Genomic DNA, 144,179 nt, shown 5'->3' on the forward strand with positions numbered 1-144,179 from the left:
CCACCTTCTTTATCATCTCAAAGACGAGCATCCCACTCTCTTGCTACCCGCTTCTGTTTTCCAGCTCATGTCTTCAGGTTTCCAGCTCCAACAATACTTGAGTCCACTGATATCTACAATCCAATGATTCCCATCTCCTCTCCTCTGTCCTTCACTGCCATTATGTTCTCGCTTCTTTTTGCCAAGCTGAATATTCATGGAGAATCATTATCACCACTTAGTTGATACATCCTTAATTCCTATATTGTTTTTTCACCTCTTAAAAAAAATCACAACACTGGTTGTGGTAGATTTCAAAAACAACCATAATTCTTCTCTTCCTTATATCTATGCCCCTTGCAATATGACTCTGCAGACCATCTCAGTAGGGGTCACATAAGTGTTATTTTCCAACAATTCATTAAACTGCAAGTTTAAGTTTTATGCACTTTTCTGTATGTTTGCTATACATCACAGTTTTGAAAGTTTAACTAAATAAGGCATTTATTTCACATGGAGTGTTGTGTGTATTAAAATACATAACACAGGGCATTCCCTGGTAGTCCAGTGGTTAGGGCTTCCACTGCAGTGGGCATGGGTTTGATCCCGCAAGCAATGCGCATGGCTAAAAGAAAAAAAAGAGAAAGCAGGGGAGACTACCGCATATCAGACAAAATAAACTAAGGACCCAACCCAAACTAACTCAAGAGGCAAAATACATTAAAAAAAAAAAAAAAAAACCTAATACAAAGCCTGGAACCATAAAAATTCCTCACCAACATTTGTTTTTAGGAGTCTGTGTGTCCATCCCAAACTCTTTATGAGTCCTCCTATATCTAATAACTGGATTCCAGCCTGTTTAGACTCATTTTTCCAGATTGGTCAAGAGGCATTAGAAGCAGAACAAGATTGTCCCTATGGGAGTGTTCTTTTGTCTTTGATCTTGGGAATAAACAATAATGGTAGCCAACAAGTTAAATACCTCTGTCTAACAAATCCTTGGATGCCATGCTCATAACTGTTGGAAGATATTGAAGGTGTCCAGAAGATGTGATACTCTACTCCTGGATCAAAAAACCATCTCCTCCAGTTTTCATTCTCCAATGTACATTCTCTTGTAAGACATGTCAGTGTCCAGCTTTGTGTAACTGCTGTAAGAGCATGAGTTGATCTGGCAGGGTCAGAACAAATGAAGGAATCTGGTCATAGGCAGGATTTGCATCAAGATCTATGACCAAGTGAAGGTGATTCTCCATCTTCTTTGAAAGAAAGAAGCACAGGCTTTCTCCAGTGCCAGCACAGTCCCTGGAATATAGGAAGTAGTCAAAAAATGTTTGTTTAACGAGTAAGGGAATGTATAAATAAATACAATAATCAGGAAAGAAGTTAAGGGGTAATTACAGTTTAAATCAGAGGAGAGGAGACCATTACTTACAGAAAGATCATATTGAAATAGCACTGTGAACCTACTACAAGGATCAAATTACAAATCTGAATGAGGTAAGAGGTGAGAAGAAAAGCGTTGTTATTTCATAATTCTAAAGCTTGGATTTAAATAATCACAAGAAGATAAATAATATTATTAACTATCTTTTATTGAGGGCTTACTTTGTGTCAAAAATTTTATAAGCATTTTACATCTATTATCTCATTTAATCTTCACAATGATCCATGTGGTGTAGATACTGTAATTATCCTCATTTTTACAGATGAGGAACTGGGCATCACAAGATTAAACAAAGAAAACCTCAAACTTGCTCATAGTCACGTAGATAGTAAGTAGCCATAAAAACGACAAAAGCCTTGTGACCTAGCAGTCTATTCCATCCATAGCAGAGAAATGAATGGATGATGATGTTAAGAGCCAGTTTTTCTCCCAAAAGGAGAGAAGAGTTCAGCAAGCAGGTGGAAGAAGAGAAGCAGAGGGGCCTTGGTGAGATCAGAGACCCCCGTCCCGTGGGTGGTTGAAATGAGCCTAATCTTTGCGCCTCCCCTTGTGGCTGAGCACTCACGAGGGAGAGGATGATGGGGGCACCCCAGTGCAGTGAGTGTTCCTTGATTCCCAGGTTGTAACCAGAGAAGACCTCACCTAGAAAGTCACAGCAGGGAGGAGCCGTTGCAGATAAAACAGGGCAGCAGCTCAGATTCTCTTGTATCCTGGAGAAGAGTAGGAACTTTCCTTTGTCCCTGAATAGAGCTCTGAGGTAAGACTGCGGAGAGCTACAGATGAGAAGAGGCCTTGGGATGGGACAAGGGGACTTAGACCTCTCCAGTCTGACTCTTATACAAGGAAAGAATCTTAAGACAAGTTTTCAATATGGCTTTTTATGCCTACTGGTGGTCCCCATGGCAATTTGAATACTGTATATGAAGTTTTGCTATCTATGAAACTTTGACCATAATGCAATAAAAAAGTATTTTAAAAAATACTTTAAAATTTTTCCTCAAATTTAATTTTGCCCCTTATATATCTGATTACTTGCAGAAATAAAGCAACTGGATAAGCAAAGAAGAACCAGCATATTTCATTACCGAGAGGTAAGCTCATTAACTATATGGATTTGCCTGAGACCTCCCCAGTTTTAACACAGATAGTATTTTGTGCCAGGAGATCCTCAGTCCTTGGTAAACCAGGACCGTTGGTCAGCAGCAGCTGCATACAAACCACATCTCCCTAACATTAAAGGAATTCAGATGAGTCAGTCCCAGTATGACTGGTTGTAGCTCTGCACAATATTCCTTCGTAAGCTCTAAGTAGACTTTCCTCATTCGGACTCATTGAGGATTTCTTGAGTCGTCAGCAGCTCTCTGAATTGTGGATTTAAAATTTTTAAAAATATTTTCTAGGAAGATGTGAGATACCTAACTCTATGAAACACCAAGGACTAGGCTAGAAGAAGCATCTGTGATAGCTTTGCTGACCAGGCAGGTGTAATGTGGGAGCAGGTGCTTTTGACTTCTGTGTCACTGGAAGATAGGAGTCAGGACAGGATAAGAAATTCTCTGACAGTCTTCTTTGCCCTAGCAACAGCCAGGAGCCAGGATTCTGGACTTTGTTGTCAGCTCTTTTATTAATTCCCTCAGCAGTCCTTGGCATGTTGTCAGCTCTTTTATTAATTCCCTCAGCAGTCCTTGGCATCATAGCCAAACATCATTTTAAGCTCTCAGTCCGTCAACTCTGGATAATTCTGAGCTATCTCACAGTGTTGTTGTGGGAACTGATTAATATTTATGAACACATTTAAATGGAAAAGTGCAGTAGAAATATTATTGAATGAATTGAAAAATTGTTTCCTATATAATATTATGCACAGAGGAAAATAAGCCATGGACTGTAGTGTCTTCTTGGAACAGTTTTAAAATAATGATCAGTTATCTGCCACTTCCCCTTTCATCTTTAATAAGCTTAGTGTTTTTTTGTTTGTTTGTTTGTTTTTTAGTGTTTTGTTATTTAATGTTCTTAACAGTGTTTCTGCTAAATTTATTTTTATTATTATTGTATTGATACATTTTGTTTCCTGTTAAATTCAGTACATGTCTTTATTTCCAGTTAAGATTTTCTAAATCACTGACTATGATTTTCCTCCACTGAAATTTGTCCAGTATACAAAGGACATTTGTCATTACTTAAGAATAACTATTGAAACCCACTGCTTAAAAGAATAGATATTTCTCTAGCCAAGATCATTGCATCACATTTCTGTTACATGAATTCTTGCCCCATCCTTACATTCTTCTGAATAAAATTAAAAGTATATTTAACTGGAAGAAAATGGGATTTTCAGCATAAGAAAATTATACTTAAGGATTTGGTTAAGCTCATGAATTATGTAAAATAGAGAAATAATACCTTTCTCATAAAACACGTATTAGTAACAATTCTCAAAATATTTGTTTTGATAGTATTTTACAAATGGTAAAAAATAAATACATTAACTGTGAAAAGATAGTCCAGTTCAGAAAGATTATTTTAAAAAATTCTGCCTCATGTGTTGTGACAGCAGGGAAGTAGCAGTCATTTTAACAATTTAGCATTTAACAATTTAACTTCTGTATCGTGTTTAAGACCAAAGTTATTATTGTAAATGTTTCTCTCATTTCTCATAATTTCAACCTACGTAACTCTTTCCAGCCACAGCTGCTATTTAGTTAAGACACTGACAATGTTGTCTCCAATCACCAAATGTTGGAAATTGTTACCAAGCAGATGAGAACTTCACTCTAATATGTCTTAGAATGGGAGCCTTTCTCATTCTTACCAAAATTCTATAATTATAACCGGTAACTAAAAGCAGAGTACATACAGTAGAGACATATTGAAATGTTCTTTTTGTCTACTCTTTTCTTTCAATATTTCTTATTGGTAACATACACAGAAAATCCTTCATAATTACATAACGAATTTCCTCATGACAAACATATTACGTTTACTAGGATCTATTTCAAAGGGATACTTCCTTTTTCAGGGAGTACCCTAAGCCTTTTGCTGAGGTTTGAGAATCGCCCTAATCTTATCAGCAGTTTATTTAATATACTTCTAGATGTCTTCCCACTGCCCAACCCCCAATCCCTGGTACACTTTCTGCAGAAGTCTAACTTTTATCAGTCAGTTAGCGTTAGGTTAAGCTCTATGAGACACAATACTTAAAAACTCTAAAGCCTAAAACAACCAAGGTTATTTCTTCGTGAGTTTATATGTACCTGGCTGGTAGTGAGGCTCTGTGCCATGTTTTGCTCAGCCAGGGATGCAGGCTAATAGATCACCTTTCATCTGGAACATTGTTGTCATGGTAGGGAAAGGAAATGTAGTTAATTGCACACTTCCTCTTAAGTGTGCAATTAACCACATTCTTCCTACTTGGAAGTGATACATACTAGTTCTAATAACCGTTTTGTTGGTCAAAGCAAGTCATATGGTCATGCTTACCTTCAAGAGGTTAGGAAAGTACAATTTTACCATGTGCTTGGCGGAGGAGGACTAGAAATGTCCTTGAACAGTGATAATAAATACCACATCTAGTTATTTTGATTAATATTTCCATTTTTAAGGAGTGCTGTTTTCTGACCTGGTTCTCAAATTAAGGGCTCAGTCACTCAACAAATACTTAAGTGTCAACTTTTTCAGTTTACTTTGCCAAGCTCTGTGGAAGATACAAAGATGAAACAAGTATAGATCTAAAGACTGGTATATAATAGAGTACAACAGTCTTCTTAATAGCACTTGGTACTTCTGCTTCATAGTCCTTAGCAAGTGGTGATTAATTATTTCTATAACTATTTGTGTAATGCTGTCTCATCCACTAGATTATAAATTCTATATAGGATATGGGCTGTATCTCTTTTCCTGTCTATATTCTCAAGAGCAAGCACCACCATGCCTGATACCCAGTAGGTGATGTTTCAATGATTATGTACTGAATATATTATAAAAGAGGAAAATTCTTGTGGAAGTCAAAGAGGGAGACATTACTTCCTAACAAACTTATTCCTTGTTTAGATCTTTATCTCCCTTTGTACTGGCAGTATTGATCTGGTCACATTTTTGATTTGCAATAATGTCCTTACACAGGACAGACTATGCTTTTTTTTTAACTTAATGTTATAACCCCAAGCACTAGCCCAGTGCCTGACACATGATGGGAGCTCAGTAAATATTTGTTTACTCAGTGAAGCAAAGGAGATAAGCCCTGAGGATGACTGAAATAAATAATTGCCAATAGGCAAGCCACAGTTTTATAGCAGTCACTACTAGAGTATACTTCCTTCAACCAGTCCATTAGTAACATATGGTTTAATCTTCTAATGTGTGAGTGTTACACACAATTGCTTCTGATAATTTAGCAGATGAGTGTTTTTGTAATTGAACAAAATTCTGATTGCATCGAACACTAACTGGGCAATGGAGCTTTAGCAGATGACCTCCAGTGGCTGGAGACAGACCCTCTGCTGGAGGCCAGAGTGAAGGCTGATAAGAGGGAGGTTTGTCACATTCTATACATTTGGGGCTAGGTTTGTAACATGGATTTGTAACTCAATTCATATGTACTCTTTTAAGTTTTGATATTCTGTAATTTCTCTTAACTGAGGAGATGTAAAAATGTGTACAGTCAACCATACTGTAATGAATACTCCTTTCTGAAGATGAGCATAGCACACAGATTATAGGCTTTTCATGCTAACATGAAACAAATGCATATATCACTCTGTACATGGGGCTCAAGATGTTACTTATGGTTTAAATTCAATTGAGGAAATGCAAACTACCTTCTAATAGGCTTTTATAATATGTTGAACATATTTACCTTGATGATTCTCCAAGGAACATTAATCCTCTAAGACCTGGTTACATTTCCAAGATGATCAACCATTTTTCAAGGTCCAGGACAGCAATTACACAAAGTACAAGTCTGTAAATTGTTGTGCCATAAAAACCTCTACATATTACCTGGTTTAACAAGAGATTTTCAATATAAATTGCTAAATCATCATTATTATGAGCTTAGTTACTAAAATTCCAAGAGCTGAAAAAAATCGAACCATCTAAAGTCTTTTATTATTTTTGAAAATTTATTAGAGGTATTTATCTGAAGTCAACCAAAATATTTTTTTAACCTTGACTTTAAATAGTAGGAATTTATGAAGATAATAGGATTGATTTTTCTTTTAAATCAAGGAACAAACGAAAAGAAATGCTTAAAAACATGAGACAATTAGACAATAACCATTTATATGAGCAGTGGAAACCTGAATGTGGTTACTTAGGAATAGTTCAATATCAAAATAAAGAACACCAAATATACTACTTATTTATTGAGACACAAAAAAAGGCCTAGCTGAACAGGAAATTCTTGAAGCTCTGCCCAATTGCTTGGCATGGACATTGGAAAATTCTAAATCTGGGAAGTTTTGTATAATAATTTTTTAATATAAATAATAATTTGTTTTTATATAAAATAATTTGTTTTTATATAAAATCATGTATATATAAGTAAGAACCAGTACATTTGTTATTGTTGCTAATGACTAACAGAAATAAATCTATTACAATCTCTTTCAATTGGAGAATGCCTATTAGACGTATGGCAATATTCTTTTCACCCCTTGGGTTAGGATTTTGAAAATACTCTTGGAATCTTGCAAATACTAAAAAATACTAAGAATGCTAAAAAATGCTACTGGGATTTATTGTATCATAAATGCAGCATTATAAGAAAGGGAAGCCTGGGTTCAGGCTACATGATTCATGGACATCATAATTAGAAGGATACAAAATAAGCTGTCCAGACTGAAAATCAGGAGATTGGAGTCCTACCCCAAAGCTCACATAATCCTCTTCTGGGATCCTGGATAGGGTCGTATCAAAATGATCCTTGGTCCTTTCATCTTCTACTCCTTAAGTCCTTTTTCCCCCAACTATGACAACCACAGATTGTATGGAATCATCTTTTGACTGGACTTCTTGAAGGGGACTGCCGTGTGGTGGAGAGGAAGGATCCTCCCGGGCAGGAGTGCTGGGTATTCCTTTATCATCAATATAGTAGCTCAGTGACCTGAAGCAAGTCACTTCCTCATTTCTGAGCTATTTCCTTCATTCTAAAATGAGGTAATTGGACTAAATGGTCTTTAAAATCTCTTTCAGGATAGAAAGAGACTAGACAATAGCATTACTTTCAAAGGTAAATGATTGTCAGCTGAGCATTTGCTGATGTCCCACTCAGAGAAGCAAGCTGTCACTAAATTCTGCTACACAAACTGTGGTCTAGAAATCAGGAGCATGGGCATCCTCTGGGACTTCGCTGGAAATGCAGACTCCCAGGCCTCACCCCAGATCTACGGAATCAGAATTTATGTTTTTGCGTGATCCTCAGATGGTTCACAAGCACATTCAAGTTTGAGGAGCAGCTCGATCAGGTTTGTGAATGTTGATGCCTGCTCAGCTCTGCTTTGTGTCAAAGGTGAGAGAGAGAGAAGGTAGCCCAAAGCCCCAGCCAGTTTCCCTTAACCATCTGCAGGTCTCCCAGCCTGAATCCTTGCTTGTTTGATGTGACAAGCAGAGTTGAGTCTGCTCTGTACCTGGATAAGACCTTCTGGAAATGTCAGGTGAGGGTGGCCTTTAGTTCTCAAAAGACACCAGCTCTTGTCTTTCCTCTGGATCTTTACACTTGCTTTCCCTCTACCTGGGGCACTTTCGTTCACTCCCCTTTTCACTTGAGTAGCTCATATTGTTTCTTCAAGTCTCAGTTTAGATGTCATTTCTTATTTCTAACTGCCCTCTTTTCCCACATGCCCATCTGGGATAGATTTCTCTTCTGTATGTTCCAACCTATCTCATTAACAGAGAAATTGGGGTGCGTGCATGCATGTGTGCACACACACACACACACACACAATCTATTTACTAATGACGCTGTTAACTTACATGGCTCATACAGACCTACTCTCAGACTTTTCAGAGGTCCTTCCATGCTGAAAGCAAGAGCAAGAAAGAGACTCCTCCACCCCATCCATGGGGCTAGGACATAATAGATGGAACCAAAGCATCCTAGTGTTCTATAACATTATTTTATCATTTAAAATTTTATAATAAATGTTGGTATTTTGGAATCTTTTAATGGCAAATCTTAACATAAAATATAAGAGTGAAACATACTTTAGTTGATCTACTGGGGGTGATGCAGGTGTAATTTTATTTTATTTTATTTCACTTATTACTATTATTATTTTTGGCTGTGTTGGGTCTTCACTGCTGCACGTGGGCTTTCTCTAGTTGTGGTCAGCAGGGGCCACTCTTCATTGCAGTGCGCAGGCCTCTCGTTGCAGTGGCTTCTCTTGTTGCAGAGCACAGGCTCTAGGCGTGCAGGCTTCAGTAGTTGCAGCACGCGGGCTCAGTAGTTGTGCCACGTGGGCCCTAGAGTGTGCAGGCTTCAGTAGTTGTGGTGTGTGGGCTCAGCTGTTTTGGCTCGCGGGCTCTAGAACTCAGGTTCAGTAGTTGCGGTGAACGGGCTTAGCTGCTCCGTGGCCTGTGGGATCTTCCCAGACCAGGGATCAAACCCATGTCCCCTGCATTGGCAGGTGGATTCTCAACCACTGTGCCACCAGGGGAGTCCTGTAATTTTAATTTTAGCTCATACAAACTTATAAGTTGATATTTTCCTGAAAGAAATATGCGAATGAACGGATGATGAGAGATGGGGAGAGGGATACAGCTGCGGAGGGTGAGAACTAAGAAATGATGGGTGGGATAGCAGTCATGTGGAGAGAATTTCTGTGGAAAACCAGAGATTTTAAAAGAGGTTTTAAAAGGATGTTTTCCCATGCAGTGTAACTGTCTCCTTCACATCCTCACAGATCCATAGTTTTAGCTATGTATGTAGCAGTGCTTTTGGAATTGGATATGTTGCCTGCATTTTGCTTTTGTTTGAAGTGGGAGTGAGCTGGGAATGTGATAATTTCCTACAGCTGTTTTTAGTAGTACAAGGAGAGGGCACAGGTACCCCAGGGGTGGCCCAGTTACATATTTTCATAATAATGGCTAATATTTATTGGGCAGCTACCACGTCCTGGACCGTGGGCTAAATATTTTAACGCATTTTCTCATTTAATTCTTATAACTCTACGAGGTAAATGTTAGTGTCTAGGAATTGTCAGCATTTTACAGATGAAGAAACTGAGGCTAGGCGGTCAATAATTTATCCAAGACCACAGAGCCAAAGAGTGCCAAGGGAACAGGAATTCTCACCCCAAGCCATGCTGCCTCCTTGAGATAGTGCCCCAGAGACCTCCACTCAAATGGCATCGATTAAACAAGCTATGCTATTTGGGTTCATTTCTTCAGCCAGTTGTGATTCTATCTAACTTTCCTGTTATCTCATGTGCATTAGAAAAGTCTTTTCCATAGCAATATTGAGTAAGGGTTAACCTTTTGAGAGGAGTTAAACCCCAGCAGAGTCATGGCTCTACTAATCTTATTTTGCACATGGAGTTTGGAATTAGCCAAGAAACTTAAAAGATTAACCCTAGGAATCATACTTTAACACTATATATGCTCATGCTCTGTCTACCCAGCCACAAATTTTCTATCGCAGGTTTGTCAAAATATGAGAAGGGCTTAAGGAAAACAAACAAACAAACAAACAGACTTCTAGGTGTTTCCGTTTTCTATCATTTGGGGAAATTGTGATGGTCTTTAACAGACTAGAGAGAGTCCTCAAGATTACTAAAATAATTTTGCGGCTAGATAGATGAGAACCTTGATTAATGAAGTATTTGTTTAACAGGCAAGGACAAACCACCTGGGTGAAACATGTTTACTTATTTCCATTTTAGAAAAGGCTTATCAGCTGCTTCTAGGAGATTGTATACATGAGAATATTCAGTCCTTTTTGAAAGCAAGTGGGACTTCCCTGGTGGTCCAGTGGTTAAGACTGCGCTTCCACTGCAGTGGGCACAGGTTTGATCCCTGGTCGGGGAACTAAGACTCTGCATGACGTGCGGTGTGGCCCAAAATAAAAAATAAAAAATAATAAAAAGACAGCAAGTTCTTTATCCCTTTACAGATATCTCTAGAATATTTTTCTCAGTATCATGCTGAAATCTAGACATACTATGCCTATTTCATGTCTTTGATAGTGCCAAAGAAAGAAGCAAAGAGCTTTAACCATTTTTGAATTAAAATTTTTTTAAATTTTTTCTTCCAAGCTGAACTGATTTACTTGCAAGCAAGAGAACTCATATCAGTAAAGAAATTCACTGCATAGTTCACTGAGGGGAAATGTCATGGTTTCTGAAGTGTTAGAAATGGAGTTTCCTGGTTATACTCTTTAAGTATTGAAAACATACCCTTTGGATAGGACAGAATGAGTCCCGTGTTGGCTGATATTTAAAGTAGTCCATTGTCATTGGTCGGGAGAAATACTTCAGTTACGAACAGTAAGGATCTAATGTGCAACGGCTCCTCAAAGTTCATATTCTTCAACAGTTTTAGCTTGTTTCAACTAATGCATTTGGCTTTGATATTCCCTAAGTGCTGCTGTAAGTGAAAATTTTCCCCTTTATAATAGCAATTCCTATGACAAAAGAAAATTGAGGTTAATTTGGCATCTTTTTTTCTTTCTTCAGTTTTGAGTCCATGTTGGCTTCTAATAATTAAGATGTCTGCTGGATGTCCAGCCATCTCAACTGAGTTTCAGGCAAGAGGAAAAAGAAGAGGGAAGGGAAAGAGAGTAGATCCTCCAGCTGAGTCTCCCTTTTTTAAGGGACTTTCCTGAAACCCCACCCAATGACTTCTGCTTACTTTCTTCTTGGCCACTTCTGGTTGTAAGAAGTCTGCAGCCTTTCACTTCTATAAAAGTAGGGTTCTGTTAGTAGGAAGAACAAACTGGACATTGGATAGGCAAGTAGATGTTTTTGTCTCAGGGAGAAAGAAAGTGCAAGGATTTGCAGATATGGATATATTTTTTGATGTAAGAAAAGGACATTGAATCGGTTAATATTGAACAGATTTGGAATTTCTGTGACAAGTTCATCATTAGAGAAATAGGATATCTGCAGAGTCTAGGAAGAATGGTGGACGATTTGGAAGAGTGCTACTAGAAAATGAGGAGAACCGCATCTAAGTGGGCCGGCATGTAAAAGAACGTTGAGCAGAGCTAAGGGCTTAGCAGGAGTTGGAGATCATTAATTTGTCCTGGTATAAAACTGAGTAGCTGTGGGATTTTTTCTGTTGCAGTGCTCAGCAAATCAGTTACAGAAGCATGGCTAAATTCATTTAACGCTGTGTGTATGTTGGATGTGGGGTTGCAGGAGCTAGTAAAACTCAAGGAAAAGAAAAATTATTTTGGCAGAAATGGACAAGGAGGTTCTGAAGGAGGTATGGGATTTTTATTCAGGCCTCAAAATGCAGGCAGAAGTCTGTTGGGAGGAGAAGGAATACCAATAAAAAGCATGGCAAAGGAGACGGGATCAGAGGTGGGAATGAACAAGACCTATTGGAGACACAGTAAACCTGTTTGGCTGAGTGGGAGGGTTAACATAAGGCAGTAATGGAAGGAGGATGTTGAAAGGGTACATCTGATAAAGATCGGATAAAGTGCAAATTTTTCGTCTTGAATTCCAAGCTGTATCTTCCAGGCAATGAGGATCTGTTGAAGGTTATTGTGCAGGAGAGTGATTTAAGATTAATGTGGTGCCAGTGTGAGGTAAGGATGGGAAGGAGAGTGGCTGTAGGCAGGAAAACCGGTTTAGGAGGCTGGCAAAGGAATCTAACATTTGGGAAACAATGCGTGGAAAAAAGGGGACTAAGAGACAACAGACAGAAGGTCACTATCCTTTGTGGTCCCAGCTCTTTTCACGCTCTTTGCTCTCATTCGTGAACACTTGTACACGTGTTTATCTTACCCCAGTGGCTCCTTCCCTTCCCTTCCCTTCCTTCCCCTTCCTTCCTTCTTTCCTTCCTTCCTTCCATCCTTCCCTCCTTCAACAAATACTCATTGAGTATTTACTGCTTACATACTGGACACTGTACAAGGCACTGAAGATTCCAAGAAGGAAATTTTATTCTCCTGGGGAAAACAAACAAGTAAGGGTATCAAGTGGAATTTAATAGGAGACCAAGTAGAAGTGTGTGTGCCAGGTTTTAGGGGCACACAGAGTAGAGGCCCCTAATCTATTATGGCAGAGAAGGTGCTATTTGAACCTGCCTGTAAAAATCACAAGGAAGTCACCAGGGGAGCAGGTAGAGAAAGGAACAAAGGTGCAACAGGAAAGAGGACCTTGGGCTTCAGGGGCGGCTGGTGGCTTGGTGAGCCTGCATCACAGTGTGTATATGTAGGAGTAAAGGGCCGAGAGGTTCGAGAAGTTACCAGAGCCTTGTGTGTCCTGATAAAGACAGCAGGTTCTATTCCAAACATGTTGGAGATCCCTGAAGGATTTTACACAGAAGAATATTAGCCTTTTTTTAGAGTCATTGAAACACAGGAGTTAAAACCTCAGACTCTGAAGTCAGATTGAGACCAGGGTGTTACTCATGGTTCAGCCACATGGGGGCTGTGTGACCTTGGGCAAGTTACTTAACCCCTCTGCTTCAGTTTCTTCTTCACTGAAATTAAAAAAAATACTACCTGCCTCACAGGTATTGTTGTTTTTTATTTTCTGAGAGTTAAATGATGTATCATTTGTAACATTCTTAGCACAGTGCCTGGCACATAGAAAGCCCTCAAAACTGATAGCTACTTTTACTAGTACTCATATCACCTCTGGCATTGTTACTATTATAAAAACTGCTCTGGGAGTGGTGTGCAAGATGAGTCAGAAATACGAGATAAACTGGAGGAAAGGGGATTAGTTACGAGCCCTCTGGAATAATCTAGGGAAGAATATTTGTTTTGTTCAACACCCAGCTGTCATTCAGAAGGAATAAAAAAAAAATGTAGAATAAATGGAAAGACAGACAAGTGGAATTTAGTGATTGATTAGCTCAAAGAAACCGGGGAAAGAGTAAAAGATGACTGCAAGGCTTCAAGCTTGGGTGACTGTAGAATTCTGGTGCTATCGACACAAGGAAACCCTTTCTCTCCCCACCCCTTGCCTCAGGTTTCTCAGGCCATTGCTTACCTGATGTCTTTGGATGGCTGGTTTCTTTTTTCAATTTCATTCACTAGCTCAGTGACCGTGCTGTACAGGTCTGCCACTCTGTCTTGTTCTGGAATGCCTTGTCATAACAATAATGGAGGCATATTTGAATTTAGAAACTTCAAATTTCTTAAGTCTTAAACTCCACTTACAAATTGGTTTTGAATACATCTCTCTAGTTGCTTCCAAATCTTATTTCATATTCTAGATCATGTAGATATCTCTGGAAGGACTTTAGCACCTATGCCTCTGTTTAGGGGCATTAATAGGATCCTACACTTTTTACAATTAATATTGTGTTTGGAACAAAATATTCTTATGGCTTCTCAATATTATATAATCATTATTTTCTCTTCTGTTTTATATTGGAATTATATTTTCGGTCCCATATCACAAACAAACCTGGCTTGGCTTTTGGCTTTTCTCTTCCTGCCAAATTAGTACTTTCTACTCTGACTCTGAAGACAGTTGGAGAAACCTAGAACATGAGATCTTGTTTTAACCAAATGATCTGTCTGCCATGAATGCCTGATTTTAGTACAAGGAAATAGCAGGAGAGGCTAAGGCCATGGTCCTCTGGTTGTCTTTCTTTTCTTCTTTTTTTCTTTTTCTTGAGTTCAGTTATTCTGATTACAAAAAATGCCTTGCTATTTGACAAAGAACAGGAATTTTGAGTTTGTACTGGGGTTAGGTTAGCCAGGTCCAAGGCTCCAGCAACATTTAGAGAAACTGTTTTTAAGAGAACAACTTGGTAATAAAGGCCTTATACAAAAAGAAGTGACACATCATAAACAAGTCTGCAGTGTTCTCTGCTAGTGAAAATGGCCTTGTGTTGACCCATCTAAACTTACTGCCTAGGTGTTCTTTGGGATCCAGGGCACCCATTTGTGAGACAGCTGCCCTGAACTAGGGAAAGTAGAGCAAAACTCACTGCCTATCGTGATGGCTGCGCTGATGTCAGCTTCATTAGTTCCTGAGCTCCTGCCAGCGAAGTTAGCAAGACCTAGTGCAGCCCTGGAGTCAAAGTTGAATAGAAGGAGCTTCCACAGCAGCTCACATGCAGCCCTCCTACTCTTTCTCTCCACTGGTCACCTAGTCTGCGCGTGTGTGCGTGCGTGTGTGTGTGTGTGTGTGTGTGTTTCTGAAAAAGTACATGAAGGATGGGAAATTACATGTCTTTGTGGGAAAATGCAGTGTTTTGGTTTCTCACCGTTTTAGTCAGCTGCTCTTGTATTTTTCCAGACTGTAAATGTATTTTGAGGCTATTAAAATCTATTCACAGTGATTTTAAAAAAAGGTAGGAACTCAATGGCTCTTTCCCAATTGCCCTTTTGTCCAGTAACAAATACCCAAACACTTTAATTTTCCATTTTATTCCCCTTAGTGGTGGCAAAACTATCCTACTTGTCCTTATGGAAGAAAAATATCTCTGCCTTTAATTTCTGTGCTGGTAGCATAGCAGGACAAAATGGTCCCTGTGCTGGCCTATTTGTCCAGCAGCATGATTTTTTTTTTTTTTTTTTTTTTTTTTTTTTTGCAATACGCAGGCCTCTCACTGTTGTGGCCTCTCCCGTTGTGGAGCATAGGCTCCGGGCGCGCAGGCCCAGCGGCCATGGCTCACGGGCCCAGCCGCTCCGCGGCATGCGGCATCTCCCCGGACCGGGGCACGAACCCGCATCCCCTGCATCGGCAGGCGGACTCTCAACCACTGCGCCACCAGGGAAACTCGGGAGCATAGAATTTGACAGCTGCTTTTAAGAGTTTGGCTCCCTGGTGAGGGCGCTAGTCTCTCGGGTGTGGGAGAAGGGAGAGGCAGAGAGGACGGGAATCCCATTTAGATCACAGACACAAAAGAACCAGGAAGTAAGAAGAAATTATTACAGTCTGTTCCTAGCTCAGGATGTTAAAGGCAGAAGGCTGGGCCGGTTGGTTATTCATTGGCAAAAAAGAAAGAGCAGTGGGGGTCAGGACTGGTCAAACCACAGACAGACCTGACGCGGGAGAGAGCTGCTGGCAAAGGTGAGACGTGGAGATCTTACCTGGAGTTCACCTCTTTCGCTTGGTAACTTTTTCTTGGGACAAGAGGCAAGAGGACTCTTTTCTGTTCTCAGACGTTTGTCTAAATAAAGCCCTCTCAAATTTATTTTTGTGGTGGGATTCCTAAGCAGACAAGAAGAAAAGTCACTCTCCCACCGAGCAGCTGCCCAGCTCCCACCAGGTTTTGCTCTGGGGCAGCAGCTACGGGCACAGAAAGCAAGCCGGTGAGTCTCTCCAAGGAGGTCCGCCGGACTGCTGGGAACCAGGGCTTGGGTACACGCTCCCCAAACCTGGAGGACTGGTGCTGATTTCAAAGTTTCCAGGTGGAGGAAGAGAAAGTGGATCTGCAGAGAGTAAGGGGAGAGGGAGAAGCCCCTCTCCCCCACTGCCATGGGTAACATCTGCCTGAGGCTCCGGACGTACCTGGAGCCCTGTCTCCCCTGCTTGTCTCAGGAGGCAGACAAGTCGGTGGTGATTCAGAACCCGTGGACTGTCTGCCCCCCCGATCCTCCCCGGCCGCCGCCTCCGGAGCCCGAGAGAAGCCAGGGCCAGTACTTTGTGGCTCTGTTTGATTACCAGGCTCGGACCGCAGAGGACCTGAGCTTCCGCGCGGGCGACAAGCTCCAAGTCTTGGACACATCCCACGAGGGTTGGTGGCTCGCCAGGCACTTGGAGAAAAGGGCAGACGGCTCCGACCAGCAGCTGCAGGGCTATATTCCTTCTAACTATGTGGCTGAGGACAGGAGCCTCCAGGCAGAGCCGTGAGTAGTACACACATTATTTCTCAGCTCTCTGAGGGCGGGTAATGAGGTTTCCTTCTTACCTATCTGCAAACCCACTAATTTTCAAAGAGCTGCCTGGAAAGTATAAGGAAGTACTGGCAAGAATCTTCTAATTGAAACACACCTCCCCTGCTAGGTGAGAGTGAAACTGGAAGGTAACTGTTGAAATGACTTCTATTAACAGTTTGTATACCCACAAGCCCTGGGTGCATTTTCATCAACATAAACGAATGGTGCATTTAATGATCTATCTTTTCTTTGGCTGTAAAATAAGTCATGCCTCACTTTAACATAGAACTGCATCTCATTTGCAGGTATATCATAGATCTTCCTTAAACTACACTTGCAAATCTAAAGTCCAGCTCTCTCTGTTTTTAAACTTTTGGAAGCATCAACTCCAGTTCTGATAGGCACAAACACGGGTAACTAATGTAGAAGGTCACATTTAGAAGATGCTACATTTTCCCAGTGAAATCATGACTGGATATTTTTCTTTGAGTCCCAGATATGGAGTTATGCTACCCAAATTATGATATCTTTTGGGTTTCATTATGATTAGAAACTAGCCAGCTACAGATGTTTTGGAAGTTTTAACAAGAAAAATAATGACATTATTTCTCCAGAGAAGGAGGTTAAGACTTTACCCTGATATTTGAATAAATCCTATGAGTTATAGTGGAACCAAGGAAGAAAACTTTATGTACTTATGCACGTATCCATCTGTCCATCCATCCATCCATGCAAGTGTCAGGTGGAGTAGTGGCATGGGGGGAGAAGTGGCAAGGTTATGCTAGTGGTAGTTGAATATAAAGTAGATAAAGCAAGGTCTTGACACCATTGTCATACTTGGGGTCTGGTGTGTTGAGAAGCAGGCTGACTGCTACTTACCCTAAACTTCTTGCTGCCTGGTTGCAGTGAAACCTAAGACTGGGAATGTCTCTCAGGACTCATTTTATAGAGTGGGTCCTTAGTAGAGGAACCTCTGGGGATTCACTCATTTTCTCATGTGTTTTTTCTTTTGATGTGAGCTGCAGCATCCCTTACTGGCCCAGGTAATAAAATTGTAGGAAGAGCCATGGTGCGTTGTTGCTGATTTCCAAACTCAAATTCAAATACAAAAGGGGGTTGGGGGGCTTTTGAGATTCTTTCCAACGCCAAGGGCCTGTAAATGTTAGGAAGTGTCTTATTTTACACCTAGATAGAAATGTCTTCCATTTCTATACACTAACAATGAAAAATCTGAAAGAGAAATTAAGGAAACACTCCCATTTACCATTGCAACAAAAAGAATAAAATACCTAGGAATAAACCTACCCAAGGAGACAAAAGACCTGTATGCAGAAAACTGTAAGACACTGATGAAAGAAATTAAAGATGATACCAACAGATGGAGAGATATACCATGTTCTTGGATTGGAAGAATCAATATTGTGAAAATGACTATACTACCCAAAGCAATCTACAGATTCAATGCAATCCCTATCAAACTACCAATGACATTTTTCACAGAACTAGAACAAAATATTTCACAATTTGTATGGAAACACAAAAGACCCCGAATAGCCAAAGCAATCTTGAGAAAGAAAAATGGAGCTGGAGGAATCAGGCTCCCTGACTTCAGACTATACTATAAAGCTACAGTAATCAAGACAGTATGGTACTGGCACAAAAACAGAAATATAGATTAATGGAACAGGATAGACAGCCCAGAGATAAACCCACGCACATATGGTCATCTTATCTTTGATAAAGGAGGCAAGGATATACAATGGAGAAAAGACAGACCTTCAATAAGTGGTGCTGGGAAAACTGGACAGCTACATGTAAAAGAATGAAATTAGAACACTCCCTACACCATACACAGAAATAAACTCAAAATAGATTAAAGACCTGAATGTAAGGCAAGACACTATAAAACTATTAGAGGAAAACATAGGCAGAAAACTCTATGACATAAATCACAGGAAGATCCTTTTTGACCCACCTCCTAGAGAAATGGAAATAAACACAAAATAAACAAATGGGACCTAATGAAACTTAAAAGCTTTTGCACAGCAAAGGAAAACATAAAGAAGACGAAAAGAGAACCCTCAGAATGGGAGAAAATATTTGCAAATGAAGCAACTGACAAAGGATTAACCTCCAAAATTTACAAGCAGCTCATGCAACTCAATATCAAAATAACAAACAACCCAATCCAAAAATGGGCAGAAGACCTAAATAGACATTTCTCCAAAGAAGATATACAGATTTCCAACAAACACATGAAAGGATGCTCAGCATCACTAATCATTAGAGAAATGCAAATGAAAACTACAGTGAGGTATCACCTCACACCGGTCAGAATGGGCATCATCAAAAAATCTACAAACAATAAATGCTCGAGAGAGTGTGGAGAAAAGGGAACCCTCTTGCACTGTTGGTGGGAATGTAAATTGATACAGCCACTATGGAGAACAGTATGGAGTTTCCTTAAGAAACTAAAAATAGAACTAGCATAGTACCCAGCAATCCCACTACTGGGCATATACCCTGAGAAAACCATAATTCAAAAAGAGTCATGTACCACAATGTTCATTGCAGCTCTATTTACAATAGCCAGGACATGGAAGCAACCTATGTGTCCATAGACAGATGAATGGATAAAGAAGGTGTGGCACATATATGCAATGGAATATTACTCAGCCAATAAATGAAACAAAATTGAGTTATTTGTAGTGAGGTGGATGGACCTAGAGTCTGTCATACAGAGTGAAATAAGTCAGAAAGAGTAAAACAAATAACATATTCTAACACATATATATGGAATCTAAAAAAAAAAAAAAAAGGTTCTGAAGAACCTAGGGGCAGGACAGGAATAAAGAGGCAGATGTAGAGAGTAGACTTGAGGACACGGGGAGAGGTAAGGGTAAGGTGGGACGAAGTGAGAGAGTGGCATGGACATATATACACTACCAACTGTAAAATAGATAGCTAGTGGGAAGCTGCCACATGGCACAGGGAGATCAGCTCTGTGCTTTGTGACCACCTAGAGGGGTGGGATGGGGAGGGAGACGCAAGAGGGAGGGGATATGGGGATACATGTATACATATAGCTGATTCACTTTGTTATGCAGCAGAAACTAACATAACATTGTAAAGCAATTATACTCCAGTAAAGATGTTAAAAAAAAAAAAAAAGAGAATCCGATCTTGTTTTTGTCCTGATCCGTCGTGGTCACAGAGTGGCCTTTTCTGATGTTGGTATTCTGTGACGTTGTTTGTGTTCAAGAGGAGAACACCCAGGCCTAGTCGTAAGTGCCAGGCAAACTCCTGGACTCTAGGGTCTGCTTTTCTCTTTTTCAGCCAGCATAATACAGATGCTGCTAAATGCTGTAGAGTCACACAACTGACTGTGATGTAGCATGCACTTAAAAATAATATCTTGGGCTTCCCTGGTGGCGCCGTGGTTGAGAGTCCGCCTGCCGATGCAGGGGACACGGGTTCGTGCCCCGGTCCGGGAGGATCCCACATGCTGTGGAGCGGCTGGGCCCATGAGCCATGGCCGCTGAGCCTGCGCGTCCTGAGCCTGTGCTTCGCAACGGGAGAGGCCACAACAGTGAGAGGCCCGTGTACAGCAAAAAAAAAAAAAAAAAAAAAAATCTTAATAGATGAATGAGGAAACAAATACGTGGCTGAATGTATGCAGACGTAGAAGAGACAGGTCCTGCTTTGGGGAGAATCACACCTTTCTTTCTTTCAGGGTTCAGCTCTCATGACCCCCTTCCAGCCTGCCTCTGGAGCTTGTACTTTTATCGTATAATGGCTAGTTGTACAACTTCTCTCTTTCATATAAGACTGTGAAGTCTTTGAGGGCAGGATACTTGTGTTTCCTGTATCATGCCTGGAAATCTATTTAAGGCAGTGCTTGTGCTCCAGCGAATTTATAATCTCAGGAGGTGAGACTCTCTATTTCCTCTTGAAGTTGTAGATTCTGTGTAGTAGAAGCACTGTCCCATTCAGTTTTACTCAATGCTTATTGACGGGACAATTCAGTACAAATTGTTGAACATGGCAGAAGGGAAGTAAAAGTATATTCAGGGAATGGGAAGTTGTACAGTTTAGTTGAAGCATTTACGGAGAGAGCAATGAGAAATCTGGAAAAAGAGGTTGGGACTAGGTTTTGGAAAAGACCATGTGTGCCACGTTAAAGAGTTTGGGTTTTGTCTGATAGGAAATAGGTGGAAATAAGAACTTTGAAAAGGCAGTGATGATGTGAGAATGGAATGGAGAAGAGAGAGGCTAGGCAGGAGTAGGGAAGTTGTACCAAATGTCTCCAGCATGAGGTTGTCAGGGTTTAATTTCTAATTGTGGTACTGTTAAAAAAAAAGAAGAGTAGGAATATGAATAATCTCATGAATGAAAAATCGAGAGGACTTAGGGGAAGGGAAATAATTAGCACTTTTAAGTACCTTTGATGTGCTGAGCACACAAAACCATATATATGAGCTAATTTAATCTTTATAATAGCCCTGCAAGGCAGGTTTTCTTATCACTGTTTTTAGGATGAGAAAATTGAAACTCAAATTTAAATAAATCCAAGAGCATTCTTATGTGGTAAATAGTTGAGGCAAAACTACAAATTAGATGTAGAAGAGAAAGAGAGAGAATTAAAAATGTTATTTGGGACCACGTGAAATAGTAAGAGAAATATACATTTCATAAAGTACTTCTTATTAGGGGGTGTGGTTGAAACAGAAAAGCTGACAACACATTCGCTTTTAGGCATGTTGAATGTGAAGTACTAATAAGTCATCTCAATGACAATGTCCAGGAGAAATGTAGAAATACAAAAGTGTGGGCAAAAAGAAAAGTCTATTCTGTGAAGATAGATTTTTGAAGGCATTCACACCGAGGTGTTATAGATATTACAGGAATATAAGAACTACAGGGCATTGTAGGCTTTGCAAGGATTATGAGAACCATAGTGTGAGACTTTAAGAAACAGAAGGGGCCAAAGATTAACTCTTTAGAAATTCCCGTCATTTATGTGAGTAGATGCGGTGAGTAGATTGTAGTAACGGCCCGGTTTTTTATACCTCCTTACTACACACCCTCGGGTAGTCTCCCCCCACACAAAATCTTCGTTGACCACGGAACTTGCTTTGGCCAATGGGACGATAGTAAACGTGACAAAAATAGAGATTGAAAAGGGCTTGCATGTTGGGGCTTGCTTTCTTATTGCTCTTGGAGTTCTGTAACTACTATGAAAAAACTCAAGCAAACCTCCTGGAGGAGGGAAAACCATGTGAAGAGAAGCCCTATTTTGTCCCAGCTGACTTACCAGCTGAGTGGAGACTCATGAGCCCAGCTAAGGTCAGTGAAGCCCATCCCAAATTGCACACCTTTAGATTCCTGAGTTAACCAAACACAGTTAGTTCTTCATATCTATAGGTTTTGTATCTGTGTATTCAGCTAAATGTGATAAAAACTAGTTGGAAAAAAAAATCCAAAAAGTTCCAAAAAGTGAAACTTGAATTCACCACATGTTGGCAACGGTTTACATAGCATTTATGTTGTATTAGGTATTGTAAGTAATCCAGAGATGATTTAAAGTATCTTTAAGGGATGTGCATAGGTTATATGCAAATAGTACACCATTTTATATAGGGGCCTTGAGCCTCCACAGATATCGGTATCCTGGAACCAATCCCCCTCAGATAAGGAGGGAAGAAGACTGTAGTTGATATGAAGCAAAACCTAACTCATACAGGGAAGAAGAGCCCCTGAAGGAAACAATGAGCATCTTACTCAAAATAAGAAGATAAAATGTCAAGAAGGATGTTTAAGTCAAATGCTAAACAAAGGTCAGAGTAATGAGGAAGAGGTAAAGACCATTAGATTTGCTGGAAGATTACTGGTGACACTAAAAAGCCGTTTTATAATGTAAATACAGATGATGTCATTCAGTAAAGAGAGTGAGCGAGTTATAACAAGGAACTTCATGCTGTGTCTGGGACTCTGAACTGGGAGGTTTAGGCTAGGTTGAGTCATAGAAAAAGTATTGTATGATAGGGCTCTACACGTGGGACTTGGGTCCATCCTGAGAACCTGAGCTGAGGAAAAGCAAAATTAAAAGAGGCAGTGGAACTTAGCTGCCTCCGTCTCTGAGCAGAGTATGCAGGGTCCTAAGGACTATGTCTGTTTGGTTGGGATTTACCAAAAATTTCACCTTCTCTAGGGCATCAAAGTTGGTAGCTTTTAAACATCCTCTGATAAGTTTAGATATTTAGATTTAGAAGTTGGGGCAGAGTGAGGATAAGTCAAGGGTTTATCTTTAGTGAAGTTGGGGCTTCCCAAAATTGTTGGCAAAATTAAAGAATTTTTCTCTTGAGTGCTATCCTCCCCAGTTTTGGGGTCATGTGGAAAGACTGAGCTTAGTTCAAGGTCTTAAAGTACAGGCAGCAAATATATGTAACTTTTAAAGAAGATTGTCTGTGAAGGTAAGCCCTGTTGTCTTCTATGATATACTATAGTTATAAGATATTCCTCGCTTTAACTTCAGGCTATTATCATGCAGAGAATACAATGATGTTTCAGATAAAAACAATAGAAAAGTGACTCAGTATCTTGTATCTGTGTTAGGCAGTAGTTTATAGGAATCAGGCACATATTGGTGTTGATGCTGAATCACTCTGAACTCTGTACTACCTCTTATTAAAAGCCTCACTTTAAAAAGCAGTAGTTTAGGAAAATGGAAAGTCATGCTATTGATTTAGCAGGTCCTGGTAAAATGGTAGAAAACAAAATAGTTACGTGATAATTAATGGAGATCAAAGGATCCCAACAGACGATTTTTCTCTTATGATAATTTTGGTGCTTACTGAAACCCCTGATATCTTTTAAGGCATAATTGTCCATTTTCTGAAAATTTTAATGTTAGAAAAGATTCTCGTTTACCGATGGTTTTTTAAAAACAACAACTTTATTTTTTAAAAAAACACGTTTGATAAATACAAAACAATATGTGCAACTTTAAGGTAAGATTTAAAGCATGATGATTAATGAACATCCATTTAACCAGCTAGCCTATGACCTAGACTATAACTAACAATGAGCCTATGAGTTCTTGCCCTCCCCCATCTCTACAGTAAAACCTTTTCCTAGGCAATGTTGATAGCAATTCAATTTCTAATAGCGAAAGGCTGGAATCAACCCAAATGTCCATTAATAGGAGAGGGATAAATTGTGGTTTATTTATTCAATGAAATATTATACAATAGTGAAAACGATGAAGTGAGTGGCATGCAACAGCATGGGTATGTTTTTGAAATATGTTGAGTGGAAAGTAAATTTCAAGAGATGGCATATAATATGATTCTAGTTTATGAAGTCTGCAAATAAAACCAATTAATATATTGTTTAGGCATGTATATTAGTAAACTATAAAATAAAGTAGGGGAATGATAAACAGCTATTTGATTTATTTATCTGAGTATTGTAGATTCTATGCTTCTGTTGAACATTTAAAGAAATGATTAAAAGAATGATTTTCATGATTCAATCATGAAAAGTAAAGGTAACAAATATTCTGGCCAAAAGTTCAAATGTAGATATTGTGATTGATCAGATATTGTTTATGACTCTGCCCTCCTCACAATACTATTTTCACTGAATTATCCTTTAATATTATCCTCCTAATATAAGAAAGACATAAAAAATTATAGCTTTGGGGACTTCCCTGGTGGCACAGTGGTTAAGAATCTACCCGCCAATGCAGGAGACATGGGTTCGAGCCCTGGTCCGGGAAGATCCCACATGCCGCGGAGCAACTAAGCCCGTGAGCAACTACTGAGCCTGCGCTCTAGAGCCCGTGCTTTGCAACAAGGGAAGCCACTGCAATGAGAAGCCCGCACACCTCAAAGAAGAGCAGCCCCCGCTCGCAACAACTAGAAAAAGCCCGTGCACAGCAACGAAGACCCAACGCAGCCAAAAATAAATAAATAAATTTATTTAAAAAAAAAACAAAAACATAGCTTTTGCAATTACTGTTGTCATTATCCACTCTGACTTTTAAGATACTCCTTCCCCAAATTCCAGTGACAAGAATTCTTAACCTTAGACCATGGACTCCTAAAGGTTACAGAGAGGGGCTTGAGACAGTCTATGAACCCTCTGAAATTGCATATAAAATTTGTGTGATGTATATTTGTGCATTTTTTAGGATAAGGGGTTATAGGTTTTATGATATTCTAAAAGGAATGGAGTTTAAAAAGTGTAAGAACCTGTTGTAAAATTAGCACAGGCAAAGTTTGTTTGTTTCTCTTGAAAAATTGATTTACTTCCTTATAGCAGATAATAAATCCTTAATTTATTATACATCACATTTTTATTCTTAGCTATGAGGAAGCTCAGAGTCCAGTTAAATGCTTGTTCACAATAACTGTATTTGACCTTAATTCTGGTTTATTTTCTTCCTTTTCTCTCTCTTTATTTTTTTGAATTCTTTTTTATTTCTATTTTCTAGAACATAATATTGAGTTTTGTAGGGGTCTGTTGTTATAACCTACTTTAATACGTAAATACTGATGATTAGGCTAGACATGTTTTATGTTTTAGGATCTTAAATTATAAATAAAAATAATTTTATATCTTTATATACTAATTAAAGCGTACTTAAAAAAATTGTCTTTCTGAGCTTTGTTGAGCGACTAGTTCTAAGCCAAAGTGACAGGTTGTTTGATTGAATACAATTAAAGACTGTTGGCCAAAAACCTACCTCGCTACTCCCTTACTTCGCTCCCACTTTGCTTTTCTGGCTCTAACACTGGTTGGTGCTGTTTCCCCTGCCTCTTACTTGTTTGTTTCATTTCTTTTCAGTTTCAACCAAGGGCACACATCTTTGTGTGCTGGAGAATTTGATACAACCTCCCCGCCATTTCTCCTTGTTTCCGGGGTTGCAGTCAGCTTGTGTTTGTGCACATGTGTAGGATTCATTCTGGTTACCTCTTGATCTGCAGAGTGAGGCAGAAAAGTGCCCTCACTAGGGGCTTCAGCCCTGTGTAAGACCCACATGCATTAGAGGAGAAACACACAAGGAGCCAAGAAAAAAAAAAATAGAGACAAAGGGAAGGAAGGGACATAGTAGTTTAAAATGTCAGTAAAAAAGGCAGATGAATTTTTAATAAACATCAGAAAAGGAGATGTAAGGAACAAACCGAAGATCCCATAAGCTAAAATAAAATAAAGTAAAGTAAAATAAAATAAAGTAAAGCTAATGTTTAAGTAATACAAAGTGAGAGTATGTGAGAAATTAGAGAGAATAGGAAAGAGGATTGAGGAGCAGACAGACAATATGGCTTGGTTTGTAGTTGAGGAAAGACTAGGTAAGGATACTTAGCATTTCCATGCTAAGAATGGAAGTATGTCAGACAAATGTGTTCGGCAGGGAAGTTCATGATTCTAGGCTTATAATATTTAACTGTATTAAAATAAATATCCCTGGAGCTTTTGCTTTTGTGTTACATAAGCATCTATACTAAGGAGACTATAGCCAACGTAACTTTTCAAAGGCAGACTTTCTTTTGGGTCCATCCATAGTGAAGAAAATAAAATGCTAATCATTGTCACTGAAAGTGAGTTAAACCCTTTTCTTCCCTCATTCTGTACCCTCTTTCTACCACCCAAAAGATATGTTATATTTTAGGGTTCATCATCTTTCACAATGTAAAAAGAAAAGAACCCACAAAAATATGCGTATTCATCATACAGAGAATGAAACCAAGTGACTTCATGGACCTAACAATGAATTGGCCTCCTGCCTGGACTGTGGGCAATTTGGATGAAAGCAAATTGATAGTGATATAAGAAGTCTTTTACATTCACTAATGGAAAATTGGCTGTATAGGCAAAGTGGTAAAACAGAAGACTTCTGTAGGGAATTAGAGGAAGTTAACAGCCTTGCTTGCTCCCACTGGTTGAGAAGGTCTCACAAAGAAAGTACTCCATTAGGGCAAACAAGAAGGATTTATTATTTGCTGATTTAATTGTCAAAGAAATACTATGTTCATAATAGTAAAACCAACTGTTGTTCTGCTGACATGTTCACATGTAGACTATGAAATCTCTTTTTGAGAAAATAAAAGAATAGATAGCTGAACATTTATCAGGGAAGGTTTACATAAGCTTCTGCACAGTTCCAATGATGACTTTTCCTAGGACAGAGGTCACTTACTTTGCTTACCTTATCTATACATTTACATTTGCAGTTAAGAAGACTAATATTTTTCTTGTAAAGCTATTTCATTTATTTAATGCACAAAATACTATTTTTTTCCTTTTCAAAGGAACATTTTCAGTTTGACTTTGAAATTAACTTAATAGAAGCTAATCTTCTTCAAATGCAAAGAAAGAACATCTCCCAGGAATCTTTGCTTAACAGTTCTAGGAAGATAAAATATTTCAAAAAGCATTTCGTTTTAACATTCTAAGTGCATTGTTGCAGCTGACAGAGATCACCGAACATGCTTAGTGGTTTAGTTTTGTATAGGGGTTGTTATGAGAAAAATGATGGAAAGTAACAAGTGTCAAACAATCACTGAGCATGTTCTTCTCTACTGTAAATAGAAACCACAGAAACAGACATTCACCCTGCTCACTATTTATTTGTGAGAATTTGTTGCAACACAAAAATTCATTACCTGTTAACTTAGCCACTAATATTGAAAAAAGAAAATCAGTACAGTGGAGTATTAAGGAAAACCTTTAATGATAGCTTGATTAAGAGGTCAATGAGTTGGAAAGCTTGATTTCAACGAGTGGCTACACAATTTACATGACAATTTCTCTTGCTTCTACCTTTTTCGATTCAGTCATTTTGTTACATTTAGTTCAAATGTATTGACTATCATGCACAATACTTTGTTAATCAAATATGTTAGCAGATTATAACTTTGAAACAGAATTTTTCAATCAATGTTATTAGGTGAAAAGTTTCTGGTAGTATGTATTTGGTGGGTGCATAGGAGTGAATAACGGCTGAGGGGGCATATTGAAAAAGAATTAGCAAGTTTAGAATGTGCCTGAATCTTAAGCATTCTGTAGGTTCAACTGAAATTGAATCTATGGATATTCATTTCTTATAAAAATTCTTGACCTCTCTTAAGGTCACCACTATAATTTAAATTCCAGTTAGTAAAGAATTAAATTATTTTTCAGACTAATTTCCTCTTCGAAAGCTATGCAGCAGCAAGCAAATAAAATCAACATTCTTAACTCTTAAAAACAACCCTTAACTCCTCTCCCCCTCGGGCTATTGCACAAAATCTCTTCTCTACAGCAAACCTTTGAAAAAGTTGCCTTTACTTGGGGTCTTTTTCATTTTTTTTTTTCCCTCTATCTCTCTCTCAACCACACTCCTTCTTTAAATGTTTTTACTATATAAATTTTCCAACATTTACAAAACTGTAGAAAACAGTACTCCGTGTCTCATCACTCAACTTCCACAAATATCCTTATACTCCTTTTTCCCACCTCTACTCCCACCCCACCATGGGTTATTTTGAAGCAAATCCTAGACATCATATAATTCTATCTGTAAATTCATTTGTAAGTATCTCTAAAATACATGAAATACTCTTAAACAAACAAACAAACATAGAGTATAATGATCACTCCTAAAAATATAAAGTAACCCTAATATCATCAAATATCTGGTCAGTGTGAAACTTCCCATAGTTTTATAAACCTTTTCTTAATATTTGATTTGAATCTAAATTTTTGTGGATTTATTTTGTGATTTGTTTGTGGATCCAAGTAAAGCCCATACATTACAATTGGTTTATTTGTACCTTTTAATCTCTCTTAACTTGGATTCCTCTTCTATGCTCATCCTTGGTACATTCCTTGAAATGTATTTCCTTTGCTTCCCAAGCTGGATTTTGCGGACTGATTCTCTCTTGAATTGAATTGCAATTAGACTTTATCACTCCAGGAAGCTGCTCTTATTAAAGGTCACCAAGAAACTCCACATTGCAAAATCCGTTAGTCAGTTCTTAGTCTTCATCTTAGTTATCTTACCAATACTATAATATTTAACACACTTGATAACTCCACCATCCTTAATACAGTTCTTTTAATTGATCTCCAGGATACCCAGTCACCTGGTTTACTCCTGCATAACTGAGACATTTGAGCTGGCACCCTCTCTTCTCCTAGACCATTAAATATCAGAGTGAAAAAAAAAAAAAAAAAAAAAAAATATCAGAGTGCCCAGTCCTCTGACCTTGATCCTCTTCTCTATCTGGCCTCATTTTCTTGGTCATCTCGTTCGTATACTTGACATCACTATATCCTAATGGAAGTTTCCAAATTCCAGACATTTCCAACACTTCCAAAACTGAGCTCCTACATTCTTCCTATGAACCTGTCCCACTGTCTTCCCCAGCTCTGTCGATAGCAACTATGCCTCCATTTGCTCAGGCCAAATATCTTGGAATCACCAACTGCCATTTTCCTTTCAGACCTCACTTCTCATCATTCAGAACATCATTTTGCCTCTATCCTCAATAAATATCCACAAATCAGTACCTTACCAGCCCCTGCCATTGTCTGGTCCAACTCATCTTGATCTTTCAATCTGGCTTAGTGTGATAGCATCCTAACTGGCCTCTCTGATTTGACTGTTGCCTTAAAATATAATCTATACCCAACCCAGCAGGCAGAGTGACTCTGTTAAAATGCCAAAAAATTAAAATTACTTCTCTGCTTGAAACTCTCCAGCAGCTTCCTGTCTCACTCAGAGCTAACTCGCAAGTCTCCTTGCAGCGACCCCCCCCCCCCCATTTCTACCATTACCTCTCTGACTTCACTCCTCATTTCTTTCCCTTCTACCTCTGCCACATGACTTTTTTGGGGGGGGAGGGGGAGTGTGGATCTAGCTGAAAATGATTTTGTAAAATTTTGTTTAGAGTCTGGAATTTGAATTATTATTGCTCGTTAAACTTGTAAGACATAGGGAGAAATAAAGAACTTTGTAGGTGTTCTCATAGATGGAATAACTTGCTCTACCCTGAACCGTTGATATACAAAGTGTGGCCAAATTACTCCTAAATCATTAATTTTGATATTAAGGGAGAAGAAGTCTTTCTTGGTCCATGAATATGTATATTCATCCTAAGAATATTGGAGAACATAACCAGTTTCAGGTCTATTGATCGGGTACGAAAGACTATTATTTTCACTTAGATTTTGGAATTGAAGAGTGGCCTTTTAATTAGCTTGTGCTGATGTTTCATCTGTGTTTGGCATTTCAAACTGATTCTCTTTAATAAGGGACAGCCTATATGCCACTGTATAGTTTTGAGAACACAGTCCTTCTTGCTCATTGATGCTGAGGGCAAAAGGGGAAAATCTGGGAGTTGAACAAATTGGTCTCTTGTACTAACATCAGCAAAAGGCTGTGTTATTACTAAACAGGTATTTAGATTTCAGTCCCAGGCATTTTAAGATCCTTGACATTGCATTTGCTTTTCTCTTATTTATGTCTTTATAGGAGAATTGTTCTTAATGAATTCAATGCAATGTATGCACATCTAAAAATAGCTCTAAACACAGAAATAATGAGTAATTCTGTTGTCATCATGTAAAATTACCTTCTGCATCTCAAATGTTTCTCCTTCCCGTAAGAAATTAAACACAAACATGAAAATATAAATAAATATGTTCTTGCTGTAATGCTACTTGACATTTTAACTGTAATTAAAAGGACTTCGAATATTAACCAACATTAATTAACAATGTAAAGTGCCTTAAGCATGAAGTGTAATAACAATGCTGAGTAGATTAGGCACATTCATCAATACACTTCGTGCTTATTAAAGATTTGTTTTTGAATGCTGCATTATTAAACAGGTTTATTATGCCTACTATATGAATCTTGAGTTTCTGCTATATTTGTTCTGTAGATATTACTCCTTCCTGAGGCTGTTGTGGTGTTGAGGACAGGCTCCATGGTCTGAGTATGCAGGGTGAGAGGCTGATTGGAGGTGTGGTTCTGGGAGAAGCAAAGCTGCCTTCTGTTTTTGATTTTGGTTATGCTAGTATTTTATTTTTCTTAAGTCCCAAAGTGCACAGGGGAGTTGAGGGGGGAAGCAGAAAGGAGGGAGAAGAATACCTCAGGAATCCCACAAAATGCTATTTCTTTTGGTGTGGTATGCCTGGCACTCTATGATATTGCTAACTTACTTCCAGTGAATCCAAGAACTTAGCAAAAAAGCATTCCCCCAGGTGGTGCTATTTGTGGATTCTGTTCACTTATAATGTCTATGCTGGTAGTTTTCATTCAAGCAGCTTGTGGCTAGAATGGCTTTGTGCATTAGCCACCCATCCTCTCATGACATTATGTTGCACAGTCCCTGCCTTGGACACTTTTTATGAATATTATAATGATTTTCAGTTTTCCTTTCTTGTAGATACTGGCAGGCTTCTCCCTCGACCCCTGATCCTACCTCTGAATAGTTCTTTTTGACCAGTGTCTCTAACTACCCTGACTCACTCCTGTACATTAGCATTAAATGAAAAAAAAAAAAACCCTCAAAAGTTCTTGTTTCACTTTGAAGCTTTCTTCTAATTTTTAAAAATCTTAATCTTTTTAATCATATTTTTTCTTCTTTAAGTCATTAACATTTTTTTGTTTACTGAATCTGTTGTAGACCTATAATACTGGATTTAAAATCTTCTGTTTTCTCTTTTAATTTCAAGTACTTCTTGCTTTATGTTATTTTGATTTATAATATTTTATACATATTAACATATTTTAATTTTTAATTATGATTATCAATTACAATGACCTTTTTATTCTGATGCTTTCAAAAACCTCCAAAGTCTACTTCTTCTAAATTAATATTGTTTATTCAAGATTAAAAAAATTAAGTGGGGCTTCCCTGGTGGCGCAGTGGTTGAGAGTCCGCCTGCCGATGCAGGGCACATGGGTTAGTGCCCCGGTCCGGGAAGATCCCACATGCCACGGAGCGGCTGGGCCCATGAGCCTGCGCATCCGGAGCCTGTGCTCCCCAAGGGGAGAGGCCCGCATACCGCAAAAAAAAAAAAAAAAAAAATTAAGTGGATAAGCGTCTATCTAACAATCTACTGTTATTATTTCTGTATCTTTTTACCTTTGGTGCCCCCAATAGTAAAACATGCAGTTATATTTGGTCTTTTAAACCAGTCTTAAATTCTATGACTTGATGGACCATTTAGGCTGCTTATAGCCATTATTCATTATATAATATTCATTTGCTTACATAATATTTATTGTTATAAGTATTGTCATTTATCATCCTATTTGACACTTTAAAAATTATAGCTCCTTGTCTCTTTTCTATCGAGGGTCTTTCTTTGGGACTGTTTTTATTTTGCTCTACTAATATGACGGATGGAAGTTATTTCATCTTAAAGAGTAGAAGTGTTTAAACAGTGCTAGATGATTTAAATATGTTTTCTCATTAGTTCTTTCATCATATAATTAGTAATTATCTTTGACACATCAGTCAGTTTAGGATGGTCCATGGCCAACTCTTTAAGGCCTGATCCTAACCCTGTGGGAGCACATCACTCTACATAAAGCAAACACGATGGCCGTGTCCAATACTTTTTGAGATTTATTATGAACTCCTTATCATCTCTTCCCTACTCGATACCCTTATTTCTTGCCCCATATTGGTACCTTTCTCTGTTTCTCCAGGTCCCAAGTCATGGCATCCTTTACTTACAGGCTGCATTTCCCTTCTTCTGGTAAATCATTTTTGAGGATTGTCTCTTTAATAGCTCACCTTTTGTCTTCTCAAGATCTTTCCTTTTCTGATTGTTCTTGTGGGAAGAGTAGCCAGTTTTCTCTAACTTGAATCCCTAAGAACTTGGCTCCTTGAAGGACCCATTATTCACATACCTGACCCTTTTTCATCAGTGAAAACAAATCTTTATCTATCTATCTATCATCTATTGTTTTCTTATGGTAACTGATGTTTGATCTACTCTGGCCCCTTTATTGTCCCTATTATGCTATGACCATGAATGTGGGAACTACTTAAATGACAACAGCGACGACATCAAATTTCTGGGCACTATTACTCTAGGTGCATCTCTTCTTCAGTCACTTAGAATTTCCTTACTAATCAGTATGTCTTGTTTGTCATCTCACTGACTTCAAACATTTTACTGGAAAACTGGGGCACAGGAACTGGTGCCCTGTGGGTTTTTCTCTGTCATCTTTCTAGAAGTAGATGTTTATCTCCTCCTTGTTCTTTTTCTTTATCTTTTTTTTTACTGTATCAATATATGTTATTTTTGCTTGCTGTTCAAATTTGGTTCCTTGAAAAGAGTAGCAGCTCAATTTCAACTAATAATTTGGATACCTTTAAATATATCACACAGTTGATATTTTGACATCTTGTGCCACAGTAATTTATGATTGCTACAACCATTAATGCCTGCAGCATAGATAAAATAAACCTCAGTTTCTTCTTTCTAGGTCTTTTATTTATTAAACAAGAAAGCATATTAAATTATAGGCAAGTGGGATAACTGATTCTACTCAGCTTTAAGAGACTGAGCAATTTATAAACATCAGTTTTATTTATTTATTTTATTTTATTTTATTTTTTACATCTTTATTGGAGTATAATTGCTTTACAATGGTGTGTTAGTTTCTGCTTTATCACAAAGTGAATCAGTTACACATATACATATGTTCCCATATCTCTTCCCTCTTGCGTCTCCCTCCCTCCCACCCTCCCTATCCCACCCCTCTAGGTGGTCACAAACCACCGAGCTGATCTCCCTGTGCTATGCGGCTGCTTCCCACTAGCTATCTATTTTACGTTCGGTAGTGTATAATCAGTTTTATTTTAATTGAAGTAGAGTTGATTTACAATGCTGTGCCAATCTCTGCTGTACAGCAAAGTGACTCAGTTATACACCTAGAGACATTTTTTTAAAATATTCTTTTCCATTATGGTTTCTCCCAGAAGATTGTATGTAGTTCCCTGTGCTGTATAGTAGGACCTTGTTGTTTATCCTTTCTAAAGGTAATAGTTGTAAACATCAGTTTTTTAAGTAAAACATTTTATTTTGAGATAATGGTAGGTTCACATGGAGTTGATAGAAATAATACAGAGAGATTCAGTATATCTTTCCCCCTCTTTTCCCTAATGGTAACATCCTTCAAAACTATACTGCAATATCAGAACCAAAATATTGATATCGATGTAGTCAAGATTCAGGCAGTTCCATCACCACAAGAATCCCTCTTCTTACTCTTTTGTAGTCAGCCACTGCCCTGCTTCTCACCACCCCACTCCTGTTCCCTCCAGCTCCTGGCCCTGTCCCCTGAAAACTACTAATCTCCATTTCTTTAGTTTTATTTCAAGAATGTTACATAAATGGAATTATACATTTTGAGATTTGATTTTTTTCCCACCCAGTGTAGTGCCCTGGCAATTCATGTAGGTTGTTGTGGGTATCAGTAGTTTGTTCCTTTTCATTGCTGAATAGTATTCCATGATGTGGATGCACACAGTTTGTTTAACCATTCACCCACTGAAGAGCATTTGAGTTATTTACATGTTTTGGGTATTATAAGTAAAGCTTCTATAAACATTCTTACTCAGGTTTTTGTGTGAACATAAGTCTTCATTCCTCTAGGATGAATGCACAAGAGTACAATTGCTAAGCATATGATAGTTGCATTTCAGTTTTATAAAAATTAGCCAAACCGTTATCCAGAGTGGCTGCAGCATTTTATATTCCTGCCAGCAATGTATGAGTGATCCAGCTGCTCTGCATCCTTACCAACATTTAGTATTGTCATTTTTTATTTTAGCCATTCTGATAAGGGGTAATGATATCTTTTTATTTTAATTTGCATTTCCCTAGTGGCTAATGATGTTGAAGATCTTTTTATGTGTTTATTTGCCCTTTGTATGTCCTCTTCCATGAAGTGTCTCTTTATGTCTTTTGCTCATTTTCTTAAAGGATTTTTTTTTCTACTGTTGAGTTTTAAGAATTCTTTATATATTCTAGACACTAACCCTTTGTCATATATGTGGTTTGCATATAATATACATATTTTCTTTCAGTCTGTAGGTTGTCTTTTTATCTCCTTAATGGGATCTTTCACAGAGCAAAAGTTTTTAATTTTGCTGAGGTTCATTTTATCATGTTTCCCTATTATGTATAATACTTTTGGTGAAAAGTTTAAGATCTCTTTGCATAGCCCTAGATTCTGAAGATTTTTTTTTTATGTTACATTAGTGCATTTTAATTGGAGACTTACTTGCTGCACTCTTCTGAAGTGAAATCAGTAGTCTTGATTCCAAAGTCAAAAACTATGTAAATGAATAAATGTATGAATTAGCCATAGTCTATATCGCTGGAGTCTTTAAAAAATATTTTTGATGGTTTTAGCATTGTGAAGAAACACAAAGTGTCTCTACTGTAGGTACTGTCATGAAGGAAGAAGAGCATGGAATGATAGGACTCCTGCTCTCTGTGCCTTATAGAGTTATTGGTAGATTACCAGAATAAGAGGCATCCAATAGAAATGTTGAGAAGGAAGCTAAGGTCAGAGGTCATGCAGCATGTAAAGCATATTCATTTCCAGAGAGTAAATGGCAGACTTTGGACTCAAGCATAAACCGAGAACTTTTAGCTTGTTCTCCTAAGTGTGTTTACTGTCCTGTATTACAGAATCAATGTAACGTGACTCATAACAACAAAGGATTATAACCCATGAAAGGTTAGTAATAGGTGAGAACATTGCTGAAAAATAGACTATCAGAGAAAGATATAATCACATACCTTGGGTGTTTGGGCCTTCTAATAAGCCTGGTCTTTTAAAAAGGTCAAAATTATAAGGGTGTGGCTTCAAGCTTTATTATTTCTGAAAAGGGCTTGATTACTTTGAAAATATGTTCAAGGCTCAGGCAGAAGTTCACAATGCCTTCATCAGTAGTGGTAGTTTCCTTTTAGAACTGAAAATTAAAATAATTTTTTACAGTTAAATAAGCATAGAGTTCATATATAGATTTTAAGATGAAGTTTATAGTCATTTTTCAAATAGAAGTGAAAGCAAACAATGTATTTTTGTTTGCTTCTTGGTCTTAATATTTCCTTCCTAAAAAAACTAGCTAACCAGAAGCATAGCTTGTATGACATATTGAAGATTAGATATTTACTTTCTTGACTTCAGGCTTTGAGCACCAGTTAGTCCCCTGAAAATGTGAGTATGTCTATACTGTCATAATCAAAGAAGCAGTGGCAGCCTATGTGGTATCATCTGACAGATGTTATGAGGCTGCACTAATCCCAGCTTCTCCTTTTCATGGAGCCTGGAATTTTTGCTGCCCTTTGAGTTAAAGCCTTCTATGCAGAAGATCTTTTTTAAAAAGGTAAATATCTTACCAGGGAAGTAGATATTAATATCCTCAAGAGACTCACATTTCCATACCCCATCCCTTACCTGAGAATAGAATCCTAAAGAAGCAGAAGCCAGGACAGTTATATTCATATGGGGCATCTAAAAAGGGAGGGTGGACATTTGTAGGTGCCCAAGGCAGCACAGATACATTTTATTAAAGGGAGATTTCTGAGGAGGTCAAACTTTCCAAGTGAATCTTTTTTGCAAATGCCAACCTACTTATTTTCAAGTATAACTAAGGAAATATTGGCATTATAAAAACTACATCGAATGGTTTTTTTAAAAAGTAAGTTTTATGAAGTACAGATTACACACAGCAAAATGCATGGATCCTAAACTTACATTTCGAAGAAGTTTGATAACTGTATACATACGCCCATATAAACGACACAACAATTAAGTTGTAGAACATTCCCATTACCTCAGAAAGTTCCCTCACTGTCCTTTTCCAGACACTCCCTCTTCCCTTGCCCCTGGACAAACACTGTTGTGATTTCTTAGTTTTGCCCATTCTGGCACTTCACATAAGTGCAGTCCTACATTTATTTTTTTGTGTCTTGCTTCTTTTGCTCAATATAATGGTTTTGGGACTCAACCATGTTGTTGTATTACCATTAGTTTGATTTTTAGTGTTAAGTCCTAGTTCATTGTATGCTGTACCACGATTTGCCTTTTCATTTTCGCTTTGATGGATATTTGGGCTGTTTCCCATTTTTGCCCATCATGAGTAAAACTGCTATCAGTATTTTTTTCTTTTTGCGGTACGCGGGCCTCTCACTGTTGTGGCCTCTCCCGTTGCGGAGCACAGGCTCCAGATGCGCAGGCTCAGCGGCCATGGCTCACGGACCTAGCCGCGCGGCATGTGGGATCTTCCCGGACCGGGGCACGAACCCGTGTTCCCTGCATTGGCAGGCGGACTCTCAACCACTGCGCCACCAGGGAAGCCCTGCTATCAGTATTTTTGTGCAAGTCTATCTGTGGACATGATTTCATTTTTCTTAAGTAAATACCCAAGAGTGGAATGGCTGTGTCATAGGGTCAATGTATGGGTAACTTTATAAGATATTGCCAAATAGTTCTTCAAAGTGTTGTACTATTTTACATTCTTACAACAACATATGAGGGATGCTTTGTATCTTGCCAGTGTTTGGTATTCTTGGTCTTTTTAATGTTAGCCCTTCTACTGGGTATAAATATCTCACTGTGGTTTAAATTTGCACTTCCTTAATGACTAATGAAGTTGAGCACCGTTTCCTGTGGGTGTTGGCCAGTCTTATACCTCCTTTTGTGAAGTGTCTGTCCAAGTCTTTTGCCCATTTTTAAACCCAATATCTGGGCCTACTTGGAGTTAATTTCTATTGACTGCATTTTTTTCTTGAGTGTGGATCACACTTTCCTGTTTCTTTGCAATCTAATTTTTGGTTGAATACAGGACATTCTTGCAGCTACTCTAGATTCTGTCACATTCTTCTGAGAATTAGTGGCATTCTATCTTAGTAGATAGTTAAACTTACTGGGCTTTAGCTGCACACTTTGCCTCTTACAAGGTATATAACTACTTGTATCTCTATCCTGTTCTTATTTCACCATTGACTGTGATGTTAGGTTAGGTTATGTAGTTTTTATTTTTAGTCCATTAATATGGTCAGTTGCATTGAATTTTAAATATAAATCAACTTTCTTTATCCCCAAGTGGGAATAAGCCCCACTTGATTTGTGAGAGATAGATATATATATATTTGGATCTAATTTACTAATATATTTTAAAGGTTTTGCATCTGGGCTAATGAGAGATATTTATCTGTAGTTTTCTTTTCTTGAAATATCTGATTTTGATATCACAGTAATTCTGGCTTTATAAAATAAATTGGAAAATATCCTTTCTTCTTGTATTTTCTGAAATGGTTTGTATGTAAGATTGATATTATTTCTTCCTTAAATTTTGGTAGAATTCACCTGTAAAGCCTTGGGGACATGAAGTTTCCTTTGTGGGAAGGTTTTAAATTATGAATACAATTTCTTTAATGAATGTAAGGTTATTAAAAGTTTATATTTCTCCTTGTGTTAGTTGGGTAAGATGTATTTATCAAGGGACATGTCTATTTCATCCAAGTTGTCAGATTTATTGACATATAATTGTTAACAATAGTCCTTTATTGTTGTTTTAATGTCTGTGGGAATCTGTGATGGTCCCTTTAACTGCAGATATTGATAATTTGTTTTTTCCTTGAACAATATTGCTAGAGGTTTATACCTTTTATTAATCTTTGAAAAAAATCAATTTTTGTCTTGTGGATTTTTTTCTATTTTTTGTTTTTTCCACTGTTGTTTTTATTATTTCTTTCCACTGTCTCTTAGGTTCAATTTGTTCTTCTTTTTTCTATTATTTTTAAAGGGGCTCTCTGGTACGGTTTTGAAAAAGCACTAGGAAGATATGTATACGTTTGCTTAGAAAATTTATGTTAAACAGTTTTGCAATCTTATTTTTGTTATCAGGGATTTCTTTTCAAGTGACATGATTACTGCTGTAATTTAATTTCAGTTAATTACATACAATGGACATGAAGATTATAGGCGGCATAGAGAAATTATAAGGCAGAAAAATCCTTGTTTCTCATTTGTCAAATCAAACTCCTAAAAATAGCACTTTAATTTGAAAGTAGAAGTATAGTTATATATTTCAGGCAATATACAGCACTAGTCTTTTTTTTTTTCATGGTCTCTGCCTTATCAGCCACTATATGTGAAATTTTTTCTGCACCATTGACATATTGATCATACATGTCAATTATGAAACACTTCACAATACATTGCTCTTAAAATGTATTTCTCCAATTATCTGACATCAAAATGATGTATGATATGGTTAGGTAGTGTAAATGTTTTGACTTCTTTTTCTTTTTATACTGATCTACATGTATGTTTTTCCAATTATAGTGTAAATTTGTAAAAGCAAGCATAGTCTCAGAGTAGGCCTCAGTAAATGTTTATTTATTTTAATGTTTTTCCTTTAGATATTTCTCAGCATTTAAAACATTTTAAAATTTATTTTTTTAGTTTCTAAAGAATATAAAGAATCTGATTTTAAAAGTTAGTAGATTATAAAATATCATTTTTAAAAACAACATAAAACCATTGAAATTTTTGTAGTTCTTTTTTTTTTACTCAAATTTTCCCACCAAATATTGGAAACCCTGTGTTGAGTAAGTCTATTGGTGCCGTTTTTCCAGTAGCATTTGCTCACTTCGTGTCTCTGTGTCACATTTTTGTAATTCATGCTGCATTTCAAACTTTATTGTTATTAATACATTTATTACAGTGATCTGTGATTGGTGATCTTTGATGTTACTATTGTAATTGTTGGGGGCTCCACGTACCACATATAAAACAGAGAACTTGATAAACGTTGTGTGTGTTCTGACTACTCCACCAACCGGCTGTTCCCTCATTTCTCTCCCTCTCCTCCAACAAGCATCCCTATTCCTTGAGACACAACTATATTGAAGTTAGGCCAGTTAATAACCCCATAATAACCTCTACGTGTTCAAGTGAAAGGAAGAGTTGCATGTCTCTTGCTTTAAATAAAAAGCTAGAAATGATTAAGCTCAGTGAGGAAGGCATGTTGAAAGCCAAGATAGTCTGAAAGCTGGGCCTCTTGTGCCAAACAGTTAGCCAAATTGTGAACAGAGAGGAAAAGTTCTTGAAGGGAATTAAATGTACTGCTTCAGTGAACACACAAATGATAAGAAAGCAAAGCCACCTTACTGTTCATATGGAGAAAGTTTTAGTGGTCTAGACAGAGATCAAACCAGCCACAACATTTCCTTAAACCAAAGCCTAATCCAGAGCAAAGTTCTAACTCTCTTCAGTTCTACGAAGACTGAGAGAGGTGAGGAAGCTGCAGAAGAAAACTTTGAAGCTAGTACAGGTTGATTCATGAGGCTTAAAGAAAGAAGCCATCTCCATAACCTAAAAATGCAAGAGGAAGCAGCAAGTGCTGATGTAGAAACTGTAGCAAGTTGTCCAGAAGATGTAGCTAAGATAATTAATGAAGGTGGCTGCACTAAACAAGAAATTTTCAATGAAGATTAAGTAGTCTTAGGTGGGAAGAAGATGCCATCTAGGACTTTCATAGCTAGATAGGAGAAATGGTTTGAAAGGATGGGCTGACTCTCTTGTTAGGTAGGGGCTAATGTAGCTGGTGACTTTAAATTGAAGCCAGCGCTCATTTTCCATTCCAAATATCCTAGGGCCCTTAAGAAGTATGCTAAATCTACTCTGCCTGTGCTTTATAAGTGAAACAACAAAGCCTGGATAACAGCACATCTGTTTCCAACATGGTTTACAGAATATTTAAAGCTCACTTTAGAGACCTGCTGCTCAGAAAAAAAAGATTGTTTTCAAAATATTACTGCTCATTGACAATGCACCTGGTCACCCAAGAGCTCTGATGGAGATGTACAATGAGATTCATTTTGTTTTCATGTCTGCTAAGACAACATCAATTCTGCAGCCCATGGATCAAGGAGTAATTTCTACTTTCAAGTCTTATTATTTAAGAACTACATTTCATAGGGCAATAGCTGCCGTAGACAGTGGTTCCTCTGATGGATCTGGGCACAGTAAACTGAAAACCTGGAAAGGATTCACCATTTTAGATGCCGTCAAGAACATTTGTGATTCATGGGAAGAGATCAAGATATCAACATTAAAGGAGTTGGAAAGAAGTTGATTCCAACCCCCACAGATGACTTTGAGGGGTTCAAGGCTTCAGTGGAGGAAGGAACTGAAGATGTGGTAGAAATAACAAGAGAACCAGAATTAGAAGTGGGGCCTGAAGATGTGATTTAATTGCTACAATCTCATGATAAAACATTAATGGATGAGGAGTTGCTTCCTAAGGATGAGCAAAGAAAGTGGAATCTACTTCTGGTGAAGATGCTATAAAGATTGTTGAAATGACAACAAAAGATTTGGAGTATTACATAAACCTAGTTGATAAAGCAGCAGCAGAGTTTGAGAGGGTTGACTCCAAATTTGAAAGCAATTCTGTGGGTAAAATGTATCAAACAACATTGCATGCTACAGAGAAATCGTTCATGAAAGGAAGAGTCCATCAATGCGGCAAACTTCACTGTTGTCTTATTTTAAGAAATTGCTACGGGCTTCCCTGGTGGCGCAGTGGTGGAGCGTCCGCCTGCCGATGCAGGGGACACGGGTTCGTGCCCCGGTTCGGGAAGATCCCACATGCTGCGGAGCGGCTAGGCCCGTGAACCATGGCCGCTGAGCCTGCGCGTCCGGAGCCTGTGCTCGGCAACGGGAGAGGCCTCAGCAGTGAGAGGCCTGCATACCGCAAAAAAAAAAAAAAAAAAAAAAAAAAAGAAATTGCTACAACTGCCCCAGCCTTCAGTAACCACCACCCTGATCAGTCAGCAGCAATTAACATGGGAGCAAGACTCTCCCCCAGCAAAAAGATTACAACTCACTGAAGGCTCAGATGATGGTTAGAATTTTAAATCAATAAAGTATTTTTTAATTAAGGTATTACATTGTTTTTGTACACATAATGCTATTGCATACTTAATATGCTACAATGTGTAAACATAACTTTTATATGTACTGGGAAACCAAAAAATTCATGTGACTCGCTTTATTATTGTGATATTCACTTTATTTCAGTGGTCTGGAACCAAACCCTCAATATCTCCAAGGTATGCCTGTGCTACAAGAAATAAGATTTAAAAAATGTTGGTAATAATTAAAGTTGGCTATTGGGTAAAAGTGGGTCATTAAACTATTCTCTGCACTTTGGACTGTGTTTGAAAATTACTATAATGCAAAGTTTAAAAATGTTATGAGTATGTACATGGAAACTAAAGGAGGTGGGAAACTTGTGTCTTGTCATTGAGATTTTCTGTCTAAGAAAATATTTCTGAACATGGGTGGATCTAGGTTTCATGGGCCTATAGCTTATATAGTCTGGACGGGGAGGTTCTCTTTAAAAAAAGAATTCAAAATTATGTAGACAAAATTTGGTAAGAAGGGGAATATTTATCAAGAACAGAAGGTGAAATCACTACAAATTATTTAAAGTAGCTGACAAATAATAAACATTATAACTATAGTAAGATATTAATGAACTACATTCTCTATAAAGTTTTCCCCTGCTTTTTTTTAACTTCATTTTCTTTGATTGGTTCTTCCTGTGAAAATGATTTTGTAATATCATTTTCTATAGAAAGAATAAGTGATAATTTGGTTTTATTTTTGAGATGTTTAATCAATTTTTTGGTTGATAGTGTAATAGAAAAGCTGCTTTAATCTTCATAATTCATTATTTGCAATCTCATCTATAATTTTAGGATTGTTTTACTTATTTAAATATGTATTTGAATCTTATTTTGCTTTCCATTTTCAAGTTTTGATCTTTATGCAACCGAGTCTACCTCTGAACAACAAACAGGAATTAGTGTTTAACTTTAAAAAAGTATACTCTGATATTCTGTGGGAACATTTTTTTAAAAGATTTTTTTGATGTGGACCATTTTTAAAGTCTTTCATTGAATTTGTTACAATATTTTTTCTGTTTTCTGTTTTGGTTTTTTGGCCGCACGCCATGTGGGATCTTAGTTCCCTGACCAGGGATCGAACCTGCACACCCTGCATTGGAAGGCAAAGTCTCAACCACTAGACCACCAGGGGAGTCCCTGTGGGAACATTTTTAATAAGTTGGCTCTTAGTAAGTCAAAACTATTGAAAGTGAACAATACTTTGTGTTGTATATAATATTTTTTTAGGCAGAATTTCAAAGAAAATGAAGGGTAAATATCCTCATATGATTTTCTTTTTTTTTGGTGGGAAATCAGTGAAGTTGAAGGGAAATTTAAAAAATGAAAAAAGTACATGATTTGTTTCAATAGTCCAAAGCAATGGTTCACTCTGTTTAGCATTCTCTCTGGGAGATAGCTAAAAGAGAACTTATCTATTCACAGTGAAAGGGATGTGTCCCCAAACATCCTGTTTTCTACTAAGACCTCCTTGTGGGGCAGTTTTCTAAGAATTTAGGTAAAATTTTTTAAATGTCTTTTTATAATAGTTTCAACCTGATGCTCCTCTTTATGCAATCGTTTCTTTATATTTCTGACCCACTCTGTCGAGTAAAATTTTGATTTGAGGACAAGTCCACATTTCCTACTCCACATTCTGCACAGTTTTAGAGAGGTCATACCTAACTGCTTTGGACATCTACCAACACACTGGCACTGGTTGCTCTCTGCATGACCTGATCTGGTTATGCAATTTCTCCCGGCTCTAGTTTCCTCCTCCACAAAGTGGGGATATTGAAGCACCTGCTCTGACGACCCCAAGATTTGCCGTGAGAATGAGTGCCATGACGTAGGTGATGACACTGTGAATTGTGAAGTGAAATCCAAATGTTATCCTTATGGTGATTGTTGTTATTGTCACCTTTTTTATAGGACTGTGATCATCTGATTGGCTATGAGGATATTCATGACTGATAAAATCTGACTTATTCTTTTGCTCTCTGTTCCAAACCTTCAGACAATTCTCACTATAATAATGATCTATTTTTTGAAGTTATTTGGTCAGCTTTAACTTTGTAAGACTCACTTTAACTTGGTAAGACTCATATCCCCAAATAATAATTTGTTCATTCATTCATGGTATTTATTGAGAGTATATGTATTTATTTATTTATTTATTTTGAGGTACGTGGGCCTCTCACTGCTGTGGCCTCTCCCGTTGCAGAGCACAGGCTCTGGATGTGCAGGCTCAGTGGCCATGGCTCACGGGCCCAGCCGCTCCGCGGCATGTGGGATCTTCCTGGACCGGGGCACGAACCCATGTCCCCTGCATCGGCAGGCGGACTTATTGAGAGTATATTTAATACCAGGTGTTGTGCTAGGCTCTGAGCATTGCAGTGATGACCAGAAAGATAGGGTTTTGCTCTCTTGGCACTTACAAGTATTGTAAGGAGACAAGGATTTCCTAGCCCAAGAGGCTTGAGCTGCAATCCAAAGGAGGAGTAGGAATTAAATAAGGAGGTGTCTCATATAATAAATCTACTATCACTCAGTGTCGCCAAAACCTGCCCCTCATTCTTATTGAGGGCCCCAATCCTGACGCTCTAGGGTATTCCTGTCCTGTGCTCTCATTCCAACAGCAAGTCTTTTCAAATGTGTAAGATTTAAAAATGTCTTTTCTGGGACACAACTGACAGGTCAGAGTGTAGTGTACTCTGTATTTCACTGAGTTCTTCAATTAATCCCAGGCCAAGAAGTTAGCATAGTGTTTTAGTAGCTGGAAAAGTCTTTGTATCATCCAAATTATGAAATGATACCTTATTGAATTGCAATTGGCTAATTAGTAAGGTGGCCATCCACGCAGGGCATATTTCAGCTTCTTAGAACACATACTTGTGTACAAATAGCTTATGTGCTATTTATAAGTAATATTTACATTGTGTATCATTGGAGTTTATCCCCTTATGAAGATACTTTGAGACAGCAAATATTTTAACCTAATTCAAGAAATTCATTATTTTAATAATGTTGCATTATTTAAAGCATAAATTGTAACTGCACGAAACTTTGCCCCTTCACCCTTATGCTTGGGTGTGTCTTTGTCAGCAAGAGAACGCATAACTACATCGCCACCCTCTGATACGGGCTATGGTGTGAGAGATGCTCTCCCTAAGGATTTGATGTGCTGAAAAAAGTTCTATTTTCAAAACTCTGACTGTTGGTGCTGATGAGAATCAAGACCTGGAGTGGATGGGCCTTTATAGGACAGAATAATTTAATGTCTATTGGAGTATCCAGAAGGAGGCCCAGAACCAAATTGCTTTGCATACAAAAGCAGAGGGTATTTTGTTGTAAAAGCAGGTGGCCCTGGATCTGAGGGAAAAGAGGTGATAGGAAATTTTCTCTTCAGGGGAGAAGATATAAATTTCTAAGAACAGAGATTTCTGACACATGTTTGAACTTGTTTTCTATTCTAGATTGTACTTAAATCTTTGCTCTTCACAAATTTTGCATAAAGTTTGGACTGAATTTATAACTTGTTGGATGGGTTGAAAATGAGAGAGTGAAGTCCAGCGTGGGGCAGAGTAGACCCGAGAGAACAAAGGTTTGGGGTGGATGATACAGACATAAGAGAAAGGCTTTCCACTCAGAAAACAGGGTTGTACTTCTCAGACCACGGTACCTGGTTCCAAGCCTCTGAATTGTGGGCTGGGCTTTGGAACCTGAAGCATCCTGAACTCCACCTCAGGCCTGGGAGCATTTGCCTTGTACACATTCTTCCTGGCATTCTTAGGCAAACTGGGGTTGGAAACAGGCCCTGCAGGAAGTTAAGTGGCCCTGGTGTGTGTGTGGCAGGTGAGGGACAGTTTTGCTTTTCTCAGCAACCTTTCCTCATAACAGTTCCCAGGAGTGAAGCTTTAATATACTTGTGCAACTGTCTTTTCCTCTAACTCTGAGCAAAAACAAGCAGAAAACCAATTTTCAGGTTCAGAAAAACCCTCCAGGGCTGGCAGAGCCTTCCTTTTGTTTCCTGACAAATAGCTTGTTGACACTGAAAACAAAAGGTGTATTTTCTGCCACTGCTTCTGGCTTTCCTTTTGACAAGAACCAGCTGATTTGTGGACGTGTTCAGCTTCTACCATTTCAAAGTCCAGTGGGTGGCATTTACATAGGTTATAAACTTCGGTTATTTATGCTAGCATTATTATTGGTAATTATTAATGATATCATCTTTAGTGGGTAGCTGGGTGCACAGGGTCAAATTATTAAAAAAGAAAAAAACTGTTTTTTCTGACCTTTAATGAACTCTTTGTCTCACTCTGTCTGCTTGGGAACACCTGCTTCATTTAAACCCCTAAAAAGGCAGTGAAATTAGTGCACATCTGTGATGGTAGCTGCAGGCATACACACACACACACACACACTTACACATCCACATCCACATATATGTGTGTGTCTCTGTGCCACATATGGATAAAGATTAGTAGAGATTTTGTTTTTCATTGTATGTTTGCCAAATGTGAAAGACAATTTCATTTAAACATTTTGATTTTTATATGGATTTAAGAGATATCTATGAACAAATCCTACATTATTTATTCTATTAGAATCAAACATATTATTTCTGTTCTGTGTATAGTTATTTTTCATAAAATGGTGCTCTTGCCTTTAAACAGATTGCTCACTTTTCTTTGGCTAACGAGCCATTGCTTCCAAGAAGACCCTTGGAGGATACTCATAGTGTTAGACCCAAGCGGTCTACGAGGGATTCCAACTCGCCCAAGAACCGCCAAGAGTCGAGAGCCGTTGCAACACGCAAGAGGTTTATTAGGAGCCGATGCACCGGGGTTCCCTGAACCTCACGCAGGAGGCCGATGGGGAACCCCTAAAGGCGGAATCACGTACTTTTTATAGGTTTATTTACTCATAGGGCGGGTATATTCTCACAATGATTGGGTAAATGTGGTGACTTTTGAATTCATTGGCTTAGGAACTTTTGTCCCACCTTCTGGCCGTTATAGTTGTCTGTTCATTGTGGCGGTTAGGGCGTATACCTGTTACGGGCAACTGGAAAATTACCCGCTGTCTGGCAAGTCCCCGTCAACTGCAAAACTCCAAGAATTGGTTTCGATAGGGAGAAGGAGTGGCGCACGATAGGGAGAAGAATTGGTTTCGATAGGGAGAAGGAGTGGCGCACGATAGGGAGAAGAATTGGTTTACGGGAACAAGTGAGGGGGTGGAAAGTCCCTAAAGGCCCCACATTCCCCCCCTTTTTTTTGTAACTAATTTCAATCATGGAATTTCAGTTTCTTTTTGCGAGTTTTGGTATTGTTGCCTTAGCATTAAAACTTGTACCGTACTAATGCGTTCTCTAATAAAGGCTATCAGGCGATTCAGAATGCATGGTCCAAAAGTTAAAAGCAACAATAAAATAATGAGGGGCCCTAACAAGGTGGAAACTAAAGTAGTAAGCCAGGGAGATTTATCAAACCATGATTGAAACCATCCTTTTTGATTTTCCCTTTCCTGTTGTCTTTTGTCCAGGCGCTCCCTAAGTTTGTCCATAGTTTTGGTAATAGCCCCAGAATGATCAATATAAAAACAGCATTCTTCTTTTAGTGCAGCACATAGTCCGCCCTCCTTAAGGAACAGCAGATCTAATCCCCTCCTGTTTTGCATTACCACCTCTGAAAGCGAGGTGAGGGATTCTTTTAACTGAGTTATGGAACTTTCTAATGCCCGGAGGTCAACATCTACAGCTTGCCTTAAGGCATCATAATAGTGGGGTTGTTGGATGAGGGCTGTTGTACCCGTTCCTACCCCGGCTGCCATTCCTAGTCCTAGGAGTACAGCCAGGGTGAGTGTTATGGGTTCCCTCTTAAACCTTCCTCTGCCCTCATATTCATCTAGAAAGGATGAATCTGAATGATAAATGAGTCTGGGGACCAGCTGAACTAACACACAAAAATCGGTTGAAGCTTTAAGGACCTCTAAAGAAATGCAGGGGGTCAATCCTGTGTTACATGCCCACCATCCATCCGGAGGAGGGAGGAGATACCCTGAGCCCTGTGGGAGGCTTAAATTGGCACAAAGATGTCGGTGGGACGAGGGGGGCGTTCCTACACATGTACCATTTCCTAATACTGAGGCCAGGGTCAATTTACTATTTCCTTCTTGTTTCCATCGACATTGATCTGGAGTGTTAACATTATTATAATTAGAATTATATCCTATAGCATCATAATAAGGGGGAGGAGCAGCATAGCAAAGCCAACATGATTTGGTAGCCTCCGGGTTTGTGGCATTTAAAACCTCAAAAGCCGCCTGGACCAATGAGAGCATTCGGTCCCGGGGGGTCTTGGGCTTGATTGTTATTCCTTTTGGCTCAGAAGTTTGGTTTCTTATCTCTGGTAACGCTGTGGGAGGGGCCAAAGGTAGCGAAGAGTGCCCTATCTCAGGGTTGGGGCTTATAGGAACTGGAGTAGGGGTTTCAATTTTTAGTTTGATGGTCATTAGTAATCCATCATTATATCCTTCTTTATAAAACCTGATTCCCCATGAATGGCCATTTATCCAGTTTTTATCCTTTTTTCCTGGTTCACTAAAAGAGATCTTAAGGGGATGGCACCATTTAGTACATTCAGGCCTATAAGTTAAGGGGTTGGTTGGGTGTGTATAATTGGCTGTCACCTTAATAAAGTCCCAGCCAGAGGTGGGCTTCCAATAGGTGTCTCCTGTGGTTTCACACCCCCAGCTTTTACAATAAAAATGTTCCTTTCCCCCACATTGATAATTTAGGGACCTATGGCGACGAAATCCCGGGCATACATAAAAGGTAGGGTTGCTAAGTTTCTGTCGCGTACCCGAGTTTTGGCAGCCGTATTGGCCGGCCCGACCGGGTATGGATGGGGCATTTTGACGATCATGGGAGTGTGCTGTGTCCCAATTGGGAGCTCCTATGGCTAATTTACAAACATCGGGGAAAAGGTCTGGCCACCAGGTCCAAGGAGCAGCAGTATGGCTAACAGACCATATTACATCTCCAGTTTGGGAAATTACCTGCCAGGTTAAATGCTGGGGCAGGTGAGGACTAAAATTACTCACAGTCAGTAGGGGTAACAAAGTTAAAGTTATAAATCTGATGATCACAGAAGCTTGAGCTTGAGCGGGTTGCTGGTCTTTTGGGCTCGCCATTCCGATGTTGCAGATGCTGGTGCGGCCTTCACGTGTGAAGCGTGGATCCACGCAGCGATGCCGTCTACCTTTATAGCTGTGGGGGTGGTGAGCAGGACGATGTATGGTCCTTTCCACCGAGGCTCTAGAGTCTGGGTTCGGTGCCGACGGACGTACACGGAATCTCCGACTTGGAAGGGATGAGCCTCTGCTGGTGTTCCTGGTCGGTAAGCCTCTGCCAGCTGGGACCACACCTCCTTTTGGACCAACTGGAGTCCCAACAGCCTAGCATATAAGTCAGTGTTATTCTGGCAGTCAGGACTTAATTTCTCCCTTAGCGTAAAAAGAGGAGGTGGGGCCCCGTATAGTATTTTAAATGGAGTAAGATAATAGCGGGAGGGGGTATTTCTAGCCCGGAACAGGGCTAAGGGAAGGAGCACCGTCCAATCTGTACCGCCAGTCTCTATGGACAATTTAGTTAGGGTCTCTTTTAGAGTTCTATTCATTCTCTCTACCTGTCCTGAACTCTGGGGTCTATAGGCACAATGTAATTTCCAATCAGTCCCCAGGTATTTGGCCACACCCTGACTTACCTGGGCGACGAAGGCGGGACCATTATCTGATCCTATTACCTTTGGTGCCCCGAACCGGGGGAAAATTTCTTCTAAGATCTTTTTGGCCACCACAGTAGCTGTCTCCTTCTTCGTCGGGAAAGCTTCTACCCATCCTGAGAAGGTATCTATAAAAACTAGAAGATACCTGTTACCGTACCTTCCAGGGCATATTTCAGTGAAGTCGACCTCCCAATAGGCTCCTGGGCGGTCTCCTCTGAGCCTTTTTCCGACCTCAAGTTTTCCTTTATGGGAGTTTACCTGTTGGCATGGAATGCACTCTCGTGCAATCTGCTCAGCTATTTTGGTTAATCCAGAGGTATCATAACCTGTCTTATGTAATAGGGATACCATCTTCTTGGTTCCCAAGTGTGTCCATCTGTGAATCTGTTGTAGCATGGATTTTGCTTGTTGAGGAGATAATGTTCCTTTAGTTACGGCTGGGGTAATTGTTCCCCTATCATTTGGTTTCCCAGGACTCTCATCTGATAGTTCTAGTATGATTTCCCGTAGAGCCACTTCTCGTGCCACCCTATCTGCCATGTTGTTGCCTCTTGTCACCGGGGTATTGTCCTTCTGGTGTCCGGGGCAATGAATGATGCTGACTTTAGTGGGGAGCATGAGGGCAGCTAGCAGTGCCACTATTTCTTCTTTGTTTTTAATTTCTTTGCCCGCCGAGGTGAGCAACCCTCTTTGTTGGTAAATGGCCCCATGGACATGGGCGGTAGCAAATGCGTACCTACTGTCTGTATAGATGTTTACCTTTTTGTTTTCTGCTAGTTCCAATGCTCTAGTCATGGCGATTAGTTCAGCCCGTTGGGCCGATGTCCCTTGCGGTAATGCGGCTGCCCAGATGACCTCTTTCCCGTCTACCACGGCAGCTCCCGCCCGACGCTTACCTTCCTCTAGGAAACTGCTTCCGTCAGTAAACCAGGTAACGTCGGCGTTGGGGAGGGGCTGATCCATCAAGTCTGGTCTGCTACGGTGTGCTGCAGCCAGTACTTCCTGACAATCATGGATGACGGTAGTGCTTTCCAGGTCAGGGTCGGGTAGCAAGGTGGCCGGGTTGAGTCCTGTGGCTGAGGTAAACTTAATACGATCTGAGTTTAACAGCAGGGCTTGGTAATGAGTCATCCTGGCATTTGTTAGCCATCTGTCGGGTGGCTGGCGAATTACACTTTCTAATGCATGGGGGGCTGTTATCGTTAGGTTCTGCCCCAAAGTCAGTTTGTCAGCATCTTTGACCAAAGCGGCCACCGCGGCGATTATTTTTAAACAGGCGGGCCATCCTGCTGCCACAGGATCCAATTTCTTTGATAGGTACGCAACCGGGCGATTCCAGGGGCCCAGTTTCTGAGTTAGTACTCCCTTTGCGATGCCTTTATTCTCGGCCACGTACAGATGAAAAGGCTTAGTAACATCTGGTAGCCCCAGAGCCGGGGCTGATAGTAGGGCTCGTTTAATTCGGTCAAAAGCCCGTTGTTCTTTATCACCCCAAGCAAAAGGGATGCCATTTTTGGTCAGGGGATATAAAGGGGCTGCTAATTCAGCAAACCCCGGAATCCATAGCCTACAAAATCCGGCCGTCCCCCAAAATTCCCTAACTTGTTTGGGACTCTTGGGGGCCGGTATCCGGGCAACAGTGTCTTTCCTGCTTTCCGAAAGCCATCTCTGTCCTCCTTTTAACAAGTACCCCAGGTAACTAACCTGTCGTTGACATATTTGTGCTTTCTTTGCTGAAGCCCGATATCCCAATGTTCCCAGTTCTGTTAGCCTCTCGGTTCCCTTGATGCAGTCCTCTTGGGTTTCAGCAGCTAAAAGAATATCATCGACATATTGAAGTAGAGTTACCTGGGGATTGGATTCTCTATAAGATGCCAAATCCTGGTGGAGAACCTCATCAAAAATGGTGGGGGAGTTCTTGAATCCTTGTGGCAGGCGAGTCCATGTCAGCTGGCCTGACATCCCAGAGGCTGGATCCTTCCACTCGAAGGCAAAGTAAGGCTGACTGAGAGAAGAAAGTCTCAGGCAGAAGAAAGCATCTTTAAGATCCAAAACAGTGTACCAAGTGTGCTGAGGTGGAAGAGTACTTAAGAGATTGTAGGGGTTGGGTACCGTGGGGTGGAGGTCCATCACCCGCTTATTTACCTCTCGTAGGTCTTGTACCGGTCGGTAATTATTAGTTCCTGGCTTTTTAACTGGCAAAAGAGGGGTATTCCATGCAGATTGGCACCTTACCAGGATCCCTAATTCCAGTAACCTTTGTATTTGAGGACGGATGCCATCTCGGGCTTCTTTACTCATGGGGTATTGGCGGACCGTCACTGGGGTGGCGGTTGTTTTAAGTTCTACCACCACAGGGGGCCGATATTTTGCCATTCCCATACCGGCAGTTTCTGCCCAAGCCTGTGGAAACCTAGTCATCCAATCCTGCATGTCAGCTTGTGGAGGCGAGGGTGTTTCATATATCCTGTGTTCATCTTCCAGCTTCATGGTCAAGATTTGGAGTAATCTCCCTTGGTTGTCAGTTATGGTGGGCCCTTCTGGTTGAAAGTGGATTTGGGCCCCCACCTTAGAGAGTAAGTCTCTACCTAGCAGAGGGTATGGGCACTCAGGTATGACCAAGAATGAGTGGGTTACTCGTCCCACCCCAAGATCTACTGTCCTTCGGGTGGTCCATGAGTACTGCTTATTTCCAGTGGCCCCCTGGACCCATGACCTTTTAGTTGAAAGGGGGCCCTTTGAATCGAGGAGGACTGAGTGCTGGGCTCCGGTGTCCACCAAGAACTGGACGGGTTCCCCCTCCACTTTAAGAGTTACCCTGGGCTCGGGGAGAGGGTCCGAGCCCTGACTTCCCTAATCTTCCTCTTCCAATGTTAAGATTTTATCTCTGGTTGGCCTTCCCCCGTTCCTTTTTTTAGGGCATTCTCTTGCCCAATGACCTTTTTCTTTACAGTAGGCACATTGGTCCTTGTCTAATGGCCGCCTTCTATCCGTTGTTCGCCCTTCCTGTCTATTTCTGTCTCTACTGTTTCCTCCTCTGACTACAGTGGCCAGTATCTTACTCAAATGTCTTTCTTGCCTCTTATCTCGTCTTACCTCACGAGCCTCTTGTTCCTTCTGCTTTCTTTCTTCCCTTTCTTCCTCTGTCTCCCTCTTATTATATACCTTATCTGCCTCTTTTACTAAGTCCTGAAGGGAGAAACCTTGTAGGCCATCCAGCCTTTGTAACTTCTTTCTAATATCAGGGGCCGCCTGGTCAATAAAGGCCATTGCTATGGTGGCCTTATGTTCCTCAGAGGTTGGATCATAAGGAGTGAATCGTCTAAAAGCCTCCATTAAGCGTTCTAGGAACACGGTTGGCGATTCCTGGGGCCCCTGAGTTACCTCTCTTACCTTAGCCAAATTCGTGGGGCGCCTGGCCGCTCCATGGAGACCCGCCACCAGAGCCTGGCGATACATTTTCAGGTGCTCCTTACCTTCCAGGGTATTAAAGTCCCAATTCGGCCTGACGAGTGGAAAACCGGCATCAATCTCATTAGGCAGCTGGGTAGGTTGTCCATTGGCGCCTAACACATTCTTTCTAGCCTCCAGGAGAACCCGTTGCCTCTCCTCAGTTGTGAGGAGAGTCTGGAGGAGCTGTTGACAATCATCCCAGGTGGGTTGGTGGGAGAAGACAAGAGACTCTATTAGAGCAGTAAGAGCCTGTGGGTTTTCAGAGAAAGTAGGGTTATGCATCTTCCAATTATAAAGATCTGCAGAGGAAAAGGGCCAGTATTGAAGGGGCCTATTCCCGTGGTTATCGGGGGGGCCATATTCTCTAAGGGGTAAAGCAGTAGAATCTGGGGAAACAGCCCTCCGGCTTCTGGTGCCCGCCGAGGGACCCCCCCCCTTTCCGCCATAACAGGTGGCCCTACTGGTGCGGAGGGTTGTGAAGCTGGGGGTCCTAGGGGCGACATGGGATTTAGGGCCGGAGGATAAGGAGGTGGGGAATCTAGAAGAAGCAAATCAGACTGCAGGTCAGGATATATCGCCTTTGGTGGGTCCGGGGCAGCAGATGACTTTTCCGTGTCTGGGGTTTTCTTCAGGGCCAATATCTCCGATTGTGCTGGAGCGCATGCAGACGTGCCTGTTGAGGAAACAAAGGGCCGGACCCACGGAGGCGGGGAGAGAACTAGATCTTCCCAGACCAAGATATACGGTATCTGGTCTGGGTGTCCGTGGGGTCCTGTGTTAAAGACCCTAGACTTGACTAGCCCAACCTTATCTAACAAAAAAGATCCTTCGGGTGGCCACCCTGTCTGAAATGTAGGCCACTCAGAGGTACACAGCGTTTGCCATTTTCCTTTCCTTACTTCTACCGAAAGGTTGTGGGCCCTAGCCCTAACTTCGGTCCAGTGGCTTAGGGTAAGAGAAAGAGGAGTCGTCATAGTTTGTCCCATTGTCGTCCGTCAAAAGAAAGATAATAGTACAGAAAAACAATAAAATTTCAAAAGACACACATTGATATTGCCGCCGCGAACTTAAACCCGAAACCAACTCAAATTCAGATGGCAGCTTATACAACCTGCCAGAACCAGCCGCCGCGAACTTAAACCCGAAACCAACTCAAATTCAGATGGCAGCTTATATAACCTGCCAGAACCAGATGAAGGGGAGACAAAATTTGTTTCTCCTTCCAGATGGACCACCAGGGCGTCCCCCGGGGCCCGTGGACACCAGCTTTCGGCACGTCTGCCTAGCCAGGAGTCCAATACAGATTCCACAGCAAGCCGGTTCGCACGGCTTTTTCCTAATGGCGGCTAGCAACAAACAAACGACAAACAGACAATTGGGCTCGAGCCTACCTGATACCTCCGACTCCCGATGTTCTTGTGACCCGGGGGCGAGTGGGGATCCCGGACGAGCCCCCAAATGTTAGACCCAAGCGGTCTACGAGGGATTCCAACTCGCCCAAGAACCGCCAAGAGTCGAGAGCCGTTGCAACACGCAAGAGGTTTATTAGGAGCCGATGCACCGGGGTTCCCTGAACCTCACGCAGGAGGCCGATGGGGAACCCCTAAAGGCGGAATCACGTACTTTTTATAGGTTTATTTACTCATAGGGCGGGTATATTCTCACAATGATTGGGTAAATGTGGTGACTTTTGAATTCATTGGCTTAGGAACTTTTGTCCCACCTTCTGGCCGTTATAGTTGTCTGTTCATTGTGGCGGTTAGGGCGTATACCTGTTACGGGCAACTGGAAAATTACCCGCTGTCTGGCAAGTCCCCGTCAACTGCAAAACTCCAAGAATTGGTTTCGATAGGGAGAAGGAGTGGCGCACGATAGGGAGAAGAATTGGTTTCGATAGGGAGAAGGAGTGGCGCACGATAGGGAGAAGAATTGGTTTACGGGAACAAGTGAGGGGGTGGAAAGTCCCTAAAGGCCCCACAATAGCTCCTGGTGTTTTGCATTTCCATAAACATCAGTGATAGAAATAAGTGGAATTGATGGACACTGTTTATTCCTTAATTAGAAAAAAAATACTGCTGATAGATCTTGGCCAAACTGCAGTTGAAAAACCTGGATATTGGCTTCAATCCTAGAGTGGATTATAATCCTCACTCATTTACTTCTCTCAAAGATTCAGTTCAGTTTTTCTCCACAGCTCTATTTATTCTGATTACTTTGACTTTAGGAACACACAGGAAAACCCTCTGGAATTACTGCCACCTACTAAGAGTGATTTTAAAAAATGCACTCTCCCTCTTCCTTCTTTTGCTTCTTTTTTCTTTCTCCTTTGCACTTTTCACCTTCGAACACACTATATAGTTGCTCATTTATTTTGTTTATTGCTGTCTTTCCCCATTAGTACGTGAGCTCCACAGAAGCAGCACTTTTTGTTTCTTTCATTGACTGCTGTAATTCTACCAATTAGAACTGTGCCTGGCGCAGTGTAGGTGCTTGAATGAATGGTTGCAATTGTTGAATGAAAAATGAATGAGTGAATGAATTTTATGGTGGTAGACTCTGGTTATAGCTTTGTCACCAGCTCTTGTGTGAACCTGGAAAAAACACTTAGCCTTACTGAGGAAGATGAGTATTTTCTGTCACAGGCATCACTGAGAATTTAATGAAATGATGGATTCTTTTCCCAGAAAAGTGCATGTACTCTTTCAAACACATTTACAGTGAGTTTCAAAGATTTACCCATGGGCCCAGATAAAAATTTCTTTCCAGCTCTAAACTTCTGATCAACTCTCCTGTGTTCCTCCCACAGAAGAATTCTTCCTTGTTCCCACCCTCCATACTGTCATCTCTTAAATTTATTGTTTAAATAATTTTTAAAGAACAAGTCAAAATTTTCTATCATTTTTGCTGGTGTGCCCCAAACTTAATATTCTCTACCATGCTAAATCTTAAATGCAATATCTTATCCTCCTAATGAACTTTTTGAATTTTGCTGAAGATCTACTTCTTCCATGGAGTTAGTAGTTTCCACATGGAATTACCTATAAACATCAAAGAAATGGTTTTCTAGTTTCTTCCTTTAATGGACCCTTCTCCCCCGCTGTTGCCCACCAAACCAATCTGCTCACAGACACCTTGTTGGTTCTTTACTTGTGCACATGCCCTTGCCCTTCATTTCTTTGGATTTCTCATCTTTTCCAAATCCGTATTCACTTAAGAAAATACACTTAAAGTGTATTTTCTTTAAGAAGGCTTCCGTCGTTGACTCACTGTTAGTTGTTCATATCTCTGGTGGTACACCCTTGGTGATTAAATGTTCTTTTTGTTTTATCACTTTCTTTTTGAGTTATTACTCAGTTAAAAAGGTCTTTTATCCCTCCCTCGATACTCTAAGATTCTCAAAGGAAAGGAAATACACCCTTCTTTTCCTCTTTTGCTTTTTCACCTGTTCTCCATATAGGTATTATGAGATAAATATTACTGATATATTTCAGCTTATAAAGCACATAGAAAATTATATCAATATTACCCTGTAGGGTAATAAGAAGCTTAAGATATTTACTATCTTTTATTTGGATAAAGGATTTAATGAAAGTAAGGGATGACACAGTGCATCCTTTAGTGTTAAAATGATAAGTACCATGGCTGAGATGTGGACGTGAACCTCTGGTTTTGCTGGTGTCTGTTCTAATAGTGGGCACCTGTGCTGTATCAGTCATAAAATACTTTGAATATCACCTCCGATATTGTCAAAAAAGAAGACAGATACTCCTCATTTTTTCTTTTTGTATGAGAAACCTGTATCCAGTAAATGCAGACTGGGCTGCAAGTCCAAAGCATAGCATTATTAACCCATCCAGACCAGGTGCACACAGGGACTACCAGCTGATTAGAGTCAAATGTTTGGTCTTGTTTATTCCATGAAAGTAGTTCCCAAAGAACAAGTTATTTTGTAGCTTTTTAAAGGATATTCAGTGGCTTAAATAAAGTGGGATAAGATAATATCATTCATGACACCAGAAATTAAAATTCTTTAAAGTTAAGTGAATTTAAAAGTTCCTTTTATTTTTGTCTTGGAATGAGAAAGGAAATGATTCATGAAAGTAGATAACTATTTTTTGGGTAGGAAACTAAGTGGGGCTGTCACTCTGAAATTAGTGACCCATATAACTATTAAAAAGAAACGCTACTACCCCAAAGCTTATTGATATAAGGAATCTGAATGAACATTTGTGGTGTTTTGTGAAGTAAAGCACTTCCCTAGGAATTATAAAATCAACTGCATATACTTTCTTTGGATGGGACAAAGGTAGAAACTATTTAATGGTTAATGCTTTCAACTCTAACCCATATTCCTCTAGTTTCTAGGACAAACATTATCACAAATGTTGTACAAAAACAAAGCAGACAGATTAAAATTTACACTTTTGTCTCAGGCTTGATGATTGGAAATACCATAATATATGTGCACATCTTGTTTTTTATTTTAAAAGAGACATCAATATTAGCTTTTACTTCCTTTTACACAGTTGGGAATTGTTGTGAAGCAAAAACACTGCCTTGAGATTAAATGCCCATCTGAACTTTGCTGTATTCTTTGTAAACCTTTTGTGAGGAATTGCATACTTTTGATGACTAGACTCAGGGAAGTGGATTCAGGTTACAATCAGATTCTTTCATAAACACACGGTACACACCTTCCTCAGTGGGGAAAGTACCAATTAGTTCACCTTACTTCCTCCCTAAGAAAATTCCTTCAAAAGTCCCCTTTTGTGATGACTATAAAGGTGAATAATAGCAACAAAAAAGCTTTATCAAATGACCCACGCAAGGAATTTCCTGTTTCCTCTGTGACTGCAAGTCGTACTTCAGATACTGGATATGACATTGTCAGTTTATCACACACGGTTTTCATGTGTGCAGACCTGACATGCTTGTGTTTTGGAGAACAGAAGAGTCAGCCTCATTTTTGGTCTCTACATTCATGTGGAAGTGTTTTTCCTCTTTGGGAGAAGAGAGCGGTCAGATTGGAATCTGTGGTCTGAGGCCAATTAACATTCGAATCTGTGCTGCAACTGGCCCAGAGCAGATAAGGCTTCTCTTTTAAGTGCTTTACCCTCCATGCACTGTGGCAAGCACAGATAAAAGGTTACGTGAAAACACACGTGTTAAGTCCAACGTTCAGTATAAACCAAAAGACTATATAAGATGCCCACATTGAGGTACAATGTGTTAACTGTTCATCAACAAGTATTTATTTAACTGCTCCAAAAGGCATATGTGGTGTTATCAGACTCAGTCTCTGTGCCAGGAAAGTCTGCAGCCTCAGGTGAACACAGGGAATAATCTAAAAATAAAAAGTAAAACTGTGCAGCACTAGCTTTTGTGTGCTCCATTCCAAACCAGAGGGGTAGAGGCTGAGAACTGTGGGAATCGTGGGTAGGCAGGTTTAAGTAATGCTACCACCGACAGCGGTGAGAGGATGTGTTTAGCTGGAGCACAGTTGATGTAGGGAAGATAAGATTGAAGAAATGGATGGCATCTAGATGGAGGTGGGCTTGGAATTCCAGGTTAATAAGGATTTTCGTCCATAAGCAAAGGGAACCCTTAAAACTTTTTTTTTTTTTTGCCGTACGCAGGCCTCTCACTGTTGTGGCCTCTCCCGTTGCGGAGCACAGGCTCCGGTCGCGCAGGCTCAGCGGCCATGGCTAACGGGCCCAGCCACTCTGCGGCATGGCATGTGAGATCTTCCCAGATCGGGGCACGAACCCGTGTCCCTTGCATCGGCAGGCAGACTCTCAACCACTGCGCCACCTTAAAGGGAAGCCCACCTTAAAACTTTTTTAATGTGTATGTACCAGTGAGATGTAGCAGGTCATATTTTCAGATGATTAATCTAGTGGTGGTGGTGTAAGCAAGGGGGAGAGAGACTGAGGTGATGTACATACAACTTGTAGCAACAGTACCTGGCTCCTTGTGTGTGATCTGGAAGTGAAAGCTATTAAGATTAAAGATAAGAGGTAGCAAAATATTACCAGAGTCCAAATAGTGATGATGCATTGGACAAAGTTTGTGGTGGGGGAAATGGAAAGGAAGGAAAGAATAAGAAAATACACGGAGCAGTATTATTATTATTATTTTGTCCTTATCATGGTAGGGTAGTGGGGAAAAGTGACAGTGTTCATTTACTGCAAGCCAAGGGGGATGCTGAGCCTAAGGAGATTTTTATAGAGGGGAAGGGACATGATTACCTGGACCGTAAGGAACTTCGATAGAGGCTTTCCTGGCAATGTTGCTGAAACACAGATCAATGCAGGTGAGCCATATAGAACTTCCATAGCTCGAGGGGTCATGATTCCAAGCCTTACATTTAGGTACCATAAATGGCTAAATATGATTATGAGCGTACCCTGCAAACTGTAGTTATTTTGCAAAAATGTTAATGTCACTGATCCTCCCAAACCACACTGGTGAGGACAATAGGTGGGTTTATCCCTGATAACGTGTGTAACTGTGATGACAACAATAAAAACACCCCTAGCCTGCATTCCACCAGGGGAGGCGCCCAGGGCACTTTCCCCATCGTGGCTATGGGTCAAGTTGATCTACCCACTTTCCCACATGGAAGATCCATGTGTTTTTCTGGGACTGGTTTTAGGAGTTTATTTTGTTAGGGTCTGTCTACTGTGGTTTAAGGCCAGCTGTCCTGGATTTTAGGGAGACATTGGGGAAAGAAATTGTTTGTTAAATTTTGTAAACCTTAGCCAGCAGTTACTAAGGATGGGTTTTCCCTTTTAAAAAATGTAGGAGGAAATTACCTCTATCTGATTGGAATTATGAGTGTCCTGCTGCATGCCAGTCAGTGAGGCAGCAGAGTGGATAGAATAAGACTCCAGTAAATGAAATGAGGAAACATTAATGGAGATACCACATCTATTAACAGGTTGATTTCCCTCAATTTTGATTGATATTTATATTATTTAAATGTTTTTTTCTTTAGGAAAAATGTAATACATACACACAATCAAAAAATAAACTGTACAGAACAGTGTTGGGTAACCTTCCACAAATGTTTTATAAATATTCAAGAGTGTGTATAAACACATCCTGCTTTTCTTTTCTTTACTTAATTTATTTATTGTTTTATACAGCAGGTTCTTATTAGTCGTCCACTTTATACATGTCAGTGTATACATGTCAATCCCAATCTCCCAATTCATCACACCCCCCCCCCCCACCCGCTGCTTTCCCTGCTTGGTGTCCATACGTCTGTTCTCTACATCTGTGTCTCAATTTCTGCCCTGCAAACCGGTTCATCTGTATCATTTTTCTAGGTTCCACATATATGTGTTAATATGCGATATTTGTTTTTCTCTTTCTTACTTCACTCTGTATGACACTCTGTAGATCCATCCACGTCTCTACAAATGACCCAATTTCGTTCCTTTTTATGGCTGAGTAAAAGTCCATTGTATATATGTACGACATCTTCTCTACCCATTCGTCTGTCGATGGGCATTTAGGTTGCTTCCATGACCTGGCTATTGTAAATTGTGCTGCAATGAACGTTGGGGTGCATGTGTCTTTTTGAATTATGGTGTTCTCTGGGTATATGCCAAGTAGTGGGATTGCTGGGTTACAGGGTAATTCTATTTTTAGTTTTTTAAGGAACCTCCATAATGTTCTCCATAGTGGCTGTATCAATTTACATTCCCACCAACAGTGCAAGAGGGTACCCTTTTCTCCACACCCTCTCCAGCATTTGTTGTCTGTAGATTTTCTGATGATGCCCATTCTAACTGGTGTGAGGTGATACCTCATTGCAGTTTTGATTTGCATTTCTCTAATAATTAGTGATGTTGAGCAGCTTTTCATGTACTTCTTGGCCATCTGTATGTCTTCTTTGGAGAAATGTCTATTTAGGTCTTCTGCCCATTTTTGGATTGGGTTGTTTGTTTCTTTAATATTGAGCTGCATGAGCTATTTATATATTTTGGAGATTAATCCATTGTCCGTTGATTCGTTTGCAAATATTTTGTCCCATTCTGAGGGTTATCTTTTTGTCTTGCTTATGGTTTCCTTTGCTGTGCAAAAGCTTTTAAGTTTCATTAGGTCCCATTTGTTTATTTTTGTTTTTATTTCCATTACTCTAGGAGGTGGATCAAAAAAGATCTTGCTGTGATTTATGTCAAAGAGTGTTCTTCCTAGGTTTTCCTCTAAGAGTTTTATAGTGTCCGGTCTTACATTTAGGTCTCTAATCCATTTTGAGTTTATTTTTGTGTATGGTGTTAGGGAGTGTTCTAATTTTATTCTTTTACATGTAGCTGTCCAGTTTTCCCAGCACCACTTATTGAAGAGACTGTCTTTTTTCCATTGTATATCCTTGCCTCCTTTGTCATAGATTAGTTGACCATAGATGCGTGAGTTTATCTCTGGGCTTTCTATCTTGTTCCATTGATCTATATTTCTGTTTTTGTGCCAGTACCATACTGTCTTGATTATTATAGCTTTGTAGTATAGTCTGAAGTCAGGGAGTCTGATTCTTCCAGCTCCTTTTTTTTCCCTCAAGACTGCTTTGGCTATTCGGGGTCTTTTGTGTCTCCATACAAATTTTAAGATTTTTTGTTCTATTTCTGTAAAAACTGCCATTGGTAATTTGATAGGGATTGCATTGAATCTGTAGATTGCTTTGCATAGTATAGTCATTTTCACAATATTGATTCTTCCAATCCAAGAACATGGTATATCTCTCCATCTGTTGCTATCATCTTTAATTTTTTTATCAGTATCTTATAGTTTTCTGCATACAGGTCTTTTGTCTTGCTAGGTAGGTTTATTCCTAGGTATTTTATTCTTTTTGTTGCAATGGTAAATGGGAGTGCTTCCTTAATTTCTCTTTCAGATTTTTCATTGTTAATGTATAGGAATGGAAGAGATTTCTGTGCATTAATTTTGTATCCTGCAACGTTACCAAATTCATTGATTAGCTCTAGTAGTTTTCTGGTGGCATCTTTAGGATTCTCTATGTATAGTATCATGTCATCTGCAAACAGTGACAGTTTTACTTTTTCTTCTCCAATTTGTATTCCTTTTATTTCTTTTTCTTCTCTGATTGCCATAGCTAGGACTTCCAAATCTATGTTGAATAATAGTGGTGAGGGTGGATATTCTTGTCTTTTTCCTGATCTTAGAGGAAATGCTTTCAGTTTTTTACCATTGAGAATGATGTTTGCTGTGGGTTTGTCATATATGGCCTTTATTATGTTGAGGTAGTTTCCCTCTATGCCCACTTTCTGGAGAATTTTTATCATAAATGGGTGTTGAATTTTGTCAGAAGCTTTTTTTGCATCTATTGAGATGATCATATGGTTTTGATTCTTCAATTTGTTAATATGGTGTATCACATTGATTGATTTGTGTATATTGAAGAATCCTTGCATCCCTGGGGTAAATCCCACTTGATCATGGTGTATGATCCTTTTAATGTGTTGTTGGATTCTGTTTGCTAGTACTCTTTTTTTTGTTTTTTGGCTGCCTTGGGTCTTCATTGCTGCGCACGGGCTTCTCTCTAGTTGCGGCAAGCGGGGGCTACTCTTTGTTGCGGTGCACGGGCTTCTCACTGCGGTGGCTTCTCTTGTTGCGGAGCACGGGCTCTAGGCACACAGGCTTCAGTAGTTGCAGCACGCAGGCTCAGTAGTTGTGGCCCATGGGCTTAGTTGCTCCGCGGCATGTGGGATCTTCCCGGACCAGGGCTCAAACCCGTGTCCCCTGCACTGGCAGGCGGATTCTTAACCACTGCGCCACCAGGGAAGCCCTGTGTGCTAGTATTTTGTTAAGGATTTTTGCATCTATATTCATTAGTGATATTGGTCTATAATTTTCTTTTTTAGTAGTACCTTTTCTGGTTTTGGTATCAGGGTGATGGTGGCATCATAGAATGAGTTTGGGAGTGTTCCCTCCTCTGCATATTTTTGGAAGAGTCTGAGAAGGATGGGTGTTAGCGCTTCTCTAAATGTTTGATAGAATACACCTGTGAAGCCATCTGGTCCTGGACTTTGGTTTGTTGGAAGATTTTTAATCACAGTTTCAATTTCATTACTTGTGATTGGTCTGTTCATATTTTCTATTTCTTCCTGGTTCAGCCTTGGAAGGTTATACCTCTCTAAGAATTTGTCCATTTCTTCCAGGTTGTCCATTTTATTGGCATAGAGTGCTTAGGATGTTTTGTATTTCTGCAGTGTCTGTTGTAACTTCTCCTTTCTCATTTCTAATTTTATTGATTTGAGTCCTCTCCCTCTTTTTCTTGATGAGTCTGGCTAATGGTTTGGCAACTTTGTTTATCTTCTTAAAGAACCAGTATTTAGTTTTATTGATCTTTGCTATTGTTTTCTTTGTTTCAATTTCATTTGTTTCTGCTCTGATCTTTATGATTTCTTTCCTTCTGCTAACTTTGGGTTTTGTTTATTCTTCTTTCTCTAGTTCCTTTAGGTGTAAGGTTAGATTGTTTAGTTCACATTTTTCTTGTTTCTTGAGATAGGCTTGTATAGCTATAAACTTCCTTCTTAGAACTGCTTTTGCTGCATCCCATAGATTTTGGACCGTTGTGTTTTCATTGTTATTTGTCTCTAGATATTTCTTGATTTCCCCTCTGGTTTCTTCAGTGATCTCTTGGTTATTTAGTAACGTATTGTTTGGGCTCCATGTGTTTGTGTTTTTTACATTTTTTTCCCCGTAGTTCATTTCTAATCTCATAGCGTTGTGGTCAGAAAAGATGCTTGGTAAGATTTCAGTTTTCTTAAATTTACTAAGGCTTGATTTGTGACCCAAGATGTGATCTATCCTGGAGAGTGTTCTGTGCACACTTGAGAAGAAAGTGTAATCTGCTCTTTTTGGATGGAATGTCCTATAAATATCAACTAAATCTATCTGGTCTATTGTGTCATGTAAGCTTGTGTTTCCTTATTAATTTTCTGTTTGGATGATCTGTCCATTGGTGTAAGTGAGGTGTTAAAGTCCCCCACTATTATTGTGTTACTGTCCATTTCCCCCTTTTTTTTTTTTTTTTTTGCGGTACGTGGGCCTCTCACTGCTGTGGCCTCTCCCATTGCGGAGCACAGGCTCTGGACGTGCAGGCTCAGCGGCCATGGCTCACAGGCCCAGCCGCTCTGTGGCATGTGGGATCTTCCCAGACCAGGGCACGAACCCATGTCCCCTGCATTGGCAGGTGGACTCTCAACCACTGTGCCACCAGGGAAGCCCCATTTCCTCTTTTATAGCTGTTAGCAGTTGCCTATGTATTGAGGTGCTCCTATGTTGGGTGCATATATATATATAATTGTTATATCTTCTTCTTGGATTGATCCCTTGATCATTATGTAGTGTCCTTCCTTGTCTCTTGTAATATTCTTTATTTTAAAGTCTATTTTATCTGATATGAGTATTGCTACTCCAGCTTTCTTTTGATTTCCATTTGCATGGAATATCTTTTTCTGTCCCCTTGCTTTCAGTCTGTGTGTGTCCCTAGGTCTGAAGTGGGTCTCTTGTAGACAGCATATATATGAGTCTTGTTTTTGTATCCATTCAGCAAGCCTGTGTGTTTTGGTTGGAGCATTTAATCCATTCACGTTTAAGGTAATTATCAATATGTATGTTCCTATGTCCATTTTCTTAATTGTTTTGGGTTTGTTTTTGTAGGTCCTTCTCTTCTCTTGTGTTTCTCATTTAGAGAAGTTTTTTTAGCATTTGTTGTAGAGCTGGTTTGCTGGTGCTCAATTCTCTTATTAGCTTTTGCTTTTCTGTAAAGCTTCTGATTTCTCCTTCGAATCTGAATGAGATCCTTGCCAGGTAGAGTCATCTTGGTTGTAGGTTCTTCCCTTTCATCACTTTAAGTATCATGCTGCTCCCTTCTGGCTTGTAGAGTTTCTGCTGAGAAATCAGCTGTTAACCTTATGGGAGTTCCCTTGTATGTGATTTATCCTTTTTCCCTTGCTGCTTTCAATAATTTTTCTTTGTCTTTAACTTTTACCAATTTGATTACTATGTGTCTCGGCATGTTTCTCCTTGGGTTTATCCTGTATGGGACTCGCTGCGCTTCCTGGACTTGGGTGGCCATTTCCTTTCCCATGTTAGGGAAGTTTTTGACTATAATCTCTTCAAATATTTTCTCGGGTCCTTTCTCTCTCTCTTCTCCTTCTGGAACCCCTATAATGCGAATGTTATTGTGTTTAATGTTGTCCCAGAGGTCTCTTAGGCTGTCTTTATTTCTTTGCATACTTTTTTCTTTATTCTGTTCTGCAGCAGTGAATTCCACCATTCTGTCTTCTAGGTCACTTACCCGTTCTTCTGCCTCAGTTATTCTGCTATTGATTCCTTCTAGTGTATTTTTCATTTCAGTTATTATATTGTTCATCTCTGTTTGTTCTTTAATTCTTCTAGATCTTTGTTAAACATTTCTTGCATCTTCTCGATCTTTGCCTCCTTTCTTTTTCCGAGGTCCTGGATCATCTTCACTATCATTATTCTGAATTATTTTTCTGGAAGGTTGCCTATGTCTACCGCATTTACTTGTTTTGGGGGGTTTTATCTTGTTCCTTCATCTGGTACAAAGCCCTCTGCCTTTTCATCTTGTGTCTTTCTGTGAATGTGGTTTTTGTTCCACAGGCTGCAGGATTGTAGTTCTTCTTGCTTCTGCTGTTTGCCCTCTGGTGGATCTATATTATTTAAATGTTTATATTCAGTAACACTGCATAAATTCTCATTTTTGTTTTTAAAAGACACATTGTGACTTTTTTGTAAAATAACATCCAGTTAATCACCTTATAGCTTTCGTTAGCCTTTTTGCTTTAGTAAAATGGTCTACTGCCACCTGGTGGCAGCATGACCTAGTCAAGACTGGGCAGGCAGAACAGCAAGGTTAGTACAAATACAGTTAGAGAAGTGAGATCATGTTCACATATTCACTCATGTTCTGTCTTTACCTCAAATCCGTCGTGTCTAAAACCAAATATATAATTTTTCCCTTAAATCAGTTCTCTTAAAATAGGTGCTATTTTTTTGTTTGTTTGTTTTTTTTGTTTTTTTTGTTTTTTTGTGGTAGGCGGGCCTCTCACTGTTGTGGCCTCTCCCGTTGCGGAGGACAGGCTCCGGACGCGCAGGCTCAGCGGCCATGGCTCACGGGCCCAGCCGCTCCGCGGCATGTGGGATCTTCCCAGACCGGGGCACGAACCCGCGTCCCCTGCATCGGCAGGCGGACTCCCAACCACTGCGCCACCAGGGAAGCCCAGGTGCTATTTATTAAGTGTGAATGTGGCCAGGCATCAAGCACTTTACACACATTATTTTTCTTCATCTCAAAAGAAGCCTACAGGGTAATGATTATTAGTCCCACTTACAAGTGAGGAAATCCAGGGATAACTTTCCCAGTGAGATGCTGTAACTCTTACTTGTTGTTACACTCTGCCTTCTAATGTGCTGCTGGGTACATTGTCCTCCAGTCATGCAGATTTGAAACCCTGGTGTCATGTTTGATCTTCCGTCTGTTTCACTGCTCATCTATAATCACCCATCCCATATTCCTTTGAGATTTTTCTTGTAACTATCAATTCTAACTGCCAAAATCTCTAGTCCAGATCTTTATGACATGTAGGTTTTTGTAGCATATACCTGATTGACTTCTTTCATTTTTTTGTGTATAAATAAATTGTGAAGTGATATAACTACATCTTATCGTAAACATCCAATTATAGAGAAGAATGCAGAGTAAAAAGTGAAAGTCTTTTGTCATCTATTTTGTCATCTCTCCCTAATCTCTGGAGAAGTAAGCACATATAATTTTTGGTTTGTTGGTTTTTAAAATATAAATAAAACTATAATATTCCTAGTACTCTGCAATTTACCCTTTTTCATTCAGCAGTATGTCTTGCAGATCTTTCTGTGTCCATGCTACAGAATTTACACACAATAGACACTCAAATGTTTGCAGAATGAATCTCAGATTTCAATTACATACTCCTTTCATCTAAAACAGGCAGTGTACTTTTTGCTCCATTTTCACCTAACTAAAGCATTTTTCTCCAAGGTTATAGGTTATTATGGATCTCCTCTCCTTTTTGGTTATTCTTAGTCAAGATCTCTTTCATGGCAGGTATGGCATAGTAATAAAGATTATTTTCATTAAATATCAATAAAATGTGTATGTAAGAGTATATGTAGTATCATTTTATTGGATAATTTTTACATGTAAGTGCCAAATCTAACTTATTTTCAGGTGTCTTGTGTAAATTTCCAACTTCTTTACTATTTCTGTACCTCAGTGGTTCTCAATCTTTGGTGTGCATAAGATTTACTGGGGAACTAATTATTAAAACCCAGATTTCCGGGCCCCACCTTCAGAGTTTCTGATTCACTTGGTATGACGTGAAGCCTGCACATTTCCAACAAGTTTCCGTGTGATGCTGTTGCTGATCCACATTTCGAGGATCACGATCTATAAGACTCTCCCCGGATGCTTTCTGCCTCCTAGGATATCCTGATCTCTTCTCAGCACTCACTGTTTACTGCACATAAGAACTACAGCTTAAAGAGAGCGTTGAAAATGGCTGTGGCCTGTGGACAATGAGGCTTGGGGTGTACGTGCCCTTCCAGAGTGGGACCAGCAGGGGCTCTAAAGGCAGAACTGAGGAGAATGACAGTTCTGCCCATGGCTCAAACCACAAATTAAGGAACGGTTTTCACCTGTGCAGAGGGTGGACCGAACTATCGGTTGCCCACTAGTCTGCACAGCAGCACATGCTCTAGCGATCACAGTCTATAGCAGACGCGTCATCTTTGAGTATGAAAGATGGCATTATAATGCCACTACATCCAGAAAACAACGATTTATTTTCTTCACTTCTTGATGGCAGCTCAGCCAAGTAAAATTCCAGGTATTAAGTGAGCTGATGCATCCATTCAAATAGTTACATGTATTTCATTCTTATTATCAATTCATTACTGGTGTGATTTGCCTTGTAAAGTGATTGTACAAGAATCCAGAATTCGGGGGGGTGGGGGTGGGGGTGTGATGCATTGGGCAATTGGGATTGACATGTATACACTGCTGTGTATAAAATGGATGACTAATAAGAACCTGCTGTAAAAATAAATTAATTAAATTAAATTAAAAAAAAAAGAATCCAAAATTGGTGAGACAGAAGAGAATTTAAGGAAAAAAATTCATCACACAGTTCCTCTCTGAAAATGTAGTAAAATTATTATATCTTTAATCATTTGATTTACAAAACCTGCTTGCTTATACATATATTAGGCAGAGAAAAGACATCATTTTATAAATGTGATTATCCAAAATACAAATGTAATGTATATATGTAAAGCTTATCTAATGGAGTATTTATTCTTTAGAATTATGAGATATATGAGATATAATTGTACTTCTAAGAATTTAATCTGTTAGATAAATTGTAATTCTTGTAAAGGTTTACATATTTATATTTGGACCAAACATTTTAATGATGCTGCATAATTAATGCACTAGAAATCAGGAAAATGCGTGGGGTTGATAAGTATATTCGATCCATGTTGCTCCTTTGCTTGAAATATTTGTGTGAAGAAATTTTGCCATTGCTGGAAATGGAGTCTAAAAAAAAATTGCCTGAGTATTTTAACTATTAGCTTTCACTAAGCATGCTATCCATAAAAATATCTAATGTTTTTCATGTGTTTGTTTAAACTTTATATAAATAGTATTATAAAGGTATGTATCATTCTTCAACTTCCTTTTGTCCCTCAACAATTTATTTGGTTTAACTGCCAGATAGTATTCCATTTTATATCCATAATTAAGTTTACTTATTACCCTACAATGGGCCTTTAGGTTGTTTCCAACTTTCCATGCTAGAATTCTTCAGTGAATGTGCTTGTGGTATATTTCCTTGAGCACACAGAGTATACAATCTAGAAGTGAAATTAAGTAGCATACAAATATTCAGCTTTACTAGATATTGCCAAATGTTCTCTGAATTAGTTGTATCAAATTGCATTGCCACTAGTATTATATAAAGGTTCTTATTTCATGTTTTTTCCAGTGCCTGAATGTGAGAGTTTTAAATTTTGTCCAGCCTGAAAAGTGTGAAAGTGCATTTCATTTTTTTATATTTAATATTCTTAATATTTCTAATTACTGGCAATAGACAGAGGCTGTACTTCTTTCCTTATTTTTATTAGTTATTGGGTTTTTCTTTTCTGTGATCTATCCAGTTATATACTGTGTCAGTTTTTCTACTGTGTTGTCTTTTTTTTTTAGTGATTATAGGTCTCTATATAACCTGAATACTAATCTTATCCTTGTTTATATGCTCTGCAAATACCTCCTCCAGGTCTGTGGCTTATAGTTTAATTTTATTTCATGGTAATCTTGGTGTTGCAAGTTTTTAATTATGGTGTAATAAATATTATTAATCTTTTCCCTTAAGGCTCGTATGTCTTCTTTTTCTTTTTGTCTTGTGGAAGAAAACTTCCTTAGTCTCATAGTCTCAGAAAGTTTTAGAATGTGCCTTTTACATTAGGTTTTTTTGTTTTTTTGTTTTTTTTTCTGGTACGCGGGCCTCTCACTGTTGTGGTCTCTCCCGTTGCGGAGCACAGGCTCCAGACGCGCAGGCTCAGCGGCCATGGCTCACGGGCCAGCCGCTCCGCGGCATGTGGGATCTTCCCGGACCAGGGCACGAACCCGTGTCCCCTGCATTGGCAGGTGGACTCTCAACCACTGCGCCACCAGGGAAGCCCTTACATTAGGTTTTTAATCTATGTAAAATTGTTGTGTATGCTATAGGTAGCAGCAATTAATTTTTTTATATGGATTATGATTGGTACCAGCATCATTTATTGACTAATCCATCCTTTCATCACTAATTTGTATGTTTGGGTCTGTTTGAGTTTTTTATTATGTTCCATTATTCTATTGATATTTACTTATTTCTGCAATAGTGGAAAACATACGTTTCTATTTTTCTGTGAATTCATTCCATGGCCACCTTGGAATGTTTCCAAGTCTTTTAAAATTTCATTTGGACAAACAATAGCCTATGGACATTAATTTGGTTCCTGATATTGAATCAATATGGTAGTCATTAGTGTAGTCTACCAAATGTTTCCAGTTTTCTGCCTTCAGGGAAATAGTAGGATTGCATTTTCTACTCTCTTTGGATTTAGTATGAACATACAACGTATTTCTCAGTAGGCTCATTCTTGAGCAGAAGCTTTAAATAGAAACTCCAGGAACCAGCCTGTGATTTGCCACATTTTCCAATCCAGCCTGCCTAGTCAATCGTGGAGGCATGGCGATGGAAATTCTTTGGTGGACATAGAGATGGACATGGCACAGATGACCTTCAGTGGACGTGCAGTTGAGTGAAAAACAAATCTTTGTTGTCTTAAACCACTGAGGTTTTTGGAGTTGTTCATTGTTCCAACATAATCTGGCATTTCCTGGATAATATAGTTAATATTGTGTAATTTGCAATTTGACGATTGGGAAAATGGTAAACAAACATCTTACTTTTGTTAGAAGGTAATTATATTTTAATGTCTCTTTTTTTAAAATTTCTTCCCCTCTTCCTTCCAATTGTGTCACCCTTAGTGCACTCATATTCCCCAATACCCATGACCTGTCAAACCAATTGGAACCAATTTTTGAGGGCCTCTCCCAGCCTGCAATTTCTCACCTGGCCTGTATTTCTTCCCTCAAGCCTACATTTCTTCTCTTTGAGTGTTTACATTTTTAAAAATGATGCCTAGAAAGATAAATGTTTTACCTGAAGTCTTTAATGATAAAGATCGACGTTATGACCCTAGAGTGAAAGGTCATTAACGCAAAGCTGGCTGTCTCAGTTTCCTCTTATTATCACATTAGTGTCTGCTGACTTGATATATGTTTTAAACTGGTTCTGATATTAAAATCCATAATTCTTTGTTGGGGTTGATCACATTCACATTTACTGACTCTTGTAGTTCTGGAATGTTAAGGATAAGAGTGTAAAGATGAGAAGTGGAGGGGACACTAAGAAGATACATCCCAGGCAGAAGTATCTTTTTCACATAATCTCTCCACTGATGAAAATTTCCTTTTAAACATGCAAAACCATCTTATATTATGGGGGTCAGGGGAGTTGGACAGTGATGGAGGGGAGAAAGATGGGAATTAAAACCCAGAGAACTACATTTTTACTGTTCACACTTTGATGTGAAATATATGAATCCCTGGATTGGAATGTTTGCCTCCTAACACCTAGAAGGTGTTAGGAGAGGCAGTGGACAGTCTGATGGTGATGTGAATAGTTTTAGAGCGCGCAACATGGCAAACTTACCGTGTGGTGGGCCTGCCCTAGAAGCTTTGGATTTGACAGGAGAACACAGGGTTTCTCAGACAGAATGCAGGTGTGAGAAGACATGTGGTAGCAGAGGCATCAGCTAAATTCCTATTTTGTAATATATTAAAGACTCCTGGTGAGTGTTGCAGACATCCAGAAAAATCATGTCAAGTATCAAAAACTACCTTTTATACCTGTTATAGTTTCACTAAAGAGTATAAGCCCTTCTGATATTGGAACTTTCTTGCCAAACTTCTTGCTCCTTAAAAAAAATGAATGTTGACTGGTTAATTAAAGTTTATATCTCTCTCTTTTTAGGTGGTTCTTTGGAGCAATCAAGAGGGCAGATGCTGAAAAACAACTATTATATTCAGAAAATCAGACAGGTGCTTTTCTAATCAGAGAAAGTGAAAGTCAGAAAGGCAACTTCTCCCTTTCAGGTATGGGCATTGTTCTGTGTGATTTAAATGTGGATTTGAGAGTCTGTAGTCATGAACCTTCTGTGTGAACATGGACATGTTAATTTTAAATTTGCCTTATCTGTTATCTTCACAATAGTACCAAAATTAAATCTATTGAACTACTCAAGAGTAATGTAAAAATTAGCAAAACAATTTCTGTCTGTGGCTAGATGTGACTATAAATGTTTCAAATACACACACTCTAGGTATGAGATGAAAAATATATGGATCTGCCTGTGTTTTCTCACGTTTGCATTACCTAGGAGCCTATCCATTTAGGGAAATGATAAGCAAGAAGCAAAGTCTAAACTGTTGTCAAAATTGATCTTGCCATAATACCCATTTTTTTTTCTTTTTGCATTTCATTTGTCTTTGCCTGGTAAATAGAAAATGAATTGAAATGCTGAATGCAAATGTGCTTAATTAACCAATGACATGTAACATTTGGTCAAATGTAGTTTTCCAGCTGAGAGTCAAGTGCATGTTTACAATACCCTAGGAAAGAAAAAGCACAGGAGACCTGAGAATTATCTTTAAGTGTTACAGGTGCTTCTATATTAGGTAGTCATTAGTTAGTCAAAAACTAGATTAAATGTTTTTGATTCTAGCATTAAAAATATAGAAGTAGAATATTTCCATGAGGAAAACAAAGAAAAAGTAGAATTAACTGAGTCATATCTTTGAATAATTCCCAGGCTACAGTGACTATGCTGAACACTTTCTTAGTAGAATATTACGGAGCAAAACAGCTTTACAGGCTTAGAACAAAATTACAAGGATATTGGCTGTTATGTGCCGAGAATACTGTAATGCTTGCTTATGGGTTTAGCAAGCTTTGTAGGCCCTACTTGGAGACTAGCATAACATTATAGATTCCTTTTCAGTGAAGTCAGACCATTTAGAGTCTTTCAAACAAATTATCTGATTGCTGTGTATTCACTAGGGGACAAAGTAAATGCAGACCATTATGTCCTACTGAAAGGATAATTTTCTTATTAGCCAGAAGGAGGACTATACAGGAGAAAAATGGAAAGAAAAGGGTCTTCGATATAATCTACATTAAAATGAACAAACAAGTGTACAACCCAATTGCTGACTGTTGATTACCACTAAGGATCTTCAGGTATACCAGTCATGGATTTATTTCTCAGGGCAGTTGTCTCCTAATCAGTCCGAATGAATGGTCTTCAATTTTGCTGACAGCTATGCTGCTAAAGGAAGGCAAATAATATCCCTTTTCTATCTCTGTCTTTCCCACGTGAGTTTTCCTTAGAAGTATTGTCTTTATTCCTCAGGCGACAGTGGCTTGCAGCTGTCAGAGAAGCGCTTCATGAGGGGGGCATGATTTATTGATGCTGCCAGAAACAGCAGCCCAAGGTTGGGGTGGGTGCTAATTGGCTTGTTGTGATCCTTGCCTGGCTGTCAGCTCTTGTGAGGTCTGAGTAGAGAGTTGGGGAGAGAGTTAGGGCTATGACACCTCTCATAACGGCAAGACACTAATTAGCTGTGAATTACAGCAGTGCTTTTGGATATTAGGTATTATACGTGGTAGCCAGAGAATCCATCTTCATTAGATGCGTGACAGGTAGTTTTAGGGGCTTTACTGTTATTTGTCATTGGTAGAGAATTGTTTTTCTGATGAAAAATATAAAATTCTGACTGCATGTCAACTAGTTTGGCTATTTCTTGACTTCAGTCAATTACTTTAAAGGAAATTATTATTGTTATTGCCATTAATATAAATTTGATGTTTGGCGTTCCATAAGCATTTATATTGTTGCTTAAAGTACACTTTCGGAAAAAGACACCTTGAGGGATAAAACTGAATTTCAGGGGAGTGTTTTCAGAAAGGATTTTGCATTGCACATTGTAATTTTACTTTAGGCAGCTCTGCATAGGAAAATCTCCAGAGTAGTAGAGGGAATTCCAGATTCATCCTCAGCGAAAGCTTTTTAAGAGCGAATGATAATAGATTTAAGATAGTTGAAAAATGACAGAGGACATGAGGCAAAAAAGTTCATCAGCAGTGTTCAGGGTGATGCATCTAGTAGCTGATATCATTTCTTTATATACTGTCTATTTCTTGAACAAATATTTGAGTGCCTAGTCTGTGCCAGGCTTCTGCTAGGTCTAGGGCAGCAAGGAGAGTGAGGCACAGTCCCTGGCCCCAGTCTCCAGGAGGGTGATAACACAGCTGTCTGGTGAGACAAGAGGGGGCAGGGGCCAAGTCTCAGAGAGGAGTTAGGAAGGTTTCACAGAGGAGGCAGCACTTGTGCTCAGTGTGTGTCACAAGGTAGCCGCGTGGGAAGGATTATTCCCGGCAAAGCAAATGCACAGAGTGGAGGGTAGGGAGTGGGGAGGACAGTGCAGGTGTGTGTGTGTGTGCACGTGTGTGTAGATGGGGAGCAGAGGTGGAAGAGAGGAGGAATGGCCAAAAATGAGTCTGGAAAGGAAAGTTGGAACTAGACTGTTCAGGGCCTTGTATACCATGCTGAGGAATTTGGAGCTTTTTCTACAGGTCCAAATATAGAGGGAAGTTTTAGGCAGAAAGTGACTCGGTCTGACCTTTGATGACAGAGTGGAGAACAGAACGGATGAAAGATTTATAGGTAATAGACTGGGGAGAAGTGACGGGGCAAACACAGAGGCATCACTTGCTGCTGTCTGAAATCACAGGTGTGAGACAGAAGTCAGTCAGTGTTCCGCGGAGTAGGGCCAGGGAACCTACACTCAGCTGGCTGCACTAATGCTCCTCAGTCCCCAGAAGCCTCACGGCCCCTCTGTGGCTCTCCTTTTTTTATGGGGCAAGTGTGGGAATGGCCTTAGGACTCTCGATAGCAGTCTTTGCTTTAGTGCTAAGAAGTGAGTTTGGACACCAACTATTTGCAGGGTGGTTTGAAAAGCCCAGCACCTCTGGACTTTGGCACCATGCGAAATTGCAGCTTCTCTTTTGTAGAAAAGGAAACCATAGGGCCTGTTGAAAGTTGAATTCAGATGCAGTCCTTCTTGCTGGCCATAGGGGGCGATGGTGGGACAGGCCCAGTGGACCCATTACCATGCCATCTAGAAAGAGCTCCTGGGGCTCTTTGCTAGAGAGTCTTGTTTATCTCCACAGGTGATGGCTTGATCCAGGGCAGTTTTGGCAAATAGAGGGTAGGGCATGGGGGTGAGAAATATTTAGAAGATAGAGCCAACAGGAATTGGTAGTTGATCAGAAATGGGGTAAAATAAGAGAGAATGCAGAATCTAGGATGACTTGCAGATCTCTGACTTGAGTGATTGGGGGATAGTGGTCAACTGAGCCAAGATGAGGTCCATGGGAGGAGATACTTACAGGAAGAGAGAAGAGGGGACCAAAGGAATTAAGTTCAGAGGTGTTTGAAGTAATTGCAGGAGGACATACAAGGGGCCATTGTCTCTTTTTTGACTTTTGTCTGCTGATTTTGAGCTGAGAACTCACTGTGATACATCTCCATTACAGTGAACATGTAGGTCCCATGGAACGTGCAGAACTTTTATAATAGTACTTTGTGATTGCTATGAAGTCTGTTCTTGAGAATATAGGTAGGTCTCTGTAGCAACATAAAATTTTAAAATAAATATACTAGAATTTTTAGAACCAAATAAATGTTTTATCCTTCAAAAGAATAGACTGCTGTTGTTCAAAGTATTGCACAAATGGTAGAACTTCCTTTACAGAAAGATATCACTTTATGTTAAAGGCCTTAGCTGGGCAATTATATGTTCATTAAGTGCAGCTTTGATACTTGGAATTGACCAGAATTATCTGAAGCCACTTTCTGAATAATATGGATGATTAACCCGAGCGAAACCATGGACTTGTAGCTTTGTAAATATTTCTGCATGCCTTATAAGTTAATTCTGAAGGCAATTCAAAAAGTAATGAGAATAACAGCAGCTTCATTAGGGAAGATGTGTATCTGTTCATGTTGACCTTGTGTGTATCCTTCATGTTGAACTTACATATTCAAAGAGTCTTTTATATTTATGAGTAACTCTTTCACTGTAGGTAAAAGTGTGCTTCTCAAACTAGGTTATACAGTCCTTGAGCCGAAGCAACATACTTTTATTGCTTCTGTTTCATGCTTCTTCTCTATCTCCATAGTTTCTAGTACAGTTTGTAAAGACAGTAGATGCTCAAACACTCACCTCTTTACCCTGTCATCTACCAAGAGCGAAGATAAGCAAGGCCATTGTCATATTCTTAAACCTCTGAAGTCTGGACCATGTAAGATCACAAATAATCCTCTTCATTGCTGTGTTTCAGACTTATTTTAGAAAGACAATTTCTCACCTTAACAGGTTAGTTGTTTCCAGGTGACAAGACTTTTGTAGAGGAGACAAGATTGGAAAAGGATGTCACTTGCATTGTGGCCCTGTCTCTCTCCGCCTGGCACAGGGTTCAGACCCAAACTCACTTTCCACCAGCCACTGAGATACCATTATTGCTCCCAAACTTTTTTAAGACCTGCTGATTCATTCTAATCTGATGCTGACCAATGGCAAAAGGCTGTGTGTTTCATTGTCAGTCCTCTGAGCCTCCATGTATTCTTCATTTAAAATTAATGTGGACATAGTGGCCATAAGAGTGTGTCAGGAATTCTATTACTATTAACCATGGATGTAAATACAATTGTATATCCCAAGGAGGGGCAAGTATTAAGTGGTTGGAAAAAATTGCCCCTTGAATTTATTATGCAATGAAATGTCTATGGATTCTGGGAGCGTTTTGATATTGGTTAGAGATGATGTTTTGCTCTTTAAAAAATACACAAGCTGCAGAAAGAAATTTTTGTTAATAACTCCAGTACCTCATATAAAATGTATTGAATTTTAAACATGTCGGTGCCATCTTAGAAAATGCCTTTTAATTAAAGTCATAATTTAGTTGTGTTCAACTTAATTACAAATATAATTGCCTATAATAGCAAGTGGCTTTTTGGGTCAGTTATCGTATATTCTGCCTTTTCTTAATGTTACTACTGATAAATTATATTCAGATGTTTTAAATACTCTATAAAGTTAAATTAACATTTTATTATGTAGTACATATATCTGTGTTTGTGTGTGTACACAAACATACACACACAGATGCACAGGCAAAGAACTTTTTTCTCCAGGGCTCTGCTCATGGAGAAATCTTCTATTTTATTGAAAATCCATGGCTAGCATTTCTAGAAGTTGCAGTATTCTTTAGGGTGCTTGCATTGTTTTTTCTTTTGTTTCTCTGTGAACACCACATGTTGGCTCATCTAAGTTTTCTCTTCTCTTCTGCTTACCTTATTTTGTTTATTAAAAATATCTTTTCTGTATGAGTAGTTTGAGCTATTTGGAGGCAAGCACAACAAAGAACTGATGCATATTATTGCCCTTTGAATGTAACTTTATAGTAATCAATTCCAGATATTAAATAAATGAGAAGTTGATAAGTCATGTGGAGGTTGGTGAAATTGCTACCTTTTCATACTTCATGACATATTCCATTCTCTTAGTTTTTTTCATTTTATTGGCTGCCAAATTAAATTGATCCTTTATTTACATTTTGTCCAATGTTGTACTTCAAATGAAGATAGCAGCTAGCTAACAATCATTTAAGTTAGCATCCCCTTGAATAGAAATTCAAGAATATACATAAGAGATACAGAATCAGAGTGGCCCTGTAAACTGAGTCTATCAATCAGTGATTTGTTAGACTCTAGGTAAATATTCTCCCAACTTCAGTGTGAATACAGGTGAACTGACATATAGGAGCAGACTTTGACTTTTGCATCGGTCAGGGCTAGTCATAAAGAAGGTGCGAGGATGCTTTGACCCCTGCTCAGTGTGTGCTCCTATCTTAGAAAGGCAGGACGTGCAGATACCAGGAAACCAGGCAACCACTGTTTTGGAACCGACTTAGTGATTTTGGTCTTCCCTGGGCATCTGTGCATAGCCTCCCCCCACCCTGCCTTTTCCTCATCCAAGTGGAACAGAAGCTTCCAGCACAGTAAATGTTATAAGGGCAGAAGATGACAGATGATGACTGTGTGTTGCAAATTAGGTGACGTTAACCTTAAAGAAAGAAGGAAATAAGAACTCTGTTCTCCTGTGATTGTGTTTTTCATACATTCTTCTGGTTAAACAAACAACTCAGCATTGCTGCCTTACTTTGGGCTGCTATAACAAAATACCACAGACTGGGTGGCTTAAACAACAAATATTTATTTCTCACAGTTCTGGAGTCTGCAAGTCCTAGATCAAGGTGCCAGCAGATTTGATATCGGTGAGGGCTCTCTTCCTGATCTGCCTTCTTGTTGTATCCTCACATGGCAGAGAGAGAGAGAGAGAAAGAGCGCTCTGGTCTCTTTCTCTTCTTATAAGGGCACTAATCCCATGATGAGGATTTCACCCCCATGACCTCATCTTAATTACCTCCCAAAGACCCACCTCTTAATGCCATCACATGGGAGATTAGGGCTTCGACATATGAATTTGAAGGGAAAACATTCAGTCCATAGCAATTACAAAGGACTGGATTCTATTTCTTATGGCAGGCATGCCAAGTGAGTAGGAGAATATCCACCATTCCTCCAGCAAAGCCACAGGAGCTGAACATTTGCTAGACATCGGAAGTATGTTTAGAGGCTTGGTGTGTTAGCAGCCCTGCTGTGCGTGTGCTAAGAGAAGGAAATGTACACTCATCTAAGTGGATGGAAAGGAGGACCAGTTGCATATGTTTTTCTCCTGAGCATCAAATTTCTTTGCATTCAAGGATGAGTATAATAAAAACAAAAGCCATGAGATTCTGGATGCTCAATAACAAAATTTTCCAACTTATGTTCTAGAACAGGAATTCTTTGGTAAGTCAAAAGCGTTCCATAGGACAGAGGGTTCAGGAATTAAATACATTTGAAGAACACCTCATATTATATCTTCTCTGCCCTGACTCAACAAAAGCACATTACAGTCTCAGAAGTCCTACAGCCAAGAAAGTTAGCTTTTCAACCCAGAGTTTTCCAAATTACTTGATCATAGAACCATTTCTTCTTCTCTCAAACATGATTTGGGAAAAAATAATTGTATAATAGTTGATAAACAATAACCTGAAGACGTAGAGAAAACTCATTTTTTGAGACATATTCACTAAAAGGAACAGAAGAAAAAAATTGAAAGCATTTGATTTGAAACTATAAAATACAAGAAAACACAAACTCTATAAAATTAGGCATCAAAAGGGGCATGAAAAGGCAATAGATGGGAGATAGGAAGCAGAAAAATTGTCACTTTAGGGATGTAAAGAGCAGACTTGAGATGCTGTCTAGAGAGAGAAGAGAAATCAATGAAAATATATAAGGGTAGATCATGCACAAACAGGAGACATTTCTTTGACATTTACTAGAATAATTAAATGGAAGCAACAGCTAAATATGTAGCAGAAGAAAACTTTCCTGAGTTAAAAAAAAATCTGTGCTTGTAGATTAAAAGTACTCCTAGTTGTTCTAAGTAGCATAAATGAGAAGATACATACCTAGGGTATCTTTTCAAAATACTTTAATATCAGGCATAAAGGAAAAATTCTCTGAGCATCCAGGAAAAAAAAAAATTACAAAACAATTCCACACCATTAAATACCAAAACTCAATATAAACATATAGAGTCTTTGTTTCTCCCTAACTTTATTGATAAAGTTGAAAAGATAACTATGTCCTTTCACCTAAATTCATCAATTGTTAACACATGGTGACGTTTACTTTCCATCATTCACATATCTATATATGTCTCATATATGTAACATATATGTAAGTTGCAGGTATTATGTCACTTCACCTTTAAAAGCTTTAGTATTAGTATGTATGTCCCAGGAATAAGGACCCTCTCTTACATTATTACAACCCCATTATTAACCCCCCAAATTTTCACACTAATGCAATAATATTATCTACCATAGAGTACATACTCAAATGTCTCCAAATGTCCTTGCTAGCCCTTTGTTTATTTATTTGCTTTTTGATACAATAAAGGATTATGCATTGCATTTGGTTCTGTACACAAAAAGTCAATTTTCAAAAATATTGGCAAGAATATTTTGAATTATTTTTTAACCATTCATGTATTCATTGATTCATTCATTCACCCGTTCATCATAGAACTTTCATTTGTGTTTGCTATATGGCATGATTGTGTAAACAACTAAGCAGTTCACACTATAACGTGCACTTGATTATTATGCATATAAGGCACTAATATGCAAAGTACTTTAAGAATCCAGAAAAGAGAACAGTTGATTTCTGAAATGGATTAAAAAAGGAGGGCATTACAGGGAAATGAGACAACAGTCAACACTATACCAAATAGTGAGTAAGAGTAAATGGAAAATAGCATGCATAAAACTTATTTTTCTCTTTAGATAATGTTCAGTCTTAAGAATCTTTCTTCCTTTGAAAAATCAGGTGATGCTCCTTAGATTAAAAATAAATCATTTTCTGTGATGCACTTTTGAACCCTTTAAAAAATAAAATGGAGATCTGTAAATTGTTCATCCATTGCCACCAGTATGCTTTAATAACTAACAAGGTGCTAGATTGTATGTATTATAAGTGCAATCATGATAAATTCAATGTGGGTTATATTTTTGGATAGCAAGACATTGCCAGACCTGAGGTACCCGACCAGTTCTCTCTGGGTCTTGGGCTTTGATAATATATAAATTTAATGATCTCAAACTGGGAAAAGGGGGAAGGATTAAAAGCAGAGTTGAGCAGTGGAATACAAAAGGAGGCATAGATAAGGAAGAACATTTGAGGCATGGTGCTGAATTTTGGGTTGAACAGAAAACTAAGACATCTCCGCTCTGGAAATGAAAGTCAGAGACCAGCAGGCCTTCCAGTTCCTCCTCCTTACCACCAGGCTTGAGCAATTTAGTCCATTTTATACTTCAGGGAAATAATAACTAAATAAAGGTTTATATTTCAAGGTTACCTGATTCTTAAAGTATCTAAGCAATTTCTTTTTGTTACTCTAAGTGGCAAATACGTGTTATTGAAAAAAATTGTAAAATTAAGCTTAACCAGAATATTTCACATGGTGTTTATACAAACAGGGACATTGTCTGCAATGCTGAATGCTATATGTGTACCTTTATTTTAAAACCAAAACACCATACTGGCTTCTGCTTTCTGCTCCCCACTCTACAACTGCAGCTACTGAGGGCTTTCAGTCAAACATGTGCCCCCTCTTGTGGCGTGTCAAGAAATAGCATGCCATCATGGAAACAATGCAGTAGTTTAGATTGTCTGTTTTCATGACCCATTAATTTATAGGAAGGGGAAGAATATCTGATTTTAGTTGAAAAGAAGTTTATAATTTTAAAATACCTCTAGCAACTTGCACTATAAATATTAAAAACATCTGACTGGCAGTAATCTTACTTTATTAATGTCAAAAAATTGACCAGGGTTTACATTTTTCTTAATGATTCAGGTATCTAGTTTCTTTGTAGTGAAAGTTACATAAGATGTGTTCATAGTGTAAAAAGTGAATGAAATAAATACAGTCCAATTTAATAAAAGAGTAGCTCTAATTTTAAGCTGTGTATTTAAAATGATATATGTATATTAGCTACTTTCTATTTGTCAGCATTGCATGTATCATGAAGTCATTTCTAATGCATTTTAGAAATGTGCTTTGCATTAAGCTATTAGGCGCTTTGGCACAGGGATTACAATTTAAGAAAGTATTCTGTTGTCTTAAAAGCCTATGCCTGGCAGAGACTAAATTTATTTCCTTATTTGTTTCAGCAGGGCAGGGACTTTCCTTAAATCCTCTCTCATAGCTATCTCCCTTTCACCTGCAGATGCTTTAAAAATGGTTTTGCTAGAAATAAAATATGCAGGAAGCAAAAACATAAAAGGAAAGAAGCAAAAATTATTTTCCTATTTTCATATAATTTTAGTAAGCATCATTTTCTGTATATCCCTTATGTGTATAATCCTGAACAAAATGATGATCCAGGCCTTAAAGAACTTGGGATTCATTCATTCATTCATCAAATACTTATTTAATGCATACTATGTGCAGTTGGTATTCAGAAGGCTGGGCTACAGTGGTAAATAAGACAGTCCCTGACCTCATGAAGTGTGTATTCTAGTTGGCAGTGGAGGGGAGATGCCAACTAAATAGAAAAGACACACTCGTATAGGAAAGATATCTACTTATTTGTTGTGTCTCTGGTTTTTACAAGACTAAGCAAATAGTGGAAATCAAGGAAAGCATTTTGATTTTCTTTCTTTTTTTTTATTTATTTTTTGGCTGCATTGGGTCTTCTTTGCTACGCACGGGCTTTCTCTACTTGCGACGAGCGGGGGCTACTCTTCGTTGAGGTGCGCAACCTTCTTTCTCATTGTGGTGTCTTCTCTTGTTGCGGAGCACGGGGTCTAGGTGCACGGGCTTCAGTAGTTGTGGCACTCGGGCTCAGTAGTTGTGGTTCATGGGCTCTAGAGCACAGGCTCAGTAGTTGTGGCGCACAGGATTTGTTGCTCCGTGACATGTGGGATCTTCCTGGACCAGGGATCGAACCTGTGTCCCCTTCATTGGCAGGCAGATTCTTACCCAATGCGCCACCAGAGAAGTCCCACACTTTAATTTTCTATACAGACTAATGATAGGTTGGAGTAGAGATGAGGATTGCTTTCTTACATTGGAAATTTGAGAGAAATCTGGAAGCAGAATATTATGCTAAGATTATCTCGGTTGGGAAGATGAGGTCATCATAGTGTCAGTTGGATTCTCCCATTAAACAGTAATAAACTCTGCAGCCTGGGTATGGCACTCTCCTTGGAAGGGCGAGGGGGGAAGGGGAGGACGTACTGTTCAGACTCTTTAAAGCTTCTGCTAGGATGTGCCATATATTGTGTTTGCCCACACTCCAAAGCAAGTCACAAAGCTGCATCCTAAGTTCATGTGATGGGGAATGATGCTCCACCTATTGCAAGCCATTGCAAAGGCCAAGAGAGAATGATTCACTGACCTCATGTCTCATATAAGTAAATGCAATCAAAGGGCTCAAAATCCAGTAGGAGAGGTACAGTATAAATTACAGGAGCAATACTGTGAATGAATTCAATAGCAGAAGTCGATGTGCAGTGGGATATGAAGGGCCAAGTGAGCTGCTCTGCTTGCTTGAGTCTAGGGGCTTAATGGAGGAGGAGACGCCTGAAATGGGCCTTGAAAAATGAACTTGTCTGTAGCACATAAATACAGTGACATCGTAGTTGGAGTAAATAGTCTGTGCAAAAGGACAGAAACAGAAAACACCATGGTGCATTCAGGAAACTACAGATAAGTGTTTAAACGTTGAGGGTAGGGTGCAGGAGAGAATTCCGTTAAGGCGTGTGAACTTTAGGCACTGGGGTGCCCTTGAAGAGCTTTAGAAAGGAGAATAACAAATTCAGATTGTGTTTTAGAAGATGACTCTGGTGACTGTGGAAGCTGGATAGTGATGCAGGACACAGGGAAAACAGTGAGCTTACTGCAGTGGTCCAGAAGAGGGACTTTAAGGGGCACGCCACAAGGTGATGGCAGTGGAGAGTACGGGCTGACAGGACATAATGCTCGGTCAGAGATGAGAAGTCAGGGAGAGAGAGGATTCGGCGTGACCCTCAAATCTCTAGCTTTACTGTCTGGGTTTCAGGATGGCAGTGCCATTCACTGAGACAGAATATTCAAGCTGGGGAGGAAACTTGGGGAATAAGATAATGTGAATTAAGATTTTGACTTGGTACATTTGAGGTGCTGGCAGGAGTTGAGTGAGCAGCTTAGCAGAGAGAGACTGGGGGGTCATTACACATTCAGTACAGTCATCAGAAGCCAAATGTCTGCAATATTACTAAGAATGGTTGTGAGAGCTGATATGCTGGCCCAGGTGAGAACCAATATAGAAGGAGAAGATGGAGGCAGAGAAGCCTGAGAACCAGTAAGAATAAGAAAAGTAGAATCACTGTGTTAGATGGAGGAATGTTCAACCTGTGTTTCCCTTTAAAGGTGTCGGTTGCAGAAACAGACCTTCTCTGCAGCATTATCCTCATCTCAAGATTAAATAGTACCAATAAGCCTCCTTGCTCCCGGAGCTGTGAGCAGTGTCTTGTGAGAGTTGCCTAAAAATACTTGCTGTTTGGCAATAGAAGGAGACAGTTGGTGGAGGGATTAAGAATGTGGTGTGGGATTCAGAGTCTCGTTCCCTGGTTTTGACTCACAGAATGAATATTTACCTGCTTTGTATCCAGGGGAAAAGTACTTAATCTCCCTCGACTTTAGTTTCTTCTCTGTAAAATGATGAAAATAATATCCATATCCCTTAGGGTTGGTATGAGAATTAAATAAAATACTTCACAAAAAAGCACTTAGCACAGGGCTTGCTTAAGGCAGGCACTCAATAAAAATCCAGTTGCCTTTATGTTTATGTGTCAAGAACACTACCTTTTGCACAGAAAGATGGAGGTGTTGGCCCACCTTGCATTGGAACGTGTACTTTGAACTGTTTTTCTGGGGTAGTGATGAATCATCCTGAGTACCCACGGTTGTTTACCTGGTTCACCCCTGAACTAGTGAGAGTCATTAGGAAGATGGTTGGCCAGTCTTCAAAGTGTAGCCTGTGACTAGGAGATGGTTTGTCTTTATATGAAGTGTTACGTGAACATGACCTGAACTGTGTAGGCCGGAAGTTATGACAAATGAAACCAAATCTAAACAGACTTATGTAAACTTTGCCTAATACTTGTCTGAAATAAATAACAGGAATATATCTTATATCAAGGGTCCTCATTTAATATGAAGAAATTTCCAAGAATGAGAGCTCTCTGCTTTTGGAAATGTGAAGGAATAATGAGCAAACTACCAAAAGCTGTCTTGCATATGTAAAAACAATGAAAAAATGGAAGGACACAGTATTCTGCTGTGAAAATCAATTAGCTAATACACGAGAAAGTCCTTTGTATTTTCACAAGAAGATAAAAATTGATTTCAAGGTATTTCAATTATCATCCATTACATATCTCCAGGACTTTCATGTTCACTCTGTTTAGCGTGTCTCCTCATTACCGAAATGGGGTGCAGAGAAGAAGAGAGATTCAGGGACTGAGTTCTCCTTCATAATAGAAAAGGCTTCCCAAGAGTTTGGGGAGAGTTTGATAGGGACAGGAAAGATGGCATTCTAAAAGTCCTAAAACATTCTCCTGAGAAATTAGTAAATTATTACTTGAAAAAAAAGAAAACAACTAAACAAAACAGGAAACAAGAAATAAACAGTTAAAGGTTTCTACTGTCATTCACAGGACACCCTAGAAGACTAGACTTGGATTCCAACCCTGCGAACAAAAAGTAGTTTATTTTGAAACTCTAGACTCATCAGTAAAAGAAGAATTTAGACTAAATCATCTTCAAAATTTCTTGTCACTCATATATCATATTCTCCTTCCGTTGATAGAATAGTAGGACTTGCAAAAACTGTCGAGTCTCATATTGCTCTTTCTGAGATCTCTTATAATTTGAAACTTCTAAGGGGAGCATCAAACCTCCCATGAACAGAAGAGAGAACCAGCCTACTCTGGTGTTGGACAGTTCATTTCATTAGAAATTCTTTCTTATGTTTAGTAGATGTGCCATTTTATTGGATTATTTATCACTTCATTTGTGAATGTGTTTATTTACTTCTACGAAAGGATTTAAGTTGGCTTACGTTGCTGAAACACAGTGCAAAATACAGCTAAACATAAAAAAGGCAAACCAATGAAAAAGAACAGAGAAATAGATCTTGCTGAGCCTCAAATGGGAGAAAAGTATCACAGTTTAGAAATCAGTTTAGCTGGGAGTTCTCTGGCAGTTAAGGCAGAAAGGGAACCATACTGTGCTTCTCACTGGGTTATGTAAGAAGAGATGCACTATATTTTAAGCGTTAAGTTCAAAGAGAAATGAGTTCATGGGGGTCTTTATATAAAGAATATCAAGTATCATTATAGTCAGTGTCTTGAGACGTATATGTGGACATTGTCTTAGGTAGTTAATTCTTATGTTGCCTCTCTAACAAAGTGGGAAGCATTATGTATATATTTTTATTTTAAATTCACTATACCTTCATTACAGTTGGTTTGGAAAAACAGAGTAAAATACTCACAAATCTGCCAGTCTAACTCAGCTGTTACCATGTTGGCAAATTGAATCATCTTGGCCCTCATGCAATTATGGTTTTCACAAGGAACCTCAGCTGGGTTCCTTCAGCAGGAAAGGGCTCCAGGATGTGTGAGCAGCCAGATGTATCCTCATGTTTAAAATAATACTATTCTCTTAATTTTGTATCCCAATTATTTCACTTAACACATTTTATTTCACTTAACACATTATCTATTTTTTTCTTGTTACTACATAATTTTTATGATTATAGTTTTAACTCTTAATTTTCAGATTTGCTACAATTTTCCAGTCATTTAATGCTGTAAAAATGCTGCAGTGAACATTCTTATACGTATTGCTTTCCCTGTTTTGGCTGATGAACAGTAGTTAGTTTCCTATACAAATGTTTTCATTGAATTTCATGTTGGAAATGGACCCACGTTAGTGGACATTATAAGAACCAGCCCTTTGCAATGTGTTAGTGTATTTACTATTAAGAATCTTGATGATGATATTGCTTATTACATTTTCTGTGTGTGTGTGTGTGTGTGTGTGTGTGTGTGTGTGTGTGTGTGTGTGTTTTATGAAAACCTATGTGAGAAGTTTCTCTCTCATTTCAGTACCAGCAATAGTGTTTTGGGTTTTTTTTTTTTGAATAACAGTTTATTAATTTTATTCAGGGAATCAGGTAACTGAATGAGTTTCTCTCATGGTTTTGAGCTGTCAAAAATGCGGAGAGCCAAATCTTTGGTCCACATCTAGCAAACATGGACGGAAATCTAAAGAATACCTTACATAAAGCATACCAGCCTTGTTCCTGGAGTCATCGTCCTTTCCTTTCCTTTTTGTCCACTTATCTTAAATTTCATTTTATTTTGATAATTTATGCAAGCCTTTGGATCTTTCTGGAACAAAGCAGATATATAACTAAATGAATGCGTGTAAATACTTGGATTATTTCCTTAGGGTAAGTTTTGAAAAGTAGAAGCACTGGCTTTCATGTCACATTAAATCTTAATCCAGTGAAAGACTTTCTGTAGGAAACTGAGATAATATAATCCACGGATGTAAATTCCTGATGATTTATTGCAGAAATAATACTGAATGAGAAGTTAAGAGTCCCAAGAGGAATAAAGAGTCAAGTTGTTTCCCAGAGACTTTCTGTGCAATATCAGATGCTGCAAATGCTATTTTCATGTAAAACTGTGGTAGATGCTTTTTAATTAAATTATATGACAATATATTGAATGTTATAATTATGTATTAATTAAAGTGATGCTCATCTTCATAAGATATCATATGTATAAACAGCAAAACTGACATTTTGTTCTGAAAATTTAAGAGCCAGCTTTGATTGGGGATTGGCCTGTTTTAATAAGGAGTTAGACCATAGGGGTCTTGAGGATAAGACCAACAGTTTTCTCAAACATATCCTAAGTATTTGCACAAAATATGTGGTTCAGGCTCATGGATTTCCATGCTATATAATATGGAAGAGATAGTTGATTTTTGCACGTAAAGGTAGTTGATTATGTTGTCTTTGACTATAAAAGTACCAGTAACAATGCTGAAGACCTCAGGACATGAGAGCTATCAGATGTATCTTCAAATACATTTTCAAAGATTTTTGAGTCACCTAATGTAGACATTCTCTTAATGAGCCTTCACTTAACCTAGCAGTTTAGTAGTCAAACTTACTGACTGATGTCCACAGCACACTGAATATGCCTGGCTGGGAGACAGGTGCCCTTGGGGACCCAGTAGTTGAATTTTATGCATGAAGAGAGTCAAATCTGTTTGTTCCTTTTGGTTTAGTGGATTTTTTTTCATCAGAAAAGAAGAAGTCTTCTACATGATACCACTTTAATATTTTGAGACAGGTGTAATTTCTTCTTTCAAAACTACTCATACAGGAATTCTATTCTGTTTGCTGTAGAACAAAACACAGTGTAAAATGGGTGTGTGTGTTAGATTCTGTTTTAATGGGGGATACAGTGTAATAACTCAATTTAATGTTATTTACTTACTGGTGTAGAACTATCTTAACATGATTTCTAAAGCAATGCTATAGGAGGTGTTATCATGATTATAATAGTTCTGAAAAGTACAAGCCACCCTTCCAAAGAGAAATCAAATAAACAGGAGTTTGCATATGCAGGAGTTCTCTCACAGAATTAATGGCAGTTTCTTCACTTAATATGTTTGGTAGCCACTATGTTATGTAGCCTTTATTGTGCAAAGAGTGGAAACTTTTACTTTGGAAGTGGCTCTCTTGTTGACAATGCTATTTGATAATACTGATATTCTAGTATAGTACTCACACATTGCACATTTAGAAATGTCTATCATCCTTTGTGAATAATGACACTCAAACCATCCCTGTGAGAGTATATAGATAAGATCATTATTTTCATTTTCTAGATAAGGAAACTGAAATGAAATTCCTTGCCAAAGGTCAAAGAACAAATCACTGGGAGAATTAGATTAAGGCAGTGAGTTCTTGATTTTCAATCCTTTGCTTAATCATCTAAGTCATATTGTTTTACCCAGAACGGGAACAGATTATTTTTCAGTCAGTAAGAATAAGGCTGTGCCCAGATGATGCCAGAAGACTAGCTGAAAAATGAAAATCTGCTCAATCATTTATCTGTAAAATGCCAAACTACTTGTTATACTGATATCTTTCACTAAGCCTAATAGGTTGTCTCATGTTTGGCAGACATAGCCTCTAACTTAATGTTTATATTGTACTAAAATTAACTTTAGTTAATTTCTGGAGGTTCTGTCTTTTAAAAACTTAGTTTTGGAATATTATAATTATTTAATATGTTCTGAATAATATGTTAGTCGTGTGGTAAATTGAGGAAAAACACTCTTTGAAAGTGTTTTTTTTTTTTTTTGCGGTACGCGGGCCTCTCACTGTTGTGGCCTCTCCCACTGCGGAGCACAGGCTCCGGACGCGCAGGCTCAGCGGCCATGGCTCACGGGCCCAGCCGCTCCGCGGCATGTGGGATCTTCCCGGACCGGGGCACGAACCCATGTCCCCTGCATCGGCAGGCGGACTCTCAACCACTGCGCCACGAGGGAAACCCTGAAAGTGTTTTTTGATGAAATCTCACACCTTTGTGCAGTGGTAGACAAACTCTTTTCTATCATCAGAGACTATACGATAAGATCTCACCATTAGGAGAAAGCTGGGCTTCTATGTCTGCCACCAACTCCTTCTAAATTCATTTGGGCCTGGCATTTAGGACTGAAATCATAAGACTCCATCTATATCACATGCGTTCCTGCAGAATCAGTTACCCTGGATGTGAAGGTGGCCAAATAATCAGGTGACCAGTGCCATGGTCCTTATAGAAGGTCATGGGCAGAAATAGCTGAATTCTTTCAATGTTCAACAAACCTTTATTGTACTCCCCATACATACGTACCTGCATCTCTGCAATATATCCTAATTCTTGGACATGTTCTGGTAGATTAAGCAGTTGACAGGTGAAACATTCTCCCCTAGGTCAAACAGCATCAGTGAGAGTCAAGATGTAAACTCAGGATGCCTGGTTTTCAGTAGCTCAGTTCATTCAACTGTGATGCTGCTGAGTTTGTTGAGGGATGATTCCATTATATTTTATATAACGTTTACATGTTTTGCAGTTAAACTACTAAAATGCTTAACTAATCTGAACTCACAGTAATTCACAATAAGAATAGCACAAGTATTATCATTCACTTATAGCCTGTAGAATTTGGAATAGGTTTGGTTCAATAATAAAGATCAAAGCAAACCAGAAAAGGAATAGAAAATTCATTTCTCCTTAGTTCTGAGACCTTCTGAATTCAATCTTTATTAAGAATGACAGTTTGCAAATGTGTGGACTCACTACTATCAAATTTAAATCACTTTAAAAAACCCACTTATTTTGGATTTGATTACTCAGGAATACAATATTAAAAGAGCCTTCATCCTGACTATGGTGTATTGAATTTTCCTGATGTAGCTTCTGTGATCTAATTTTAAAATTATATATATATATATATATATATATATATATATATATATATATATATATATATATTTCAGTCTTGGCTAGACTGAAAACTTAAATGAACTGCATATAAGTAATCTATGATGCTGGTCAGAGATGGAGTACTTATTCCTGTGTTATGTTGCAAAGCTCAAGAAATTAGATATAAACATGAATGACTGTCCTCTAATAGTATTTATATGCTGGGGCTAAGTTTGTCTTCCTCTATTGAAAAATAAAATTCCAGGGAAGACTTGACTTAAAAGTATTTGTATAATTACCTGTTTAATTTTGCAGCAGACACTTCAGAAGCTTACATTTCTCTTCAAATCCAAGTTAGTGACATCATTCATTCATCTAGCAGATGTTTATGTTAGTTGTTACTCTGTGTCAGGCTCTGAGTAGGTATTAGTTCAAGACACAGAGTCCCTTGCCCTTCACAGAGCCGCCTCCACTGAGATAAACCCACCATCACAATTAAACTGGGTAATGTGATAGAAAGGAGCTGGGAGGAGTACATGCAACAGGGTGATGGGGAAGGCTGGTTCTGAGGATTTAAATTGAGACCTGAAGAGGGGCTGGCTACTAGAAAATTCATAGAAAAAGCATTCAAGTGGTGTTCAAGGCTCCAAGGTGAGAATTACTTTTTTTTTGGTAATGTGTAGTTTTCACAATTTGTAGTTTTCTGAAAGCACTACAGAAAGAAATGAGAATTCAGAGAGAGAAAGCAACAGCCAATAGAAATGTTGGAACATTAGAGTGGAAACATTTGGAAATTTGGAGATTTCTTAAAGCCTGCTCTTTTAATGATGAAGAAATGGAGGCCCAGTGACATTGCCATGTTTTGGTCACATACTAGTTAAATTGTAACCTGGGTCTCCCATCTTCCTGTCTATAGCTTTTTTCTATTAAACAAAATTACCTTTATTGTGCTTGACAACTCCAGATGTATTGAAAGTATTGGTTTTTACAGTTGAGAGTTTAAACCTTTATCTACAAATAGATGGCAAACATTTATTTAGGCTTTCTTTATGATCAATGGCAATTGCCAAAGCCATATCAATCATTGGGATTTGCATCCCTTATTAAGAAAATCACAAAGAGTATTTTAACCTTTCAGCCGTCTATTGACTTTAGTTTCTAGCTTAGAAATCATTAAGTCTTTTGTGATGCATTAAAAGGGAATTCCTAAGTTTAATTTCCATGTAGTCCACTTCAGTTTGGAACCAGATATGGTCCATCTTGATTAAAAAAGGAGAATTTTTTTATTGCTTCCCATCATTTCCAATTATAGATCTGTTGGCTTGCTAGACATCTCAGTCATACTTTATGCACTTTTCTTTTTGATAAATGGCAAATGAATTTTCAGGCCAACAATTTATATGAATTGCAGGTATAATTTATACTTAGCTACCTTTCTACTTCTAATATTTTTATTACTTTGTGGAGAAATGAATTGGGGCTAATATTGTTTACATCTCTCTTTGATTTTTTTTGTTAGCCTTTTAATCCATAAACGGAATCTGTAATGAGCTTAGCTCTGTATCCTAATAAAGCCCCTCTTTTTGGTGATGATTATATAAGGCAATTAACATTGCCCCAAGAGTTATAGTCAGTGGGAATGGTAATTTGACAGATCAGAGTACAACGATGTGTTCCAGACACTTAAAAAATTGTAATTTAAGAACCTTATATTACTTTTGGAGGAGCTAAATGTTTGCCTGTTCTCTGCATTTTATTATAAAGAACCGAAAAAAAATATTCTCCTGTATGCAGATGAAATGCTTTTTTTCAGTTTTATTGAGGTATAATTGACAAATAAAATAAAAAGGTATTTAAAATGTACAACATAATGATTTGAAATATATATACATTGTGAAAGGATTCCCCCTTCCCACATAGAGTTAATTAACATATCTATCACCTCACATATTTCTCTCCGTTTTTGGTGAGACCATGTAAGTTTTACTCTCTTAGCAAATTTCAACTATATCATACAGTGTTATCAACTTTAGTCACCATGTTATATACTAGATGCTTAGAACTTACTCATCTTATAGCTGAAGTTTTATGCCCTTTTACCAACTTCTCCCTTATCCTGCTCTCCCCAACCCCATTCCCAGGCAACAATTTTTCTACTGTTTCTATGAGTTTAATTTTTTTTAAAAAAAAGATTCCACATATAAGTGATACTACACAGTATTTGTCTTCCTCTGTCTTATCTCACTTAGCACAATAGCCTCAAGGTTCATCCATGTTGTTGCAAATGACAGGATTTCCTTCCTTTTTTAAGGCTCAATAATATTTCTGTCTCCCTTCCTCCCTTTCTCCCTCTCTCCATCTCTACCTGTATTTATATCTATATCTACACATAGATTTTGCTTTCTGAGAACACTTTATTTTATTTTAGTGTCCATGTTATAGAATTTCATGGGAGGAAATTCTCCTTTGTCTCTGTGCCAGAAAGAACTGTTTCTAAACATCTTTTGTGATTTTATCTTATGAACACTGTGGTTTCTGAAACTGTTTCCTTCTTTACATTGCTAGAATGACAGAGTCCATTTTATAGCTTGTTTTAAACAAGTATACTAGGCCTCAAATCAAAGTTTATTTTTGGTGCTAACTGTACTCTTTTATTTTTATATTTCCTTTAAAATATGATTCCACATTCTTTTTTCCTTTTTAGTCTGCTGTATGTCCTTTATAAGCTTCCTGAAGTCTTTTCTGAAACAAAGTTGAGAAATAAATAGAATTTGTTAAAATTTTATTCCATGCATTGAAACTATCGTCACAAAATAAGCAAATCTCCTTTGCTTTGGCAAGAAGTTTATTAAAAGGACTTATTTTGGGTTCCAGTTTTAGACAAAGGAGTTGTGAAACACTACAGAATCAGAAGACTGGATGAAGGGGGCTTTTTCCTTACCCGGAGAAGAAACTTTTCGACACTGAATGAATTTGTGAGTCACTACACCAAGACAAGCGATGGCCTGTGTGTCCAGCTGGGAAAACCATGCTTAAAGGTGAAATGCTTTCAAGCTGTGTTCCTTTATTTTTGAAGTTAATTTTATTTCCCTCAGGTGTTGGAGTTATTTGTCATGTGATATGTCAGCACAGAAAAAAAGGTCATTGAATACCCAAGTCATGGATAGGCAAACTGTGGCCCCTGAGCCAATATGGCCCCACACTTATTGTTATACATAAGCTTTATTGGAGCATAGACATGCTCATTCATTTACAGATTGTCGTTGCTTTTTTGCTATAATAGCAGAGTTTAATAGTTGAAACAGAGACTATATGGCTCACAAAGCCTAAAATATTTACCGTCTCATTCTTTTCAGAAGAAGTTTGCCAAGTCCCGACCTCAAGCAACCACTGAACACAGAAAATATTCATTCTTTGCACTAAGAAACTAATCTGGTATCTTGTTATTGCAGCATTTAGTGATATGGCTGGAGGGAAAGAAAATTCTGGAATACAATTCTTACTTAGATGATCTGTATTCAAGATTATTAACATGAAATGACCAGGTTCATTATCTGGTTGTCTGCATATAGATATCATTTAACTGTTCTAACAGTTTGATTGTTTGGCCTGGCTGTTTAGTGGGAGGAGGTAACATTTATAGAATTAATCTGTATCTATCATTAAATTCTGTTGTTTGCATGTTTTACCTAAATGTGTTTAAAGTTAAGTGGTGGTCATACACCTCAGTGGGGCAAGCCTTCAGCTCCACATCAGAGTTCAGGTCTCAGGTACTGTCAGTGGTATAGCCAACCCTGTGGTTTATACCCGGATGACCAGTGAAAGCTTCCTTGTGATGCCTGATTAGAATTCTACAGACAAGTAGAAGCTGAAGAATTCTGTCCCGTATGCAGGGAATTTATGAGTTAAATCCTGAGACGTGAATAGGCAATTTTGGTAGAAGTATGTACATCTTAGATGGTACAGGAATGACCTCACAAGAGTATCTAAGCTTATGCTAAGAAATAGTTCAACTGATAGAAAGATATGACTTAAAAATTCTTAGTTTAACCAATATTGTTGAATTCTGGTAGGGAAAAGGGCTTACAAAGCATAGGTGACCTTCTGGGCACTCGAGATGCTGATGACTTAGTGGAGGAGATAAGAAAAATTTCTAAAGGCAGATGACAAACTAGACTATGCACTCTAGGAGAGCAGAAACCTTTTGCCTATTTTGTTTACAGAATGGAACCTAGTTGTTGGTGCTTGAGAAATATTTATTTATTAACTAAATGAGTAAATGAGTGAACAAATAAGTAAATGAATTTGAAAAAAGATGAAATTAATTATGAGAAATTTTGTGATACATGTGGTAAATGCTATAGGCCAAAGAGTTGGGGAGATAATTGTGGATGAGATGGAACTTCAGTTTAGCCTTCAAACTTGATTTATGTAGGCAAGGAGGCAAAGAGAACTCCCACCACGTAGGTGAGAGGGAGGTATTTGTGTGTCATGTGGGACAGATGGACAGCAAGGTGCCCGACTTAGCAGGATTTGGGAGATCAGCTGGAAGAGGCAAAGATACAGATTCTACCACAATTGCTTTCCATTTAAAAGTAATTAGAATAAAATTGACAATATTTTGTTTTTAAAAATGATGTCTCTTTTTAAAAGTACCTAGACTGTTATTTTCAACCAAAAAATTGTTGAATATAACATTTTTCTTACCAGCATTCTAATTATTCTGTGACACAGATACAAGTCCCAGCTCCCTTTGATTTGTCATATAAAACCGTGGACCAATGGGAGATCGGCCGCAGCTCCATACAACTTCTGAAGAGATTAGGATCTGGTCAGTTCGGCGAAGTGTGGGAGGGCCTATGGAACAATACCACTCCGGTAGCAGTGAAAACATTAAAACCAGGTACGAGAACAAGAATGGCAAGGGTTAAATGGCATATGTTGATACTCATAAGCTCAACTTGCCACTGTAAATGTCCAAGAGGTCATGGGACAGCCAGTGTGGGCACCAAGCAAGTGTTATAATCACTTCCTGTAGTGACCACAGTGATCTAGCCCAGCACCTGAGATTTTCAGAATTACTGCAGGTATGATTATGATTTTGAATCCTAATCTTATCAACAACTGAGACTAAACTTTATTGTCCAATCTGATCATTTTTTTCCAAAAAAGAAGCAGCTAGCTATCCATCCTAACACTGTTCTCTAAGGAAGGCCTTTTGGAGGTCAAAAGAGAACAAAAAATCAGATTTCTTATATTAAAAAATAGCGCCATGATAGTTTTCTTTCCAAGAGGAATAATTATTATTGATTTACAGTGTAATAGCAGCAAACAGCTTTGGTGATTGCTTAAATGTCTTCACTTCACTGGGGCCATTAATCAATCTTCTCAGCTATTTATTGCTTAGCAGACTACCACGCAATAAAGACGAGCCTGAAATCAACTCCCACAGTAGCTCTGACAGGCAAAAATTAATATTTAATGCTGCATTACTAGCTGAGTTGAGATTGGGTCTCTTTTGCTGTGCAGCTGGTCAGCTGTAACCAGCGTAGCCAAGGAGTGCTCTGAGCAGGCTTCCCCTGCAGAGGCTCCTGACGTACCATGGTTTCAGCTCTGGCGGATGGTGTGATCTGGCAATGATTTAAGTGTCCTGGATTCCATGAATCTGACGGCCACCCAAAGCATCAACATAGAAACATATTGTAGATAAATCGTCTGAATGGAGATCATAATTGCTGCTATCACTGGAAACTTCATCAGTCAGATTGTTTGGGGGTGGGGGAATGATCCTACCATATCGGTAACTAACCATAGGCCAAACTAATTATAATAACCAAAAGCGGTCCTTTATTATGGTTTGGATGCCTCTTTTATTCTTAGCTCCATTTTGCCACAGTGATTCAAGACTTTAATCCTATTTGATTATGAAGTGAGGGAGCTCAGCAAAAATGGATGGAGAACAGAATAGGCCATTTCCCCCCATTCTCCCTCTGTAAGTCCTTGCCTCTTCCCCTCAGCCTGTGAAGGAATGCTTACAGTTGATCTGTCTGGTTTTCCTAAGAATATGCCTATTTTTAATAATAATACAAATATAGTCAACACTCGTTGAACACTTATGTACCAGACAATGCTATTATCCTGACAATGATTTTATGTCAGTAGGATTATTAGCCATGTTTTAGAGGTGAAGAAACTGAAGTTCAGAGACATTTGGTAACTTGTTCAAGATCACACAGTGAGCTAGGATTTGATCGAGCCTGGGTAGTGAACTTCTAGACTCTCAAAAGGCGTACCAAAGGATAGATTGCCTAAATGCTTTATGTGAAATGATCTGCAGGTCACATGTAACTCTTTCTAACTGCATATTAATAAACAGTCAGAGTGTTAGCTTGGAATGCCAAAGCTTATCCATACCTGGGGTTCAAATATTAGCTGTGAAGTCTTCTATATGAGAGAATGAGGAACGAAACAGACTCTTTAAGCATCAGTGAAAATGATATTTGCACTATCCATAGTGAATACTGAGATGTGAAACGACAGTATTCCTTCAGTTACAACAATGGCTCTGAAACATCATATCCTAAAAGAACTAAAAGATCTTTAAATGACTAATGAAAGGTAACTCCAGGTGTTCTTCTTTCTCTTAGGTTTTATTTGATGTTAACTGTTGATTCTTGGCACTTTGCATGGTGAGTCAGAGTTGAGCCATTTAAGTGCAATTTGATTGTAGATGAGTCTTCAGAATAGGCTCCAATATCTCCCTTAACATTTGGTCAAGCTATTAAAACCAACTGTGGAGATATTAATACAGGAGAAAATGTTGAATATCAGCTTCAAGAGGAGGAAAAAAAACACTAAGTTTTGGGAGTGGCCCTTGAATGTTTTCTACTGGGCCTACACTATGGATATATGTCCTTGCAGAATTAAAGACATAAATATGGCAGAATATCATTGCTTTTTAGAAAAGTTATCCAGCTCTTCCCACAGTGGGTACCAAGGACAGGGCAACTATTAGTCTTCTCTGCATCCTGGACAGAAAAACTCGCTGCAGTAATTAACCATTCAGTGTCTTCCAGTGTTCATGTTAATAGAATGTCTTCTCTTTGTGTTCCTAAGATGCCTGCCTTGTTTTATCAATTAGACTGTCAGTGCTTCCCTTTTCCTTCATTTTTCACATAGACCTGAATCAACCTCTCTTCACCTACAGGTCATAATACATAAGCTGCACAGCCCTGATGCACCAACACATCAGTTATTAGGTTGCCCTGGTTGAACTGATTCTCTTCCTTGATAAATCTGAAGATTTGTGACACTCATGCTCTTACTTTACTGAGAGGCAGGAAGCAATCTTGGTGATTCCCACCAGGCTTCTGTGAGGATAGGAATGCCTCAGTAACATAAAGTGATTTCCCCTCTTCTTGTTTCAGGTTCAATGGATCCAAATGACTTCCTGAGGGAGGCACAGATAATGAAGAACCTAAGACATCCAAAGCTTATCCAGCTTTATGCTGTTTGCACTTTAGAAGATCCTATTTATATTATTACAGAGTTGATGAGACATGGATGTCTGCAAGAATATCTCCAAAGTAAGCTAAAGACTTAATAAAAGGAAAAAAGAGGAATTTAGTTTAGCTAGTTCTATAAATGTCAATTTAGCAAGGCTTCTATAACCCAAAGGATATCTACTATGGTGTATCTGTGACAATGAATGTCTTACCACTGAATTGCTCAACTACTCTTTAATAGGATATATACTGTGTACTCAAAGGGAGGAAAAATATTTATGTAGTGGAAGAACAAATTGTTCACCGAAGACATTTCAGAGTACTTAAATGTCATGTGGAAAATTGAAGAATTGATGTTTTTCACGATGCTTTGTTTCCTACAATAACTAATTGAACATTATCAGTCATGGACCAGTATTTTCTATGGCCCAGAATTAAGGGACATGGAATGCTTTCGGGGGAAGAGAGGGAAAGGTACCCTCATTTTTCTCTTTGCCAGTTTTGGACAACATTGTGCTTGTTGGAATTTAAAATACTTCCAACCGCTAGGCAACATTAGAATATTCAGACTAAAAAGCAGAAATATACTATTACTTTATTTTTACATCTGCTTCCTGTAGTCTGAGAAGACTTAAGGGCACTGTAGAATTTTGATGTTTATTACAAGTTAATAATTTAATAAGCAACAATATTATAAGCATTAAAATGAGATGTTCAAAGAAGTGGAGATCAAGTACTGAGAGAATAATTCATGCTTTAAAAAGAGGCATTTTCTATACTTTCTTGGAATGTCAGAGTGGGACTGATAGAATGTATAGAGGTAAAGGGAGGTGAGAATAATGGAACAAAGATATCGGAAAGATAGGAGTATTCTCTCATCTCAGGGTGACTTGTGAAGCTGGTGATATTAAATTGCAAGACTAGATAGGAACAAAGAACATAAGACTTGCTAAGTGCTGTTAAAAACAAAAATATACCTAGCTCCCTTGCATAAAGATATCAAATTTAACAGTATTAGATTGTGTTACCCACCATAGAGAGACTAACCTCAGCTATTGACTCCTTTTGCTTTATTCCCAGGGACAAAAGTACAGGAGCCCTTTCAGGTCATCTCTAACGAAAATGCTTTGTCAAATTAGAAACATTCGCGCTGTTATATCTCACAGTCAATGCTCAATCCTCAGAGCTATCAGCAGTATTCAATTCAATGGACACTGTCTCCTTCTGGTAACACTACCTTCTGGAAACACTACCTTCATTTGGCTTCTGGGACACTTCACCCAATGTCCTTTTCTCTTCCTTTCTTGCCAGTTCTTCTCAATCTATGTGATTTCTCTCATCTCCCACACTTCTCAATATCTTGGAATTTTCCAAGACTCTTTTGCAACATCACCAGATTCCTTGTTAATCTCAACCAGTCTTATTGTTTAATAACATTTATGTATTAACCAATTGCCTAAATTATATCCCTCCATTACTTCAGAATCCTATATACAACTGCCTTCTTAGCTTCTCCACGTGAACACTGTATCAGTCTGGATAATATGGGTATGATGCGGTAACAAACCCCTCCAAATCTCAGAGTCTTAACACAGGTGTTTATTCTTGCTCTTGCTACATGTGAGATATAGATTGGCTGGTGGCCCAGGTCTTTTGATCACCTTGGCAGCAGCAGGGGATATGACTATTCTCATTCTGGCTCTTAAAGCTTCTGACCAGGAGTGACAGAGGTAATTTCTATGCCCTTTTCATTTGGTTAAATCAAGTCAAAGGGAGTAGAGGAGTACAGCCCTCTAAAGTGCTTAAAAGCAGGAAAAAACAAAAGTTTGCAAACAGCCCTCATTTCTACTGCATATGTCTATTAGACATCTCAAAATAATTTGTCCAAAAACCGATCTCTGATACTATCCTCAGTAATCTGCACCTCTTGTGGTCTTTCCTTCTCTGGCAATGTCAACACACAGGCCTAACATCTTGGAGTCACCTCTACTTCTCACATCCTATATCTGACCAACCAGCAAATCCCACTGGCTTGCTTTCCAAATATATCCAGGATTTTACCACTTCTCAACACTCCTACTCCAGTCTGAGTCATCATCAACTCTCTCCTGGATCCTGCAGTAGCCTTCTAATTTGTCTCCCTCTTTTGGTTCTTGACCCCTTCAGTCTCTTCTCAACACAGTAGCTGGAGAGATCCTGTTAAAATGTAAATCAGGTCACGTCCCTCCTCAGCCCCAAACCTTCAGTGACTCCTTGGTTCTCTCTGTGTAACCCATAAAGTCCTGCCTGACCCGACTCTCCATTACCTCTCCGACCCCATCTCCCGCAGGTTTGCCCTGGTTCACTCTGTCAACTACACTGCCCTTCTTTGCTACTCTTTGTATCTTCCAGATGTGCTCCGCTGCAGGCCCTGCGCACTTGCCGTTTCCTCTACCTGAAAATTTTTCCTGTTACTTATCCGCACGGCTCATTTTCTCACGTCCTGAAGTCTTTACTCAGGTATTCCCGTTACAGCGAGTCCTTCCTGGGTCACCTTCTAAATTCTAAGATTTAATCTCCCTTTGCTGACTCTTCGTATTCCTCTTTCCTGCTTTTTGTTTTCTCTTCCTAGCTGTTAGTCGTCATATAACGCATGACATATTTATGTAGCTTATTTTTAGTGTCTTCTAAAATACAACTTGGAGAGGACAGAGATTTTTCTTTGTTTTAGTGCTAGAACGGTGTCAGGCACACAGAAGGTGTGCACTAATTGTGTGTTGATTAAGTAAATGAATAAATTAATGGATAGATTAAGTCAGGGCTATCCTGAACCTAATACAGTTGGGACTTGTTTTGTTGTGCTTGGTATCAGCTTGCAAAGATACGCTTAGTATATTGTAAACTACTTTGACATTGAGGATTTCTGTGGTTTGTTGATGTCTTTTACTCAGGGTTGAGCACGAACTCTGTCATCTTCTGGGTTGAACTATCAGGGTCAAGTTTACAGAGGCCTTCATTTGCCCGGATACTTAGCAGCCAGGGGGAGTAATGAAGGCATGCTCATTACAGACAATCCCTTCCCAATCAAGAGGATTTGATTTCAACAAAGTGATCTTAAAATGTATCTGCCAGTCTTAAACATCCCATAATGATAAATATTATTAAGCTGAAATGCTCTTGAATAGTGGAACATAACTGAAAATATTGCCTTGCTGCAGATGTAAATTGTCACAGGTCTATGAACGTTTATACCAGTTTTGACATCTGGCTGCTGTATTAGAAGTGTGCATGCAGTTCCTAGGCCACTGTAATTTTCAGGGCAGGAAATATGTTACTACTCAGTTTCCTTCACTATTGTGCCTGTCAGTGAAAACCTTTTTATATCCACTGTAATAGGATTAGATGTTGTATTTGATAGCTGAAATAACACACATTTTTCTATAGAACCATCTTTGTAGTCCCTAAGCTTGGCTGAATTTTTTTTTGTAATACATTTCGCCAGAATGGAAAAGGCTTGTCAAAAAACTTTAGCACTAAGGGTAACTGATGCCTGGTATTTCTTACTGAAGTTTAAAGAGGATAAATATCTGCATTTTTTACTTTAGCTGGGCTTGTTTTCTTTCCAATAAATACTTATAGAGCATCTAGTATATGTCAGTATATTTTCTTTGTTTTACAAATCAAGTCCTAGCATGTTGTTCATCATTCTCACAGACAGTTCAGTTAAGTGGATTGAAGCAGACAGGAATGTTTTCACTGAGATACCCTTTAACTGAACACAACTCCATAACTATTTGCTGTCTGCATGAATGGAAGTCTCTTCATAGCCCCTGACTTTGGGTGCTCAGGAGTGTAAGGTGGATTTTAGGGAGGCAGTACAGAATAAATTTATGACGCATGAGATTTCAGCCTCCAACATATCCTGGATTGGAATCTCTACTCTATAAATTATTACCTGTTCCTCTGAGTGGTAGGAACACCTATCAAACAGGGCAAAATACTTCCTATAGTTGTTCTGAGTATTAAATGAGGTGATTTACTGGAAAATCAACCATATGGGATAGTGGTAGGAGAGGAGCATATATATTTTAATTTTTTTTTCCTCTAAAAAACACTATATAGCACTTACTGTGTGCCAGGAATTTTTTTAAGTCCTATGCAAGTATTATTTTAGTTCATTCTTCTAACAACCTCATGAACTAAGTATTATTATTACCATCCCCATTTTACAGTTGAAGAAGCTGAGGTATGGAGAGATTAAGTAACTTATTCAAGGTGGTTGAACGAGAATTCAAACCCAGGAAATCTGGCTCCATAGTCCATGCTTTTAACCATATACATAGCACTGATATTATTCTCCTAATATCCACCTATTATTTATTGCTGCACAAATTACCCCAAAACTTAGTGGCTTACGGCAGCAAACACTTATTTTCTCACAGTTTCTGTGGTCAGGAATCCACGTGCTGCTGAGCCGGGTCTTCTGGGTCAGGGTTTCTCACAAGGCTGCAGTCACAGTGTCAGCCGGGGTTCCAATCATCTTTATCCATTCATTTGTTGACGGACACTTAGGTTGCTTCCATATCGTGGTTATTGTAAATAATGCTGCTATGAACTTTGAGGTGCATATATCTTTCGAATTAGTGTTTTTATTTTCTTCAGGTAAATACTCAGGAGTAGAATTGGTGGATCATGTGGCAGTTTTATTTTTAATTTTTTGAGGAATCTTTATACTGTCTTCCATAGTGGCTGCACTAATTTAAATTCCCACCAACAAAGCACTAGGGTTCCCTTTTATCCACATCCTTGCTAACACTGGTTATTTCTTGTCTTTTTTGTTTTTGTTTTTGGCTGCGTTGGGTCTTTGTTGCTGTGCGCGGGCTTTCTCTAGTTGCGGTGAGTGGGGGCTATTCTTTGTTGTGATGCGTGGGCTTCTCATTGTGGTGGCTTCTCTTGTTGAGGAGCACGGGCTCCAGGCACCAGGCTTCAGGAGTTATGGCTCGCGGTCTCAGTGGCTGTGGCTCACGGGCTCTGGAGCTCAGGCTCAGTAGTTGTGGCGCATGGGCTTAGTTGCTCCGCGGCATGTGGGATCTTCCTGGACCAGGGCTCGAACCCGTGTCCCCTGCATTGGCAGGCGGATTCCCAAGCACTGCGCCACCAGGGAAGCCCCTATTTCTTGTCTTTTTGACGATAGCCATTCTTACAGGTGTGAGGTAATATCTCATGGTTTTGATTTGCATTTCTCTGATGATTAATGATTTGAGCATCTTTTCATGTGCCTGTTGGCCATCTGTTATGTCCTCTTTGGAAAAATGCCTATTCATGTCCTCTGCCCATTTTTTGATCAGATTGTTTATCTGTTTTTGATGTTGAGTTGTATGAGTTCTTTATGTATTTTGGATATTAACCCCTGATTGGATATATCATTTGCAAATATCTTCTCCCTTTCAGTATACGGTCTTTCCACTTTATTGATGGTTTCCTTCATTGTTTGAAAGCCTTTTAGTTTGATTTGTCTCCATTTGTTTATTTTTGCTTTTGTTGCCCTTGCCTGAGGAGACAGATCCAAAAAAATATTGCTAAGACCAGTGTCAAAGAGATAACTGCCTATGTTTTCTTCTAGGAGTTTTGTGGTTTCAGGTCTTACATTTAAGTCTCTAACCCATTTTGAATTTATTTTTGTATATGAGAAAATGGTCTAGTTTCATTCTTTTACATGTAGTTGTCCAGTTTTCCAAATGCTACTTATTGAAGAGACTTTCTTTTCCCTGTTATATATTCTTTGTTGTAGATAATTGACCATGTGAGTGTGCATTTATTTATGGGCTCTTTATTCTGTTCCATTGAGCTATGTGTCTGTTTTTATGCCAGTATCATACTGCTTTGATCACTATAGCTTTGTCTGAAGTCAGGGAATGTGATACCTCCAGTTTTATTTTTCTTTCTCAAGATTGCTTTGGCTATTCAGGGTCCTTTGTGGTTCCATACACATTTTAGGATTATTTATTCTAGCTCTGTCGGTATTTTGTGAGTATTTTGATAGGGATTTCATTGAATGTGTAGATTGCTTTGGGTAGTTAAAATGGACATTTTAACAATATTAGTTCTTCCAATCCATGAACACATAACATCTTTCCATTCATTTGTATCATCTTCAGTTTTTTTCATCAATGTCTTATAGTTTTCAGAGTACAGATCTTTTACCTCCTCGGTTAAATTTATTTCTAGGTATTTTATTCTTTTTATTTGCTTGTATATGGGATTGTTTTATTGTTTTCTCTTTCTGATAGTTCATTATTAGTGTATAGAAATACAACAGATTTCTGTATATTAATTGTGTATCCTAAAATTTTACTGAATTCATTTATTAGTTCTAATAATAAATGAATCTTATTTATTATTGGGATTTTCTGTATGTGGTATCATGTCATCTGCCAACAGTAAAAGTTTGACTTCTTCTCTTCCAATCTGAATGCCTTTTATTTCTTTCTCTTGTTGGTTGCTGTGGCTAGGACTTCCAATACTATGTTAAATAGAAGTGGTGAGAGTGGGCATCCTTACCTTATTCTGGATCTTAGAGGAAAAGCTTTCAGCTTTTCACTATTGAGTATGATGTTACCTGCAAGTTTGTCATAAATGGCCTTTATTACTCAGAGCCTATTTAAATATGCTGCTTGCATTAAAAAAACACACACACTCACACACAAACTGTGCTTAGGTCTTTCCCATTTGAAAACTTCCCTTGACTCCATTTATTTCACTTTTTTAATTGCAAAAGATGACATACATGTAGAAAGGACATGCATGACTTACGTCCTTTCTACATATATATTTATAATGTAATTACAAAGCTAGCAAGTAAACAACTGTGTAGCCACTATGCAAATCAAGAATGAGAACATAGCCAGCAGCCCAGAAACTCCTCTACTACCTTATCAATGACAATCCCTCACTATCAGGAACTTCATGATAATTGCTTTCCCTTCCTTGGCTTACATTTTTCTCTGCTAGCTTCTTCTTGTCTTCCCTTCTTGACTAGGTTTTTGGAAATTGACATCTCCTCTTGCCATCTCCACATCCTCAGCTCCCCTTCAGCCCTTAACCCTTTATACTCCATCTCCAGCGAGACTCTTTTCCTGCAACCAATGTTTCCAGTGACTTCTTAATTATTATATTTTAGAAATGCTTTTTAGTTCTTATCTTGCTGGACTTATTTGACAATGGTAGTGATTTTCTCTTCTCAAACCTTTGACTGTTATGATGTTCTCTTCTGGTTCTTCTCTCATTCTTTAGGCTGATTCCTCTCAGTTTTCTTGCAGGTTTATTTTTATATGCCCACTCTAAGTGTTGGCATTTCTCATGATTCTATCACTTTCTAGCAATCTCACCCACTTTTAATGTTTAACTCTTGCTCCTAGACAATGACTGTTAAATCCATATTTTTAGCTGCATGCTTTCCTCTGAGCTTCAGAACCATATGCTTGTCTTCTTTTAGACATTTCCTCTTGGGTAATCCATATGCATCTCTAGCTTAACAAATCTTAAACTGTTTAATTCTGATCAGGAAGCAGCAGTGATAGATAATAAGAACAGGTAGGCTTTACTAAGTTCTTCCTAGGTGCCAGGTACTGTTTTAAGTGCTTTACATGTATTATCTCATTTTAACAAATAATACCACAAGGTTATGATAATTATTGCTGTATATATGGAGAAACTGAGACACAGGAGTGTTAAGCAGCTTGCCCAAAGTCAGGAAGAAATGTAAGGCAGAGCCCTGATTCAAATTCTGGCACTCTAGCTTCAAACCAATCTTCCTCACTCCTGTACTGTAGTTGCTCAAGTCAGGAATTGTGTCTAGGACTCTTGACCATAAATTCAATACATTTTTGGTAATATTTGGCTTATTCAGATAGGGATAATGATAATTTGGATTTATATGAGACCTTTTCAGTTCTCCAGAAATTTGAAGACCTCTACTAACAGTATGGCATCTAAACACTTATCCAGGGATGGCTGACCCCATTTCACAAAGTCACCACAAAATAACACTAATCACTCTAGTGATGATCAAACTGACTCAACTACATAAATTTCCTATACTTAGTTATATAGAATCAGCAGGAGGAGAAACTATGTCTACAAAAGGTATATCATGCCTATACCTTCTCTTCATAGAGAGATGAGCAACCTATTCTAAGAATAACAGGCTAAGAAAGGAAAATGTAATGCGTGCATCAAGCTTAATGGAGTACAAATGTAATATACTCAGCTTATAACTATGTAACATATATAGAGCCTTCATTATTTTGTGAGCTAGTTTTTAAGAACAATGTGATGGAAGAATGAGAACTTTTCATTGGTTCAGCCATGCAAATTAGTATTATTTTTAGGTTTAAAGACTAAAACAACTAAGAAATGTTTCAAAGAAATCCAGAGGCAACCAAGTAACAGTTTCCATGAAGAGATGAGTCAGTGATGTGTGGTATTAAAAATGGCAATACCTGGACTCTTCCGGATATTTATAGCTGTGTTTGGATCATGTGGTACTGTTGCTCCTTTCTCCCAATAATGCTCATTTAGGGAAGGGAGGGCCTCAGCTTTGAAATGTGTTTGAGCTCTGAAACTTGTTGCCTCATTAACCCTTCACAGGAAACGGAACGGTTTGTACCTGTTATATTTATTTTTTCTTTCAGTGCTATGGCACTTAATCCCACTGATAGCTCATTCATCAAAATTCTTAGAATTTGCTTCAATAGTTCAAATGTTCTCCAAAGTGAATCTCTTATTTTCTCTTTTTACCTAGATGATGCTGGATCAAATATCCATCTGATGCAGCAGGTAGACATGGCAGCCCAGGTTGCTTCTGGAATGGCCTACCTGGAGTCCCAGAACTACATCCATAGAGATCTGGCTGCCAGAAATGTCCTTGTTGGTGAACATAGTATCTACAAAGTGGCAGATTTTGGACTTGCAAGAGTTTTTAAGGTAGATTTGGCTTTGTTTTAATTAGTTGGTAATGGGTCAAAAGGCTAGACCAGTATACTAATAGATTTACTGTTACTTTTCGATATATTTCTCCAAGTTCTATTGGTCCATAGACCATTTCAGGATCCCAGGGCTCTACAGACGAACTACTTCCTATTTCTATTTCTTCACCAAAGAGAAAGAAACAGAAAAAACAATGATCAACCAGATGGGAAAGTATGTAATTAAGTTTGCAGTTGAATAAATGATCAGTTGTTCAGTACCAGCAGCCTCTGTTTGTCTACCTCTATTTCTCTTAAAAAAGGCAGCACACTTTGTACAGAGTTACCCTATCCATTGTTGCTTACTTTATGCCAGACCAATATGCATGCTGCCAGGCACGCTGCCAAAATTCTTCAGCAAACCTTGGCTTTTAAAATCCTGCCACCCCCGCTCCCATTTTATGACATTAGGCCAAAAGACACTAATATAGGAGATATAATATTAGGTGTTTTTTTCTGAATTTCATTTTTTATTTCTACATTGTATCGTAAAAATATGAGTGTGGGGCATGACACATAAGTAAATGATTCTCTTTTGATCTTTATGAATTTATCATCTTTTCTCTTTGTAAATTACTTAGATTCCCCAGTGAGTTGATACATTAATTTAAATCATTTGGACCCTACTTTTCAGTATTAGGAAATGGTTACATGGTAATTATCAATGTCAGTGACTCTTCAATACCAGCAGTAAATCAGAAAACAGGCTTTGCTTTCACTTTCTATATTTGCTAAAGACCAGGTGTAAAGCCAGTGTTATCACAGATGAATTTCCCATATGTATTGCAGTGCTCCTTCCAGTGCTCCTTTTAGCACATAGTAGGCTCTCAAATAATATTTCATTAATGAAGTCCCGCAGATTAATCAGTCGTGTGTGTCAGATTTGGAGTTTGCTACTGTAATTATCATTTGAACTACACTCATTTTGAATCTTGTCCCTCTCAATTTTAATGCAAAGCAAGTTACAGACGAATGAGGGTGACCAAAAAAAACCCCCCACTTTAACCTAGCTTGATTCCTTAATGCATTATCAGGTAGATAATGAAGACATCTATGAATCTAAACACGAAATAAAGCTGCCGGTGAAGTGGACTGCGCCTGAAGCCATTCGTACTAATAAATTCAGCATTAAGTCTGATGTGTGGTCATTTGGAATCCTTCTTTATGAAATCATTACTTATGGCAAAATGCCTTATAGTGGTGAGTAATTAATTCTGAAGTGGGCCTTTCTGCTGCAGGTCACTTACTTAGGTGTGACTTTAACTGCTTTGCCCAGACTTAGAGGGCAGAGTTATGAGGCTGACCACACCATGTGCCTGTGGGAGCATAACAGATAAAATTTGATGATGATGATTTGCCTTAATGAGTTGGTTTATTGCCTCCTTCTCCTTTGCTCTTGAATTGCAGTCTTACAGACATTACTTGCTGTAGGATTTAGTTTAGTCTCTACAGCCTGGGAAGGGGATGGTAGACTTCATACTTTCTCCGGGGAGGTCAGTTTGCTTTGTCCTCTAGAGTGTCAGTATCTATGAATTTAAGACTCTGATTTCCAACTTGTTTTTTGTTGGTTCCATTTTATATTTTTTAGGTATGACGGGTGCTCAGGTAATTCAGATGTTGGGTCAAAACTATAGACTCCCTCAACCATCTAATTGTCCATTGCAATTCTACAACATCATGTTGGAGTGCTGGAACGCAGAGCCTAAGGACCGGCCAACATTTGAGACACTGCATTGGAAATTTGAGGATTATTTTGAAACAGGCTCTTCATATTCAGATACAAATAACTTTGCATGATGAACACTAAAGAACATCAAATAATGAAGTAGCAACAGAGTTCAATAATCAGTTCAGAAATACAATCATATTAACCAACTGTAAAAATGAATTTATCTTGACATATTCAAGTGATAAGGTACATTTGGCCATATAATACAAAAAAGATTATATGTGTATTTTATCAACTGGGCAATACTGCAGGGCAGTCTAAGATGAAATATCATCTCCCCACTGCCTGGCAAAATCAAATGCACTGAACAAGATTATTTTTCTTCTTAAAAGAGACACATTTCTATTTATTGTTTGAAATGCTGTTCAAGAGGATCAACAGATGATAGCGAATTTTTACTCAGTGACTGTTGTAGCATTTTCCTGTTTACTGATTAAGGTGGCTATTCATTATTCCTCGGATTGCTGAGTCCCATCAGGCTGTTATTATGAAGGAATTTGATTGCTTTGCTGCACAGCAGGACCTGTGCTTTGAGGGTTTTTTTCTCTTTTAAAATATCCTGTAACTACAATGATGGCAAAGACATGTTAAATGACTTGATTGTACTTGGAGTAATTGCACATATTTTTTTCCTGTGCATAAAAAAATGAAGCAGCTGTTGAGAAAAAGAATTAAAATCTCTCTCATTTTGTAGAAGGAAATGATGGATTTTTTCTCTACCTCGGTATGTGTCATCTGAGATTCATCTACATTAGTTTTAATCTCTTAATGCTAAGAATCAGCTTGCAAAGTTGATGAGTTATTATCTTGGAAATATGCAAGAAACATCTAATAGCCTGCCAGATCTGAGAAATAAGTATCAAAATAGTTTAGGAAAATGAGAGGAGAGCAGTAGGATTGCTAAGGCCTGGGATTTCTGAATAATTTAAAAAATGTACCTTTGCTATATAGGCTACAAAACAGGCCAAACTCTGTTTCAGATCTAGAGAGTAGGAATAAGGAATAATAAGGTTTCATAACGTTGGTTATGAAACTATTTTTTGTCTGATAGGACAAGAGGGTTTTTACTCATCTTAAGTTTTCATTAACCTTTGTAAGAATGTTATTTCTTCTTAAGCAATGGGTGTATCAAGTTCTGTGCCTCATTAGATGATTAGGGAGAGCTCTCAAAGGGGGTTTCAAAATCAAATATATATTCAAAGATCTTCTAATGTAAAGCAATATGAATGAAAAAATTCATAAGAAAATTTTGAGTATATTGAGAATATTTTGAGTCTCTTCTTTCATCTTTCTTTAAAGGAGAAGAAGAGCAGTTTTAAGTGGTTACGGAAACCCCAACACAAAGTAGATTAAGCACTAAGTAAATCTGTATACTCTGTAACTGGAAGACAGAAGTTGTTAAAAAGGAGACAACAGGCCCCAAATGGAGTCACTTGTGCTAAGCCCCATATCAGCAAACCAAGACTTAATACTTAAACTAATTGCAGTTTCAGCATTTCCCAGAAATGTAATCTTTATCCAGTCAACCTGGAATTACCTGGCCAGCATGATAGACCCCTTCCATCCCACTTAGGAGGGCAGGAGGGCGACCTTGTCAGAAACAATGCATTCTTTGCTAATGACGTTCTTTTCCCACCCCCCTTTCTCCTTTTAAAAACCCTTGCTTTTCTACAGCATGGCCGAGCTCCTTTCTATTTGTTAAATGGGATGCTGCCCAATTCACGAATCACTGAATAAAGCCAATTTGATCTTTAAATTTACTCAGTTGAATTTTTGTTATTTAACAAGATAGAGAGGACTCCATGCACAATACCATTAACAATTCAATGACGCTAACAAAGACCCAAGTCCTTTCCCAACCTTCCCTCTGCCATCAGCATTGTCCTCATTCCTATGGTCATAGATGGCTCTCAAAACCAACTGGGGTTCCCTCTTCTCTTCACCCAGCAGGAGAAAATGGGAAGCCTCTCTCTTTGCATTTTCAGCTTACATAAAAATCATTCTTCTTCAGGCTTCCCTGGTGGCGCAGTGGTTGAGAGTCCGCCTGCCAATGCAGGGGACATGGGTTCCTGCCCCAGTCTGGGAAGATCCCACATGCTGCGGAGCAGCTGGGCCCGTGAGCCATGGCCGCTGAGCCTGCGCGTCCGGAGCCTGTGCTCCGCAACGGGAGAGGCCACAACAGTGAGAGGCCCGCGTACCGAAAAAAAAAAAAAAAAAAAAAACATTCTTTTTCTGTTCAGGCAAACTGGGGTCATGTGCCTAACCCTAGACCAATAATAGACTCTTATGTGCTGGCTGAGAATAAATTCTGCCACACTGAAGCTGGGAATATGGTTACCTTTTCTGGAGAGAGGTTGGGAGTTTGGCTTATCTGAATAAAATTAGAGAAGATTGGATCCTGGGTAGGTGTCCATTAAGGAGAAAGTCCCCTGAGATGAAGTATCTATACTGTACATATAAAATAGGTGTATGTATGTGTATATACACTTAAACTTTTTTGAAACTAAAATGGGTCATATGGAGCTAACAATTATAGAGCCCCTTGATTCCTTTATGAACAGCAAATATTTATAAGGGAAGGTCAACACTAATCTTTCTGATTAGTTGACTATGTATAGGACAAATTCAATTATTTATTTAAAGTCATAGAATCTAATGCAAAGAGCAAATTATAAATAACCAGTTATTAAAAATTGAAAGAAAATAACTCATTTTCTTTGAGTTTATTTCTTGGAGTTCAATCCTGCTTGAACATATACAGAAATGAATTAAAATATTCCCATTTCATTGTGAAAATTCAACTACTATATACTTTACTTTTTTTGGTAGCAGCTAATAACAACAAATTTTTTAGTAAGATCTGATTTTGAAATGTAAAAAGAAGGTTATCCTTTCTTGTTTTTATACTACCTGAAACCTGTTTGACTTACCACATTTGATTCTTGGAGACATTTATGTTCAAGTTGCTGTCAAAGCAATCTATTATTCTTGTTTTCACCTGATGGATCATAGAGAAAAATAATGGATTCAGTTAGGAGAAGCAGGAATAGGTGTTTTTTTTTAACTGACATAAATTTCTTTCCCTGTATAGAATAAAAGGATCAAGAAAAGGTAAGTTGAATTTTCCTACAACGAGCCAACTCTTTTTAAATTTACGTCCCCTAAATTGTAGCAAAGCACTTTCTATGTAATGTTTTATTTATGTAATTCAGTTATTTGGAGGTGGTGGTGAGGGATGTGAGTACATCATTTCCTGTGGTATTTCAAATCTCTTTTGACAAAAACCTAAGAATTTTTACAATAGAAAAGAATTCAAAATTCCATTAAGGCTCTTTTAAGAAGGTTATGAAGGAAATAGCTTTACATTGTCTAAGGTCAAAAGAGACACAGAGTACAACTTCTTATAGTTTTGAAAACTGAATATTGTGTCATTAAAAACAAAGATAAAGTCTAAGTGACCAGCAACCTGCAAAATGGGCTGTGGCAATGGGTCGTCTTAAAGGACACCGAAGAACAAGACATTGGGAAATATCAGGCTGGGTGCATTCACTCACACATTTTGCTCACAATGTGTGTCTGCATGGTGACTGCATGGATGACTGAACTATAGGGGGCCCAAACTCTTTCCATTCTCTGATGGCCCAATGGGAACCATTGCCCCTGGAAGGATGCCAGCTGTCACCCAGCTGGTGTTTCCTAGAGGAAGCAGGGCTCAGCTGGTGACCCAAGGCTTTGCCAAGCATCTGCCCTACCTGAAATACTGTTTTTCATGGTGTACTTGAGCATATGGTTTCTGGTCCAAATGGCCTGGTTGGTAGTGTGTTTTGTGCTGACTTTTCAGGACTCTTTGCAAAGATATATTATGTGAATTACAATGGTGATACTTTGGATACTTATTCAGATTGTGTGAAAGGCCACTTTAAAAGAAGTAAATGAGGCTTTTATACATGGGTATTGGAATTGCCAGTGGGTCATCTGGAAATGTTCAGTTCTTGTAATTTCTGGCATCATTACAGAGAAGTTTTGATCTATAATCTTCAACATGATTCCCAAATTCCATGCAGTAGGCTAAAAAAAAATAAAAGAACAAGCTGGAAAGTTTGATGGAGAATACTTACAAATCTTTTAAATCCATGACCCTTGAAATATTTTAATTTTCACAGTGTCATCTTTCACTGCTTACATTGCCCCATTAAACTCCTTCAGATTTTCCTTTTTTATATTAAGGAACTGATAGTAAAACTCTTAAATTATTTATTATATTTAGAAATGAACTGGAGAATAAAAATAGTGTACAACCCTGAGTCTCAGAGACTTTAACAAGTTTAGCTTCGATCTGCACTCAGGTGACACTATCTACATAGGAGTTATAAGATTAAGTTATAAGGAAAGAGACACCCAATTATTTCCATTTACACTTCTTGCTTGGGTAGTTAATCTATCAGTCATCTAAAGCAGCTGACTGGAATGTAACATCTTTTTTGTCCTCATAGAAAATAATCAGCTCTTCCAGAAAAGGGTAGCAAATCTCGAACATGCCTTAAGTATCTAGTTAAATGTATTGCTGTACAGGAGATTCAAATCATATAATATAATAACCATGGACTCATATGTTAGGGGAAAATGGTTAAAAGCAACTAAAATTGCTTGGTTTGGAAGAAGCTAAATATTGTCTTGTAATAATTTCTTGAAATTTTAGAATAGAGGCTTTAATTGTACTATTTGTGAAGGGTAAAATTGCTTGATATTAGCCAAATTATGTTTAATTTTTATGGCCTACACAATTTCAGGATAAAAGATATGATAGCTTTTAATCATTTTTGGAAATCTACATTTAATTATAGATTCAGAAAGTGGGAAACAAAGCAGATTAGCCAGATTAATATATTTTAAAGATACCGCTGAGATTTTTGTCTCTAAAAAATGTGTATTTCTATATTGTACTCTTTAATAATATTTATTAGGTACAATTACATGTGAATGTATTACACATGCTTAATTTGTATGTGTAACAAAAAGGATAAAAAAGACCTCTTTTAATTGTACCACTTGTTATACTGCTATTACTTACTTTGGTTCAAATGAAAGTATTTAATTAAAAAAAATTTTATTTCTGTGTTCTTTAAAATACTAAGGTAAAGGCTTTTCTTGAAAATATATTTTACCCTAAGTGTTCTCTTTTCATTCACACTGGGTTTGTTTATTATGCTAGTTATTTCAAACTGATTATTTTTAACTTGACTTTTAAAAGGTGACTTTATTGTTTCAGAGGTCAAGTTAGTTGTGAATCCACTACATGAATTTAATGTATTTCATAGCAAGTAAAATGTTTCCTCAGTTGACTATATTAAAAGAATTTACATTTGTATGATGGGGAAAGTCTGTGAATCTTAGGAATATGGTCTTGCTTATGTCACATATTCACTAAAGGTTGGCTGCTTTATATCACCTTTCTCAGAAACCCAAGCAAATGGAGAAACTACCAGCTCTTAAGTTGTTGGTTGCTCTGGCAGTGGGAATGAGAGTGCTGGTGGGTCTCATGTTGGCAGTTAAATCCTTGGGCTTACAACTCATTGGCCACAATCACAGGGCTTCACCCAGACTCAAGGAGCGCTGGGTGTGCAATCCTACCATGTACCCAGATACAGGGCACAAGAGATTCTTGGTAAATAGCACTAACACTATCATACTGCATTAAAATGTCAAGTAAGTTTTAAGAGATATTGTGTGGTGGAAGGTCATGTATACTCATTTATCCATTTCTTTTCCTTAATTATTTTATTCATTTGTTCAGCAAACATATATTGATTACCTGTTAAGTAGCAGACATTGGGCTAGATGCTTAGATAAAATTGTGAACACGAGAGAAATAGACCCTGCTTTCCTAAGTTTACAATCTATCAAGAGAGGCAGATCGGGGTGTGTGAATCTCAACTCACAAACATATAAGCACAATTTTACTTTCTCATTTTCTTCCTAAGAATTAACTTATTGTCTGCAAGCTGCTACCCAGTATCCATTCTCTCCTTGCTCCTTAATAGCAGAACCTGTTTTCTTGGATCCCAGCTAAAAGATCACATTTCTTAGCCTCTTTTGCAGCTAGGGGTGCCTAGGAGATGTAAGAGAAAGTTGTTTGGCAAGACTTCTAGCAGTGTGTGAAGTGAGGGGGAAAGGCACAAATTAGGGCTAGCCAGGCAGGTCCTGCCCCAATCATGGGGGGCTGTGTAGTCCTGGTTAGTAATCTTAATCTTCCTGGACAGACATTGATAGCCTTTAAATTGGTAGCATAATCGAATTTGAACTTTTAAAATATTATTTTCATAATGTATGGAGAATGGATGTGGGGAGACAATCTAGGAAGACTGATTGGGGGAGCGATGATAGTGGGTCAGGTGAGTGGATGGCAGGAGACAGAGAAAACAATGAACACACTTGAGACACTGGAGGTAGAACCAGCAGCACTTGATAACTGTTTGGTTATGTGGATGAGGAATGGTTAGGTATCAAGGATGACCTCACATGTCCTCTAGGGGAAACTAGATATGACATAACAGAGAAGAAGCAGGCAAGGGAGACGATGATCGTTGGAGCTAATTAGCTGATCAGTTGTCATGACATCCAACTTGAGATGTTAAGGAGTTGAGTATTTGTACCTGGAGCCTAGAAGTGAAGTACAAAGCCAACTGTAAATTTGGGAGGAGTTGGCATAAGAAAATCACGTAAGGGAAGGGGACCACTGCAGGAGAGAATGGAGAATGAGGAACAAGAAGGGTTCAGCATTAGTCCCTGAGGAGATGGGACATTTAAATTTAGGTGGAGAAGAAGAAGCCAGAGAAGTGGGTGAAAAATCAGGAGTGTTTTCACAGAAGCTAAGAATTAAGGAACAGACAATTTTATTGCATGTTAATGAGAGGTCAAAGACCTTGGAAAGTGAAGGTTTTCCATTAGCTTTTAGCAACTTGGCGGTCCTGAGGAAGTGCATTTTCGCTGGAGAAATGGGATCAAAAGTGAGACTGGGGCTTCCCTGGTGGCGCAGTGGTTGAGAGTCCGCCTGCCGATGCAGGGGACATGGGTTCGTACCCCGGTCCGGGAAGATCCCACATGCCGCGGAGCGGCTGGGCCCGAGCCGTGGCTGCTGAGCCTGCGCGTCCGGAGCCTGTGCTCCGCAACGGGAGAGGCCACAACAGTGAGAGGCCCACGTACCGAAAAAAAAAAAAAAAAGTGAGACTGTAGTAGACTGAGGCAGAAGCGAGAGATGAGTGGGGACAACGCCTATGGCCCTGGCAGTCTTTCCCCATGTGTGGTCGCGAATGTAAGAGAGAGGCAGCAGCTCACCGTAAATATGGGATTCGGGAGGTGGGAGTGTGTGTTTCTAAGAATCAGGAAGACAACACCTTGTTTGCATGCCGTTAGGATGGTTGTTGGAATTTATCTTAGCAGGAGTAGAGTACATAGTCTAGAAACATTTTCCAATTCAAAGAAATCTGAAAGAACAACTGCTGTCTTGCTCACTGAATTTGTATGAATTTTATAATATGAATATTTCGTTGTTAAACGAAATATCTTTGCCATAGGGGAACTAAGGCCTGGAACCTACAAAAACATGTTTTGAACGAATACATCTCTGTTCCAGGACCATTTATTTTAATGAAAGTTTCATGGTGAAGTTTTCTTACCTGTTTCTTCAAGATTGATCTAGTTTCCTAATATTCTGTGAGTAGATAGGTGGCTTTTCTTTGGAAATGTAAGTTTTATCTGGATTAGAGAAACAGGGCAAAGTAAAAAAAAAAAAAAGAATTCAAGTAATTCCAACTAAAGTATCTATTCATTTTCCTTCAATATGGATGTCAGGTCTAATTGTTCAAAATGAAACAATATGGCTTATTGCAAATGAATTATGAAATCCATTTAAGAGCATGTTAAAATAGTGTCAAAGAGGTGATAAGAAAGCTGGAGTTTTAATATTTCAGGGAGAAGACATATGAACCATCCCAAAGAATATAATTATAAGAAAGAATAAGAGGGAAAAAGAAAGGAAAATAAAGCAAAGAAAGGCAAAGCTATTTTAAGAAAACATATCGTCAAAGTCTTAGGAGAAATTGTTCTTCCTTTATTTGGTTAATTGGCTTATGAATAATGCAGAAACATTCTTATTTGGCTTTAAAATATCCTTAGTTCAAACTCTAAGTTTTAGGACCTAAGTCAGACAGAAGTGATTTTGTAGTAAAATCTTTCCTGGGCATTATCAGCATCCATCTATTTTCATAGAACTGCAGAATGTTAGAGCCGGTAGAAACCTTGGAGATCATTTGTCAGTCTCTCAGGAGTTCTTCTCCATCTTTTGGAATAAAAACTCAGAAGCAAAAAATATAAAAAGAGGTATTTAGTCATTGAGAGAGATTTTCCTTCAAGTAAAACTGCTTCATAGACTCCTTAAATCCTTGCAGAATTATTTGCAAATCTTCAGGAAAAGACTTGGCATAAATAAAATTGTTTCGAGTTAATTGTCTCTTCCCTGTGTTTTGGAGAAACTTACGGCACTTAATTTAGAGAACAGCAAAGATAAACTTCAAGAGTTGATTTTGTGGCTGCACATTAAAAATATTTTAAGGCATGCAAGTTGTGCTATGTTGTGCAAATGGGAATGGGTGCCAATCTTAAGTAACAGCCAAAAGTCAAAGCAGCAGGATAAATTAATTCCATAAGTTCTCAAGCTGACCAGCAGGTGGGGGCCCAGATTGCTGCCAAAGAGCTTTTGATTGGAAGAAAAAAGGAAAAGGGACCTTAAAATAATCTAAAATTCTCATATAATATTCAGTCCATGTGAAAAAAATTACTGGAAGTAAACTCACTTGATCGTAGGTAACTATGCTCAGACCTGCAATGAAGACATTGATTACAGATTACAACACAGTGCTCCCAGTTTTGGAGAAATGCAAAATTACATAGTTCACTTCTCACCAAACTGTAATTATCAAAGTAACTGAGTGGTCCTCACCAAAGTAGAGTTACTGGTACATAGCCCTCATGAATGTTTCTTTTTCTATATATATAGGTTCTAATATTTCAGCTCTTATTTTTATATGTATTTTTATGATGCACTCAATATCTTCCCACATGCCCAATTATATTTCAAAAGCACTGAAATCTTTTTTATATATCTTTGCTTGCTTTCTTTGCTTATTCACTCTTTTAACAAAGAAGTATGAATAGACTTCTGTAAAATTAATTTTTAAAAATTACTGGCATTTGGATTTTGTTATTAATACAAAAAGTAAAACATTTTCAGTACCAACTTGCAAAACTGACAACTAATCATAGTTCATTTTTTCAACCATAGGAGAGTTAAATTATTATTATACCAGTGAAAAATTGTGCAATTTTTCCTACTGTGGTTTAGAACTTTTAGTTCACAAAACAGTGAAAATGATATATTGTTTGTGGCATTAACTCTACTTAATTTGGAACCTTAGAATAATTTTATTTTCTTCCATTAAATCTTTAATGCATTTTCAGCATAAAATTTAAATGTATTAATATGTCAAATATTGATTCTGTGTTAACCTTTTAAGGCTATCTAAATTACACAGATACTTTTTGGTGGATCTGAAAACCAGTTGATCCGTACTTTATTATCTACTCAATAGTATGATTTTAAGTTAATTTGTTGACTAAAGAAGAATTACGTCCTTCAGGTTCATTCTATTATGATAATAACATTTTTAATACTGTGTCAAAGACTTAGGAAGATTCATGTACTTTTTCTGAATAAGTGATACAATTGTATTTTCTTTCTTATTTTTGACATTACATGGTTAAATTCTGGCAGTCTCTTCCATGATGAGAAGGTTTTAAGAAAGGGAGGCGCTACTTGATTAATGCTGGAAAAATGCCAATGGAAGGTTGACTTTACATCTTGTTGGTCTTATTGTTTCTCGGGTAAGACGGATGAGAAAACATAGAATGTTAGAACCCCAGTCTGGTTCTGACAGAATGCTGTGCTAAGAGAAAATTTGCCTTTGGGCCCATTTAAGAGAACATTTGATTTACCTATGGAACAAGCTTTCGGGAATACCTTTATAACTACTAAGTGGTTTCAGGAAAAGACAAAGCTTCCTGAAAGGGCAAGGGTGGATGCTTTCTGAGGAATTCAGGGATGTTTTTCTTTATGGATCCCACAGGAGTTGTCCTATTTTCCCTACAACATACTTCCTGTGTTTGGCCCAGGGTAGGAATGAGGTAAGAGAGAAAAGGAGAAAAAGGGAACTAGGAAGAAGAAAAAATGTAGTTAGCAGCAAGATGGTGAGCTGGTGGGAGAAAACTAGTTCTTTCCTCTTGAGACTTAGTAGTTAGATTTATAGTATCTATTTCAGTCTCAGCCAGAGATTTACTGACAGATCTTTGCCAAATCAAATCACTTAATTCTATAAGCCTTTTTTTTTGCTCTTGGTAAAATATTATTGTTAGTATTTATGAATTGCAATGAGGATTTCATAAATATAAAGCCATGAATATTTTATGACGATCTTGAGATATTTGGATCTAAGTATGTGTTATCAAATACAGCCAACTCTCAAATATCACTTAGTGGGTAATGCGTGGAGAACTTAGTTCGGGACTGATATCCCCTTGCCACATAATATATTTCTGAGCTGTCGCCCTTCACAAGTTAGTCAGTGTGTAGTTAAGGAAAGCAATCTAATTTAATTTTAGTCTGGGCCGTAAATCTCCTGCAATGAAGGTTGAGATATAAGGAGGTTGGGGAGTGGTGCAGGAGGAACTGATCTGGGCTTTCATTCAATCATCAGTCCAACATGTAATGAGCATCTGCTCCACGTGAGGGACTCGGTTAGTGTTTGGGAGTAAAAGTATGAACAATAGAGGAAGCCTGGTGTGGTTATGAGCTAAGGCTTTGGAGCTAGATTTATAGAATTCTGGATTTGGGTTACTAGTCCTTAGCCTTGAGCATGGTACTGAATCTCTCCTACCTGTTATCTGTAAAATGAGGATAGTACCTAGGTCAGAGAGTTGTTTTGAAAATTAAGTGAGAAAAGCACTTGTAGTGAGTGGTGTCTGGCACATGCCTATGCACTCAATACATACTCAATACATGTTAGCTGTCAAGATCAGGTCTCTGTCCTCCAAGATAGTCATCTGTGGGGAATTGGGGTAACTGATGACTATATAACATAGTGTGGTAAGTGGTGTCACCCAGACATGCATGGGCTATTAGGAAGGCTCAGGAGACACACTGAAATCGGACTAGAGGGTTAATACAGGTTGGAAGAGGATGTCAACATCAGGTTTTGAAGGGAATTGCATGCTAAGCTAAGGACCTATATTCTAGTCCGAAAAAATATGGTATAGAATTTACAAGCTTCTAGTGTGAATTTCAAGCTCCGGTGATATTTGAAAACTGACTAGGTTTTCAACCTGTGACCTCTCTCTTAAGACATGAGAGAACTTAGTTTTTTATCTTTGGCTTTTGACCCTTTTAGTCCATCAAATATTTCATTTAATTTTTAGGGATCCCTTTATCTGATCAAAATTTTAAAAATTAGTTTTATGTTTGACCTATTTTTATCTACCTTTATTAGCCATATTTTTCAATTTATTCTTTACATTTTATTCCTATTTAAAAAATGTAATCTCTTTCTTTAGAGGATTTTGGAATTTCTTGGCCCTCATAAAATATGTTTATTTGCCTCACATTTTCCTTCCAGTCTGGAATATATTGTGGAAGAGGAAACACTGATTTAGGACAGGTGGCTCCAGGGTAGCAATGCAGCATGTAATGAGGTTTGGTAGAGAGAACTCAGTATGTGGAGGAGAAGGCCTGTTCCCTAACTCTGTGACCTTGAGCTGACTAATTAATGACTCTCAGTCCCACTTTTAAAACTCTTAAAAAATATGTGTATCACATGGAATAATGAATATGAAAATGGCCAGCCCACCAAAGATACTGAACAATCTGAGTTGCATCTAGTTCGTGTTCAGGAATAGAACCCCACCTTGCAGTTTACAATTATTTTCTTGTCCTAGAGGAAGCTGGCCTCACACTACAAATGACCAAATCTTAGCATAGCACTGGCACACAGTAGGCAACCGATATATAATATTTGCTTGAATAAATTAAAAAGTGAGACAGCCAAAATCTCCACAACTAAAGCACAGCTTCTGTCTTCTCAGCAGGTTGCAGGTATACCCCAAGAGCATATTGGAGATGGTGTGGTTTGCTTACACCTGGATCAGCTGGTGCCTGGTGGTCAAGTGGTGAAACTTTCTGCTTCCAGTTAAGATATCATGCAGTTGGTACCATAGAGTAAATGTGAATAATGGAGCCTAAAAGCTCCATGTCAAAAGACATTTTCCAGTATTCACCTACTCACAATTCTGTTTCTACAAAAAATCAGGTGATAATAAATCTTTTTATTATTATTATTATTTTTTGCTGTACGCGGGCCTCTCACTGTTGTGGCCTCTCCCGTTGCGGAGCACAGGCTCCGGATGCGCAGGCTCCGGGACCATGGCTCACGGGCCTAGCCACTCCGCGGCATGTGGGATCCTCCTGGACCGGGTCCCCTGCATTGGAAGGCGGATTATCAACCACTGTACCACCAGGGAAGCTCGGTAGTAAGTCTTTTCTTCAAAGGTTTCTACAGAGAGTCACAGGGTAGGGTTCCTGATACATTTATTAGAATACCTGCTTGCAGGATAATAGAAACAATGGATTGAATTCATTTTCGTACCAGGCTAAATTTTACAAGGATTCTTTATCTCCATTCCCTTCTCTCAAACAAGTTACCTGTTGTTGGGATCAGTAGAATCCAAATTTAGTATAAAGATGGATCATCTCATTTACATAAACTAGCTAAAAGAAGTACTTTTGTTGTTTCTATTTTCATCCATGCTAAGAATGAAAACTAAGTACACATGGAACCTGCTGTGGGTGATATCTGTTTGTCAGGTTTGTGACCTAATAATCTGAAATGACTTGAAAGTCAGGATAGGAAATGATCTATCAAATCTTAGACTGAGAAGTTTCCACACTATGGGCTGGTTCTTACAAAGAGCCTCCTAAATCATAAAGGAAAATTTCAGGTGAAACAAATTTATCATTATAATCTAATTCAGATACACTCAGGCTAAGTCTTTACTCAAGTTCCCAGGATGATTCACTATTAGTGCTTTTCTCCATTCTGAAGATACATGTTTTAGATCAGGTTAAAGTGATCATTCTTTCATTCATTTTCATCCAGCAACTATTTATTGAATGCTTATTATGTGTCAGGTATTTTCTAGGGATAATGGGTCAAATAAAACAGAGCAAGTCTCTGCCCCATATTCTAAGGAGGATTTCATGCTTAACCTTACTATGACCCAGTATTCCTGCCTGAATCCTGCAGTTTACATGATCAGTAGGGTAGTATTATGGGTATATAAGGGTGAAATGGAGCTAAAATGCTTCTGATTATGTAGCTAATCATCAAAGTTCTAAAAGACTAATTATCTACTCACACTGCCATATATGTTTGAGTTTTCCCCCAAACCAAATTCCAGGGCCTTGGTGATTGAAATTGGTCTCAACTGCCCTATGCTTGGAAAACAGAGAATTGACAATCCCATCTCCTAGTTAAATAAAGATTATCAGATTTTTTTTATCCTATAAAATTTCTAGACACATTTCCGGTAGAACTCATATGAAATGATTTAAGTGCTTACATTAATTTTTTTTTTTTTTTGCAAAAATTGTAACATTTCAAGCTTAGATTATCATAGTTTACATTAAGGGAGCTACAGCAGGGCACTGTTGGCAATTATAGGTCTTTTAAAAGAGAAACTGAAAATACAAATACTACTGATACAAATACAAGCATTTCACTCAGTTCTTCTATGAGGGTCCATCTGAGTTTTGTCAGTTGCAGTGTTTCTGTAGCCGTAACAAAAACAACAATATCTCTGTGTTCTTTTAATCATCTGATCAGTAGACGAAAGCTTAAAAGGGCCTTATATCTTTTTTCATGAATCTTTGCTCCCCTGCTTTTCAGACTTCTCTGATAAAGCAGGACATTTTGATATCTACTTACTTCACCTTTTCCAAGTTTGCTTTTAAAGTTAGTGAGAGTAATTTGCTTAGTGATATGGTGATTGCAATCAATTGATTTTCTCCCTCTTTTTACTATTTATCATTTTTCCTCACCAGTGGACTCAAAGGCAGAACTCTACATTCTAATAAAGTCAAATAAACACCACAAGCTTCATGATGGATGAGAAATTTGTCTCAATTGAAATGTGGGATGGGACAGTTTGTTATTGAAAATATTCATGGGTAAAATTATAGAATCAGCATATGAAAAAATGGGTGACCAGCAGCAAATATCATGCATGTTCCTTCCTTTAAACACCCTTTCTTGGTCCCTAAATATGGGCATTTCTTAAGATTTGCTCCTGGATTTTCTTTTCATTTCTAAATGTACTTCTGCTAGAATTCTGGTCTACACTTTCGGCTTTAACTGTCATCTCTACGTAGATTGAGCAACTACTAGGTCTCACTGGACACTGTGCTGGTTATTCTCTGCTTGCCCTTGAGTTCTTCTCTGCTCTGCTTTGTTCCATGAGAGGCTGATTGCCATAGACTGCATTACCCTAGCTCCTTGCCCTGCACTCTGGTTGTATGTAGACAATGGAAGGATGGGAGGAAAGTGAATTAGGGTTTTTATCTTCCCTCCTCACTGCTGAACCTCGATTCTGGCTTCAGCTCTTGTTGGCCGGCCCCTTCTGTACCACCAGCTCTCAGTGGGCTCAGTGTAACATCATTTCCTCCGCTTTCTCCTTTGTACCTGGAGTTAAGGGCAGCTTCCTTCCGTTGCTAGTTTATGTGACTATCTCTTTTGAGTCCCTTAATCCTGCCACACTTTGTATCCTGACAGAGGCAGCCTCTCACTGGGTACCTGGAATCATGGTAAGTGGTTAACAAAACAGGTACTGTTTTTGTCTTTGTGGAATTTAATGTCCTAGTCTGTGGGCATAGTCGATAAACTAGCAAACTAAAAGTAAAAACGACAACTACCGTTTATAGTAAAATTTAAGGAAGGGGTTTCCCTGGTGGCTCAGTGGTTGGGAGTCCGCCTGCCGATGTGGGGGACACGGGCCCTGGTCCGGGAAGATCCCACATGCTGCGGAGCGGCTAGGCCCGTGAGCCATGGCCGCTGAGCCTGTGCATCCGGAGCCTGTGCTCCGCAACGGGAGAGGCCACAACAGTGAGAGGCCCGCGTACTGCAAGAAAAAAAAAAAAATTATGGTAAGAACAAAGTGGTGTAAAAAACAGACAGATGTGGGGATTTGGAGGGTGAGCTAATTTAGACATGGAAATATGTTCCCGTGGGGCTAACACATGAGGTAAGACATCAGTGATTAGAGGTAAGCTAGCCATTTGAAGGGCAGGAGAAACAAATCAGCAAATACAAAGAACCTGAGGCAGAAAAGAGGTTAGTGGTACTTTAATCAATATCTAAGTAGAGGACCTCATATTTAAAATCTCTTCTTACATCTTAAGCTGTTTATAGATGTATATTTATATACTAAACAAAGACTTAGATTGTACTTGCCAAGTGCCAGACACTGTTCTAAGTGCTTTATATTACCTCATTTAATCTTCATTAATATCTTAAAAACAGGTGCTATTTCCTCCACATTATAGAGGTGGAAACTGTAACAGAGAAAATATGTCCTATTGTCATCTCAGATTTGGCAGATCCAGGGCCAATTTTATTATTTCTCATTTTTTCAGACTTATTTATATCAATGGAATTCTCATTATCTCAATCCCACGGGGTACAAACTTTGATATTGGACTTCTCTTTTTTTTTCCATTCCTCTCATTCCCTTTATCAGGCATGAGCCCTTGTCAATTATTCCTTCAACACATCTCTTATATGTGTCACTGTCTTTCCATTATCACCAGCAATGCCCTAATGCTAGCCCACTTCCCCCCTGGATCACTGGATTACAGTAGCATCCTCTGATTGTCCCCCCGCCTCAGAAGGGGAGGATCTGAAGAAGCTACCAGATTATTTCTTCCTAGAAAAATCAATTCATCATGTTAGTCCCCTTTTAAAAAAAAAACTGCTGAAGTCCTCCCAATTCCAAGCAAAAGGACCCATCATTAGAGCGTGTGGCAATCTAACTTGGTTCTCTTTATCCTTAATCCCCTGTTCTTTCATCGTGGGTCTTCTGTACCTGCTTTTCTGAATTCTCTACTCTTTTCTGAACATGAAGGAAACAGAAATTCCATGTGTACCTCTGTCTTCAAGCACAAATCAGGTGAACATGTTAGTTGTAGGGGAAAACGTGTTAATCTGGGTTTCTATTAATATTTGGAAGATTCAGTTAATATATATTACAAAAAGATTACACACATGTGACTGAGAACACATTTATAAATATGAGAAATGACTCCCTCTTCCTGCATCCGCCATGCTGATTAAATAACAAGGTACTGTGTTTTAATTGTTTTTGTGTGTGTGCATGTAATTATCACAATTTCATTTTCTTTAGTCAGCAGTGATTTTGCTAACTTGAATGTTGTATTTAGCTATGAGGAATGTATTTAAGGATATTAAATCAATTCATTTAATATAGTATATTTACTGAGCCATTATTATGTGAAAATTCTGTTTTAGGAGCCATAGGGAATAGGAGAATAGGATATGCTTTTCCCCCCTAAAGGACCTTAGAGACCACCGGAGTTCAAAATGAAGCTTATACAAGTTCACCTGGAGGGTTACTAGCGAACAGTGGAAGGAGCTGTTAAAGGAACCCAGGCACCAGGTAGGTAGAAGTCACTCATTAATTGACACGGTACTTGGATTCACCACTTTGTAATGGAGTTGGAATTTCTTTCCCTTTAGCCCAAAGCTGCTCTCTGGTTCAGTGCTTAATCTTCACTTATACCTTTTAGCATTAAGAAACTGCCAATATTTGTCTGAAATTAAGAACTGAGAAATCAATGTTTTTAAAAAGTCCATAATAACCAATCTCCTAGGGTATTTACTCACTTTCAGAATCACTTCTATTTCAATCAATGCAAAAGCTCTGGATTTATTATCCTGCCTCAAGAGCTCGTCCCTTTTCCCCAACATGATATGGTCTTGTGTCTGCATAACTCGGTCTAGAATAACGCCCCAGGAGTTCCAGTCTGTGGTGGCTTTTGTCGTTCTCTGTACCTCAGGGTAGTTAGGGGACAGGAGAAGGAATCTCAGTATTTCAAATCCTTTAGAACTCTTTGGGGTGGCCATGTGCACCCCGATTTCTGTTCTCCTTTGAAATCTCCCCATTAATATAAGTGGTATATATGCCTCTTAGTTTTTCTCATTGTCTAAAACAATAACTATAGGAACATACACACTTGTCACTCCCAAAGACAAACATTAGCTCTCACAGACAATACAGGTTAAACTAGGGAGGTCTAAATTCAACTGTGTGCTGAGGCCAGCTAGGAAAACCAGGTGAGAGTGGGGAAACAGTGTCACAGGGAGAGATGGGGACTGTGACAACCTCTGCTTGCGTCCATCTTTTTGTTGCTACACGGGAATGAGAGTCTTCAGTGTTGCCATACAATCTGAATTCTGTCAAGAGGAGCTAGAAATCCATATTTTTAAAATAAAAGGACATAAATTTTTAAGTATCGTGATGATGAATTTTATGTGTCCACTTGACTGAGTGCCCAGGGATTTAGTCAAACATTATTCTGGATGTGTCTGTGAGGGTGTTTTTGGATGAGATGGACATTTAAATAAGTAGTCTGGGTAAAGCAGATTGCCCTCCCTAATATGGGTAGGCCTCATCCCATCAATTAAAGACCTGAAGAGAACAAAAATACTGAGTAAGAAGGAATTCTTCCTGCCTGACGGGTTGAGCTGGAACACATGTTTTCTAGCCTTTGGATTCAAACTGAAAAATTGGCTCTTCTTTGGGTCTCAAGCCTGCTGGATTTAAAATTGGAGCTTGCACAATCACCATCAGCATTCCTGGTTGTCAGGCCTTTAAAGTTAGATTGGAACTACACCACTGGCTCTTCTGGGTCTTCAGCTTGTCTCCATAATTGTGTAAGCAACCAATTCCAACCTCTCCCCCCCCCCCCCCCCGCCATCTCTCTCTCTCTCTCTCTCTCTCTCCATATATATACATATGTGCACACTCATACATACATACATATAGTGCCTATTGGTTTTGTTTCAAATAAAATAAAACAATGGCATGAAGTCCTTCATGACATGCCTGAAAGCCAGTGCCATCATTTCAGACTTTATATTAAGTCTGTAAGAGAACAGGTAAACATTTCTTAGCTGCTCCACACTTTTCAAAGTTCATTGCATCTCACAATGAAGATATGATTTCAAGTTAGTATGTAGAACAGTGCTAGTGATTTTATTAATCTTCCTTATCCCTTTTAATGATCTTTTTTTGATCTTTCTAAGGCCTTCTAGGAATAAGAACCACCCTGTTTATGGGCCACACACTCGTCAGTGACTGTTCTCTTAGTGACACAAAACCCATGCCAAAGCTTACTGGGACTAGTAAATTCTTAGATCAGAGGCCTCATCCTCCTTAGTCCCCATTAGAGGAGGTATTAGAGAAGCAGGGGATGGAGTTTCATTATTCCAGTTAGGTAAGTAAAGAGACTTCACTTTTAAGCAAACCAAACCATATACATCAAAAGGGTTGTTGATCTTTAAGGTAGTCTCCTTAAAAACTATACTTTTAAAATAAAGATTCTGCCATTTATTCAAATAATATTTTTATTCCTCTTTCAGAATTGCGTTTTAAAACAATTTCACAAGGAAATTTTCTACAATTAAATTAGTTACTCTTTGTGTCTGACTAAAAACATGAACAGCCAAATTAAAAAATTTACCTTTTCAAATAACTTTCAGTTAAAAGGTGAATTTAAATATACCCTCAAGAAAAAAAAAAAAAAAGATTTGCTACCGCTAAGACTACATAAAAGAATGCACCATAGACAGGTGGCTAAAATATTTCAAGCAATGGACCTATCACTGGAATAAATGCATATTATGCAAAGATGGCTGCTCTGAAGGGGTCCCGTGGAAGGGCTTTGGTGCATTTTATTAGAACTCAGTCTTGTTACTCAAAGCAAGTATTGCAAACTCATTGAGTGACTTGGGTTGGGAATAAGACAGCAGGAAATGTGGTGAGTTTAGGAACGAGGCTCTGGCGAGAGCAGGCAGCTGCTCTTCAGCAACACCAGGTGTTGTCAGGGAGACTTTGAACCATGTGTTCTCAAACTGCTGGTATTTCAACATCTGTGGAGAATGCAGAGGAGTCTGGTGACGTGGGGCTGAGGTACCATTGGTGGGCATGTTTCAGTCATGTGGTGGCCAGAACAAGAGCGGGGGGAAGTAGAAACCCTGAGTGCAGACTGTGCATTTGCATTTACCTGTGAAAGGAAGAAAATAAATTAGGGTAGTAGCAAGGTCCAGTGGATTTTCCTTAAGGTGTATGTATGTGGGAAGGAAGGATTCTGAGCGTAGGATATGAGTAATGTGAGTGGAAAGGGAAGGGTGAAAATGTTGTGGAGAGCAGGACTTAGGAACATGGAACCAGGGAACTTGAAAAGGATTAAGCCAGGGGTCCAGGATGAAGGGAAGGTTATGGGAATGAGGAAGGAGATCTCATCCTCTGAAAAAGAGATTTATTGTGGTAGAGTGAGATGATCAATTACTTGGATAAAAATAGAAAACACACTTATCAAATCTGTGCATTCTACCAATCTGTGAGGAATAGCTAATGTGATTAATAATAGAGTTAAGGTTCAAGAAGTCATGTTGGAATGTGGGAATGATGAATTGAAACAAAATTAAGTTTAGTGATGATAAATGCAAAATTTTCCCTTTATACTGAAATAAATCATTTAAAGTAAAGAAAGGAGAATAAATGACTTTATACCATTTCACATGGAAAAGATTAGCATTTTACTTGATAAAAACCTTACGTATTAGTAATACCAGAAGGGTAACATAATTGCTTCAGAGCTAATGCAAACCTAAGTTTAATGAATTGGGAGTGTACAGGGTCCACCTCAGGAGAGTCTATAATTATGATATGTGAAAGGTCTAAAATAGGGGCAGAAGGAGCAGTCTATAACTGGGGCACTAATTAAACAAACTATGATATATCCTTATGATGGAATACTCTGTAGTTATGAAAAAGAATAAGGAGGCTCTCTGTGTACCAATTAGGAAAGATTTTCAGAATATATTGTTAAGCAAAAGATGAGGGTGCATGACAATATATATAGCTGCTACTTCTTGTCTATGAAATGGAGAAAATAAGAATATGTAATCATATTTTTAAAGTTCACATAACAGAATTCCAAAATAATAAAAAAAGGAATTAAAAAATGTGGTTACACATAGCAGGCTGAGTGGGAATACAGTAGACGATGACAGGGTAGGAACCGTCACTGTCCAAATTGGAGAGGGACCCTATCCAAAATTATATTCTTCCTAATGATGGGGTTTGCACTACATTTATCTGTTCTTCTTCTGTAGTGTCTTTAATAATCTTTGTCAGGTAGAAGGCTATCAACTAAATATTTGCCAATCAAATGAATGAGTACGTGAATGATATGACATGAGATGACAACTCTCCTCAAACGTACAAGTGACTTGTGTCAAATAAGAATTAGCCCTGTTTTTAGTTCTATGTGATCAAACTAGAACGAATGAATGAGAGTTATGAGACGAGGAAAAAAAAACCAGTTTGTTCTTTCAATAACCATTTTTGAGAGACTATTTTGTAGTGGGTACTAGAACTATCAAGCAGAATAAGACATGGTTTAAGCTTTCAAGAGGGTCACAGTTTAGAATCAGGGTGTCAGGCTCAGAGATAAGTACATTATAACGAAACAGACACAATGCTAGAAGCAGGCATAGAAAGTGTGGAGAGTGCTGAATAAACCTGGGATGAAGGGGTATGTGTGAGTTTGGGGTGGTCATAATTAGTTTCCTGGAGAAGGGCATGGCTGAGCTCGATCTTAAGATAAAGAAGGGGAGGGAGAGGAAAGGGGAAAGAAGGGATAATCCAGGGAGAGGGAAGGCACGCGCAGAGGCTCAGGGCAGAGGAAAGTGGAGTGTGTTGTGAGGAACATCAACCAGTTCATCTTGGTGGGAGCATAGAGCTCAGAGCAGGGAGGGCAGGAGATGTGACAAGAAAGAGACGCAAACAACCTTGAACTCGGTATATTAAAGAGATTTCTAGCAGGCTGCGTCATCTAAAAGCAGGAAATGGTCCTCAGTGGAGGTTTTCACATTCAAGCCCAGGCAGGCTACAGGACCTCTTGCTAGTGCTGTAGAAAATAAAAGAGCAGGGGCTCAGAATTTAAAGTAGACTTTTGTCTTTTAAAAGAACTGCACTGCAGGAAGAAAGGAGGGTGGGGATGATGACATTTGAGTTCCCTGACACATCAGAATTGCAGGTTTTCTTTTACACAAGTGCTACTTGCGATCACATCTACCATTGCCTGCTGGTTACCGGGAGAGGAGGGTGTCATGACCCTCAGGGAAAGGAGAGGAGACCTCGTGGTACTAAGCAGTGGGGAGAAGGTGGATCTTGAAGTGAGTAAACTTGAAAAAGGTTGTTTGCAAAGGGTGTTGGTAACATGCATTTGAAAAAACCTTGTAACCAGTAAAGCATTAAGCAGCTATCATTTTGTTGAGGCTTAACTTTCTCTAAGGACTCATATAGAGCGGTCTTATTATGGAGAAGCTGATTTTTTTTCTTCAGAAAAGACAGTAAAGAGAAGAAATCTAAGCGTAGTGTAAGGGGTTGGACTGGATCGTCATTTATGATACTTTACAGTCCTGAGTTCAGAATGTGAAAGATTGCTGTTAAAACCTGCCTTAGGACTATCTGGCCTCATATCATTCTGAGAAAAAATCTTTTTGAGAGGAAGGAAGGTTTTTTGTTTGCCTTTGCTTCTCACGACTTACTACAGAAGCTTGCTACCTAGTAGGGACATGTGCTAAGTAGCTTCTATAAATCTTCTAATACACAAACACACACGCACACCTTTTATAGATACAAAAGCTGAGGAGCAGCAATGTTAGGTAACCTGCCTGAGATCACACAACCAGTCAATGATGGAACACACAAGGTTTTCTAACTCCCAAGCTCATGGTCAGAGACTACTGTACTGGCAGATTTATTTGGCTTCTTCTATTATTCATTCTTTTTCTATGTATTTTAGATTTAAAAAAATTTTTTATTTATTTATTTTATACAGCAGGTTCTTATTAGTTATCTATTTTATACTTATTAGTGTATACATGTCAATCCCAATCTCCCAGTTCATCTCACCACTACCCCCTCCCTTGCTTCCCCCCTTGGTGTCCATACTTTTGTTCCCTACATTTGTGTCTCTATTTCTGCCTTGCAAACCAGTTCATCTGTACCATTTTCTAGATTCCACATATATGCGTTAATATATGATATTTGTTTTCCTCTTTCTGACTTACTTTACTCTGTATGACAGTTTCTAGGTCCATCCATGTCTCTACAAATGACCCAATTTCATTCCTCTTTATGGCTGAGTAATATTCCATTGTATATATGTACCACATCTTCTTTATCCATTTGTCTGTCAATGGGCATTTAGGTTGCTTCCATGTCCTGGCTATTGTAAATAGTGCTGCAATGAATATTGGGGTGCGTGTGTCTTTTTGAATTATGGTTTTCTCTGGGTATATGCCCAGTAGTGGGATTGCTGGATCATATGGTAATTCTATTCTTAGTTTTTTAAGGAACCTCCATACTGTTCTCCATAGTGGCTGTATCAATTTACATTCCCATCAACAGTGCAAGGGGTTTCGCTTTTCTCCACATCCTCTCCAGCATCTGTTGTTTGTAGATTTTCTAATGATGCCCATTCTAACTGGTGTGAGGTGATACCTCATTGTAGTTTGATTTGCATTTCTTTAATAAGTAGTGATGTTGAGCAGCTTTTCATGTGCTTCTTGGCCATCTGTATGTCTTCTTTGGAGAAATGTCTATTTAGGTCTTCTGCCTGTTTTTGAATTCGGTTGTTTGTTTTTTTAATATTGAGCTGCATGGGCTGTTTATAAACTTTGGAGATTAATCCTTTGTCTGTTGATTCGTTTGCAAATGTTTTGTCCCATTCCGAGGGTTGTCTTTTCATCTTGTTTATAGTTTCCTTAGATTTTAAATAATTTTCAAAAGCTACACAAAGGAAACAGGGTGGGATTCTTTCCCCTTAAATTAAACCACAAGGTCCTCGTGCTTGTTAAGAAGGAATCCCAGGGTAGCAGCCTGCATCCCACAGGGAGCCCGTGTCTGCTTTAGAGATTTGTCTTGTAATTTGGAGAATGGTTGAAGCTGACAGTGTAGTGAAAAGGGTACAGTCAGCTTCCTGACATGGGAAGAAAGCCTGCTAAGAGGTAGTCTCCCTGGAGCCCCTGGGTGCCAAGTGTGGGACAGAGCTAACAACTTCCAGAGGGATTTGGGGCCAGCCCTTCCTCTCCAGATGGCTCATTGCAGGATGGACGGTCCCACAGTGGGGGGCTGTGGAAGGGGCTGTCCTGGAGGCAGGAGCAAGCGATAACAATGAGGAACCCTTCCGATACCAACTGGGGCACGCTATCCCTGAAAAAGAAGGATCTGAACTACTGTCGCCTCACAGCAGGAAGCTGCCTCTCACACTGCTCAGCTGGACTCACCCGGGCACTCCTTTTGATGTGAATAATTATAAAAGCACTAGATACAATCTTGCATATGTTTCATTCTTTGGCAAAAGTGTTTATACTAATTACTAGCATTTTTAGGGTGTGTCGTTGTAGCCAAACACTTGAGGTGAATGCGTTTTTTTTAACCTCATAAGAGAAGCTACAACACCCTACACGTGTGGTCCTGTATTAATGAGTTACCGAGAATATAATTTAACTAATTTTGGCTGTTTTCCTCTTCTGTATGTTATTTCCTTCCTACTTCCCTGAGCGATTGGGCTTGCAAAGTCTGCAGCAAATGGAACCCTGTAGCCATCATTTCTCTAACAAACAAGAAGAAAAATCAAATATAAAACCCACAAAGTTGGTTTCCCTTCACATAGCTATGATTTTCTGTTTTCTACCTTCCTCCTACAAATAAAATCTAAGAGAAACATAATACTTTCCAAGAGCTTTTTTAGTTTTTCTAAGATTGTAATTATGATAACATTCAGTTTTACCTTCTGTTGTACGTCTAACCTCAAAGACCTACACTTGCTAAGACATTAAATTTAACACATCTGGAAACCATTGTTTGACTCCTTGTTTCACTGTTGCTCGTTCGGCAAACTGCTGCAACACTTTACACTTTTTTTGCTACTGGGCGGGGCCCGCCCGCCCCCCGCCTACCGCTCCCCCACCCTTCCGGTGGCGGAGCTGGCGTCCCAGGCTTGAAGGCCCCGGCGAGCAGGCCGCCTGGAGACGCGGGGCGAGCGCGGTCGTGTGGCCCGCCCTCCTGCCGCAGACACGGTGACTCTTGTCCAGCTTCCCGACGCTAAGCCCTAACGCCACCACACTGCCGGCGCCCGCCGGGCTTGCGCCCACCTTGCTCCTTACGCCTCAAGACCTGCGGAGGAAGAAACTACCCTCCATTTTTGCAGGTGGAAACCCAGGGACCGGACAGGTCACATGACCAGCCAAGGTCACACTGAACGGGGACAAGGGCAGCGGGGACGAGCCGGGCTGGCCGCCCCCGAAGCCAGGCGGTTCGTTGAGGCCCAAGCAGCAGCCCGCCTCCCCGCAGAGGCCGCAGGGGACGCATTGGGGCCGCGCTGGGCCGCACGCGGGCGAGAGCTCCCAGCTGCAGACCTCGGAGTTGCAGGGTGACGACTCAACGCCAAGGCCAACCGAGTGCAGGCGGCGGAGGCGTCAGGTAGGCGAATCCGAACGAGGGGCTCGGAAGCGACCCCTCTCACCTCCACAGCAATGTCCTTCCAGACTGAGGGAGAAACGGACCGATAGTGTATACTTTTAAAGAGCTTTTAAGACATACGTTATGTGCTCATTAAAATAATTAGTCCTATTTTGTAGGAAGTTGAGTGACTTGCAGGTTGGCAGATGGTAGGTGGAAGCTGGTCTCTGATTTGTAATTTAGGGCTTCGATCATTGCGTTTTCTTGTTTTTCTGAGAGAGAAAATTTATCTCAGCTACTAGGAACCCTTAGGTCATTTTCCTCTCAATTTATGGCTGCTTCATGTACAGCTATTTAATACAGGGGGAAGAAGCAGAGGGTGGAATTAGACGAGTATCTCTGGAAGGGCTGGTCCTTGACTGATTTCTTCTGCCTCCCAGGAATATTGCTCTGGTCACTTGTTCAGTTGGAAGTACCATTTCTCTCAGAGTTGGTTTTTTTGGGTTACTCCACAGGAAATAAAAAGGATCAGGAGAAACTGAAAGGTCAAACAACCCCCTCCTAAAAGAAGTGGGGAGTGTGACAAGAAGACATTACTCAATCCTCCCGAATTTCCTGGGTCTCTTCTGCCATCTTCTCTTCTACATGTTCTCTCATCCCTTTCCTAATTCTCTTTCCCCTTTCCTTCGGCGTTGATATCCATTTCTCACCTTCACCGGCTCTGTGAATCTTTTGCCCTTTCCCCTTCCCTTTCAGTCTTTCTGTGGTATCTAGAGAGGGTATGACATTGGCTCTAGGTAGAACAAAGGATCTCAGTCTGTTTAACAAATAGTTAAGAAGTCAAGAGCTTAGTGGCCACAGTGTCACGTCATGCTTGTCTGTGTCAAACTTTAATGAACAGAAGTACCTCTTCCTTTTACCAACAGCTCGTTGACCTAGAGTGGGCAGTGTAGTCAAGATATAGCTCTCTATCTCCATCTCCAACTCTATTTGCATCTGCATCTCCACCTCTCCTCTATTTCTGTATCCTCATCTATGTATCTATGTATCCATGGCTCTCTCTCTTTCGCTCACTCACTTGCTTTCTCTCTCCTTCCTCCAAAATGAAAAGGAGAAAACTATCAGTTATATTTTGATTTTACACATCTAAGTAAAAATTTATTTTCTTATTTGTCCCAAGGATTTGTAAAATAAGAGTAATGTAATGATACCTATAACCAGTATGTTGATATAAAAAAGTAACATTTAATAAGAAAATTAGAAAGTGTTACAGTTTGGCTGGGGATGCTGAGAGATGTCTGATTCCTGCTAGACGAAATTCATCTGAGGAGATTCTTAATTATAAAGGTCCAGATATCTGGGAGTCGCTGAACTTGAGACTTTGTCCCCTTTTAACAAATTTTATGCTGAAATTTATGGAAAATTTCCATACTACATAGTGATATTTGTTGTTAAAAGTCAGTTATCAATTTAGAAGGCAGTAATATGACAGCTTTTCCTATTTTTTTTAATTAAAGGAAAATATCAAACATTTGTGGTAGTCAAGCAATTAGGAAAGACTGGGAGCAAAATGCTGAGAGTGGAGAAAACTTCAACAAGAAGTAAACTGTCTATATGAGTGGGAAATAGGACTATTCACGTTCTTTGTGTGAAAGTTTAAGGCAATAACTGGAGGGAAAAACCCTAAGTACTTAATACTAAAATTTATACTATTAGTTTAAGACTCTCAGAGAGACAGGAGGTCTAAGATTAATTACAACTTTATATTAAAACTATTGTGGCAGAATTGTTAGTTGCCTACCCAATATCCACTTGTCCTTTTCTTTATGCAGTAAAAGAAATTTTATATCAATGGGTGGCTATCTACCCAGCTGAAAACCATTTCTCAGCCTCCCTTTAGATATAGGTGTTAATGAGCTATAAGCAGGAATCTTTAGGAAGGGTACTTACTCAGTGACAAGTGCCTTTTTTGTGCCTCTTTATCTTTACTTTTACCTGTGTGTAGACATGATAGATGGAGAACAGTGGCTATCTTGTGACCACAAGGTGACCTTCAGAATTGGGGCCATGGGACTGGCAGGCTGATAGAAGAGCCTAGGGTATCAGTTATACCTTGGAGCTTCCATACTAGCTTTAGTCTGCAGTACATCAGAAAAATTATCCCATTTATACCTATGTGTGTATGTATAGTTTGTATATTTCATGTGTGTATATATATACACACATATATCATAATCAAACTGGTTGATTCCCTCAGTGTTTCTTCTCCAACTTTCAGCAGTCTCAGTCATATTACACTGTTCTACCTTTTGTTTTTTTTTTTGTTTTTTTTGTTTTTTTGTGGTAGGCGGGCCTCTCACTGTTGTGGCCTCTCCCGTTACGGAGCACAGGCTCCGGACGCTCAGGCTCAGCAACCATGGCTCACGGGCCCAGCCGCTCCGCGGCATGTGGGATCTTCCCGGACCCGGGCACGAACCTGCGTCCCCTGCATCGGCAGGCGGACTCTCAACCACTGCGCCACCAGGGAAGCCCTACCTTTTGTTTTTTTCTGTGCGCTTATCACTTTTTCACTGCTCTACAGTTTCTTTTGTATTATGTGTATTGTCTGTCTCTCTTAGATAAGATGTCAGCTCTACTAAGGCAGGGATCACTGTCTGTTTTGCTCGCTGAAGTACCCAGAGTGCTTAGAACAAGGTCTGGCACATGGTAGGTGCTTAGGAAATATTTACTGGATGAATGGATGTGCTGCTAAATACAAATAATGTCAGTGAAATACTTGGCAACATGGAAGAATAAATTGTAAATAATAGAGAACATAATCTTCCATGCATATGTGGGTTATTTGTCCCTGGATTTTGTGTGTAATGTTGGTTATTAAAACTTGAGAAAGCATAAGGGGATTGGTGAAGGACTACAAAAGGACAGCTAGAGAGGGCTGGATGTGAAGGTGGACTTTAAAAGATTAAGATTGCTTAGTTTGGTCAGCCAAGCTGAAAGGAAAGTTAACCAAAGTTCAAAAATTCTGTATGGAAGTGAAGTGCCTTGTTCATCCCTACCCTGCCCTCTCCCTCCACCTCCACCAGGCAGAGTTAGAGGCCCCTCCTCTGTCCTTCCCTTCTCTACTTTCATGAGATCTGCCTTATAGAACTTCTGAATGCTTCACTTTCTAAAGCGCTCCCTGTGAAGCTGGTGTATGAATAGGTGTTACGCAAAGAAAAATCATGTAAATAACTTTACATAAAGTCTGAGTAAATAATTTTGGATTCTTAGTAAGTAATTTAAAAGAGCTAAGGCTACTTGGAGTATACAGATGACTTTTTGGAAGTTAATATCTATGGAATAATCCCACCTCCCATGAACCTATTTTGGGGTCATTCTCAGAAAAGTGTACTAAAATGGAGAAGCCATGAATCTAATTGAGTTTATCAATTTATGTTTTTAATTAATGAGTTAAACTACAAAAGAGAAAATAAAACATTTCCCTATAGAACGTTGGTTTTTAGTATCATAACCATCACTAACCCACTTATTTGTAATCTTTCTCCTTTGTCTTACTTTTCATATTTGCATAAGGAGAGAATTTGAAAAATCACATTGCCCATTTTTTTAATGCCAGTATGCCAAAACATTTATCTGTAAAATTATTTCACCACATGTCTTGAAGTTTGTTCCTATAAATGCCCTGATTTTGCATTTTTATAGGCAATATTCTAAAGGAAGATATTGTGGCATTAATTAACTTTTTTTGAGAAAGTATAACATGGTTGGGTTTGTATATATGTGCAAAGATTATTTATATAGAAATGGGCTTAGGGAATAATGAATTCATATCGGAGCATTGTGGTATGTTTATCAAAACAAATATGCTATTATTGAAGTTGGGGACTTTCTGGATCCTCATTGGCTACAACCAAGGAATGATTCTGGTTTCTAGGGGTGATTCTGGTTTCGACAGGTGGTTCTTTGCCAGTATTCTTCATGATGGCCTTCACGCAAGGAAGTTGGGCCCTACCTATAAGGCAGTACTCTGAAAAGTCATTATTAGAAAAAGGAATGGCCCTTTAGCCAGCTAAGGAAACTAATACTTTTTATCCTTTATTCCCCTCTAGTCACGATGGATAAACACACTAATTCACTGTGTACAAAGGGCATGCAGCTCAATTATTTACTAGAGGCATAAATTAAATGCTGAGCATAGTTCAGGAGGCAGAGCATCCTTCTTTCTTGAAAAAGTAAAAGGAGAGAGAAAAGCTTTAGATGCTTCTAATCTTGCCTGTTCCTATTATAGTGAACAAATCAGGTTTAATCCATTTCACTGTTGGGCTTTAAATTTTCATGTTTTCTCTCTGTTTTTCAGTAGAAGCTGGCGTGCAGACCAGCCATAGTGCTTGTTTGTTTTTATCAGAACAAATGTCTCCATTCCCACCAAAGGGCTTGTGTATTCTTTACCCTTTCTCTTCCAAATGACCTGTCAAAACTCAGAAATGTCATGTTAATGTTTTATGGACAGACTATCCCAGCTGCTTCAGGAAATGGCAGCATCCCTTCAATAATTTACATGGCATTTCTGCTCTACTTCTTCTTGTGTCTGTGAAGTTTCAGCAGTGAAAAAGCAGACAGCAGTAGGGCTTCTAGGTAGCGTATCTATCTCTAGAGCTTTGTCCACTTCTAGTCCTACTTTTTCCTTCTTAAATAAAAAAGTCAAACAATTTCCATTTTCCAGGCCAGTAGGAACCATCAGTCCATTCTCACACAGGGGCTGTGTTTCAAGTTCATTTTGTGGTTCAAGTTTCACACTTGTTTTTACCTGTTGGATTTATTAACTGTACTTTGTAATTAGCAACTTATTTTACATTAACTTGTTCATAAAGGGTTCCATCCATAAATATCTTGGTTCCTTATCTTGAAGAAAATGTCCTGGCTAAGAAGGGAGTGCATATTTCTTCTGTGCCAATTTGAGTTATTCATCTAAACTCTGGCACATTAGACTCAAGTATTTTTCAAGTGTAAAAAATATTATCATGAACAAAGTTTGCCTTTGGTTTAAATATGGTGTGGTGGAAAGAACAAAGGCTTTGCAGCCAGGAGGCCTCAAATCAAGTTCTAGTTTTGCCCCTAACCTAACCTTTTTGGAATCATAGTCAAGGATCTCTGTTTCTTCATCTGTGAGGTGGGACTTCTAATACTTGTCTGACATCTCACAGGACCTGTGTGAGGACAAAATGAGATGCTGTATTTATAATGTTTCATAAATAGAGGATCTTTAATCAGATCCTTTCACTCTGTGAGTCTGGAGCTCTCACACATACTGACCTTTGTATCAACCTTTCCACGCCTTGGTGCTCTGAGTCAACACAAGTCCAAGTGGGCAGGGCTTATTAGAAGTAACATAACCTCGTGGCTTCTGGAAGTGTGAAAACGCCTCCCAAACAAGAAAGCTGTAGCAGGGCGAGTGCAGTTTGGTGCAATCTTGTGTCAGAGAGTGTGAAATGTGTTAGATAAGAGAAAACCATTTCTGCTAATTTCCTTCCAATTAAAGGATGCCCTACACCAAGGCCTGGTCATCTTTTTCTAAACTCTCATTCTGAGGCATTAAAAGGCCTATGCTTTTCTGAAGAACCTTAAACTTACAGGTCTTTGGTAGATATTTTTTAAATAAAAGGGCATGCGCTTTTGTTTAGGGATTAATTTCCAAGGCAGGTTACCTTCTATGCATAATCTAAAGTCTTGGTTTATAAAACAAAAATCTAGCATCCACCAAGAGGTACATATTTTCCATCTTGAAAATGTATATTTGGAATTTTACTTTACATGTAGATTCTTTTTATACATAGCACTAAGTATCTATTATGGCAACTGTATATAAATTTGAATGCATTATCTTATGTTCTGGTATGTTTAATTGCCCTGCATCTAAATGGTTTGTACATAGTTTCAGAGATTTCCCAACTTTATTTCTTATATTATAATATCTCCCTTACCAAAATGGGTTATTGCCTTGAGGTGGGGCTAGTAAGTAGAGAGGCTTAACTTACATACACAGCATTTATAGTCTGCCTTATAGTTACTTTTGAGCTTATCGTTCTTTTTTTTTTGGCCGTGTGTGCACCATGTGGGATCTTAGTTCCCCGAACAGGGATCAAACCCGCACCCCCTGCATTGTAAGTGCGGAGTCTTAGCCACTGGACCACCAGGGAAGTCCCTTCTGAGCTTATCTTATCTTTCCTTTGGTGCAGGGGATTCAATCATGTTTTCATAAGTCACATAATTACTTGAAAATATTAGTTGCTGAATAGATACTTGTAGAAGGAATAAATTACTGTACTTTGTACTGTCTTGACAGAATGATTTCCTAAATGATTTTCATAATCTTTTCCTTTCAGCGCTTTACTATGGCAGACTTAAACCATCTAAACTCTTGGGCCTGTTCAGTGTGAATTCATGAGGCAAGTGATTTCATGTCTCCAGGTATCAGTTTCCTCACCTGTAGAGTGAAGATGCTGACATGGGCAATTCCCAAGTTACCAGAAGATGATTCCATTGTTTTTCTTATCACTCAACTCAATGCCAGCTCCCTGATTTAGATGCTGTTACTCCTACCTGGAGTTTCTCATGTGCATTAGGGCACACATGTAACCGTATGGAATTAATGCCTTTATCATTCTATCTGTGTCAGATTTCCCTAGAACTTCCTTGCACTTTTGAAGTAGAAATTAGGTGGAAGCAGGAGTGTGAGTGTATGTGTACGGAAATTGGAAAATGTTTGCAAAAATAGGTATTTGTTGTCTGTAGGTGGACTGATTTTTCTTAACTAACTGAAGAAAAGGAAATCAGTTTGTTGAACCAGCAAAGGATGATTTGCAGCTCTTGAGAATTCTCCAACTGTCTGCAGATTAGGACACAGACATGGGAGATCCCCAACGTCTTGGAGAAGATAGTTGCAGAGAGTAGGGAACCTATGTACAATTTGGCGGGGGTGGTGGTGGTGGTGTGGATATCCTTCTTAAAAATATGTGATGCAGGGACTTCCCTGGTGGTCCAGTGGCTAAGACTCTGTGCTCGCAATGCAAGAGGCCCGGGTTTGATCCCTGGTCAGGCAACTAGATCCCACATGCTGCAACTAAAGATTCTGCATGCCACAACTAAAAGATCCCACGTGCTGCAACTAAGACCCTGCACAGCCAATAAATAAATATTATAAAAGAAAAGAAGAGGTCACAGGGGAGCATGTTGCTGTAGAGCTCTAGTACCTATAAGTCCCTCCAGAGCACTCCTAAACCTCTTCCTAAAAAAAAAAAAAAAAATGTGATGCAAATAACATTGTTTATTCCAAGGAAATTACATTTACCAGTTAACCTAAATATATTGCTAAGTGATGCAAGCGCCATAACTTAAGTTTAACGTTTTTATAATGGAATATATGCTTATAAATACAGTTTATTATTTCTCACTCATAGTTATTTTTCACTCAAGTAGTCCATGGTGGTGTCTTACTGCAGCACCCTCCTGCTCACCATTACGATGGAGAGGAAAGCATCCCTGGGGGTCATCATAAGGATGTTTATCCTGCATCGTGTGGGTGCGAAGGCTCTTGTGTTGCAGAGTTCCACTGTTAACTCTCAATTTTGATCTTGGCTTAAAGAAGGACCACCCCCCATCTGCTACTTGCAGAAAAAAATAAACCAGTTTCCATTGCTGCATGTCACCAGTCAGCAGATGTTACCACTGTCTTTAACTGGGCATGATCCATAAAAATTATTTAATGTACCAACTAACATTGTAAAATAACCTATTATTTGATTTTTTGTATTATGATTTATTAAAGAAACAAGCAGACAAGAGACTTTGCCTTTCCAGAGGGAAATAAAGTGGATACAGCTACCAATTTAGGTATCTGTTGAAATAATAAAATAATAACGAAAAAAGTTAAACCTAGGTGAAGAATATTACCGGTCACAGTTACAGAAAGTGAGGCATAAATATTAGGTATTAAGGACTTCTTGAATGCTAAAACACGTAGTTGTGACATCTCCCCCTTGAAGGAAGCTGGGCACTAAGAAATGTGCTACGCTTTTGGCAGTAAGTTGCTGGCTCAGTTACTGAGTGGTTTGGTCCCAGCTGTGGGTTGATTGATGGCACTGCATCGGAGAGCACTCTTAGGGGAGCTGTTTACCTCCATCTTCCATCTGGAGCTGCTGGGATATAGTTCACTGTGATGATGGCTACTGAATGAGCTGCACTGGCAGGACCTCGGCAACAAGGAAGGATGGTGGCTGGGGAGCGGGCCCAGAATCAAAGGATGTCAGGGTAATGAATGGAGCTAAGCACAGAACCGCCAGCGCTTCTCAAACATGATGGGGTGGCAATTCAAAAAGAAGGATGGTGCACAGCTTTTAAAACTACAAATCGGGGAAATATCACGTTCCTTTGTTCTGTTACTTAGAGACGTTACTTTCTAGAGATTTATTTCAAATCAAGGAAACATTGTACTTATGACTGAAATACGGTGACTTTGTTGACAACTACCTATTTAAAATTCATTTGACCACATTAGATTATAAACTTCTTTTAAGGAAGGTATTTAATATTTATCTGGGCACATTGACAACCAGTAGAAGAGGTGCGTTCTTGATCCACAGGTTCTCTAGGAATCTGTAATTATTATGTATTAGGAAAATGACAAGAAGTAAATGTCATATATATATATATTTATTTAATGGGAGACAGTACAGAGAAGTCCATAAAAATATTACAGAAATGATAGTACAGAAAAGCATTTGCAAGAGGTGGATGCATGCAAACACTCCACCAACCACAGGTGTAGGTGGAGTGAGTGCTAAGTAGTACAGGGATTTGAGAGGCTATTGTAGAGGTGAGGGCATGTCTGGGAATGAAGCCAGCAGGAGAGTGTCTAGAAAACCTCTGTGGAAGGGAGTTGTAAGGAGAGATTGCAAGGAAGGAGAGATGTGAGTGTCTGGGTTTTTTTTTGCGGGGGGGTAGTTTACTCTTCTGCTTGTGGCTATGTATTATCACTCTGGCACTCTAGTTTTGCACAGTGTTACTAATATCCTTTCCTTTTCATAATAAAATCCATTTCCTAAACTATGCTGAGAGTTACTGAGCATGGCATGTAAAATATCCCAGAGATGAAAAATGTAAGACTTTTAAGAAGAGTGAATACTTAGGCTAGATCCTGAGTCGGGTTTGAATTGGGGCAGTTTGGTTGGTGGAATAAAATTTGTGAGCATTACTTGTAATTTGATAAGAGATTATTGCAGTGGTGAGATCAAAATGGTAGTTGAGGGAGGTAGAGAGCTGCGTTGAGTTCCCTAGGATTATTTTCTGGAAGGAAGTTTGAAGGAAGGAAAGATGGAGTAATGAGAACATAGCTGAAGTATCTACACATCTTGGTTCTCACGCAAACAAGGAAGGTCCAGTCAGAGAGTTATATCTGTTTGTCAGCACTTTCTTTTATGAAAGTTTTGTTCATTTTGCTATCTGGAGTTCATGGATTGATTCTGTGATTCTCACTATCCTGGCTATGCCGTGTATTCTCACTTTGTTCCCCATTTTTGCACAAAGTTAATATAATACTTCCTTTTTTTGCGATAAAATCCATTTCTTAAACTATGCTTATTAGGTAAAAGAATGTGCTTTTTGGAAGCAAAATTGCATTGTGTATTCTTTTGCTTTGTAGGCAATATTTTTTTAAGACCTGCACTCATAGACACTAAGATTCTCATTAACTGAGGCAAGTACAAACAGGCGCAAAATAATTAACACTTGAAAATCAGTAAAATTACCAACTAGACACCTAATTTGTGTCCACTACTTTGTATTTGACTGCTTTTTAATCTCTCCACAACAGTACCATGATGTAGGCATTAAAATGGATTGAGTAATTTGCCTGGGGTTATGTGGTTAATGAAAGGATGAGCAGAGATTTGCACTCAGCTCTCTGAGTGGGCACCCACCTTTTACCCATTACTCAATTTTGCTTGGATTTTTCTTTCTTTCTTTTCTTTTTTTTAATTTATTTATCTATGGCTGTGTTGGGTCTTCGTTTCTGTGCGAGGGCTTTCTCCTGTTGCGGCAAGCGGGGGCCACTCTTCATCGCTGTGCGCGGGCCTCTCACTATCGCGGCCTCTCCTGTTGCGGAGCACAGGCTCCAGACGCGCAGGCTCAGCAGTTGTGGCTCACAGGCCCAGCCGCTCCACGGTATATGGGATCTTCCCAGACCAGGGCCCGAACCCGTGTCCCCTGCGTTGGCAGGCAGACCCTCAACCACTGCGCCACCAGGGAAGCCCCTTGCTTGGATTTTTCTATGCTTGATTATCTAGATGTTGAGTTTCTCAAATTTTTGACATCCTACATGCTGCTTTGTAGCTAGCTGCCCCAGGGAAAATGAAAAAAGGTAGAATATAAAATTCATCAATCTTGTTACTTAGTATAGCTCATAAAAAGTTTTGCTGAAGAAGAAATGGAAACAAATTATTCAAATTAAAAGTGTATAATTGTGTAACTATAATTTAAAATTTTAAATTCTGTCTCTGATGTAGAAAATTGTGACTCAAAAACAGGAGTTACAATGTAAAACCTTTGCATCTAAAGTCAACATTTTAAGGGAATGAAAGTTTCCCATTCTTCCTTATGTTTCCATAAAGTGTGATTGACACTTTTATTAGCTATAAGTATTGCTAGATATACTAAACATTATTCTAAAGCATTTAGCTCAAGTTACAATGCTTTTTTAAAAAAGAGATTTTCCTTTTTAAATGTGCTTGCTGTTTCTGTTTACTGTTAACTTCTGAAAAAGTTATGGAAAATTATTTTCTGAAAAGAATTATGAAAAAGTTTAAATTTGGATCTGTTTAGTGTATTTGAGTCAGACATTTGTTGTGGGCTGGATTGTATCATCCTAAAATGTATGTTCAGTTCCTAACCTTTGAATGTGACTTTATTTGGAAATAGGGTTATTGCGGATGAAATCAAATTAAGATGAGGTCATACTGGATTACAATGGACCTTAATACAGTGACTGTGTGTTTATAAAGAAAAGAAAATTTGGACACAGACACAGAAAGACACATAGGGGAGAGTGCCATGTGAAGATAGAGGCAGAGATTAGAGTGATATGTCTGTAAGGTAAGAGACACCAAGGATTGCCAGCAACTACTACAGTCTAGGAGAGAAACATGGAACAGATTCTCCCTTAGAGCCTCCAGCAGAAATCAACATTGCTGACACCTTGATTTTGGAATTCCAGCCTCAGAACTATAAAAGAATAAATTTCTGTTGTTTTATGCCACCCAGTTTGTGGTACTTTGTTCCAGAAGCCCTTGGAAACAGAT

The 144,179-nt window shown here is 38.8% G+C and overlaps 1 protein-coding gene across 1 annotated transcript; it reads left to right on the forward strand.

Annotated features, from left to right (window-relative positions):
* Positions 1–15,641: 15,641 nt before the first annotated feature.
* On the forward strand, positions 15,642–109,655 carry FRK (fyn related Src family tyrosine kinase). Its single transcript, XM_032651193.1, has 8 exons — positions 15,642–16,406; positions 71,344–71,465; positions 92,531–92,694; positions 94,391–94,559; positions 97,084–97,242; positions 105,944–106,125; positions 107,201–107,366; positions 107,755–109,655. The coding sequence occupies exons 1-8, from the start codon at positions 16,036–16,038 to the stop codon at positions 107,961–107,963; spliced, it is 1,542 nt and encodes a 513-aa protein (XP_032507084.1). The 5' UTR covers positions 15,642–16,035; the 3' UTR covers positions 107,964–109,655.
* The last annotated feature ends 34,524 nt before the right edge of the window (positions 109,656–144,179 follow it).

The sequence above is a fragment of the Phocoena sinus genome, chromosome 12 (assembly GCF_008692025.1).
Source record: "Phocoena sinus isolate mPhoSin1 chromosome 12, mPhoSin1.pri, whole genome shotgun sequence".
Classification (NCBI taxonomy): domain Eukaryota; kingdom Metazoa; phylum Chordata; class Mammalia; order Artiodactyla; family Phocoenidae; genus Phocoena; species Phocoena sinus.

Bases quoted from the DNA above. Each gene is read 5' to 3' on its own strand.
- FRK (XM_032651193.1), top strand. From the start codon at position 16,036: ATGGGTAACATCTGCCTGAGGCTCCGGACGTACCTGGAGCCCTGTCTC. The intron at 71,466-92,530 runs GTATGGGCATTG...TTTGGGTTCCAG, and splicing joins AGGCAACTTCTCCCTTTCAG to TTTTAGACAAAGGAGTTGTG. The intron at 107,367-107,754 runs GTGAGTAATTAA...TATATTTTTTAG, and splicing joins TGGCAAAATGCCTTATAGTG to GTATGACGGGTGCTCAGGTA.